Below are 113,683 nucleotides of genomic sequence, written 5' to 3'. Positions count from 1 at the left end.
ATTATTAAAAAGTCAAAAAATAACAGATGCTGGCGAGGTTGCAGAGAAAAAGGAATGCTTATACACTGTTGGTGGGAGTGTAAATTACCTCAACTATTGTGGAAGACAGTGTGGTGATTCCTCTAAGACCTAAAAACAGAAATACCATTCGACCCAGCAATCCCAATACTGGGTATATACCCAGAGGAATATAAATTATTCTATTGCAAAGATACATGCATGTGTATGTTCTGCTTTATTTTATTTGTTTTGTTTTGTTTTGAGACAGAGTTTTGCCTCTTGTTGCCAAGGCTGGAGTGCACAATCTTAGCTCACTGCAGCCTCCACCTCCTGGGTTCAAGCAGTTCTCCTGCCACAGCCTCCTAAGTAGCTGGGATTACAGGCACCTGCCACCATGCCCGTAAAATTTTTATATTTTTAGTAGAGATGGGGTTTCACCATGTTGGTCAGGCTGGTCTCTAACTTCTGACCTCAGGTGATCCACTTGCCTCAGCCTCCCAAAGTGCTAGGATTAGAGGCGTGAGCCACTGCACCCGATCTGCACATGTATGTTTATTGCAGCACTATTCACAATAGCCAAGATATGGAATCAACCTAAATGCCGATCAGTGATAGACTGGATAAAGAAAATGTGGCTCCAGTGGCTGAGGCGGGATGATCCCTTGAGCCACATATACACAATGGAATACTATGCAGCCATAAAAAAGAATGAGATCTTGTCTTTTACAGGAACATGGATGTAGCGGGAGGCCATTATCCTTAGCAAACTAACACAGAAACAAAAAACCGAATACCACATGTTCTCACTTATAAGTGGGAGCTAAATGATGAGAACACATGGACATATAGAGGAGAACAACAAGCACTGGAGCCTTTCAGAGGGTGGGGGGTGGGAGGAGGGAGAGGATCAGGAAAAATAACTAATGGGTACTGGGCTTAATACCTGGGTGATGAAATAATCTATACAGCAAACTCCCATGACACAAGTTTACCTATATAACAAACCTGCACATGTACCCCTGAACTTAAAATAAAACTTAAATAGAAAAAGAAATAATGTCTATTGAATACCTACTATGTATTTGGCATTTAACAGGTTTTTCTTATTTAATCCTCATAATGGATAGTTAGATAGGTATTACTGGCCTCATTATTTTATTATAGATCAATAAAGTGAGGCTCAAAGGGCTATGAAATATATTCACAGATGATAGATGAGTGGAAGAGCTGGAATTCCTACCCAGAGCTGACTTCAAGGACAAGATTATCTTCCTGTGATAATAATTGCCTCCTCTGAACATCTGCAATTATTACAGTCTGTGCTGTTCATCATTGCGATGTGGGGTTTTGTTTTTGTTTTCAAGATGGAGTCTTGCTCTGTCACCTAGGCTGGAGTGCAGTGGCACAATCTCAGCTCACTGCAACCTCTACTCCCTGGGTTCAAGCTATTCTCCTGCCTCAGCCTCCCAAGTAGCTGGGATTACAGGCACCTGCCACCACACCTGGCTAATTTTGTATTTTTAGTGGAGATGGGGTTTCACTCTGTTGGCCAGGCTGGTCTCAAACTCCTGACATCAAGTGATCCACCTGCCTCTGCCTCCCAAATGCTGGGATTACAGGTGTGCACCAACGTATTTTATTATTTTATGACTTATTTGAACCTTACCTTCAGGCTAAGGTTCAAATGGCAGATTAAGCTCTCAGGCACGCAGGGCCTTTCACAATCACATTTCCAGCCTCTTCTCTTCCCACTCCAAGCCATCCTTGGTGTCAGAGCAATGAAACAAATTCCAGTTAGAACTCCTGCTTCAAAACGTTTGCTCATTCTGTTACTTTTGTGATAAAGTTCAAACTCCTTAACATGTTACCCACCTTTCCTAATGACCTAACTTTCCAAAATCCACCCCCATTCCAAAAACCCTGAACTTCAGCTGCATCAAACAAATGCACCATTCTCCGTGCTATTCAACACCTCCCAATCAATCCCCATGTGTTCTATCTCGGCCCTCACAAAGAAATGTCCCAACTTCCCCTATCTCTACACAAGTTCTTTCTGCTCCATAGAATGAACTTTCCCCTTTGCTTGGTGAAAATTTTTTTTTAAACTTCGTATTGTGTACCAAATTTCACATTATTTGTGGAGCCTTACCAACCTTCCTTATGGCATTTTATTGTCCTGATTTGTAACTTTTTTTTTTTTTTTTTGAGACAGAGTCTGGCTCTGTCACCCAGGCTGGAGTGCAGTGGCACTATCTTGGCTCACTGCAACCTCTGCCTGCTGGGTTCAAGGGATTCTCCTGCCTTAGCCTCCCAAGTAGCTGGCATTACAGGCATGTGCCACCACGCCCAGCTAATTTTTGTATTTTTGTTGTTGTTGTTGTTGTTGTTTTTTGAGATGGAGTCTCGCTCTGTCACCCAGGCTAGAGTGCAGTGGCACGATCTCGGCTGACTGCAACCTCTGCCTCCCAGGTTCAAGCGATTCTCCTGCCTCAGCCTCCTGAGTAGCTGGGACTAACAGGCGCCTACTACTGCGCCCGGCTAATTTTTGTATTTTTTTTTTAGTAGAGACGGGGTTTCACCATCTTGGCCAGGCTGGTCTTGAACTCCTGACCTTGTGATCCGCTCACTTCAGCCTCCCAAAGTGCTGGGATTACAGGCTTGAGCCACCGCACCCGGCCAATTTTTGTATTTTTGATAGAGATGGGGTTTCACCATGTTGGTCAGGCTGGTCTTGAACTCCTGACTTCAGGTGATCCGCCCACCTCGGCCTCCCAAAATGCTGGGATTACAGGCGTGAGCCACTACGTCCCACCCAAATTCCAGATTTTAAATAATTATATGTAAAAAATGAAATTAAAAAAATTAGAAGGAAACGTGTAGATATTTAATTCTAAAAAGGGATGACTTTCTAAGTACAAATGGAAAAAGAAATAATAAATTTCAGGATTTTTGCAAAAAAAATTTCCCTTCAATTTATCAATAAGAATTGAAAGTTAAGGCTGGGAGCGGTGGCTCACGCCTGTAATCCCAGCACTTTGGGAGGCCGAGGCAGGCGGATCACAAGGTCAGGAGTCTGAGACCAGTCTGACCAACATGGTGAAACCCCGTCTCTACCAAAAATACAAAAATTAGCTGGGCGTGGTGGTGGGCTCCTATAATCCCAGCTACTCAGGAGGCTGAGGCAGGAGAATCGCTTGTACCCGGGAGGCGGAGTTTGCAGTGAGCAAAGATGGCGCCACTGCACTCCAGCCTGGGCAACAGAGCAAGACTCTGTCTCAAAAAAAAAAAAAAAAATTGAAAGTTAAAAAGAAAAAGAAAAAAAACTTGGAAATAGATGGGACACATGACACATGAATATACTATACCTTTATGTCAACCTTTACAAATCAGAATAACACCGTACGCAGGCCACGGTGGCTCACACCTGTAATCCCAGCACTTTGGGAGGCCGAGTGGGCAGATCACTTGAGGTCAGAAATTCGAGACCAGCCTGGCCAACATGGCGAAACTCCATCTCTACTAAAAATACAAAAAATTAGCTAGGCATGGTGGCGGGCGCCTGTAATCCCAGCTACTTGGTAGGCAGAGGCAGGAGAATCGCTGGAACCTGGGAGGCAAACATTGCAGTGAGCCAAGATCACACCACTGCACTCCAGCCTGGGCAACATAAGCAAAACCTAGTCAAAAAAAAAAGAGAAAAAATATATATGTATACACGTATATATAAATATACATATACACATATATATATAAACAGAGACACTAGGAACACGAAAAATATTTCAAATATTCAATTCAGTGAAAAAAAGCAGAATATAAGTGGTTATATTTATTAATTGCAACAACACAGAAATATGCATATATAGGAAGTCAGGTGCAATTGAAAATAGTTGTGGATTGTAGTTGTAATAGGACTGGAGGTGTTTTTTTTCTCCCTCTCAAAATTGTTTTTAGTTTTTAAAAATTATCATTAAGAAAATTATGGGCTAAAAAAAATGGGCTGAGTGGGGTGGCTCACTACTGTAATTCCAGCATTTTGGGAGGCTGGGTAGGAGGATCACTTGAGGCCAAGAGTTTGAAACCAGCCTTGGCAATATAGAGAGATCCCCATCTCCACAGAAAAACCAACTTTTAAAAATTAGCGGGGCCGGGCACGGTGGCTCACACGTGTAATCCCAGCACTTTGGGAGTCTGAGGCGGGCGGATCACAAGGTCAGGAGATTGAGACCATCCTGGCTAACATGGTGAAACCCTGTCTCTACTAAAAATACAAAAAAATTAGCCGGGCGTGGTGGCGGGCGCCTGTAGTCCCAGCTACTTGGGAGGCTGAGGCAGGAGAATGGCGTGAACCTGGGAGGCGGAGACTCCAGTGAGCCGAGATCATGCCACTGCACTCCAGCCTGGGCGACAGAGTGAGACTCTGTCTCAAAAAAAAAAAAAAAAAAAAAAAATTAGCAGCCGGTGCAGTGCCTTGCACTTGTAATCCCAGTACTTTGGGAGGCTGAGGTTGGCGGATCGTTTGAGGCCAGGAGTTCAAGACCAGCCTGGCCAACATGGTAAAGCCCCGTCTCTACTAAAAATACAAAAAAATTAGTTGGGTGTGGTGGCAGGCGCCTGTAATCCTAGCTACTCAGGAGGCCGAGGCAGGAGAATTGCTTGAACCCGGGAGGCGGAGGTTGCAGTGAGCAGACATTGCACCATTGCACTCCAGCCTAGGCAATAAGAGTGAAACTCCAGGCCAGGCATGGTGGCTTGCGCCTGTAATCCCAGCACTTTAGGAGGCCGAGGTGGGCGGATCACCTGAGGTCAGGAGTTCAAGACCAGCCTGGCCAATATGGAGAAACCCTGTCTCTACTAGAAGTACAAAATTAGCCGGGCGTGGTGGTGCATGCCTGTAATCTCAGCTACTCGGGAAGCTGAGGCAGGAGAATCGCTTGAACTCGGAAAGTGGAGGTTGCAGTGAGCCGAGATTGCACCATTGCACTCCAGTCTGCGCAACAAGAGCGAAACTCTGTCTCAAAAAAAAAAAAAAAAAAAAAAAAAAAAAAGCGGAATTCTATCTCAAAAATAAAATTAAATTAAAAAAAAATTAGCCATGTGTGATGGCAAGTGCCTGTAGCCCCTAGCAACTTGGTAGGCTGAAGAGAGAGGATTCCTTGAGCCTGGAAGTTCAAGGCTGCTATGAACTATGATCATACTACTGCACTCCAGCCCCGTCGACAAAGTGAGACCCTGACTCAAAAATAAATTGGCCAGCAGTTGCTCATGCCTGTAATCACAGCACTTTGGGAGGCCAAGGCAGGCAGATCACTTGGGTCTGGGAGTTTGAGACCAGCCTGGGCAACATAGGGAGACCCAGTCTCTACAAGAAATAGAAAAATTAGCCCAGCTTGGTGGTGCACACCTGTAGGCCCAGCTACTCAGGAGGCTGAGGTGGGAGGATCGCTTGAGCCTGGGAGATGAAGGCTGCAGTGAGCTATGATGGTGCCACTGCACTCCAGCCTGGGCAACAGAGGAAGACTCTATCTCAGGAGAGGAGCCACCTTTACAAATTTATGACCTGCTTTTAGACAAATACGGGGATGGCAGAGAGTTTTCCTTGTATTTGCTTCTTCTCAATTGTCTTCAGCTCAACATAGTTAATATGCTGAAATGGCATATTTTGGTGTGACATATTCTGCTACCCTTCCAGCTGTACTTTTTTTTTTTTTTTTAAGAATTCATCCTTTCTTCACAAAATAAGGTCTTTTCCTCCTTCTCATTATAATGTATCCCTTTGAACATTATCTGTAATTTTTATAAAGCTGTTAACCACAGAGTTTCTAAACCTCAGCACTATTGACATTTTGGCTCAGATAATTTTTTGTTGTTTGTGTCTTAATCACTGTATGTTTAGCAGGATCTCTGGTCTCTATTTGCTAGGTGCCAATAACATCGCTTTCCAAAAGTTGTGGCAACCAAAAATTTCTCCACATATTGTCAAATGTTCCCTGGGGCTGGTGGGCAAAATTGCCCCTGATTGAGAACCACTGCGTTAAAGGAAAGTCAATGGCATAAAATGAGAGCATGTAGCTGGCCAGTTATGCCTTTATTTTACCACGAGAGGTCTCCCTAGACCCCATTATAGTTCTAATCTGGAAAATACAGGGCTAAGGTCACCACCAAATAGATTGTTATGACTTGGTGGATGGTGACAGTAGGTTTACACACTAAAGCAGTTGATCAATCTCCCATGCAGAAGAATTCCAAATAAATTATGTAACTACTCTGCTGCAAAGGAGGGGACTATAACTCCTTACTCCTTAAGTGTAAGCTCTGCATGGTGACTGACTTCTGTCCAAAGAGTATGACAAGGAGTGGGAGGAGTCACTACAGTGGGGGAACCTGACAATCAGCCAGGTGATCCAGAACATCAACACTGATAAATCATATTGATAGTATGTACCCTTGATATGATGTCATGAAAATGGCACTTTACCTCTTGTGTCATCCCCCCAAAACACACATGACCCCAGTCTAGTCATGAGAAAAGCATCAGACAAATCTTAATAGAGGAGTGGCCTGCAATATACCTGATGAGAACTTCTCAACACTGTCAAGACCATCAAAACTGGCTAGGCGCAGTGGCTCATGCCTGTAATCCCAGCACTGTGGGAGGCCCAGGCAGATGGATCACCTGAGGTCAGGCATTCAAGACCAGCCTGGCCAACACGGTGAAACCCAATCTCTACTAAAAATACAAAAATTAGCTGGGTGTTGCGGCGAGTGCCTGTGGTCCCAGCTACTCAAGAGGCTGAGGCAGGAGAATCGCTTGAACCCAGGAGGCGGAGTTTGCCTTGAGCTGAGATCGTGCCACTGCACTCCAGCCTCGGCAACAGAGCGAGCCTCTGTCTCAAAAAAAAAAAAAAGAAAAAAGAAAAAAAAAACAGCATCAAAACCAAGGAATGTCTGAGAAACTGATAACCAAGAGAAGCCCAAGGAGACATGGCAACTAAATGCAAAGTCGTCTCCTGGCTGGGATACTGGAGCAGAAAAAAGGACATCAGGTAAAAACGAAAGAAATCTGCATAGTTATAGCAAATGTGCTACACTAATATGCAATATTAATCATAGGGGAAACTATGTCAAGGGCAGGGTTATATGAGGACTCTATGATGTTCAGTTTTTCTGTAAATCTAAAACCGCTCTAAAATTTGTCTATTAATTTTAATTTAATTTAATTTAATTTTGAGACAGAGTCTCACTCTGTCACCCAGGCTGGCATGATCTCAGCTCACTGCAACCTCTGCCTCCTAGGTTCAAGCAATTCTCCTGCCTCAGCCTCCTGAGCAGCTAGGATTACAAGTGCCCGCCACCACGCCCGGCTAATTTTTGTGTTTTTAGTAGAGATGGGGTTTCACCATGTTGGCCAGGCTGGTTTTGAACTCATGACCTCAGGTAATCTGCCCACCTCGGCCTCCCAAAGTGCTGGGATTACACGCATGAGCCACTGTGCCTGGCCTAAAATGGTCTATTAATTTTTAAAAAGCATCTGATCAAGTACTGCCTTGGTAAAATAAGCAAAGAAGGCTTTAAAATGATGAATTTCCTAGAATTCTGATTTTTTTTTTGACTCAGGTCTCATTACATCACCCAGGCTCGAGTGCAGTGGCATGATCACAGCTCACTGTAGCCTTGCATTCTTGGGCTCAAGCAATTCTGCCACCTCAGCCTCCCAAATAGCTGGGACTATAGATGTGTGCCACCACACTTAGCTAATTTTCTTATTTTTATTTTTTGTAGAGATAGGATCTTGCTGTTGCCCAGTCTGGCTTCAAGGGATCCTCCCATCTTGGCTGCCCAAAGTGTTGGGATTACAAGTGTGAACCACCATGCCTAGCCTTAGAATCTGATTGCTGATCTAAAGAGAATAATTTGGTGACTGTCATGGGAAATGCCACCTTCACAAATGAATCCATCTTCTCACTTTATGCAGCAGTATCAGTTAAGAAAAGCGAAGGTTGACACCAAAGAAAAAAAACTTTGAATAGAATAAAGAAGTCCAGCTATTTTTTTTTTTTTTTTTTGAGACGGAATTTCACTCTTCTTGCCCAGGCTGGAGTGCAATGGTGCGATCTAAGCTCACTGAAACCTCTGCCTCCTAGGTTCAAGTGATTCTCCTGCCTCAGCCTCCTGAGTAGCTAGGATTACAGGCATGCGTCACCATGCCTGGCTAATTTTGTATTTTTAGTAGAGATGGGGTTTCTCCATGTTGGTCAGGCTAGTCTCGAACTCCCAACCTTGGGTGATCCGCCCACGTCGGCCTCCCAAATTGCTGGGATTACAGGTGTGAGCCACCACACGTGGCTTTTTTTTTTTTTTTTTTTTTTTTTTTTTTAGATGAAGTCTTGCTCTGTTGCCCAGGCTGGAGTGCAATGGCTCCATCTTGGCTCACTGCAACCTCCACCTCCTGTGTTCAAGCGATTCTCCTGCCTCAGCCTCCTGAGTAACTGGGATTATGGACACACACCACCACACCTGGCTAAGTTTTGTATTTTTAGTAGGGATGGGGTTTCACCATGTTGGCTAGGCTGGTTTTGAACTCCTGACCTTAAGTGATCTGCCCCACCTCGGCCTCCCAAAGTGCTGGAATTACAGGCGTGAGCCACCATGCCTGGCCTAACTACTTTAAATAATTCTTTCTATTCTAACAGGTGCGTAAAAGTGGCATGATCATGTGAGGTGAATGACAACTACTGTATCTCATTGCTATCCCTTTGAAGTTGATACTGTATCCCAGTACCATATTCAGATGAGGAAAATTGGGTCTTGAAGAGATTATGAATCTGCCCAAGATCACAGAGCTAGCAAGTGATGAAACTAAAATTCAAACCCAGGTTTTTTGTTTTTTTTTTTTTTTTTGAGACAGAGTCTTGCTCTGTTGCTCAGGCTAGAGTGCAGTGGTGCGATCTTGACTGAAACCTCTGCCTCCTGGGTTCGAGCGATTCTCCTGTCTCAGCCTCCTGAGTAGCTGGGATTACAGGCGCCAGCCACCACACCCACCTAATTTTTGTATTTTTAGTAGAGACGGGGTTTTACCATATTGGCCAGGCTGGTCTCTAACTCCTGGCCTCAGGTGATCTGCCTGCCTCAGCCTCCTAAAGTGCTGGGATTACAGGCGTGAGCCACTGCACCTGGCAAGAGTGAATATTTTTAAATGAGACATTAAGAGCTGGGTTTTGGCTGGGTACAGTGGCTCACGCCTGTCATCTCAGTACTTTGGGAAGTCAAGGCAGGAGGATCACCAGCAGTCAGGTGTTTGAGACCAGCCTGGCCAACATGGCAAAACCCTGTCTCTACTAAAAATACAAAAATTAGCCAAGCATAGTGGTGGGTACCTGTAATCCCAGCTACTGGGGAGGGTGAGGCAGGAGAATTGCTTGAACCTGGGAGGCAGAGTTTGTAGTGAGCTGAGACCATGCTGTTGCACTCCAGCCTGGGCAACAAGAGTGAAACTCTGTCTTAAAATAAAATAAAATAAAATAAAAATATTCACTCTTAACTCTTTGGCAATATTTCCTCCCACTGTGTGACAGTCGAGGTTATTCACTGTCACTATAGAGTAGGTATGATATAATTAAATGGCACTGAACAAAAACCAGAAGTCTGGATCCTTCTTTGGCTCAGGATACCAATTTCCCTACCAGAAAATTGTGGATAATAATACCTTGCCCTGTTTACCTCACTGAGTTATTTTAAGGGTTAAATGAGAGAATCTATGAGAAAATGTCTTGCACCCCGTGAAGCAGGGCATTGTATCATGAACACATTTTTACTTTCCAGCTTTCTGCAAATATGTGTGTGAGTTAATTGTAAAATGGAATGTGTGCAGATGATCGAAGCGCATTTCCGACCAGAAGGCTTAGAAGAAAATTTTGTCAGCTTTAAATTTGCCCTTTGAATAGAAGATCCCAAGCCCATGGTCCTCATCACTGATTACTTGTGGAGTTTTGTTTTTTTTGTTTTTTTGTTTTTTTTGTTTTTCGAGACAGAATCTGGCTCAGTCACCCAGGCTGGAGTGCAATGACACAATCTTGGCTCACTGCAATCTTTGCCTCACAGGTTCAAATGATTCTCCTGCCTTAGCCTCCTGAGCAGCTGGGGTTACAGGCGTGCGTCATCACAGCCAGCTAATTTTTTTTTTTTTGTATTTTGTGTAGAGATGGGGTTTTACCATGTTGGCCAGGCTGGTATCAAACTCCTGACCTCAAATGATCCTCCTGCCTCAGCCTCCCAAAGTGCTGGGATTACAGGGGTGAGCCACTGTGCCTGGCCACTTGTGGAGTTTTTAAAGGGATCCATGGCCGGGCGTAGTGGCTCACGTAATCCCAGCACTTTGGGAGGCTAAGGCGGGCAGATAACAAGATCAGGAGTTTGAGACCAGCCTGGCCAATATGGTAAAACCCCATCTCTACTAAAAATACAAAAATTAGCCAGGCGTGGTGGTGGGTGCCTGTAGTCCCAGCTACTCAGGAGGCTGAGGCAGGAGAATCCCTTGAACCCGGGAGGCAGAGGTTGCAGTGAGATGAGATCACACCACTGCACTCCAGCCTGGGTGACAGAGCAAGACTCTGTCTCAAAAAATAAAATAAAATAATAATAAAGGCATCCATGACCAGGATCTATCTTGGACCAATTAAGGCAATTAGAATTGCCTAGGAGTAGGGCATGAGTGGCATTGGTATGTTTCAAAAGCTTTCCAGGTGATTCTCAGATACAACCAAGGCTGAGAACTGCTGTCCTAATTGATCTAAAGTCTGCCTAATTCCATGGGGGCCCAAAGTTACCCTGCCTGCATAGACTGCTCATCACCCCGCAAAACTGATGGAGTTGGAATATTCCCATCAGGGAGTGAAGGTAAAATAAAAGTCTGGTCAGTTAAGCTGCTAGGACAGCAGATGATATTGTCATTTGACTAAATGAAATGGAACTATTTGTTTCATTCAAAGAAGGAAGAGCCTGGTCAAGGGAAGGAGAATGCAGCAGAAAGGAGAAGTAGCTGGCCATGCAATGAGTTCGTACTCTGCCATGGTAGAACGCTGGTCTGAGCTGTTGTTTAAACTCTCGCCTCTGCATCTCAGTTGATCTTGTGTATCATGTTGTCTGATGAACCTCTGTTGGCAGCCTGGGCCTCAGTGCTGGGCAGATCAAAGCAACAATTAAGCTTACAAATTAGTAAATTAACACTGTTCAAAAACAGGCCACAGAGGCCGGGCATGGTGGTTTGTGGCTGTAATCCCAGCACTTTGGGAGGCTGAGGCAGTCGGATCATCTGAGATCAGGAGTTCAAGAACAGCCTGGCCAACATGATGAAACCCCATCTCTAGTAAAAATACAAAAATTAGCCAGGCGTGGTGGCACATGTCTGTAATCCCAGCTACTTGGGAGGCTGAGGCATGAGAATTGCTTGAACCTGGGAGGCGGAGGTTGCAGTGAGCTGGGATGGTGCCACTACACTCCAGCCTGGGCAACAGAGCGAGGCTCCGTCTCAAAACAAAAAACAAAAAACAGGCCACAGAAGAAAGAGCTGTTAAGCAAGGATAACATTAGGTGGCCAGGCTTATGCCTGTAATCCCAACACTTTGGGAGGCCAAGGCAGGCGGATCACTTGAGCCCAGGAGTTCCAGACCAGCCTCAGCAACATGGCGAAACTTTGTCTCTACAGAAAATACAAATACTAGCTGGGAGTGTTGGCTTGCGCCTGTAATCCCAGTTACTCAGGAGGCTGAAGTGGGAGGATCGCTTGAGCCCAGGAGGCAGAGATTGCAGTGAACTGAGATCGCACCACTGTGCTCCAGCCTGGGCGACAGAGCAATACCCTGGCTCAAAACAAAAGTGAAAAAAAGTTAGGTGTCCTACAGAATTAATATAATTCATAGCTAGAAACTTCCTTCTTTTGGAAACAAAGCCTAGGTTACCTTAACAAATCTAAGACCTCATTATTGAGAGGTGAGCAGTGTCTTGGAGATGATTCCACGTTAACCAAGTTCACAAGAGACCGGTGCTGCATTATGCAATGACCAGATGTTACCACTGGATGGTGCATTCTTTACCTGTAAGAAATACACATTGGGGCCAGCATGGTGGCTCACGCCTGTCATCCCAGCACTTTGGGAGGCCAAGGTGGGCAGATCACCTGAGGTCAGGAGTTTGAGACCACCCTGGCCAACATGGTGAAATTCTGTCTCTACTAAAAATACAAAAATTAGCTGGGCATGGTGGCGGGCACCTGAAATCCCAGCTACTCAGGAGGCTGAGGCAGGAGAATCGCTTGAACCCGGGAGGCGGAGGTTGCAGTGAGCCCAGATTGCACCACTGCACTCCAGCCTGGGTGAACGAGAGAGACTCTGTCTCAAAAAAATAAAAAAGAAATACATGTTGGTGAGCCCAGTTAGAACCTTAAGTTACACTTGAAAATCAAGGGTATAATAAAGAAATGAGTTGGATGACCTTAAAAGATAGTACCTAGCTGGATTTGTTCAATTCCTCTGTAGGGGTAACCAGTTAAGCTGAATGAAATACCTGAGACTGTGGCAGGATATTTCCTGCCACGTTGGAGAAATTCTTGCTCTGGTTTTTCGTTTTTTTTTTTTTTTTTCAGACAGGGTCTCACTCTGTCAGCCCAGGTTGGTGGGAGTGTAGTGGCACAATCTTGGCTCGCTGCAACCTTTGCCTCCCAGGCTCAAGTGATAGATCTCCCACCTCAGCCTCTGGAGTAGCTGGGACCACAGGCTCATGCTACCATGCCCAGCTAATTTCTTTTTTTTTTTTTTTGAGATAAAGTCTTGCTCTGTCGCCCAGGCTGGAGTGCAGTGGCACAATCTTGGCTCACTACAACCTCTGCCTCCTGGTTTCAAGCAATTCTCCTGCCTCAGCCCCCAAGTAGCTGGGACTACAGGCGCAAGCCACCACCCAGATAATTTTTGTATTTTTAGTAGAAATGGGGTTTTGCCATATTAGCCAGGCTGGTCTTGAACTCCTGACCTCAGATGATTCACCCGCCTTGACCTCCCAAAGTGTTGGGACTACAGTCCCAGCTACTTGGGAGGCTGAAGTGGGAAAATCGCTTAGAGCCAGGAGTTCAAGGCTGTACCCTTGCCTTCCAGCCTGGGTGACAGAGCAAGACCCTGTGTTTGGAAAGAAAATAAAAGAAAGGAAGTGGGGCTGGGTGTGGTGGCTCACTCCTGTAATCCCAGCATTTTGGGAGGCTGAGGAGGGTGGATCACTTGAGGTCATGAGTTGGAGACCAGCCTGGCCAACATGGTAAGATTAACACTTTTCTTTTTCTTTTTCTTTTCTTTTCTTTTTCTTTTTTTTTTTTTTTTTGAGATGGAGTCTCACTCTGTTGCCCAGGCTGGAGTGCAGTGGCTCGGTCTCGGCTCACTGCAAGCTCCACCTCCCAGGTTCACGCCATTCTCCTGCCTCAACCTCCCGAGTAGCTGGGACTACAGGTGCCTGCCACCACACCTGGCTAATTTTTTGTATTTTTAGTACAGACGGGGTTTCACCATGTTAGCCAGGCTGGTCTCGATCTCCTGACCTCGTAATCTGCCCGCCTCCACCTCCCAAAGTGCTGGGATTACAGGCTTGAGCCATCGTGCCCGGCCTTTTTCTTTTTTTGAGACAGAGTCTAGTTCTGTCTCCCAGGCTGGAGTGCAGTGGTGTGATCTCAGCTCACTGCAACCCCCGCCACCCGGGTTCAAGCGATTCTCCTGCCTAAGCCTCCTGAGTAGCTGGGATTACAGGAATCCACCATCACACCTGGCTCATTTTTGTATTTTTAGTAGAGATGGGGTTTCACCATGTTGGGCAGGCTGGTGTTGAACTCCTGACCTCAGGTGATCCACTTGCCTCAGCCTCCCAAAGTGCTGGGATTACAGGCGTGAGCCACAGTACCCTGCCTGCTTATGCTTTAATTATTATTATCTTCAATTTGTGGTTTCTTTGCAAGAATCTTGTTAAACCCTTATCCATTTTGTGAGGGTTAGCTTAGTGGAAGAGGAATGATGTAATACAATCTGTAAATCCATTAAACAGGACACAGTAACTGCAGGGTCCCACACAATATGCTGAGGTAAAACTAGTAACTGAGGTGTCACTGTCAACTCCTTCAGCTGTGATTTTTTTTTTTTTTTTTTTGGACGGAGTCTCGCTCTGTCGCCCAGGCTGGAGTTGCAGTGGCGCTATCTCAGCTCACTGCAAGCTCCGCCTCCTGGGTTCACGCCATTCTCCTGCCTCAGCCTCCCAAGTAGCTGGGACTGCAGGCACCCACCACCACGCCTGGCTAATTTTTTTGTATTTTTAGTAGAGATGGGGTTTCACTGTGTTAGCCAGGATGGTCTGGATCTCCTGACCTCGTGATCCGCCCACCTCGGCCTCTCAAAGTGCCGGGATTACAGGCGTGAGCCACCGCACCTGGCCAGCTGTGATGTTTTTATTCTTCCCTGGGATACCTCAGTAATTCATGAGGCTATTCTTCAGACAACATACAATACAATGGATTCACTCAGAGACTAGAATATTTTACAGCTTTGGATACAATAGCAATATACAATTGTTCTTAAATTAGGGCCTAAAAATTATGCTCTAATCCCTGTGATTGGATATGGATGGCCCCAAATCTCTAGCCACCTACTTGCTGACAAGATGTCTTTTGTGTAGATGTTTAATCTCTTCCATCATATTTTGATTTTCCTTATTGTTACTCTCTGAGAGTTACTGTATCTGAAGTTCTGGGAGTGCGTATGGACTACACTTGACTATACAGACCCACAAAGTATGAGGAGGCCACAGTCATAGCCATGTTTTACTATTAAAAGAATTGGGTTTTTTTTGTTTTGTTTTTTGTTTTTGTTTTCGAGAGGGAGTCTCACTCGGTCTCCCAGGCTGGAGTGCAGTAGCATGATCTCAGCTCCACTGCAACCTCTGCTTCCCGGGTTCAAGCGATTCTCCTGCCTCAGCCTCCTGAATAGCTGGGATTACAGGTGTGCGCCACCATGCCCAGCTAATTTTTGTATTTTTAGTAGAGACGGGGTTTCTCTATCTTGGCCAGGCTTGTGTTGAACTCCTGACCTCAGGTGATCTGCTCACCTCGGCCTCGCAAAGTGCTGGGATTATAGGCATGAGCCACTGAGCCTGGCCTAAAGGAATGGTTTTATTTACTCAGAAGCAACGTAGCTAAAAGAGCTAATCTGGTTGAAGGAATCATGGTAAACAAATTTACTCTTATTTCCTTAGCGACGTCACCTACGAGCCTTCCCAGGAATGGGGAGGCTTCTACTGAGTTTGAAAATACTGCTGTAGAAGGCTGAGCATGGTGGCTCAAGTCTGTAATCCCAGCACTTGGGAGGACGAGGCAGGTAGATCGCTTGAGTTCAGGAGTTCGAGACCAACCTGGGCAACATGGCGAAACCCTATCCCTATAAAAACAAAACAAAACAAAAACAAAAATTATCCTATGTGGTGGCATACGCCTGTAATCCCAGCTACTCTGCAGGCTAAGATGGGAGGGGTCGCTTGAAGCCAGGAGTCTGAGGTTGCAATGAGCTGAGATCATGCCACTGCACTCCAGTTTGGGTGACAGAGCGAGACTCTGTATCAAAAAAAAACAAAAACCAAAAACCAAAAAACTGCTGTAGGGCTGGGCACAGTGGCTTGCACCTGTAATCCCAGCACTTTGGGAGGGTTTGGTTGGGTTTTTGTTATAACTAGTTCTGTGCAATAAGTAAGTCTGGAGGAACTAGAGACAGAAGAGATCCTATGCCCAGTGTGTCTGCAACGAATTAATAACAAAAAGAAGAATAAATCCATACTTAATCAAAACACAGTGTATAGAAGAGGGTTTTAGGGTGTGGACCCTATAAGCAGTCTTTGGTTGTTCTTTCTATTCTCTCCTTAGAGAATTTAATTTTATTGTTTAATAGCAATGCATACACATGATACTAAGTGGAAAGGCTCCCTTTCATCCTCAGCCTCCAGTGTCCCAGTTTTCTTCTCCAGCAGCAACCACAGTTAGGCATGCTTTGTACATTCTTCTGGTGATAGTAAAGTCATATTCAAGCATACTTGTGTACATACTCATGTATATATATGTATATACACACACATATGTTTTTTGAGACGGAGTCTCGCTCTGTTGCCTAGGCTGGAGTGCAATGGCGTGATCTAGGCTCACTGCAACCTCTCCCTCCTGGATTCAAGTGATTCTCCTGCCTCAGCTTCACGAGTAGCTGGGATTACAGGTGCCCACCACCACGCCTGGCTAATTTTTGTATTTTTAGTGGAGACGGGGTTTTATCCTGCTGGCCAGGCTAGTCTCAAACTCCTGACCTCAGGCGATCCGCCTGCCTCAGCCTCCCAAAGTGCTGGGATTACAGGCGTGAGCCACACCGCGCCTGGCCATAAGTATATATTTGAAAACAAATGATGGCATACTTTGTACAATTGTTGTGTAGCATGCTTTTCTTTCATTTAAATCCTGCAGTTTGTTTACTCTTCATTCATTCATTCAACACATTTACCAAGCACTATAACAGACTGGATTGTTGTTTGCTACTCTTTACAGCAGGTTATATATCATGCTCTCTGCTCTGTAACTTTGGATACTCTATCAGTAAAGAAGATAGAGTATGACTTCCTTTCACTCTTGACTTTGTGGTTGGCCATATGATTTCCTTTGACCAATGGACTGTGGATAGAATTGACAGTGGGTCAGTTCTAAGTAGAGGCTTAAGAACCATCATAGGTATCCGTATATTTCTTGCACATTAGGGGTTTCTAAATGACAGTAGAAACCAACCTAAATTCAATCTGTGACCCTCAGCCTGAAGCAGTATGCCATAGCTTCTCTACACATTCATGAGGGAAAAATAAATTTTGTATCTGAATGTGTGTGTGCATGTGTGTTAGCCACTGATATACTGGGGTTATTATCATAGCCAGAAATAAACGAAGACCTACTATGTGCCCAGAAACAACTGTAGGCACTTAGGTTCATTAGGGAACCAAAGATCTTTGCTCTTAAGGAGCATCTGTGTGTAGAGTTGCCTCTTTTTAATGGCTGCATAGTATTGCTTTGTATAGAAGCATTGTAATTTCTTCAACCAGTTCTTTATAGACAGATTTGGGTTATTTCAAAGCATCAGTCTCAAAAGATGAAAAGCATATTTCTAATAAAAATGCATAGAAAGCATTATTAGAGTTTTATTTAACTCATTAATGAAGAAACCATAAGAACGACAAAGTCTGTTCAAAAGCGAATATGACAATTGAGATGAGGCTGGGCGAAATGGCTCATGCCTGTAATCCCAGCACTTTCGGAGGCCAAGGTGGGCAGATCACCTAAGACCAGGAGTTCAAGACCAGCCTGGCCAACATGGTAAAACCCCGTTTCTACTAAAAAACAAAAAACAAAACAAAACAAAAAAACCACACACACACACACACACAAGAATTAGCCAGGCGTGGTGGCACACGTCTATAGTCCCAGCTACTTGGGAGGCTGAGGCAAGAGAATTATTGAACCTGGGAGGTGAAGGTTGCAGTGAGCCAAGATCACACCACGGCACTCCAGCCTGGGTGACAGAGCAAGACTGTCTCAAAAAAAAAAAAAAAAGAAAATACTGAGATGAGTAAAGTCAATGGATAAAAAGAAATTTTGTTGAAGCTTGTAATCTGATATCTGATTTTTTAAAAAAGAAATTCTGAATTGCTAAGCTTGATACAAAACTAGTTAACGTCATGCATGGTAAAAATAATAACCTTTCAGGTTCTCTTCTGCTGGACAGAAAAATAATCATCCACCATCATCAATGTTAGAGAGTTGTAAAATGGGCTTTAACCAATTGCAAAGTTACATCCCTAAAGAGTCAGTCATTTGATAATACTAACAATTTTACAATATCTATTTACATACATCTTTGTGCACATGTGTGTTATCTTTTCTTTTTTTTTTTTTTGAGAGTCTCCGTCTGTCACCCAGGCTAGAGTGCAGTGAGACGATCTCAGCTCACTGCAACCCTCTGCAGTTCAAGTGATTCTAGTGCCTCAGACTCCCTAGCAGCTGGGATTACAGGCCCACACTACCACGCCTGGCTAATTTTTGTATTTTCAGTAGAGGCCGGGTTTGGCCAGGCTGGTCTTGAACTCCTGGTCTCATGGAATCCACCCACCTCAGCCTCCCAAAGTGCTGGGATTACAGGTGTGAGCCACCGTGCCTGGCGCTGTGTGCGAGTTATTTTAAAAATAAATTCTGGCTGGGGACGGTGGCTCATGCCTGTAATCCCAGCACTTTGAGAGGCCGAGGCGGGTGGAGGTTGCAGTGAGCAGAGATTGCGCCATTGCGCTCCAGCCTGGGCGACAAGAGCGAAACTCCGTCTCAAAAAATAAAAATAATAAACAAATAAATAAATAAACTCCTAGCCAGGCATGGTGGTGCCTGCCTATAATTCCAGTGACTGGAAAGACAGGTAGAAGGCTTGCCTGAGTCCAGGAGTTGGAGGCCAGCCTGGGCAACACAGCAAGAGCCTATTTCCAAAAAAATGCTTTAAAAAATTCCTAGCCAGTGTGGTGGCTCATGCCTGTATTCCCAGAACTTTGGGAGGCTGAGGTGGGAGGATTGCTTGAGCCTAGGAGCTCGAAACCAGTCTGGGCAACACAGGGAGCCCTCGTCTCTAAAAATATATATAAAATAAAAATAAAATAAATAAATCCCTAGAAGTGAAATTTCTGAGTATATTAATCTTGAGATTTTTGAGAGATTTTAATCTCTAATTTTGAGAGAGATTACCAAATTGTCCTCTATAGAAATAAATTATGCCAATTTACCTTACTGCTAACAATATATGAGTGGCTGTTTTTTCACATCTTCTCAAAAGCAGTGTTATTGAACTGTTTACTACTTGCCAATTTTTTTTGTTTGTTTTTTTGAGACAGAGTCTCGCTATGTACCCCAGGCTGGAGTGCAGTGGCCCGATCTCGTCTCATTGCAACCTCTGCCTCATGGGTTTAAGCGATTCTCCTGCCTCAGCCTCCCGAGTAGCTGGGACTACAGGTGCCTGCCATCACACCCCGCCATTACTTGCCAATTTTGATAGATTAAAATAGCACCTCATTGTAATTTTAATTTTTCTTGTTATAAGATTTAACACTTTTTTCCATATCTTTACAAGTTATTTGTTTTTCTTCTACCATGAACTGTCACTTCATATCTTTGCCTTCAGAAAAATTAGCCCTTAGTCTGTCATACATGCTCCAAATTTTTTTTCAGTTTCAAATATATTTCTTTTTTTCTTTCTTTTTTTTCTTTTTTTGAGATGGAGTTTTTTCCCTTGTCAACCAGGCTGGAGTGCAATGGTGCAATCTCTGCTCATTGCAACCTCCACCTCCCAGGTTCAAGCGATTCTCCTGCCTCAGCCTCCCAAGCAGCTGGGATTACAGGCATGCACCACCACGCCCAGCTAATTTTTTTTTTTTTTTTTTTTTTTGTATTTTTAGTAGAGACGGGGTTTCACCATGTTGGCCAGACTGGTTTTGAACTCCTGACCTCAGGTGATCTGCCCGTCTGGGCCTCCCAAAGTGGTGGGATTACAGGTGTGAGCCACCGTGCCCAGCATCACATATGTTTCTAATTCTAGCATTACCATTTACTAGCTGCTCAGCCTCACATATATTTCTAATTCTAGCATTATCATTACTAGCTGACCTTGGGAAAATTACTGAACCTCTCTGAGCCTACATTTACTTGCCAGTTCTCAATCTCTTATTTGAAACCCTGAGATAGATGTGTTTTAGATTCCCAAATCTTTCAGCTCATATACTGCATATTACAGAGAAGCTAGGGAGTTTGTACTTATTAATTTATTTATTTAGAGACAGAGCCTAGCTCTGTCGCCCAGGCTGGAGTGTAGTGGTGCCATCTTGACTCACTGTAGCCTCTGCCTCCCAGGTTCATGCGATTCTCCTGCTTCAGCCTCCCGAGTAGCTGGGATTACAGGCATGTGCCACCATGCTGGCTAATTTTTGTATTTTTAGTAGTAGAGACAGGATTTCACCATGTTGGCCAGGCTGGTTTCAAACTCCTGGCCTCAAATGATCAGCCTGCCTTGGCCTCCCTAAGTGCTGGGATTAGTGGTGTGAGACAGCTTGCCAGGCTGAGTTTGTACTCTTTCAATCATTAATATTTCTACAAGAAACATATGGATATTCTAGTTGGAATTAACAAAGACTAGAAATGACCTCATGTCAGATAAGGTTTGCCATCGAGTGAGCCATGTCAAACTAACTTTGGATTTTCAGAGCTTTTTGGACTTTAGAATTATGCTTTAAAAATGTATACCTGTGGTTCTTGTGAATATCAGATTAAACAATGCATGTAACATGTCTATACCAGTTTCTAAAACAGGAAGCACCAAATAAATGATTTGTACTGTAGTTAAGAGGGAGGTGCTAAGCCCTCACCACTCTTGCTTCCAGATCTTTTAGATTGGCATAGGGTTTTGCTTTGTGGAGTAGTTTGATCTTTGGGTGTTTTCTTGTAAAGACAATTGGGATATTTCAGGATAACAGAAGGTAAGCAGTTTTAGTCTTTGATGGTGTAGACGAAAAAGAATGATTAGGTTTTGAAGCCAGTTGGATCAGGGTTCAAATTTCATAGCATCAGCTCCTTTTTAAAATGAGGGAAATATCTATCTCGCTGGTTGCTTTGAGGATTAAATATAACTAGATAGAAGATAAACTGCTCTGCACACAATATATGCTCAATAAATGGTAGCAAATGTTTTGTTAAAGCATTCAGGAAGCCTGAGGTACAACTCTCTCTTGTTAACAGTTTGAAAGGCACAGAATCAGCCACTTTCATGACTCAAAATAAGAGATTTGGACAGGGATCAGAGAAAGCATTTATTGTATATAAAGAAACAAAGCACTGTTACCATAATCTGTCTGCAGGAAAATGGCTTCAGGCCCTCTTCTGTGATGTAATGTCATGGGACTTTACTGGAGTGGGGTTTGGAGGGGGTATGGTGAGAACTGTGAGGAGCAGCTCTCCCTCCTACACAGGCAGAGCTGGCCATTTTCCCAGGTGGTATGGTAGTGTGAGAGCCTGTGGCCTCTAGCCTTCAGGAAGTTTCCATTATATTGTGATTTTTAAAATGTAGGTTGTCCCTTTTATATAGAATAGCCTAAAGTTTCAAGTTTAATGTTATCATACTACAAGGTAAGACTGCTATCTGTTGATCAGTATACTCTGAGAACAGATCCTATCAATTTCTGCTTGGATTCCCACTGGATTCAACTCAGATATAAACCTTTAGGGAGGGCCTACCATGTGCCAGGTGCTGAAAATACAAGGACTATCTGATAAGGTTCCAGCCCAAGAAGGACTGGCAGAGAGGACAGATAACTGATAACTCTTAATTGGGAGTGTAGAGTGTGGGGTGACGTAATGGAGCTCTGAGTAAAGTGCTATGTAGGGTACTAAGAAGAGGAAAATTAATTTTTCTGGGGAGGCTACGGGAAATTCCTCCACAGAAGTGATACTTGATCCAATCTTTGGACTGAATCATCAGGCAAATGGATTTGAGATGGGATGAGAGGAAAGGGCTGAGGGGTGGGGAAGGGGGATAAAGGAGAGAACAATATTCCAAGTGAAAGAAGCCGCAGGGACAAAGATATGAGGCAGTAGGCACATTCATGCATTTGTTCAGATAGTCACTCAAAAATTTGTTGAGTGCTAGTCACTGTTCTTGGCACTGGGGACACAACAGGAAGCAAGACAGACAGGTCCCTCTGATGTTTACACAGAGTTTACACTTCAGAGCTGGATGGGACAAAAAAAAAAAAAAAAAGCACAAAGAAATGAACAAGATTATTTGAGAGAGCGATATGTATTATGAAGAAAATAAATTGGGGTTATGATAGAAAGGGGGCATGGCATGTATGAATGGGTAGTCCTCCTCTCTGGAGGAGGTTTTTTTTTTTGAAACAGAGTCTCGCTCTGTCTCCCAGGCTGGAGTGCAGTGGCCTGATCTTGGCTCACTGCAACCTCCGCCTCCTGAGTTGAAACGATTCTCCTGCCTCAGCCTCCCTAGAAGCTGGGATTACAGGCACCCGCCACCATGCCCAGCTAATTTTTGTATTTTTAGTAGAGACGGTGTTTCACCATGTTGGCTGGTCTCGAACTCCTGACTTCAGGTGATCTGCCTGCTCTGGCCTTCCAAAGTCCTGGGATTACAAGTGTGAGCCACTGCACCCGGCATTTGACCTCAGAACCAAATGGTGAAGAGGCAGCCTTCTGGGGGCAAGGTGTTCCAGGTGGAGGGGATGGCAAATAGGAACAGAAAAAAGGCCAGCTTGACTGCAGCAGTTTGAGCAAAGGACAGATGGTGGAAGACCAGAGAGGTTGGCAGGCCTGGTTACTAGGGCCTGTGGGCCACCAGAAGGAGTTTGTTTAGAAGTACCATCTGGCTGCTGCACAGAGAATGGGCTGGAAGCAGGGAGATCAGTTGGGAAGCTGTTGCTTATTCTAGGCAAGAGATGTTGGTGGCTCCAACCAGGGTGCAGCAGCAGAGGCAGATGTGTTCAGAGCAAATACATATTTGTGGAGTGAAACTGACAGGACCTGTTGATGAACTGGGGGATGGCAGGTGAGGGGAAGGAAGATGTAATTAATTATTTCAAATTAATAATGTGAAGGTTGAGAGGTTGAGTAAGGTGAACACATAAAAGTGACTCTGTTCACAGCAGCAGTAGCACCAATATGGCAACAGCAGGAAGATAGGATTAGTGAGAGGTTGCTGGAAAATAATTCCGTGAAGGCTCTGGGAATGAATGAATTTGGCTTCACACAGAGGAGACAGAGGTACTGTTCCATTGACAAAGGCAGGCTGATAATCTGTCTGTGAGGCCAGGAATCTCTCAAACTTTTGCCAGCAAGGGTTTTTGTTTGTTTGTTTGTTTAAGCCTTGGCTGACTGAACACATTTGTTTATTTCTCTCTCTCTCTCCATCTCTTTTTGCTTTCCAGGATAAACATCTGTCTCATTTCACCAACTCTCCATTGGCCTCAGCGTCTCTCTTCTCAGTAGATTCTTCAGAATACTATCATCCAAGTCAAGCAGGAAATTCTGCCCATAAAAGGCACTGAGAAAATGTATTGAGGGACAATTCAAGTGCCCCTCTCTGGGTTCAGAGAAGAGAAGTTGCATCTATTACTTTGTTTCACTTACTTCATTGTTTCACCTCTCCCTTCTCCTTTACCAGCTCAAAATGCTTGGCTCTTTTTGACTGGGAGGAGGCATGATCAGGCTTAATACTTTTTTTGTTGTTGGCCGGCTGGCTGGTTTTATTGTCTCCTGACCCTAAGGTCTGGGGCCTCTTCCAGTCCCCTGCATACACACAGCAGGCCTGAAGGGGTCCTCAGAGCTTCCTCTGAAACCACTGTATCAGGCTAGTCTTGTTTAGCTAACGTTATCTTTTATTTAAACCGAAACAGTAGCCACCAGTCTTGTTACATAACATACCAATATCCTAGGGTGTTAAACTAATTCAGCATCTACTGTTAGGAAGTGGTGATGTGGCAACACAAATATTCGCTCACACAATATTGCGGAAACGTTGTAACAAACATGACTTTCTGGCGCTACTTAGAATTTCAGAGCTGGAAGGGACTTGAGATCACCCTATTTCAACCCTCCTTGTTTTAAACTGTGGAAACCTAGGCCTGGAGAGACAAAGAAACTTGCTCAAGAAGCAGATCAGGGCGAGACGGCAAGCTCTTTTTAATCTAAAGAATCCATCACATCTTAGATTAAGGATTAAATGCTAAACAGTTCTTGTTTGTGATTCCTTCTCATCTGAAAGCATTTTTACCCCCGTTTTAGACTCTCCAAACTAGTCAGTTGTGAAGCAGGACATAGCCTTTGTTTACACTGAAACTGCAAATCTGAGGCTGATATGTCAGCCCCACAATACTGAGGTATTTGGGGTGTTTTGTTGTTTTTATTAACTTTGGGGACTGGATTCACATGCAATAGATATTAACTGAATACAATTTGGTTGACCAAGCATATTTTAAAGACAGCTGGGTGGAGATGCAGGTGAGCCAGCATTCTGGGTGTACGTGCAAACCAGTGTGTGGAAGGCGGGGAGTCAGTTTCACCTCCTGCAGCACCTCACATCCTGATGGCTGCACAGTAAAACACTAGTTTCCTTGGAGGAGGAGTTCCCAGAGGAACTGCGGAACCCCAGTGTCTTGAGTGAAAGGCAGGCCCTGCTCTGTTCACCTTGTCCGTGCCAACATTTTTTATCAAACTGTCCTGTTTTCCTGCTGGGAAACTGCCCCACTCCACCCACCTAGTGCCTCACTGGTTTCCTGACTGCCACGAGGTTATTTTTTAACCTGCTCTTCCTTGAAAAGCACCACCTCAGTGACCCAGAACGTGGACTCCTCCCCTCTGGTCACTAGGACCATCCCACTCTAATTACCGTCATCTGCCTCTGAAAGTCATGGAAAATTAGCAGCAATAGAGCGGTCTTCAATTCCTCTAAGCCCCTTTCGTACTTTTAATTCGCCGAAATTACTAGGAGGGCAGAGAGAAGAGGGTAAATGCCTGGCTTCTGAGCAGGGCATGGGTGGGCTGGGTGGAACTAGCACTATCATTTTTTTTTAATTTTTATTATTATTATACTTTAAGTTTTAGGGTACATGTGCACAATGTGCAGGTTTGTTACGTATGTATACATGTGCCATGTTGGTGTGCTGCACCCATTAACTCGTCATTTAGCATTAGGTATATCTCCTAATGCTATCCCTCCCCCCTCCCCCCTATCATTTTAAATTCAATTGCCCCGGGGCCTGAGGGCCACTTCTGGTAATTTAGGCTATGGCTTAGGGCGAGGTTTAAAACGTAAGAAAGGAATGACTATCTTGAGCCTCCAAGGAGATGCACTGCAAATCCCCCCGCCCCAAAATACAACCCAGGTTCTGGGAATCCCAGCCCTGCCCTGGGGACAAACCCCAAACCCAAATAAACGGCCTCCTCCTAGGCGCTGAGAGCCCGCCCAGCTTTGTCACTCTGGGTCCCTGCCCCTCCGGCAAGTTGCCGGGACGGGCGGGACCCTAACCAGCCGCTCTCCCCTAGCCCAGGCTGGGCCGGGCCGAGGGGTGGGGGAGTGGGCGGTCGGGGAAGCGGGGGGCGGAGTTCCGTCCTCTGATGATTGGCTCTGCGCGGATGGGCTGCGGCTGCGCCCGGCCAACCCGCGGCGTGTTGCTATGTGCTGAGCCGAGGGGATAGGCGGGGGGGCGCGTCCATCACGGGGTAGCCCCCGGCCCGGACCCGGAGGGATGCGGAGTGGCGGCCGCGGCGGTGGCGGAGACTGTGGCTTTAAGAGCGCGCCGGGAGCCCGAGCCCCAGCCGGGCCGCGCTTCGCCGCTGCGCACCCCAGCGGAGCCAAGCCCCGCGCTGGCCGGACAGGGCCGCCTGTCGCCGGGTGAGTGCGCCGGAGTGCGGCGCGGGCCGGGCGCGCGTGGGCGTGGGGCGCGCTGTCAGCTCTGGCTCTGGGTCCCCGGCCCCGGCCTCCGGACTCCCCCGGCCGGGCCTGCACGGGGTTGGGGGTGCGGCGCCCTCGGTTCCTCGTGGGGTCCCCGTGGGCGCCGGGGACGGGGAGCGGCTGCCGGGCCACGTGACCGGTTTGTTTACAAACACTGCCGGGCCCGCGGCCGCCCGCGGAGGGAGCCCAAGGGCGCGGGACCCCCGGCCGGGGCGGGAGACGCGCGCCAGGGGCTGGGCGAGTCTGCGGGGCCAGGTTTGGGGCGGGGGCGCGGAGCTGGGATCGCCGCTTCCTCCGCGTCGTCCCCGCGGGTTCGGACTCCATGGGGTCCGGGTGGGGCTGGGGACGCTCTCCGTCCTCTCGTGACGCCGCGTCTGCCTCGGAGAGTCCTGGGGACACTTAGGTCCAGGGGCGCCGCCCTGGGGGCCTTCCACTGTGGGACTGGGCGCCCTCGAAATTTCTCGGAGCGCGTCGTCTGCCCCGACCCGGGTCGAGGTAACCGCAGCCGAGTTCCTCCCTGGCCGCGTCCCGGCGCCTCCCCGGTGTCCTTGCCAAGGGGGTGGGCGCGAGGTCCTGCCCGACGGAATGCGGGGGCCTCTGCCGCGAGCGCCTCCCCGGAGCTGGCTCTTAGGGGCGGCCCCGACCTTTCGCCACTTCCAGTTCACCCTGCTTGGCCGCCGACCTCCTCTAGTGTCTTTCCCGGAGTGGTGGGCTTTTCTCCGGTCTTGGGGGCGTGCGGGGGTGGGGGACACCTGTTCTTTTGGACTTATTGTCCGGAAGATTGCCACCTCTGCCTTCAGTCTTAGCTGCGAGAGTTTAAAAAGCCAGGTGAGCGACTGTCTTTTTTTCCTCCGCTTGGTGCGGAGCTGCACCCTCGCCCGCCCCCCAGTCCCGCCGCTGTGAATGGCCCCAGGGAACTGCTCCGAAGCTTTGCTGGGGGTTTTTGCTTTCTGGCCTCCTTGCTGATTTGCTGTCCTTGCAACTTGGGAGGCTCTTGAGTGAGTCCTTGCCTTTGGTGAATCTGAAGGCTAACGAGACAGCTGTCTTTTTCTCTCTGCCCTTCCTTCCTTGTTCTTCCTTGTTCCAAAGCACTGGGCAAGAAGGGTAGCGGTCAGCTTCCCTGTGCCTCACAGAGCATTAAAGGTCCAAGAAGTTCAGTAAACCGCCTCACTGGCTCTGGGGTGGGACTTGATTTCACATGGTTATTGCTCCCCCGTGCTTTCCTGCCTCTGGGGGCCACAGGGCCTATGAATGGCTGAGTCTCGCCTCCGGTGAGGAACATTTTCATTCTTCTAAGCTGTGTTTTGAGTGGCTGCAAGTTCTTTTCCCCAGAAACAGGCCCAGCCTGGGGAGAGCTGTGCAGACTTCCCCCTTGGCACCATCCCCTGTCCCCAGCTCCATGATCGGATCTGAGGCAGGAGTGCAGTGGGAGCCTCATCCGCTTCCTCAGTTGGGCTTTGCCGGCGCAGGTTAGCATTCAATGACAGGATTTCTTGGATCTGTCTTGATATTTCTGTGCTTGAACCAAAATCAAGAAGCTTGGAGTTAGGGGTGGAAAATGGAAAATAAACACCATGCGCAAGAAGACTGTTTTCCTTCTTCCCTCTAGGAGCATGGTTTTCAGACTCTGAGTGGGACCTGCACTGCATACAGGTCTGTAACTGAAATAAGTTTCAGAGAACAATAATCACCCTTACTCCCCGCAGTGTGCTCTGTTTTAAAGGTTTTTTTTTTCTACTTCATTAAAAAAAATCAACTGCTGGTTATGACCCATTAATTTGATTTCCTGACCAAGCAGGTCCTGACACATAGTTTGAGAAGCATCGCTTTAGGGCAGAGGTCCTCAAACTTAAATGTGTATAAAGATGACCTGGGTAGTGTTTAAAAATACAGTTTGTCAGGCTACTCCGCAGATGTTTATTTCCAGTGGGCCACAGGAATCTGCATTTTTACCAGGGGACCCACGAGATTGTGATGCAGGTGCTTGATAAGAGCCCCTGATCTAGTGGGAACTGGAGGCAGTGAACAATGAAAGGAATTAACTTGGCTCTGAAGTGCAGTCAGGTATGTGACCCCATACTCTGCAATCCCAAAATCACTCAGCTGCCAATCACACTAGCTTAGGCTTTGAAAAGTCTAAGGGCACAGTATTGTTTGTTCTCAACTGCCATGAAGCAGTTGGCTTTAAGAGGCTGGTATCCCTCCCTCTCCACTCCAGCCTGTTTGAGGGCTGCTGCACAGTGTTGTGTACCAGGAGATGTTTCTAGGTGTGTGGGGGTTGGAGATGTGAGTAGTGCCGATGAGTTGCATGAGTTGCTGTGCTGTTCATAGATTATGTGAATTCTCATGGTTTTGAGGCAGCCACACAGTCCTTGTGCCTGGGAGATTCACAGTTGGCCAGCTGAAGAAAAGGTTGATTTTGTTTAGTATCTGTGTATTCCAGACTGTGTAGCCTCGGGGAAAGGCAGGCAGGTGACTTTTTATTTGGGGGGGTGGTGAGGAGTCAGGAGTTTGTCTACCATCAGGTCTTAATAAGAGGCACAAGTTCCCATACCTCCTGGGCTACCCCAGTCCTGGTTACGTCCCATTGTGATGGCCCAGTCCCTGTGTGCAGGTGAATCTTGTTAGGCATCCAGTTTCTGATGCTGTTATCTCCGCCTTCAGGCACAAACACACACACGCCTGATGCAGCCACAGGTTAGATTTTTCCCTGTTAGTTATTGTGTCCAGACATATTGGTAGGATACATTTATTTGAATTAATGAAAGCTGCGATTTAGCTTCAAAAAGGACTCTATCCAAATTCAACTTCAACTGTAGCCCTTCTTGCTAAAGGTGTGCCTTATGGGAGCATTAAGTGTGGGATTTTAAAAATTAACTTTAATAATGTTCAGTTTGGCCAAGCAACTCACATTCAGAATGTTTAGTTTTGAGCATATGGAGAAAAGAAAGCAACAAAAGGATGGCAAGGGATAAGATGTCGCAGGATTGGAAAAGCCAGAAGGAAGAGATGTTGAAGTGAGATTCAGATGGAGGATGTGATCAATTCCCATTGTAAATTACCTTGGCATTTCCTTAGGGTTTGTTACGCAAACCACTAGGTGCTCTGACAACTGCATTCCCCGAGCATAAAAAGGTATAAAGTTTTGGAAAAGGAAGAAACATCATTTTCAACTTGAGCCTGTAACGATGGAAAGCCAGCCAGGGCCTGCAGGCTAAAGATATTTTTTAGAGTTGTTAGTTTTCAGTGACATTGTCCTTAACAAAAGGTGATACACTTGAGTCTGTGAAGTATTGTACTGCCTGAGTTTGTTTACCTGGGAGCTGTGGATATAGCACTGGAGAGCTTAAAAGTAAATCAGAATTTGCTATTCCCTTGTCGCCAATTTGCCAATGGCTTCCCACTGCCCTTCAGATATAATCTAATTCCTTTCCCTGTAGGCACCACACGGCTTGTCCTACTCCCCCATCTTCTGCCTCATCTCTTACCAATCCCCACCCTGTCCACTCTGCTTCTTCCTGCTTAAAAAAAGCTCGCCTTTCTAAGGTTTCTGAAACATGCTATACTTATGTTTGTCATAGGGCTTTTCTACTGCTAGTAACTCTTTCCAGGATGCTTTCTCCAAATTTTTCTTTTCTTTTCTATTTGAGACAGGGTCTTGCTCTTGCCCAGGCTGGAGTGCAGTGGTATGATCTGCTCACTGCAACCTCTGCCTCCCTGGTTCAAGTGATTCTCCTGCCTCAGCCTCCCAAGTAGCTGGGATTACAGGCGCACCCCACCACGCCCGGCTAATTTTTGTATTTTTAGTGGAGACGGAGTTTCACCATATTGTCCAGGCTGGTCTTGAACTCCTGACCTCAGGTGATCTGCCTGCCTCAGCCTCTGACAAGTGTTGGGATTACAGGCATGAGCCACCGTGCCTGGCTCTTTCTCCAAATTTTTGCGTGGCTGACTCTAACTTGGTTCTCAGAGCTACTTCCGGACGGACCAGTTATCTAGAACAGCTCCTCCCTTCTCTGCCCCTCAGCCTCTCTTAATCCCCTTAACTTTATTTTCTTCAAAGCACTTTAATACCGTCTGGAAATATATTATCTACTTGTTTGCCAACACGGAAGCTTGAGAGCTTTTCTGTTTTGCTTACTGCTGAAAATGCTTGGTGTGCAGTAGACACTGGATAAATATTTGTTGGTTGAATGCATGAATGACCAAGAGAACCAAGGTTTAGATTCTCTAGAGGAAGAAATATAGTTTGAGAAGAGGAAAAGATTATTCTCTTTTTCTGGGATAATATAGTATTCTCTCAGAATTACTTTCACTTGCACTATTTCTACTTTTCACAATAGTTTTCATTCCTTTATTCCATTTATAGATTGGCAAAGGCTCCAAAAGCTCCATTGTTATTTTGTTGTCATTAATAATAAACAACTCTTACCTACCCCAGTAACCTTATTCTAGGCCTCACTGTTTGTTTTGTTCTAACAAATGTTAGCATTTCTATCAGTAATCACATTTCATTAATACCAGGCGGCACTATATGTGGGGCTAAGAGCCTGGACTTTGGAATCAGAAAGACCTGGATAATTAGCTCTGTGACCTTGGCAATCTACTAAAATTCTCTGAATCTTTCTTCCTTATTTTTAAAATGGTACTAATAATAGTTTGCATCACACAGGACTGATGGGAGGATTAAATGAGACTGCAGGGGAAACCAGGCACAGAGCCTGGCACCTAAGCACTCAGTGCTAGCTATTAATAACAGCACTTATATTAATAGGCGGATTCCCCTCTCTCTGGCTCAGAGGAATCCATTCTCAATCCATTGATTTGGGAGTGGACAGTGTGTGGTGGGGTCAGAGGAGGACTTCTTAATATAAGTAAGTAAAGACTGAAAATGCCACTTACATCTATTTGAACTGGAATGGAATTTAGAAACCATGTATTTGCAAGCTGACTGCTGCCCAACACCCACCTGGAAGAAGTAACAGTTACAGAAGTTTTTGGAAGGACATGTTGTCTATCTGCCCCTGTGGCGATTCTTGGTTTTAGACTTGATTAGGCTGGGCCATCTGCATGCGCCATTATGTCAGCCCCTCCATTGTTATTTTTACTGAGTTGGCCTTCAGTGTCTGCCCTTTGCTTTATGGAAGGACACTGTCAGAAATAGCTTTATATAACTTGTTACTGTAATTCTTGTAAGGGTTTATATTGTTGAAGACTAGCTACATATTCAATGCCCCCTTTAAGAAGTTCATGGGAGAAATTCTTTTAGAACCTAATGTCTCTGAAAAGCTTTGTCTCTCCTGAAAACCTGGTATGCTTTTTCTTTTGTGGAAATTAGAAATTTATAGCATGATATTTCTCTTTTTGCTTTGGCTACCAGGAAGTACAGAGTCAAATTTGTACAGGCTTGATTTTAGTGACTATGTAGGGCCCTGCATCCTAATTTTTTTCTAGTGTTAACCTTGTAATTTTTATTTTATATTAATTAGGTATATACTGGGTTGGGCATTAAAATCGGTTTAGGTGTTAACATTTTGGAGATATAAACATTGAGGTTCAAACAGACAAAAAGGACTTGTTTTAAGACATAGTGCTAATTAGGGCAAAGTGGAAGCTGTAAACCATACCTTCTGTTTCTCAGACCAAGGCCTCTTCCTACTCCTGCACATTCTGGAATAATACCAGCTCGTCATCTAAACCCTAAATAGCCCACGTCTCCATTCTAGGCAGAGTCTACCTTCTCTCTGAAACGAGGCAGAGCAGCATTCTGCTTGTGAGGTGCAGCACTGCCACCTGCATTCCTGTTACCTGGTTGGGTCAGCAGCACCTGGGTCTCCTGAGCTACAGAGCAGTTAGCCCTCCCCTGTGGTCTTAAAAGCAGTGTGTCTAGACTGAGTGGCTTTGATTCGAAACTGGATTGCTGGCTCCAAATGAGGTTACCCTCCAGTGTCTGGAGTTCCTTTGTCTGTTTCTCACTGGGAAAGGAAGGCTTGACATCCAGTTGGCAGATGGGTGCCACTGAGGCTCAAACAGGATCTTCTGGGTGTGAACGGTGACCAAGTTCAGTTGCACCAGAGAAAGTGGCTTTGTTTTACCTGATATGAAATTTTTGGTTCTAGGAAATACTGACCTTTCTAGTGATTTGTTTTTTGTTTTCTCAAGGCATTCTGTTCAGGAGTACCTGGGGCAAATAAGTGTAGGCATGGAACAGATCCTGCCCATCAGGAATATTTTGATCCCTATTTTCGAGATGGATTGGTGAAGAATGAAGAGGATTTACACATACAGAAGCATTCCATGGGGAACAGTTGTGCAAAGGCACCGAGGCGTGAACATAAGAGGGAGTGTATGGGGAATGTTCAGGAAGCACGTGAGATGGGGAAAGAGGGCACTGAGATGTAGTTCTCAGCTACCATGGCTGCAGATAGAGCACTCCGTGGGAGTGGACTGTGACTTCCTTCACAGTAAGGGTGAAGAGCACTGCACAATGACTAATTGCCTCAGATCATAGGCGTCCCCAGGAGGGAGGCTATCTCTAGGGATTCTCGAAGCTGGCTGCCTTAAGAATTCATCGTCCCGCTAAAGGGCTACAAAATCAGAATTTTCAGGATGGGAAATTTGTAACAAAAACAAGAAAATAGTAACAACCCCTGAAAAACTGTTTCCCAGGTTCTTCTAAAGCAGCCAACCCCACACATGACTGAGGTCTGGAAACCACTGAGGTCGTGGTTGATCCCTCTGGCAGGAGCTACCAAGCAGCCTTGGCTTTTGGCCCCCTTGGCCCCCTTGCCCTTGCTCTTTCTATTTTTGCTTTTTCCTTTGTGTTGCCCCTACACGTCATCCAGGATATCTGCACCGCCCGCCCCCCCGCCCCCCGCAACGCTTTGTTTCTTCTTTTACCACTTTGGTCTTTGTCTGTTGGGGGTCCGTCCCTACGTTGACCCATTGCCAAATGGACCATAAGAGAGAAATGAATTAACTTTCAGGACAGGTTACGTTAATGGTATAAACGTGCACATTACATAAACCTAAATTAAATAGGGCTTGCAGTTTGTTTTGCTCACAGGGTTCTTTGTAGGATTTGAGGAAAAGTTATCCCCACACTTAACTGCAGCCTTAAAGCTAAGTACCTCATTAGCAGAGAGGTTTAAGAGCTGAAAAGTCCCTTTTTCTTGTGCCTAATCTGTTGTCCCACCTTCTGGCTCAGGTTATTCCCATCCCTCATTTGTTTTCTCCCATTTCGGCAATTTAATGTTGAAGCATTGAGCTGAGAGTCTGAGGGTGTTTAGAGAGAACTTGACGTCTTCATTTTGCATTATGTTGAGTTGACTTAGACTCTCCCATTCTGCTTGAAGCTCTGGAAGGAATTCAGGGACTGAGAATGCACTTCCTCAGACTCTTCTCTGGCTTGGGGAGGAAGGATCTACTTGCAAGGGACGGGGGATTTGAATCCTGGTTTTGGTCCTCTCTAATTGTGTGATCTTGGGCAAATTGTTCTTTTTTCTGTGTCTGGAAAGCAGGGGTCATCATCATAATGCCTGTCTCCCTGAGTTGTTGTGAGGATTAATTGAGATATGATCCCTCATAGACGCATAACAGGGAATTAATAAATTGTAGAATCCTGGAGGTTTATCTGCAGTTGTTCCAGGGCCTCCCTCCCAAACTGCCCTCACTTCCTACCTTCCTCCAACCAAGGCTTACTGAGCTTTCTGAGCTCCTCTTGCCAAGCTTTGGGCTGCGTATGAGGGCTAATTAACCAGACATGGTCTCATGTCTGATTAACCATGGCCAAGAATGGTTTGCAATCTAGTGGGAAGTCTGACCAAGAAACAACTAATTTTGCGGAACTTTTTTTTTTTTTTGAGATGGAGTTTCGCTCTTGTTGCCCAAGCTGGAGTGCAATGGCGTGATCTCAGCTCACTGCAATCTCCACCCCCCAGGTTCAAGCGATTGTCCTGCCCCAGCCTCCCGAGTAGCTGGGATTACAGGCACCTGCCACTAGGCCCGGCTAATTTTTGTATTTTTAGGGTTTCACTACATTGGCCAGGCTGGTCTCGAACTCCTGACCTCAGGTGATCCACCCGCCTTGGCCTCCCAAAGTGCTGGGATTACAGGCGTGAGCCACCGCGCCCAGCTGGAACTTTTTTTTTTTTTTTTTTTTTGAGACAGAGTCTTGCTCTGTCGCCCAGGCTGGAGTGTAGTGGTGCGATCTCGGCTCACTGCAGGCTCCGCCCTCCGGGTTCACGCCATTCTCCTGCCTCAGCCTCCGGAGTAGCTGGGACTACAGGCGCCCGCCACCTCGCTTGGTTAATTTTTTGTACTTTTAGTAGAGACGGGGTTTCACCGTGTTAGCCAGGATGCTCTCGAACTCCTGACCTTGTGATGCGCCCACCTCGGCCTCTCAAAGTGCTGGGATTGCAGGCGTGAGCCACCGTGCCCGGCCGAACTTTTTTTTTTTTTTGAAATGGCGATGTCTTGCTCTGTCGCCCAGGCTGGAGTGCAGTGGCGCCATCTCGGTCACTGCAACCTTAGCCTCCCGGGTTCAAGTGATTCTTCTGCCTCACCCTCCCAAGTAGCTGGGATTACAGGCGTGTGCTACCACGCCTGGCTAATTTTTGTATTTTTAGTAGAGACGGGGTTTCGCCATGTTGGCCAGGCTGGTCTGGAACACCTGACCTCAGGCTATCTGCCCGCCTCAGCATCTCAAAGTGCTGGGATTACAGGCATGAGCCACCACACCCAGCCGTTTTGCGGAACTTTAAAAATTTAAGGTGGCTGGGCGCGGTGGCTCACACCTGTAATCCCAGCACTTTGGGAGGCCGAGGTGGGCGGAGACCATCCTGACTAACATGGTGAAATCCCATCTCTACTAAAAATACAAAAAATTAGCCGGGCGTGGTGACTGGCGCGTGTAGTCCCAGCTACTCGGGAGGCTGAGGCAGGAGAATCGCTTGAACCCGGGAGGCGGAGCTTGCAGTGGGCGGAGATCGCACCACTGCGCTCCAGCCTGGGCTACAGAGCGAGACTCCGTCTCAAAAATAAAAAAAAAAATTAAAAAAAAGGGCCGGGCGCAGTGACTCATGCCTGTAGTCCCAGCACTTTGGGAGGCTGAGACGGGCGGATCTCCTGAGGTCAGGAGTTCCAGACCAGTCTGGACAACATGGCGAAACCCCGTCTCTACTAAAAATACAAAAATTAGCAGGGTGTGGTGGCGGGTGCCTATAATCCCAGCTACTTGGGAGGCTGAGGCACGAGAATTGCTTGAACCCGGGAGGCGCAGGTTGCAGTGAGCCAGATTGCGCCATTCCACTCCAGCGTGGGCAACAAGTGCGAAACAACGTCTCAGGAAAAAAAAAAGTTATATTAAAAAGGTAAACAGGCTGCGTACATTTGCTGGGCCTCAAAGGATCAGAGGCACGTGGTGGAAGCACTTTTAAAAAGGAGGATGGAGGGAGAACAGGGACTTCAATTCTTGTTAAAATCTGTCTGCTATTCCCATTCAGAGAATAAATCCAGAAATGTGCTGTAGAGTGAGTCTCCTCCCTTTCCCACCCCATCCCCTTTCCTCTCCCTCAGTAAATGGCACCACTGGATGACAGTTTAATAATTCCCAGAACAAAATAACTTCCAACTTTGGGCTGGCGATGGCTAGGTCTTTAGACATACAAGCAACCTTTTGAAAGTGTCTCTTCCCTTTTTTGCTCTTCAGTTTTTAAAAAGTTCAATTTCCAAATTCCAATTGCGGAAAGGCGGGGAGCCCAGCCACAGATGTCAGAGTCTAGAGTTTTGGATTTATTTGAATTGGGAGATTAAAGTCAGAAAGCCAAAGGCATGCTGACAGCTGAACAACAGAATTGTATTGGCATATTTAGGATAGGTGGTTTGTAGCTAATTGGGGCCCCAGCTGTGCCCTGGGGGACCAGCAGTTTAAAGAGAAATCAAGGTCACACGGTGCCCAGAGTCTACAACACATTCATGTATTCAGCAGATATTTGAATGTGGAACACACAGATGACAATCAAATAATCACCTCAGTAAAAGTACAGCTGTGGATAGTGCTATATGTGTGGCATAGGGGAGCCTGACTTAGTTGGGGCTGGACGAGGCCAGGGGGAGGGTTCCCTGGTGCAGTAACTTCTGAAGATAGGCCGTATCTCTTACCCTATTTTCCAAGACCTTGTTTTCTTCATAGATCTTGTAAATGGCTGTTTTTCATTATACTTTAAGTATTGCCCTGTCTGGGGACAGAGAGATGGACCAGATTTTTCTCTGGGTCACAGATCATGGGAAAAATCTATTTGTTTTGTTTTAACCGGGATTATCATCTCTGAGCATGATCAAATACAAAAGGAAGGACTGGTGTTGAAGGGCGGCAGTCTGTTGGGGCTGGAGGAAAAGGGCACATTTGGCTCTCTCGTCTGCATAGTCAAGGCAGGGTTGAGGGATCCCTCGCCTTCTTGGCTTGAATCAAGTCTGACACTTCATTTTTTTTGTGACTCATTCTTGCCTGGGGTAGCAGCTCAGACTGTCCTGGGGGTCTTGTGGGGATCACCTTGGAAGAAGACTCCTAGGTTGGAACTCTTAAGCGTTTCACTAGGGGTCTAGAAGTCCCTGCCTGCCTGGGAGGGTCACTTGGGAAGCTAACCCAAGGGAGCATACACAGAGTGTGTGAAGGGCAGAGCAGGAAACGTTTCTGCTGTCAGACAGCAGCCAGGTAAAAGCATCAGAGGCTTGTGTGGTGTGGCTCATCCAGGTAATTTCATGGCCCTACTGAGTTTCATACTCTATCTGATGAGTTGGCATCACAAGAGTTTACTGGCTTTTTAACTTTGTAGAGCGTTAATGGTGTGTAAGTCGCATGTAATGCCCAGATTGGATATTTTAAATGTACTGGATAGTGGCAAACTAAGTAAGGTGATTTAAAAAATACCAGCTTTACATGGCAGTGTGGTTTCACTGATGGCCATTCATTTTACTCAGTTAACATTTATCAAGGATCTCCAGTACGCTGGAGCTGTGAGTCCTGTAGACACTACTGGGGGTGGGGTTGGGGGGATCTGGAAGGCTGGACCTTTGACTGCAAGAAGTTCTCAGTCTGATGAGGATAGAGACTCATGAACAGTGTGATAAAATGCCATTCCAGAGAAAAATTAAGTTTTTTGTGTGCTGGGAGAAGGGACCACCAGCTCTGCTAGGGTCCTACTGGAGCTGAGTATTAAGGGATGAGCAGGCATTTACTCATCCCTTAACGAATAAGGTAGGCAGAGAAGGTAGGGTAAGGCATTATAAGAGCTGGAATGATGTAAGGAGCACAGGATAATGACTGAGTTTGATCTGTAGGAAATAGGTTTGGAGTGGGGTGGGGAGGTGATGACAGCATAAGGAGAGTTCGGCCCAGGCTCTTGGTGCCACTTGAAGAGTTGGACCATGTCTTGTAAGCTACTAGGAAACCACTGGATGTTTTGAAATGTGAGAGTGTGTGATCAGGTTGTGTTTTATAAACAGAATTCTAGAATGGGCTGGAGAGGTAAGAGCTGAGTCAGGGAGACCTGTGGGAAGCTGTCGCAGTAGTCCAGAATGAGAGAGGATGGGGTTCACAGTGCTGCTGCTGGTGAATGAGGGTGGCAATGGGAGGGTGCATCTAAGAAGCAGAACCAACTGTCTAGGGGACAAATGAAGTATGACATAGAAGGGGAGCATAGAGGGTGTTTCCTGCTTGGGCAGCTGGAAAGCAGGAACAGAATTGGAATGAAGGTGATGGGAGTCTCACTATGTTGCCCAGGCTGGTCTTGAACTCCTGGGCTCAAATGATCCTTCTACCTCAGCCTCCCAAAGTGCCGGGATTACAGGCATGAGCCACTGTGCCCAGCATGGAGACATCCTTTATAAAGGAGTCAAGGGTTCAGGAGTAGAAGGCTAAGGTTTAGAAGGCTTGAGAGGGTGTGGGTAAGAAGGCCCAGGGGAACAAGAAGTCAGAGGCACATGGCAGAAGCACTGCCAAGAACGATGGAAGGAGAACAGCCAGGGAGATTGAGGCTCAAACAGAGAGGTAGGAGAAGAATCCAGAGAAACACAGTAAAGCCCATTAAGGAGCATTTCAGATGAAAGCAACTGAAGGCAGCACCAAGTTCAAATAGTGTTAGCATTCAAAAGTATTAGTGTTTGTGGCTCACATCTGTAATCCCAGCACTTTGGGAGGCTAAGGCAGGTGGACCACCTGAGGTCAGGAGTTCGAGACCAGCCTGGCCAACTTGGCGAAACCCCATCTCTACTAAAAATACAAAAATTAGCCAGCAATGGTGGTACACGCCTGTAATCCCAGCTACCCAGGAGGGTGAGGCAGGAGAACTGCTTGAACCTGGGAGGCAGCGGTTGCAGTGAGCCAAAATCACGCCACTGCACTCCAGCCTGGGTGACAGGGCAAGACTCCGTCTCAAAAAAAAAAGTATTAGTGTTTGGACTTGGCATGTTGGAGACTGCCTGTATTTTTGTTACTCAAAATCCTGGTTATGATAAATGATATTCATGAAGCATTGCCAGAAGGCTCTGTAGCTCTTCCATTCCTCCAGAGCAGTGGTCCCCAACCTTTTGACACCAGGGACCAGTTTTGTGGAAGACAATTTCTCCACAGATGTGGGGGATGGTTTTGGGATGAAACTGTTCCACCTCAGCTCATCAGGCATTAGTTAGATTCTCATAAGGAGTGCACAATCTAGATCTCTGGCACGCACAGTTCACAATAGGGTTCGCACTCCTATGAGAATCTAATGCCGCCACTGACCTGATGGGGCGTTTTGAAGGTTGACAGAGGGATACTTTCTCCTGAGGCAGGATTTGGCAGGCAGAGCATCACTACTACATGGAACCAGGACTTTAAAGGCTGAAATAGTTCTAGAGATCATGTAGGATTATCATCTGACGTATAACCCTCCGAAACCAAGACTAGACCCTGCATCCAGGGTTGAGATGAATGGTTGGTTTTGTTTATGAAGGAGTGTGGTTTCTTGAGAATCCAAGCTGGTTTTTATTACCAGCTGGGTGGATTTGAAGTCCCACCTGGTTCCAGTGCTGTAAAAGAGGTGTCTAGAAAATGATAATTTTCCTGTGGGCCTTGCACATCAGCTCCTTGGCAGCTTTAATAGAGGATTTTCAGAGAAGTTTTAGCAGTGGCCCCGTCCTGAGATTAGTAGAGTCAGTGTAGACCACAGAGATAACTTTTTCAATGCAGTAAGTGATGGAGTGGTCTGTGTTAGGAATGACAGCAATAATATCAGGTCCCCAGCTAAGCCACAGAAGCCTACTTAAACCACAATGTACCTTTAAGTCGATTAGCTTAGGCCCTAACCTCCTAACCACCATGAGTCAACCTGGGGGACAGGAACGCTATTCCTTTTGGTCTTGTGAATAGGAACAATTCCTGTGCTTTTTCTCCCTCACTGGTAAGGGTGACTGTAGTTAATCAGGATTATTGAGTATTAACCATGTGCTGGGTGCTGTGCTGAATACTCCAATTGCGTTATCTCATTTGATCCTTCTGTCTCCTGCAGGAGGTAGGCACTATTGTTATCTCCTTTCAGGCAGTTTGCCCAGTGGTAATGTAGCTGGTGAGAAGAACCAAGACGGAATCCAAGTCCACCCACCTCTAGATCCTGCACTCTTAACCACTGGGCAACACTGCTGCCCACCTCTCTCATTGGGCGGGCACAGGTCTCTCTGTGCTCTCTGCTCTGGGCTCAGGATTCTGGGGAGAGTAGGATGGGGAAGGAGGACAGCTCTCCCAGTATAAAGGCCTTCCTCGCGATTCCACCTCTCTTTTTTCTGTTTCCCACTCCCAGAAGTAGCTTGCCTCCTGCTTTCTGCCGCCACCACCATTTAGTGCCTCCAGCCAGGGCTGCTTTCATTCTTCACAGATGTTGGGACAGGCTATGGCTACTTAGTCACGTTCCTACCCTCCTGTCCTTAAAGTTAGCACAAGGTCCCTTTCAGTCTTTCTAAGAGTTTTTAATTTGTTTGTTTTTTAAACCTAGACCAGCAATGTAAAGAATAGGCATGGATGCCAATGACAGGCCTTTGAGTGGCACCCAGGAATTGTGGTTTTCCTGGGCATCACAGCACGGGATGGGGGTGGAGGTGGTGAGGAGAGAATTGGGTTGGATGGAGTCTGGGGACGCAGGTAAGTTTGCCTCCTTCCTCCTTGCTTGGAGAGGGAGGGCGGGGCCTCATCACGTGTGCTACCTGTGCAGGTAGGTGGACCTGTCCAGTGAGCAGCCAATGGGAGGCAGAGGAGGTTCAGTTCAGTGATGGTGTTTAGCTTCTACTGTGTGTCCTGTGCTGCTGAGTTCATGGGGTACAAAGATGACTCTTGGAGCCTACCTGTAGTAGAGGATACAGAGTCAGAAAAGGGTAATTTCAATTTCAGTAGGGTTAAGGTGGAGGTGAGCACAGGAGAGGCCACTAAGCCCAGTGTCGAGGTGACATTTGAGCTGAGTTTCAATGGACAAGTAAGGGCCTTGTGAGGAAAGATGGAAAGGTTGTATCAGCCTGAAGGAATGGCATCAGCAAAACCATGGAATCATAAAGTGCGAGCGTGGTGTACTGAGGGGACCTACAAGGAGTGGTACAAGTTGCCAAATGCCTCCTAAGAGAGTTCCTGACACATGATAGACTCTTAAATGTCATTTCAATAAATGGAGATGGAGGATAAGGTATAGAGGATGAGATGAGTCCGAAGCTATGCATGGGCGTCAGTGGTAATACACACCTGGAATGTATTATATGGTTACTACATGCCAGGCACATATGCTGAGTACTTTTCTACTAACTTAGTTCATCCTCATGTGAGCCCTATGAAGTAGATATTATTGTCTCTATTTTTTGTGAGGAAAGCGAGGTCCAGAGAGGTTAGGTAATTTGTCCAAGGTCACACAGCTAGTAAATGACAGAGCTGAGATTTGAAACTAGTTCCAGGTTCTTTTTTTTTTCTTCTTTTTTCTTTTTAGGATTTCACTATGTTGCCCAGGCTAGTCTTATACTCCTGGCCTCAAGCAGTCCTTCCGCCTCAGCCTCCCAAAGTGTTGGGATTACCGACGTGAACCACTGTGTCCAGCCGGCCCTGTCTTTTTAACCACTGCTCTGTGTTGGCCTTTCTGAAAACTTTAAGAGTGATGACATGGTCAGATCTCCTTTTTAAATAGACAACACTGGCTGGCATGCAGTGGGTGGATTTGAGGGGGAAAGAGGCCCAAAGGCCTGCCAGGGCTGTGTGAGTCAGAGATGCTTACTTTCGGGCTGTTGAGAGCATGGCCACTGAGGAAGCACCTTTAAGAAGGACCTCAATACTAACGCATGCCTGTGGTTCCTCCAATATTATTGCCGCCTTGTCTCATCTTGAAAAGAGAATTCTAGATCTGGGGAGATGTCCCAGTGGTACCATCTCAAAGAGATGCTTGAAGACAAGTTAAAGGATCTTAGTGGAAGGGGCAGGCTGGAATTTGGCTACACACAGGCATCAGGTTCAACATAAATAAGAAAGAGGAAAAATAGGATGTTCCCAAAGGACCCCAAACTCCATGTCTGTCTGAACTCTCAGGGCTTCTCCTTTTTCTTTTTCTTTCTTTTTTTTTTAAGCAGCAGCATCTGTTTTTCTCCCCCATTGGCCATTAAAAATAATAGATAAAATTTTGGTGTGTATTGTGCGCCAGCTCTGTGTAAGCACTGAGATCATCTCACTTAACACCTAGAACCCCTGTGGAGGTTGGTCTTATTAGAGATGGGGAAGCTGAGGGTCAGAGTGATTTCGTAACTTGCCAGAAGTCATGCAGCTAGAAAGGAGCAGAACTGGTTTGTGTGAGTCCAGAGCCCACTTCTTTTCCAGTCTTCACCTCCTCTCAGACACCCCATGGAAACAACAACACAGAGGCATGCCTTGGGGCCAGCCTTGTCCGTGTCTGGAGGAATTCCTTCTTGTAGAGAGTCCCACTTCTCAGGTCAGTTTCCGTGGCTCGGCATGTGGTGGTCCAGCCTTGCTTCCACATCATTCCTCACGTTCTTTTGTGGCTTAACAAGAGCGTCCCACCTCCCGCCCCTCCATCCTGGTGGCACTCAGAAGGTTCTGTTTTGAGTTCCAGTGGCAGTTACTCCCTTTTGGGGAAGGCCTGTTGGCCGGGGAGGCAGCGTGGGGTGGGGGCTGGCCAGGTTGGCATGTGCTCCCTGTGCATTTGTCTTTCGAGATGGTGTATCGAAGATTTTTGTTTTTAATCATAATATCTTACATATTTTCTTTCTGTGCTGCTCAGTGAAAGCTAGCTAGGGGTGGTGGCAAATCTTCCTTTAATTTCCACTGTGATGGATTATTAGTTCACTTAAAACGGTGTTTAATTTGCACATGTGCCCCGAGGCTTTTAAATATTAAGCTCATTTGATGATTGTTGGAAATCAATTTGGACTCCACAGTTATGTTCTATGAGTTGGACTCATGAAGCCCCATGGACCCTGTTGCCCCATTAACAGGGGCTAAAGTTCAAAAATTAGAATGATGAGTTAAGCTCCATACTCTTAATTTCTTCCTTTAAAAAAATCAATTTTCTTTCCTAAGGATTGACTCAAAGACGCTTTTAAAATTTTTGCTTAAAAGGGAAGAAGACAGTGCAGATGTTGATTTTTTGGTCCCCATCTCTCAGCTCGTTCCTCTCATGCAGCCTGCCCTCCCCTTTCTCAGCCCACAGGCCTTTTTGTTGTTGTTGTTGTTGTTGTTGAGACGGAGTCTCGCTCTGTCGTCCAGGCGGCAACCTCCGCCTCCCAGGCTCAAGTGATTCTCCTGCCTCAGCCTCTCGAGTAGCTGGGACTACAGCTGGGACTACGGGTGTGCGCCACCATGCCTGGCTAATTTTTGTATTTTTAGTGGAAACGGGGTTTCACCATGTTGGCCAGGCTGGTCTCAAACTCCTGACCTCAAGCGATCTGCTGCCTTGGCCTCCCAAAGTGTCTGGATTACAGGCGTGACCACCTTGCCTGGCCCCCACAGGCCGGCCTTTTTGTTTTGTTTTGTTTTGAGACAGAATCTCGCACTGTCACCAGACTGGAGTGCAGTGGCGCAATCTCGGCTCACTGCAACCTCCACCTCGCCCGTTCAGGCGATTCTCCTGCCTCAGTCTCCTGAGTAGCTGGGACTACAGGCATTTTTAGTAGAGGCGGGGTTTCACCATATTGGCCAGGATGGTCTCAATCTCTTGACGTCGTGATCCGCCCGCCTGAGCCTCCCAAAGTGCTGGGATTACAGGCATGAACCACTGTGCCTGGCCCTACAGGCCTTTCTTGATCCTGTTTCTCCTTGCTTTCTATTTACCTCTTCTCATTTCTTCAGTTTGTCCTGTACCAGTTGAACAAGATTCATATTTCAGCAAGCCACTTTTTCTTCCCTTTCTTTTTCTTTTCTTTTTTTTAATGCTCTGTCACCCAGGCTGGAATGCAGTTGGAGTGAACACTGTGTACTGCAGCCTTAACCTCCTGGGCTCAAGTAATCCTCCTGCCTCAGCCTCTCAAGTAGCTGGGATCACAGGCGCGTGCCACCATGCCTGGCTAATTTTTTGTAGAGTTGAGGTCTTGCCATGTTGTCCAGGCTGGTCTCGAACTCTTGGGCTCAAGCAATCCTCCTGTTTCAAAGTGCTAGGATTATAGGTGTGAGCCACCACATCTGGCTTTTCCTTTTTTCTTCTTAGGAAAAGAGTCCCTCTGTAGGATGCCTGTTTATTCATATTTAAGAGCAATGGGGAGGAGAGTGACCCTGCCACAGCAAAATGTAAGGCTTCTTGTCTAGGCCTCCCAGAGCCTTTCTAGCACCAGACAGCCTGGGCCATTGCTTATGTGGTAGATTTTTCTCTTGTCTTTTTAGGTTCAGAGCTATGGTGAGGATGGAATGTACATGTGTGTGTTTGTATGTGACACACTCACATTTAATACAAACGAGAAATGCTTATTCCACAGAAGGTAGCTTTGAATAAGTTTCGGGATTCAGATTTGAAGCTGAGCATAACCGGAAACTTCTACCTGTAAACTTTTTTTGGGGGGTTTCCTTCAGAGGAGAAGTGAGAGAAGAAATAATTCTACTCTGGGGAAATGCATAATTTAGAAGCTGTCTGCATGTATAAGAAAACAGACTCTGTATCTGCTCTCTAAACTCAGCCTGGCAGCCAGGGTCATTGTTTCTTTTTCTCCCCTCTGTGTTTGTGTAAGACGGATGGGTCTGGTGCTCTGTGTGCTCCCCAGCGGGCAGCTAAGGCTGTGGACTCGAGCAGCATTTGGCCTGGGGGAAGCCTACTGCTTGTTTTCCCCTGCCTGTCTTTCCTATTTCCTTACCCTAACTCACCACCCCTTCCTTTCCTGGACGTGCTGTCTATCCTGAAATGGAACCAGGAGTATTAGAAAGGTTGAAGGGCCAGGTGCAGTGGCTCACACCTGTAATGCCAGCACTTTGGGAGGCTGAGGTAGGTTGATCACCTGATGTCAGGAGTTCAAGACCAGTCTGGCCAACATGGTGAAACCCCGTCTCTACACAAAATACAAAAATTAGCCAGGCATGGTGGTGGGCGCCTGTAATTCTAGATACATGGGAGGCTAAGGCAGGAGGATTGCTTGAACCCGGGAGGCAGAGGTTGCCATGAGCCAAGATCATGCCACTGTACTCCAGCCTGGAAGACAGAGTGAGACTCTGTCTCAAAAAAGAAAGAAAAAGAAAGGTTGAGGGTATCTCAGGAAACTCCAAGCAGGGTATTTGGCTCTACCACCTTTCTACCTGTAACACTCTGGCACCCAACAGCATTGGTCTTCTGTGGGCTGTTTTGTCATTCACCTTACCTGCTACCCAGAGTGTGCCCAGGGTGTGATGAAGGGGTTCTGGATCCAAAAGTTTATGTATCTTTCGTCCTATCTCCTGTGATGGCCAGACCTAACTCTGAGGCAAAGCCGAGAGAATTATTTCCCACTTCCATTTCCTTCAAGTATTGCTATAATGTTCACTATAACCTGATTTTACGTCTTTAAAACTAGAGGTGGGAGACTGAGCAGGGGCAACATCATACGTTGGCCCCCAAAGGTCTGAATCCCTTCAACAGTCAGATAGCTCACATATAATTGGTCGCTTTGCATGTGGAGCCTCCTTGGCTCAGGGCTGCAGAAGAGAAGTGCTCTCACTGTGGGTTAAGGAGTGGTGACTGATATTGTCCTTCAGCCTAGTGCTAGTTAGTGATGTTGGCCACTCAGGAGGATATAAAGTGTCCCAGAAGTATGGCGGCTTCAGTGACTGCTTTGGTGGGAAGGATTCCAGGGAAGACGGCAGCTTCGCTTTAGAAGATTTGGTTCCAGGGAGGTTTAGAGGAAAAAGAGGACGATGATTTGCAGGCTTTCTCTAAAGATCCAGATGGATCCCAGACATAGTCCAGCCAGGAAGATCTGATTTTGTTTGTCTTCCTTCCCCATCTCCCTAAATAATTTTTAATTTTATCTTCAAAGCATGACGCAGGTGTTAATTAACACTGCCTGCTCTCCTGGGAGGTAGGCAAGTGGAAACACCACCCCATTAGTGAAGCCCAGGGGATAGCAGGTGCGGAAGCCTCAGGCAGGTGAGCCACAGGGAAGCAGAGGGAGTCTTAGACCTCCTGGCCCTGCCCTCAGACCTTTACTTGGACTTGCTGCTCACTTAGTTACCTTGGGAGCCACCTCACTTTCTCAGTGTCCTTAGTTCCCAGTAAAAGAGCTGAGGCTGTGGTAGAAAAGATGTGTGATCCTATGGGATGAGTAATGGAAAGTCTAAGGGCTGGGAGAAATTCTGGTAAAATTCACTGTTACTGTGAATTTTAGATGCAGGATTCTGATTATGCCATTGATTTCATTCATTTGGTTTAAAAAAAATGTACTGAGTATTTACTTCTGAGTGAGGTGTGTAGTAAAGAGAATCACTTCTTCTGAAAGAGCTGGCTTACACTAGGGATCCTGCTGATTGGGAACTTGATCCTTCATATCCCATGCTCAATCTCTAAAGCAAAGGCTGGGGTGTGGGGTTTGCTGCCTCTGCAGGTAATGGCTTCAAGCGTTGGACTCTCGACATCTGGAAATGGATGAGAAACCCAGGTGTAACTGTTGGACGTGGTGAACCTCTAGAGGCTGAACTTTCTCTTCTCCTTTAACCACTCGCCTTGGTTGGCTCAGGAGGGTGGGGTCCCTGAGGAGTCCTCTCCCTGGGGCTGTAGGTGGTAGCACATCTTCAAGCCTGATGTTATCTAGGGTTGCCTGGGAATGATGATAATGCGTGTGCTGGGTGTCTAATGAAACTGCTGGGATGATACTGAACTTCCCACTCCAGAAAAGCAGCGAGACTGGAGTCTCCAGTGGTTTCTTTCTCATTCATTGGGTATCTTGGGCATGATACAAGGAACAGAGAAGTGGGTCATTTGATCCTGTAAGTGTTGCCTTCTTCATGGGTGGCAGTTGGATTCTGCTTGCTTTGTAGGGAGCCCTGCTCCATCAGCCAATGTTAGTCCTCTTCCCTTGATGTTACAGGCTGCTGAGAACTAGCCCTAGACCTCTGCGTGAGGGTTCTTCTGCCGAAGACATCACCAGTGTGTGGAGCCTGCCACACCCACCCGCTGCCAAACCACGGCCTTTACCTGTGTCTTCCGGTGTTTCCCGTGCGACCCATCCTGTGGGAGTGCCTCGTGGGCTGCCCCAGAGTTCACCCCACGCTCAGCAGCGCCAATGGTGAAGATGACAAGATCGAAGACTTTCCAGGCATATCTGCCCTCCTGCCACCGGACCTACAGCTGCATTCACTGCAGAGCTCACTTGGCCAATCATGATGAACTAATTTCCAAGGTACACGTTTCCAGCAGGCCTTCCTTGCCTACCCTGGGGAGGGCGCTTAGTGCTCCTGAGGTTGCAGAGGTTTACAAGCTCTCTCAAGAATATTTGTACTCCATCTTTGTACAGGGAGGGCTGACCCACGTGACCATCTCACTCAACTGAGAAAAACTCTGAGTTGGAGGGACAGAGTAGTCGTTTAATTTGTTATTTTGGAAATGAGGTGTCATCCTTGTTGGAGGCTTTGGGAGCTGGCAGCTTGCAGGCCAGAGAAGGGAGGGGCTGGGGATTGATGGGAGCCTTGTTCTCAGCTTGCTTGGTTTAGGTTGGCGGACGAGGAGTGAAGAGTGCTCCCTGCTCAGAAGGTGAATTCTAAGAAAGCAGGGGGATGTCTTGTAAGAGGGGTTCCTTAGAAAGATGAGAGAGCCCCCAGGAAGTTGTGAGACTGTGGAATTACTAAAATGGGTGGCCTTTGGCAGGGACCAAAAGTGGCTTGTTGAAGAGCTGACCTTCTGACCTGTGGGGGCCGTCAGGGCTTATACATGAGGTAATATGGCATGACATTTGATCATGATCAGAAGAATGGAACCCTATTTTTCCTGAGGTGCTTAGGCAGCTGCTTTCTAAAGTTGGGGCTGGGGAATTATTAATAAGTAAATAAACCAGCATGCCATTTGTGCAGTTCAGGAAATGGATCCTTCAGGCAGCGTTCTCAGGGGAACTGCTTCCCTCCTGGCCCTAGATTCCCAGGGGAAGAGAAACAGGTTTTACTGGGCTGCATGACAAAGAGAGGTCACGGGAGACTTTTCCCTTGCAAAAGCATCTTTACCCAGAACTTGGACTTCACGCCATTAAAGTAAAAAAAAAAAACCCAACCCATCTTTATGCAGACCCAGACGAAGTTTTTTGTTTTGTTTTTAAATCAGTGTTCCTCATCTGTTTACAAGACCTGCTGGAAAAGGTGGCTGTTGCTTTCTTTGCCTCTGGTTTGGTAGTCCCAGCCAGAGAGGAATGAAGGATCTAGTCAGCTCTTGTAGAACAGTCGTCTCCAGCTGGCTGATTTGACCTAGGAGGTGAAGACAGCTGCCCAAACAACCACATCTGTAGTAGTAAGGCTTTTCAAATTGGGCCTGAGGACCGAACCCCTCGTTCTAGCCTTACTCCAGGGTCTAAGGTGACCACAGAGCTTGAAGCGTACAGCCCCTTAGAGTCCTATCCTCTGGCCAGACTTGTGAATCTGCCCCACTTTCCTTTCTTTATGGTTCTGCTAATTCCTCTCCTTTATGCTGCTTATGTTGCAGCCAGCCTTTAGCTTCCTTCTCAGCTTCCCTTTGAATTTTGGGGAACCCCTTGAGTCTGGAAGTTTGAATGTGTGGAGGTGTCAGTGAGAGAAGAGAGGAGTTGGTCTCTTGGACGTTGGAATTGGGTTTGCAAAGTTGTAGGGGAATTGTGAGTTGTCCTTTTTTTTTTTTTCCCTTTGGAAATCTCCAGAGAAATTATTTGCCTGTATCTACTGGGGAAGCCAAGGCATCATTTTTTTAATACAAGGAAGCAGTGCTATGTATCATAAGAAATTGAGGTAGCAATAAGGTATTTTAGCACCCTCTATGTACTAAAAACTGCAACTTGACACTTTATAAATGTTATCTTAACTTAACCTTCATATGAAGTCTTTAAGGTAGGTGACATGAGTCATACTTTATGCGGATGAAGAAGCTGAAACTCATAAAACTTGTCTAAGACGTCAAATCAGAGGTTCAGAGAAGAGTGATTACTTTGAGTGAGTGTTCAGGAGGGATTGCCGGAGGAGATGGTTCTTTGATCTGGGCCTTGTAAGATGGGCAGAAGTTGAGTATGTGGAGATGGGAATGGCCTTCAGAATTTATGTCTTATTTCTTTGGCCTGGTATACAAGGCCTTTGACAATTTGGCAGAGTCTGGCTTTTTTGTTAGGTCTCCAGCCCGCTCTTCACTTTGTTTCAGCCACTCGGAACCAAGCCACATTCCCTGAATATGCGGGTATGGGTGTTTCAGGGCTCTGTGCCTTAGCCAAGAGTGTCCGTTCTCCTTCACCTCCCTCCTCCTACACCTCCCTCCTCTTTCTCCTGAGCTCTTTCTTATACGTCCTTGGGCATGGCCTATATCTGCTTTACATCTCGGGGTCAGAACCTGACCCATGGCAAGAGCTCAGTAAATGATAAATGAATAGTTGGAGGTTGAGCCTTGGAGAAGACAAGTAATGAGAAAAAAAATACTTTGTTGGCCTCATGTCCTTCCTGTCCCTTTTGGGGCAGAAAGGCTCATTCACAAGTCCAAGCCAAAGTCAGCACAGGCTTCAGTTTCATTGGCTCAGGCCGGTACACAGATGGGGTGCATTAGAGCTTGATGATTTAAAGGGCTGGGTGAAATGCCTGACTGTGGGGAGAGCTGAGGGAGCTGTGGCTGGCATTGCACAAAGCTTCCTTTATTTCACTCCACAGCCACCCCCGGCATTAAATAATCTATAGATTCTTATGCAGGTCTGCCTAATGGAAAGATCATTGCCCCAGCCTCCTCCTTGGAAAATAGGCCTTTCTTTTCATTTTCCCCCCCTTCTTCCATTTAAGAAAGTTCAAGGAGAGAATGTCTCTCCTGTTCTCCTCTCTTGACTTAATCTCCTATGCAGTTTCAGAATCTGCCCAGTGGGAGTTAGGAGCTGGGAAGCAGATAACTGGAGCTGGATCAGCAGTGTAATTAAATGATACTTTGTACTGGTAATAGGGCCTTTCATCTGAAAGCTTGACATTCGTTTGGTGCAAAAAAAAAAAAAAAAAAAAAAGAGAAAAAAAGTGAGTGCTTTCATTATGAAGAAGGGGATACAAAGGTCTGAGTGTGACCAGCAGTGAACTGGGACTAGGACTGGAACTTCAGGCTCCCTTCTATCAGTGTACCTAAGCCTACATGGAAATGTATAGTTACAAAGTTTTTAAAAACAAATGGAGTCTGTATTGCCATGGTGGTGGAAAGAATCCTGTACCAGGCTTTCTACCTTCACAGCTTGCTTTAGATTCCTAGAGGCCTAGTTGCCTGCAGTCAACTGTCCAACTTCCAAGCCTCAGTTTCTCACTCATAAAACGGGTAAAATAATGTTTACTATGTTTAACGCTGTCCTAGTCCATTAGGGCTGGTAAAACAAAATACCATAGGCTAGTTAGCTTATAAACCACAGAAGTTTATTTCTCACAGTTCTGGAGGCTGGGAAGTCCAAGTTCAAGGCATCACCAGATTCAGTCTGGCGAGGGCCTGCTTTCTGGTTCACAGACAGCTTTTTCTTACTTAATCTGACATGGTAGAAGGGAAGGGTCTCTCTCTGTCCTCTTTATAAGGACACTAATCCCATTCACAAGAGCTTTGCCCTGATGACCTAATCACTTCCTAAAGGCCTGATCTCCTACTGCCATTATCTTTGGGGTGAGCGTTTCAACCTATGAATTTTGGGGAGGCATTCAGACCATAGCAGATGTCTCTAGCAGCCAGCACCTAGTGTGTGCTCATGATGTGCTATCCCAGTAATAGTCCTGTGGAGTAGGCATGCCTCACTGGGGGGAGCAAGTTTATTTCATTGGATTATTATGAGGCTCAGATGAGATCATGGATGTGTGGGTGGTTTGCAGATTACAAACCTCTATGTAAATATAAAGTAGTCTGTTTGCTTCTCTTGGCTTTACTGTCCAAAAGAAAAGAACAACAAGACAAGGGGGTGGGTTGGAGGGGATTATTCCTGCCTGACACCAACTAGTTTTAGTTTGGCTAAGATGGCTTCACTTTGGAACCTGCGGCACAAGAGTTGGATATGAGAAGGGGTAATAGAAAGCCAAGTGTGTCTGTAGAAAGGTAACATGGCATTTTCTCTGTAAAATGGTAAAGAGGGTAGGGGGAAAAACTCTTTGAATTGATGACAGAACTATCTAGGGAAGGTGCTGAGGCATCCTACAATTTCTTTCTTAGGGGGTGTTGTGGTCTAAATGCTGGAGTGTTTGCACGCAGAGGTATTTTGAGTTGGCATGAGGAATTGCTCACATTGTTGTTTCTTCCCTAATGGTAGAAGCCCTAGTATAAAAATATACTTTGCTTATAAAATAATAATAGCTTCAATTGGAACAGTTAGTAGCCAGCCCTAGTGAGAATAATCTAAACACTCATTTTAGTGGACATAATCTATTATGGAAACCTGGGTTTTCACAAAGCTTTTGTATGAAAATTTTCTGTCTGTCATCCTCCCTTTGCCTCCCTCCTGCCAACCCCTTGATGGCATTGTGGAGTAGGCCAGTTAGGAAGGATAAATTGGATTAATCTATCAGACCCACTTCGGGGCCTTGTGACTTCATGCCAACACACAGTTGCTTTAGTGCTCTGGGTCATGGAGGAAAGGAGTTGTAGGGTGCCGTAGAGGGGTTATCCAGTGGAGGTGGGATGAGGAAACCTTTTGCTCAGTCTCCAAAACTATTTACGCTATTGTTGTGTCAGATCTATAGGTCAGATTATCTTCTCGTGACAAATACAGAATTTCCAGAATTATGGATCATCTCATTCAAGCCTCTCTTCATGAGGAGACAGGCCATGGGTGACTCAGTGATCAGACTGAGGTCACACAGCCTCAGAGCCAGGGCCATCCACCTCGTACCCCTCCACAGTGTTCTGTGTGAGGAGCCCTGGCCTGACTTGTTTTCAAGCTCTGGGCAGTCCTTCTGAGGTTGGGAACATTTAGAAGGCAGGTGGTTTTTGTTCCCTATGGGGTTCCATTGGGCTTACAGTGGTGACATTTTGGTTTTCCCTTCCTGTCTAGAGATTAGATGCAGCATTTCTTTGAGAAGAGTCAGGGAGTGATGTTCTGAATCCTTGTATTGATCTAGTGGCTGCCAAGAGGTAGACTCTGCCCTTGGTTTCCCACCTCTGGCTCTGAGCCCTGGTGTTGTACACCAGTGTAGTGTAGTACCCCCGTGCAGTGGTGTAGGGGCAGTGCCACGGAGGGAGTGCTGCTAAGGAAGTACCGAGATCTGACCCATCCTGTCCACTCTACCTGTCAGGGCAGGTAGAGTTTCTCAGTTCCCACGGCTCATCAGTTTGTGTTTTTTTGTTGTTGTTGTTTGTTTGTTTTTCTTTTTGTTTGAGACGGGTTTCATTCTTGTTGTCCAGGCTGGAGTGCAGTGGCACAATCTTGACTCACCGTAACCTCTGCCTCCCAGGTTCAAGTGATTCTCCTGCCTCAGCCTCCTGCATAGCTGGGATTACAGGTGCCCACCTCCACGCCCAGCTAATTTTGTATTTTTACTAAAGATGGGGTTTCTCATTTTGGCCAGGCTGATCTCGAACTCTTGACCTCAGGTGATCCGCCCACCTCGGCCTCTCAAAGTGCTGGGATTACAGGCGTGAGCCACTGCGCCTGGCCTTTTTTTTTTTTTTGAGATGGAATCTCGCTGTGTGGCCCAGGCTGGAATGCAGTGGTATGATCTCGGCTCACTGCAACCTCTGCTTCCCGGGTTCAAGTGATTCTCCTGCCTCAGTCTCCCAAGTAGCTGGCATTATAGGTACACATAACCACACCTGGCTAATTTTTGTATTTTTAGTAGAGACGGGATTTTGCCATGTTGGCCTGGCTGGTCTCAAACTCCTGACCTCCAGTGATCCGCACGCCTCGGCCTCCCAAAGTGTTGGGATTACAGGCGTGACCCACTGCACCCAGCCAGTTTGTGTTTTTAATGTACAATAAAGCTACTCTCTGAAATCTTGATGGAATTATCTGTGTTCTGAAAACCTCATGTAAATAATAAATATAGGAACATAATTTCTAAAAATCCCTTCATTTCTTTTTTTTCTCTAGATGTCTGGAAAACGGTATAGTGAGCATTGAGTTATATCACTAGTAGTGTTGTTAGTGGCTACTGTGTCACATCAGACGGCATAATTCATAAAGGATATGTACAGTATAATTAGACCAGAATGCCAGTTAGCAAAAATTAAAAATAAAGATGAAAAGAAATAATAAAGAATATATACAATATGAGATGTAGCTCTTGAAGAAAATTCGAGTATTTTTTAAGAGGAGGGAAAAAACAGATTGCAGGCATAAATGTCTATCTCAAAAAGTAAACCTTCTGTTTCTAGAAGAGTGGGACCTGGCTCTTTGCCAGAGCAGTGGTACTAAGAAACAGAAGGGTGGGAACAACTGCTCTGTATGGCCCGAGCTCTAGTGGGTGCCTCTGCCACTTTGCTGTTGAATGTCAGTGTTTCTTTTTTATTTATTTTTCTGAGACGGAGTCTTTCTCTGTTGCCCAGGCTGGAGTACAGTGGTGCGATTTTGGCTTACTGCAAGCTCCGCCTCCTGGGTTCACGCCATTCTCCTGCCTCAGCCTCCCGAGTAGCTGGGACTACAGGCACCCCCCACCATGCCTGGCTAATTTTTTGTACTTTTTTAGTAGAGACAGGGTTTCACCATGTTAGCCAGGATGGTCTTGAACCCCCGACCTCAAGTTATCCACCTGCCTCGGCCTCCCAGAGTGCTAGGATTACAGACGTGAGCCACCGCACCCGGCCGTGTCAGTGATTCTTAGACATCATTTCTAAGCTACAGCCAAGGCAGAAGTGACAAATTATGGAAGAGTTCCAGCACAACCCAGTAAGTCCAGTTTCAAGACATGCTCTACCAAGTTGGCTTTTATAAAGAGAATCACATTTCCCAACCCCAAATTACTTAATTATTTTTTTCAACTATGTGACCTTTGGAAGCTCTGTCTCCTGCTAATGAAGCATTGGCTCTTTTGTGCTCCTCTAGAAGTATCTGTTGACCACCCAGGAAGGGGTGGCAGGTGAATCAAATCTGTACAGAAAGTCTCCAAACAAAGGGATGTGGTTACTTTACAGTGTTTCTTGGTGAAAAGAAACTATTTGGGGCTCGTAAAATATGGTATCTTATGGTACCTTTCCTCCATAGGGGCAGAGATTGAACCCATTCAGGATGAAAAGAGCCATGAATTAGGCTGGGATTTTTTTTTCTTTTTTTGGTATAAAGTCTCACTCTGTCACCCAGGCTGGAGTGCAGTGGTGCAATCTCGGCTCACTGCAATCTCCGCCTCCCAGGTTCAAGCAATTCTCGTGCCTCAGCCACCTGAGTAACTGGGATTACAGGCGTGCATCACCATGCCCAGATAATTTTTGTATTTTTAGTAGAGATGAGGTTTCACTGTGTTGGCCAGCCTGGTCTCGAACTCCTGACCTCAAGCGATCCACCTGCCTCTGCCTGCCAAAGTGCTGAGATTACAGATGTGAGCCACCGCACGCAGCTTGGGATAATTTGTATAGCACAGTTGGTCCAGTGGGACCATTTTAACTATATCTCAAGAGTTTCTGGTGTATGTGGGTGACAGCAGTGGGGACTGTGCCTATACTTGCTCTTTTCATCTTATTGATTCCATTCTGTCTTTGCACAAATACTAATTATGTACTCTGTGTGTGTGTGTGTGTGTGTGTGCACGTGCATACACATAGCACTATTCTAGATATTATAATACTACTCAAAAATTTTGTCAGGGAACTTTTATCCTAGTTTGGGAGATAATAGATTCATGTTATGCCTTCTTGAAGTTTCTACTTCATCTTATGTTTCTCTTAAAGCAATTATCACAGTGTGATGACGCGTGTTTCCCATTAGCCTGTGAATTACTTGAGGAGATGATTGTGACATCATTTTTGTGTCTCTAGCAGCAGCACAGCTCCTAAGACTGGTAGATGCTCAGTGAATATTTGAGTGAATGACTTATTACTCAGATAGAGATCTTTATCAGTGAGTTTCAATCTGGGTCCATGGACTGGCTTCAAGGACTCCATGAAATTGCATGTGTCATTCTGTGGGCATGTATATTTTTCTAGGGAGGGTTTCATGGCTTTCATCAGGCTCTCCACCAAAGATACTGTTGGTTAAAAAAGGAAAAAAACACACACACAACCAAACTTTAAGATCCATCTTTCTAGAAAATGCAGTTGTAGGAAGACTTGGTGGAAGAAGTGGCATTGAACTGTGCTTGGAAGCAGAAGCCTCAAATGATGGGGAGGAGCTGGTAAAAGGAGCATCAGGAACAAAGAGCCAGAGGCAGGGAGCACACAGGGAGCAGCCGTTCTTTGGGGTAGAGGTTGAAAAACTGTGAAAACATTGAAGGTGTAGGTTGAAGCCAGATTATTAGAAGAATAGAAGCTAGGATGTTATCCCATTGACAGTTGGTTGCTACTGAAGACTTTTAAGCAAGTAATGACATGACCAGCAAATGGTTAGTGCTGCTGTGGTGTGGTAGATGAACTAGTGAGGAAGAGACTAGAATGGGGCAAGTGGTGTCTGTCCATTGCAGTGGTCCGAATGTGTTCCAGGCACATGGTGGTCATTCAGTAAATACTCTGACCACTGCTTGGCAAAGAAATAGAAGCATTCTATTTTTTTTTTTAATTGTCTTTATCATTTGTAGGCATGGACAAGGGAAATTGAGTTCAGGAAGTCACATGCTTTAAATGGGAGGCAGACCTGTTGCATAGTCACGCCTGCTCCCTGTGAAAATTAATGATCTGGGCACACATAGAGTTGCTCACCAATTTAGTATCAAGGGAGCTGCTGGGACCAAATCTGGTGAATCATCTTTATGTTTTGTTTTTCTTTTGCTGCAGACTGCAGGCAGCTGGAGCACAAAATCTGCTCAAATGTGATTCTTTCTGTGTGGTTACTTTAAATACCAAAAGGAAATGTTGACTTGAGCGATGAGGCGTACCCTGAAAATTAACTCTGTGGTTTGCAGATGCCTTTAAGGTTCCAATCATAAGACTGGTTTGTATATTAGCGTCTAGGCTCTCAGCAGGGACACTGGTAATCAAGCTTGTGTTCCCAGTCAGAAATCCAAAGAAACTCTTTTTCATCAGAGTGTTCAACCTGGGAAGCAAGGAGTGGGTGCAGGATCCCTGTTTCTGTTTGAGCAGTGGCACTCCCTCTGGCCTCTGGAATGGTAAATCTGCACCATTGCTAGCTTGGCTGTTTGCATTTGGGGGCTGACTAGAATCCACTGTCATACATTACTTGTTCAGTTCAATATTTCTTGTGCTTTAAACAACATTTAAACCTAGATGGTAGGGATAAGATGATTCCTGCACTTACAGAGCCTGTGACGTTTAGGAAATAAGGGAATGCAAGGCTCACCATGGAGGGCAGAAGAACGTTACAGATAAGGTTGTTTGGTGTTGTAACAAACACACAAGCTGAAGAATCTACGTTGCTGCTATTAGCTACTACTGACTGAACACCTTCTTAGTTTATATATATATATATAGAGAGAGAGAGAGAGAGAGACGGGGTCTCGCTATGTTGCCTAGACTGGTCTCAAACTCCTGACCTCGAGCAGACCTCCCACCTCAGCCTCCCAAAGCGTTGGGATTACAGGTGAGCCACCACACTGTCCTAAAGACTTACGCTTTTTTTTTTTTTTTTTGAGATGGAGTCCCACTCTGTTGCCCAAGCTGTAGTGCAGTGGCGTGATCTCTGCTCACTGCAGCCTCCGCCTTTTGGGTTCGAGCAATTCTCCTGCCTCAGCCTCCCAAGTAGCTGGGATTACAGGCATCTGCCACCAGGCCCGGCTAATTTTTGTATTTTTAGTACAGATGTGGTTTCACCATGTTGGCCAGGCTGGTCTCGAACTCCTGACCTGACCTCAAGTGATCCACCTGCCTCAGCCTCCCAAAATGCTGGGATTACAGGCATGAGCTGCCGCACCCAGCTGAACACTTTACTCTTTGTTGAGCACCTACTGTGTGCCAGGAACTCCTTTAGGTATTTTACTTACTCCATCACTTCATCCTTTCAATGTGGGGATTAAGGCCGTAGGTTACCAGGTTACCAAGAAGCCAGATGGGTTCAGATTCAGATCTGCTCGTATACTTTTTGCTACCGCTTGGCAGTGTGGCCTAGGTTCCTTCGGCCTTGCCTATTTTATGGTGTCACTCAGTAATCCTTGTGGCAAATCCCACCCTTTCTTCCCTCCTGTCATTTCCTTTGCCTTGGTGAATCCTTCTCCTTTCCTCTCTCTATTCAGTTCCTACCCATTCTTGAAGACCAGCTCACATCTTTTTTTCTTCTAGTGAGTCTTCCTGGTTTATAAGATGCTCTGAATGTCTGTAGAACTCACTCTCTGGTTGTTCATTTGGAAATTAATGACTGTCTTGTGGTATGGTCTGTGTTGTTATGGTTGCATGCACTTTTTATGTATAATTGTCTTGCTTCCTAACAAGATTCTCAATGTCCTGAAGTCATAGGTGCTCAGAACTTTGTGGCTGGAGGTACCTTTGAACCTGGAGTTTCTAGTTCAACTCCTCATTTTACAGATTGGGAAACCAAGGCCCAGAGAGAAACTGAGGGCCTCTTGATTTTGCACTTTTCCACCTCCCCTCAACACACCACTCTGCACATAGCTGGTGCTTGTAAGTGCTGGAGGCAGCCCTGGGAGAGGGCTGGCGTCTGGAAGATTGACAGTGTCAAGCGCTGTGATCTTGGGCAAGACCGTTCACCTCTCTGGCTCTCCCTTTTCTTCACTTATCCAAATGAGTGCAATAGGTTAGACTGTCTTTAAAGTTCCTTCTGCTTCCCCCCTGCATCTTCTGAGTCTAATGTGGTAGCATAAGATGATATGAGGCCATATAACATAGCAGCTCGTGGTGTAACTCCGAGCCAGACCTCCTGGCTTATTCATTTGGTAGCTGTGTACATTAAGTAATCCCTCTGTGACTTTTTTTTTTTTTTTTTTTTGAGACAGAGTCTCGCTCTGTCACCCAGGCTGGAGTGCAATGGCACGATCTCAGCTCACTGCAACCTCCACCTCCCGAGTTGAAGCAGTTCTCCTATTCAGCCTCCCAAGTAGCTGGATTACAGGTGCCTGCCACCACATCGGCTATTTTTTATTTATTTATTTATTTATTTTTCATTTTTTGTAGAAGATGGGGTTTCACCATGTTGGCCAGGCTGGTCTCGAACTCCTGACCTCAGGTGATCCACTGGCCTCGGCCTCCCAAAGTGCTGGGATTACAGGCATGAGCCACTGCGCCCATCCCCCTTTGCGTCTTAATGGCCTCACTGGCAAATGGGAATAATAGTAATATTAGATACCTGATAGGATTTTTGTGGAAATTAAATGAGGTTATTGATGTGAAGTTCTTACCACAGGGCCTGGCATGTGATAAGTGCTCAATAAATGTTGGAAGGTAGTGTTATTCTATGAATAGTCACTAAGGAAAACCAAATGGAAAGTGACAGAACTAGGGCCTGGCACCCCAACAGACCTGGCACACTTGCTTGTTTCCCTTGTTTTTGGAGAGTCTCAGCAGTTGCCCTTGAGACCTACTGTTGTCATGCATGGTCTTTTGAGGTCTCTCATCATGGAGTCACTTCTTCCTTATCCCAGGGGGACCAGCAGGTCTCAGGAGGTGATGAAATAGCAGCAGCACCTTCCACCACAGCTTTCTGGGGCCTTACCTGTGGGCAGCAGCGAGGCCTTTCTAGAATGTAAATGGAAAAGCCTGTCCCTGCCTCCTTCCCTTTTAGTCTGTCAGGTGGTTACTGTGCCTCTGACCCACCCGAGGACCTCAGTTGGCTGTGACACCGCAGCCCAGGCGGCTGGAAGAGAAGTCCCTGGCCTGGAGAGTGAAGCTGGAGCTGAGAGTTGCTTGTCAGTCTGATTCCTTCTGTGACGCTTCGGGTGGGGGGGAGTCTTTTGAAAGAAACCACTTTCTTTATCTTAAAAGAACAAAACCAAAAGAGAATCTCTGATAACCTTTGTTTCCAAAGCACTCAGCAAAGCTGCTGAGAGGAGAGTTTGACCTGGTGACCCAGGGTATTATCTCTGGGGTGAGGGCTGCCCAGCCAAGGGGAGCTTTAGCTGTTTCCCTCCTCTCCCTGGCTTATTGCTGGTGGCTAGACAGTGAGTCGGAGGAGGAGGGGGGAGAGGAAGAGAGGAGGAGATGGCTCTGCCAGCCGCCGCTAAAAACAACAATATCTAATCAGTCCATAAACTCCCTCCCCTCCAGACCACAGTGATGTCAAGAGGCGGAGCAGGCAGCACTAGTTCTCCCCTCCCCTTTAGTCTCTGACACCTTTGGGTCTTTGAAGGGGTAAATTATGATCATCAAAAGGAAAATTCTCTATCTTTGGGGGCCCAGGAGCTCCTTTTCCTTCTTGTTAGCGTTGGCTCCACCAAGAGCAATTTTCTGTTTCCTCATTTATCTGTTGGGAAGCTAACTGTGACCTTAGCGTCCCAGCAGATAAATGAGGAAACAGAAAAGTGTTTCCTCATCAAAACAAAAAATCCCTGAGCGAACCCTCCTGCAGAGGGCCCTGTCATTTATTCCACATTGCGTGAGCTCCTCTTACATGTTAGACCCTGGGAATTATACAGTGGCAAACAGATGCAAGCTTTGCCTTCGCTGAGCCTGTATCCAGTACCCTTTGGTTCCTGGAAGGCCTAGCACCTGAAAAAGCGGCTGGTGGCAGCAGAAACGAGGATCTCCTTCCTGAGCGTGGCCCCTAAGGTTATCCCGGGCAGCTGAAAAACCAGCATTTCCATAGTGCTTTCCACTCAGTTTGCCTAATTTTCATGAGAGGCTGAAGTGCCTTTTGTTTCCCTGATGGTCCCTGTCCTCCCCTGCAGAGTCGGCCTGAGCTAGCCCAGCTGGGTGGGGCAGCCCCCTGTTCTCTGATGCATCTTTGGAGGAATGTCTGTGTTCTCAGGACCAGGCCTCTCCCCACTGGGTGGGGGCTGCTTTGTTTACATTACTGACCTTCTGAAAGCTGCCAGCTTTATCCACAGCTGGCCTTTCCCCTTCAGATGCCAAATGTTCCAAATGACAGGTAGAACTCTGAGAGGGCCGTTAAGGTTCATACCAGAAACATTTCACCTAGGAAACTTGAGGAGAGAGGAAGCCGGTGAAACTAGACTTCATGGAGCTCTTTGAAGCTCGAAGCCCCCATATTTCTTGATTCTCCCCGCAGCGGGAGGAAAAAAAAAAAAACACAAAGTGTGTCTGTGTGGGAGGAGAGTTCCTCCCTGTCCATCTCTTTCTATATAAAAGCAACAGGCCAACCTGCCCTGAGCATGGTGGGGGCAGGTGCTGGGTAAATACATGAGAAAGGAAAGCCGATAAGATAAGGTCTGACAAATCTAGGTCACCTGGCTGCTGCCAGGTACCTGTGTGACTGGTCACCTTGAAACTGACAGGAGGAGTATGGACTTTTGTTCGAGGCTCAGACTGGCTGATTTCTCATGCGTTTGTTTATTTATTCAGTAAACATTAATTGAGTGTCATTATGTGCCAGGCCATGTGCTAGGTGTTGCAGGTCCCTGTGTGCCTCTGACAGGCAAAATCTCCTCCTGGATCCCAGGCCTGTAACCAGGACTAAAAAAAGAAATGACTTCATTCAAAAGCCAGTTGGTTCACTGACTTCCAGAGTAGGGGCAGCCAGTCCCTTGGTAGAAGGGAGGGGCTGTTTGCAGTCTTGATTCCCTGTTCTTTGGGCTAGATCCAAAGGTCTGCAAAACTTTTTCTATAAAGGCCAGATAGTATTTTACGCTTTGCTGGACATAGGGTCTCCACTCAAATCTGCAGCCACAGAGAATATATAAACAAATGAGCATGGATGTTTTCCAGAAAAACTTTATTTGCAAAACAGGTGAAAGGCCCAATTTGGCCCTTGGACTGGTTTACTTAACGCTGGGTAAGATGATTAGTATGACTGTTGTGAAATGGGTGTCGGAGAAATAGGTTTCTGTGATTTCAAGAGGAATCTCAAACCAGCATGGTGGCTTGTGTGGAGAGTGTAGGGGTTGAGGCACTGTGCTAATTGACAAGGTCTTAATTGACACCCTGGTGAGAATTCCATTCCATAGGCCAGACTTCAGCCCCAGCCGTCTAGCACCCACAGGTTCTCACCATAGGTTACAAGGCGATCAAGCCAGATAGGGCACATAGTTTCCTACAGTGTCATCACTGTAATGGGAAGACAGTGTGGGGCCCTGCTGAGGAGAGTCTGGCACCGTTTGAAAAGCCTTGAATGAGGGTCAAGCCACCTCTGCTTTAGACCTGGCTTTGTGCTAAATTTTCAGTGTGGCATTGAGCAAGTCACTTAACCTCCCTCATCACCCTGCATATATTAAATCCTACTGTATGAAGCACTGGGGATACAGAAATGGATACAAATACAGAAATGGATGAAATTCTCTCTTTTTTTTTTTTTTGAGACAGAGTCTCACTCTGTTGCCCAGGCTGGAGTGCAGAGGCACGATCACAGCTCACTGCAGCCTCAACTTCCCAGGCTCAGATGATCTTTCCACCTTAGTCTCCTGAGTAGCTGGGACTACAGACATGCGCCAACATGCCCGGCTAATTTTTCTATTTTTTGTAGAGACGAGGTTTCTTCATATTGCCCAGGGTGGTCTAAAATTCTTGGGCTCAAGTGATCTGTCCGCCTTGGCCTGCCAAAGTGCTGGGATTGCAGGTGTGAACCGTGCACTTGCCCGGAATTCTTGCCCTTAAGTAGCTTATGATCTAATGGGGAAGGCAAATAGGTAAACAGTGATAAAACGTAGTGAAACACAGTCATTGTTTCACTGTAAGTGATTGTTCCAGATGTTATGAGGGTAAAGAGCAGGATGAATGTTTACTGAGATGAGTGTTTAGAAGCATTTACCAAGTGGACAAGAAAACGAAGACAAGAAAGAGGAGTCCATTCTGAGCAGAGACAGAGAAACATGACACGAGGCCAAGTCCAGGGACCACAGGGAAGACAGTTGGGGAGTCTGTCCTTTAGGGAAACAGGTCAGGGTGGATCACGCAAGGCCTAGAAGGCCAAACTAAGGAGTTTAGACACAGTTCTGGATGCTGTGAGGAGCTGCTAAAAGGTTTTAAGCAAAAGAGTGATAGGATTTTATTGAGATTGGATGAGAATAAAACATAGCCTATTTTGGAAAATCAACTTCTTTAGCTTCTGTAAACCATATATCCTTGAGCTTTGTGTGATTATACAATGTTGATGTTGTGGAGTAGTGGGCATTGATAACATGCCATAGCTGTTTAAAAATAGTCAGGCTGGGTCCCTCCTTGGTGGTGCCTTCAGCTAAACAGCAAGCAGGTAGATCACTGGCAAACAGCAGGCAGTCATAACTCTAAGAAGAGGGCCTTTGTTAGTTCATGGAGGTCTGGGGGTTTGCAGGTCCTGGGCCCTCTGTCTCATCTGACACTCCTGGCTTCTTGAGTAAGGCTCCCCAAATCATTGAAAGCTGGCAGTTGCAACTCCCTGTTGATGAGTTTTTCTCTAAGTTTAAAGAGAGAATTCAGTTGCAGAATTCCAGTGGCTTTGGTGTAGCCATGAGGTTTGGAATATGGCCGAGTGAAGGTGGAAATAAGTAGCTTCTGCAGTCTTTATTTATTTAGAGAATAATTGAAACAGGCATTGGAAAATGGGGATTCTTGGACAGTGATTCCCAAATCTGACAGTACATCAGAATCACCTGAGATGCAAAGGCAGATCGCCAGACCCCACCCCACAGATTCCTTTTCTGAGGGTCTGAGAGTGTTGTAGAATCAGGGCCTTGATGGCCCGAGGGAAGCAGGTCACCTAGGACACAAGATTTAAGGAGACACTCACTCTCAGGGTTGTACAGTACAGGGTCAGCACCCCACAACAAGTGCCTCCTTAAATTTCATGTTCCAGCCTTCTGGCTCGCCTGAACCTAGTCCCAGACCCACTGGGGATCTGTATTTTAACAAGTATCCCTGTCCCGGTCTGATGTAACCAGTACTAATATTTGGGAGCCACAGCTCTAGGACAAGCGTTCTCAGTACTTGGAAGATACACGTGTTGTCCCTAATGTCCGCTGCCTGCCATCCAGCCCTTTACACTTGTAGTAATTCCCTGGAGGTCCAAAGAGTGGTTTTGACTGATGTTTATTTGAAAAAGGAAACAGCTCTTTGGAGGCCTTCTTTTAATTATTCTAACAATAGCCATCAATTTACTGGGTGTCTACTAAGGGGCAGGCATTGTGCTAGGCATGTTATATGTGAATCATGTCTTTTGCCTCAAGACTAATCCAAAGAGAGATGTACTACTATTGTCTCCATTTTTAGATGAGGAATGTGAGGCTCAGACAGATTGAGTTGACCAAGGAGAGCCAGCTAGGAAATGGCAGAACCAGAATTATTTTCTTTTTTTCTTTTTGAGACGGAGTCTCGCTCTGTCGCCTAGGCTGGAGTGCAGTGGCGCGATCTGGGCTCACTGCAAGCTCTGCCTCCTGGGTTCACGCCATTCTCCTGCCTCAGCCTCCCGAGTAGCTGTGACTACAGGCGCCTGCCACCATGCCGGGCTAATTTTTTGTATTTTTTAGTAGAGACGGGGTTTCACTGTGTTAGCCAGGATGGTCTTGATCTCCTGACCTCGTGATCCACCTGCCTCGGCCTCCCAAAGTGCTGGGATTACAGGTGGGAGCCACTGCGCCCAGCCAGAATTTTTATTTTTATTTTTTATTGATTCTGATTTTTATTATCAGGTCAGAACAAATGAAATAGCAGCAAAAGGGTCTGTCATATAATCTGGTTTTCACTGGTCCTCAGGCCAGGCAGGCTAGAATTTAAATTCAGGCCTGATCCCAGGGTCTACCATTAAGTGCTGTATCACACAACCTATTTCTTGCTTTGACTAAACAGAGGAACCCAACACAAGCCCTTCCATTGGTCCTTCTCAGGCTGTCTGCCTCGCTTTGAAATCTCCAGGTAGCCCCCTCCCTGTTCCTGGCGTCTTACACTTGGACCAAACATGGCACCCCAGATTGCTTCAGCTTGTTTCTTTGCTGTTTGTTTCAATAGGGTTTGCTGGCCCTTCGAGTCATGGCACACAGAGGAAGGGACAGAGGAGGGGCACAGGTGGCCCTCAGCAGGGGCAGAGAGTTATCCTTCCTTAAGCTGTTTGCTGATTAACTCCCTTCTCTGCTGAAACCAGACAAGAGGAACTCAAGAGTCAGCAGGGCTCAGAAGCCCCAATTAATGTGTAGTCCAACTGGGTCAGGGGCAGTGACCCTGTGCAGTGGCCCTTTTTTGTTTTTTTGTTTTTGTTTTATTTCCCCAGGAGCATGTGTGCCCCCAGCTTACTAGAGTAGAGTTCCGCACACTGGGAGGAGGGATTCCAGCCCCCAGCCGAGGGAGTTAGAGCTCCTGTGAAGCACACGCCTGTCTAGTCAGTCCCTTCCTCCCTGGCCTGCTGGCTGGGCTCTGGCTGGTGTTAAGTTGCCCCAAATACCCAGTCTCCTGTTTCACATCCTTAGGCAAAGATCCCATGGCCAAGGTGCCCTTCCGGCTTAGCTTTCCCACCGGCTGCTTGCAGACAGATAAGCTTCTAACAGTAGGGAAGGGGGAAGGTCGGAGGTGGGTAGAATGCTGAGCAGACCCCTTTGTCTGCAGGCTTAGTGGGCTCTGCAGCTCCCCAGTATCGTGTTGGATGGGGCAGGCCCTGTGTGGTGACCAGCTGCCTGTCCCCAATCCTCCACTTCTTTAGTGGCAGGTGGAACATGGCTTGGCTGGGGCACAATCATACATATGCTCAGACTTTACCTTGGGGTGGAAATTGGAGGCTGAAAGTTTGTAAGTGTTGAGAGGCAAGGAAACTCTGTGTTTGTGTGAGCTGGAGAATGCAGGGGCTGCCTGAGCCGGGCTCTGTCTCTGCAGAATCTGCCCTGGCTGTGCCAGACTCCCTGTCCAGACCTCTCAGAGATGTTTCATTCCTTGGGCTGGGTTGAACTGAGACATAGCCCTGCCGCGAGACAGGAGGGAAAAGGAGCCAGTGGACAGAATGTTCTCATGCCTGGATGCACCAGCCACAGCACAGGCTGGGGCCTTGGGAATTAAGATGAAACCTCTCCTCTTTCTTTAGTCAGTCAATATCTTTAGTAACAAATGAGATTACTGCCTGGATGAACTGGTTTTAATTTATCTTTCTAAAGTGATAAATGTGCTTAAAATGAAAATGGGAGTGTCGAGGAAGTTTGCACAGTTCACTTCACTGGTCTCACTTCTTTGGGGAATGAACATGAACTCTTGGACCTGAATTCCCACCTCCTCCTCTCTTCCTGTCACTTGTAACCAAGTATCTGAAACCTGCTGGCTATAGGAATTATTACATTATGTGGAGTACTTGATATCCCAGACAGTCCCCAAGGAGAGGTCCCCCATCATGGCTTCCAAAGATAACCTTGGATGTAGGTGCCAGAGTGACAGAACCTAGAAACTGGGCCTCTGTGTATAAGTTGGTCTTGAGTGTCCACAGGCTGTTTTAAAATGTGTACAGAAAGGTAGCAATTAAATGTTTGTCTTGGAATAACCCTGGCCTCTGAATTTTCCCAGAAGCCCTAGCCTGGGGAAGATGATTAAAAATAGATCTGAGTAGCGCTTCCTGCTTGGCAGATGGCTGATAGCAAATGCTAGGCTTGTGGCTGACCTTTCCTTTCTGAAATCGCCTCTGTTTCCATGATGCTAATTGAGTCCCTCTCTAGGCCTAATCAAAGACTCCTTAGCTGGTTGCGAAAAAGAAAAATACAAAAACCATGGCTTGCTGTCCTGGCTGGGCTCAGTTCATGGAGCAACATGAAAGTGCTGGAATTTGCATGGAAACACCCACTCTGTGGTCTAACTGGCTCGTCCTTGTTTAGAAACTAACAAGTTCTGCTTTCAGATTTACTGCCCAGTGCTGCTAAGGATCCCACACCCTCTCCACTCCCTTCAGTAAGGAAATATTTGTGCGTTGAAGAGTGACAAGAATGCCCTGCGTTTAGATGTGGGCACAATAGACAATGCTCACCACACAAAGCAGATGCCTGAGAGAGGCAGGAGCCTTGTGAGATGTGTGTTCTAGGACTGACTCTATCCCCATCCACTGTTCACTTTCCTCATTGGTTGTTGTGAGAAGTTAAAAATAAATAGTGCTTATGACAATGCCCTGAGGCAGTATCAGAACATGGAACATACAGTGTAGTGTTGTTGTTGTTATTATTATTATTATTAATTTTTTGAAATGGGCTCTGTTGCCCAGTCTGGAGTGCAATGGCATGGTCTCGGCTCACTGCAACCTCCGCCTCCCAGGCTCAAGTGATTCTCTCCTGCCTCAGCCTCCTGAGTAGCTGGGATTACAGGCGTGTGCCACCACACTCAGGTAATTTGTATTTTTAGTAGAGACGGGGTTTCACCATGTTGGCCAGGCTGGTCTCGAACTGACCTCTTGCTCCACCTGCCTCAGCCTCCCAAAGTGCTGGGATTACAGGCGTGAGCTGCTGTGCCCAGCCTATTTTTATTATTATATGTTGTAAACATCTCAGGGCCATCATTGATTTCTCCTCGAGTTGTTATTCTCTGTAGGGAAAGAGATGGGGATGTAGCTAGACTGTACTGAGGAGTCCTTAGCAGCAAAACAGATGCACTTCCAGCTGCTTAATCACGATAGATGGAGTAGGTTGCTGGGGCTTCTGCTGGCTTTCAAGGCCTCACAGCCTCTTTGACCTTACTTCCTCTTCTTGAAAGCCCTCTGCTGTGATCAGCCCTCCTACAGCGCTCTCATCTCCTGTCCCATCCATCTTCTCTGAACTCCTTTAACAGCCATAATTTATTGCCGCGAATTATACTGCTTTAGACTTAATGTATTTTAGTCCCGTTTTCTAGGTGGCTAGATGGACTAGCTGTATACTCTCTGTGGTGCCCAGCAAGGCTCCGGACATGGCTGCTCATTAGATATTTGTTGATTTATCATCACGGAGACACACTATTTCTTCATTCGGCCCTATCACAACATTCTGAGCCACTCCCTTCTTATTGGACACTTGGGTTTCCCTCTAATTTTTTTTACCGTCAGAGATTGCTTTAGTGTGACACCAAGCTTTTTTACTCAGGAGATGATTTTCCAATGCTTGATATTTCGCAGTAAGTCAGGCACTTGTGTTGGCCAAGAAAGAGTGAGCACCCAAATAAGTGGAAGGGGTTTATGTTTCTATGTCTAAGGATGGGAGTCTTAAGGATTTATCAGATAAGGTCAGTCATCTGATGAGCAGAAAAGACTTGCTTTTTACGCAGATAAACAGGAAGTTTGAAAACGCAAGAGAAGTCTGAGTCAGAAATGTTCATTTAATATGCGAGGCATCTATTCTCTTGAGAATATGGACTCACAGAATGTTCACCCTTGTAAGAGACCTTGCTCAATCCCTTCATTTCACAGATGATGCAATCCCAGTTCAGAGTATCAGGGATCTAGCTAAGGACACCATCCTAGTTGAAGGCAGATGATCTAGCCTTGCCTGGCAGGGGTGGAGTGGGTAGTCTGGTTATTCTGACCCAGTTATGTTCCATTTCTAGAGGGAATACCGAGAAGCATCAGTGTGTGCTCTCGCATTTTGGCAAGCACCCTATGCTCAAATCCTTCTAACAATTATATGCCCATGTCTCTTTCATAAGGCTCTTTGGCTAGGAGTTCTTCAATCCCCACCATAATTCTTACACCATGACCCTTTCAAGTAACATTGTCTCTTCCTTGATACTGTTTCACATAACTCTACTCTTGAATCCAGTCCCAGAGGGTTGGAATAGAGAGGTTGAAGGTGGATATATGCCAATGCGCTCACCGGAGGAAAGCCTGATGTTGGACAACTGCCACAGCAGGGACAGTCACATGAATCAACGTACTTTGGTTTGTGCATGCAACCTGAAGCCCCAATTAATCGTTTCAGTAAGGCCTGGTGCTTTGATTAGCATTAGAAGGAAAGTGTAGAAAGTGTCTAGGGAACACCTTTTGGTAAGAAATGAAAAAAAGGTATAGAAAACAATAGTGAACATGGTCAGACCAGACCACATAGGGAAAATCTGAAGGGACCGGTAGGAAGAAGGTGGATATTGTTATTCCATTTCACAGATGAGGAACTTTTGACCCGAAAGCCAAATAAACCAAGAGTACATGGCAGAGGAAGTGCTAGAACTGGGAACTGAACCTCGTCAGTTTATCCAACTACATAATTCTTTCATTCTACCAAGCTACTAAACTGGGAGAAGTTTAGCCCATAGAAGGAAAACCTGATGTGGGAGAGATAAGAGCTTTAAATCTATAACCTGAAGTGTTACAGTGCCGAGGATCTAAAGATGGAGGAATCAGGAAGCTCTAAGGAGAAAGAGCTCAGCTCACATAAGGAATTTTGGCATTGTCAGAGTGATTGGCAGTAGAATGGGCTTCCTCAGGAGGTAGTGAGTTCTCTGTCCCTGAAAGTATTCAAGGAGAGGTTTGGTAGAAATGTGGGGGAGAGCCATGCTTCAGGTGCATGGTTGACCTTTGCGCATAGAGAGGGGTCTTTCAAATCCCAGTGTCTGTGAGTGTATTTAAAACTGGATAAAGTCGTGTATGTATGTCTTCCTTTGAGATCCTTCACTGTACCCAAACTACAGCCCACTGCATGAGATTCCAGTGACCTGTAATTACTTAAATATTTCTTTTTACAACTCCTGAAGCATTCTTCAGTATTCTTTGCTAGTTCTTTGCTGTGTAGTCCAGGTGCCAAAGAAAGAAGGGATTTAGAGTTTCTTAGCTTTTAATTATTTGTTTCCAAGAGATTTTAAATTAGAATCATTCATTCAGTCTTGAGATGAAAAAGATGTTTTTAGGCTGGGACTCAGAGGGTGTTCCCTCGGTGGTCCTCAGACAGCCTTAAGCATTGCAGGTCTACAAATTTAATATTATCTGTTCACTCGAGTGATCAAGCTCTGGTGAAGCGATTCACAGTAACACAACTCACAGGAAGTTAACTGGGAAACTGCAATTCTAATTCATTAATTTACAGTGGAGCAGATAATCCTGAAAGCTTGGACTGTATGTTGTCTTTGTTGAAGGTAAACCCACTTGAGCGAGAGAATTAAATTTAGGCCATTGCTAAGTCAATATGGAATCAGAGCAGAGAAATTTGGATAGCCTAAGAGATTTTCATAAGTTCTGACAGATTGATCCATCCTCCTTCATCAGGGAGACAGACTTTTCCAGTGAATACCCTCTAGAAAAATTTTGGGACTTAGAGTCAAAAGCTGTGGGTTTAAAGTTCTGACCTTGACTTACAAGCTGTGTGAAACTGGGGAAGTTTAACAGCTCTAGGCTTCAGTTTCCTCCTCTGTCTTGGAGGTTTTATCAGTTCACATGTTTGAAAGTGTTTTGCATATTCTGACATCCTATATACCTGTCAGTTTTAGTCTCATTCTGTTTAGGGTCCCTTCTTTTTAGGAAGTCATTTGGATGACACCTTCATGACCCCATCTTCATTCTCCCGTAGACTTTAGAGCCAGACTGCCTGGACCTCTGTCATCATTTATTGATTGTGGGTTTGTTGTTGTTGTTGTTGTTGTTGTTGTTGTGAGACGGAGTCTCTCTCTGCCCAGGCTGGCATGCAATGGCGTGATCTGGGCTCACTGCAACCTCTGCCTCCCAGGTTCAAGCGATTCTTCTGCCTCAACCTCCCTAGTAGCTGGATTACAGGCACCTGCCACCACATCCAGCTAATTTTTGTATTTTTGGTAGAGACCAGGTTTCACCATGTTGGCAGACTGGTCTGGAACTCCTGACCTCAGGTGATCCGCCTGCCTTGGCCTCCCAAAGTGCTGGGATCGCAGGTGTGAGCCACCATGTCCGACCAGATAGTTTGACCTTAGGCATATTTCCTAGCCCTAGCCCCTCTTCTCCTTACTTTTCTCGTCTGTAAGGTGGGAAGAATGATTATAACCACCTGATTTTCGTTGTTTTTTGTTGAGAGGATTAAGTTACTTCGCTTTGAGTTACTGTTTGAATCCTGCCCTAGTACATGGTAGTCATCATATGAGTGTGAGCCATGACTGTTATTTCATAGTTTCTAACTCATTTTTGTGAGCCACCTCAGTCTCATTTACAAACTTTAATTTCACTGTAGTGATTGCTTATTAGAAAATAGTCAGGCGTGGTGGTGGGCGCCTGTAATCCCAGCTGCTTGGGAGGCTGAGGCAGGAAAATCACTTGAACCTGGGAGGCGGAGGTTGCAGTGAGCTGAGATGGCGCCACTGCACTCCAGCCTGAGCAACAAGAGCAAGACACAGTCTCAAAAAAAAAAAAAAAAAAAAAAAGCAAAGAAAAATAAAAGAAAGAAAATATTTTGAAAGCAATCCCTTCTGTAGCATGTGGCTTCCATTGTGGAGGGTGGCTTTCTCAGGCCTTTTTGCCTAGATTGGTTACAAAGGAAGTCTTACTTTGGGAGTTGGTAGGTTTTGCCCACTGACTTCATAGACAGCCTTTGAAGTATAAGAACATTTTCATTGGCCAGTGCCCATTTGGCTTTGGGATCATGAATGCAAATTGAAACATAAATCAGGAAATTTGATATTTGTTCTTCCTAGGCATATTAATTTATATTATCCTTTTTAACTCTAACAATTGTTTTCAAGGGCCCAATGGCTTTGAGAGACATTTGAGCTCCAATATTTCAGCCCTCCTAAAGGTTCTGGCTTATATTTGAACTGCTGAGGGCCCAGCTCTTAATGGCTGACTTCCCTTGCATCCTGGCACCACCCTCAGTGTCTAACTCAGAAGCTAGACTCCCTGAACAGACCTGGTGAGGATGGCATGTTGGCCTTTCTTCTGTAGAGGATGGGGATATCTGATCATGGGCATCCCCCACTCTCCATCCTTCTGGACGAGGCATACTTCCCATGCCTCACTCCTCTGCAGGATGCTGAGAGCTGGCAGCATCTGCTTTCCCACTGGCTACATGTTTACCTTGGCATCTGCTGTTCTAACCCCATGCCACAGACTGGAGAGGTTTATCCTGCTCCTGGTTCAGCAGAGAACAGCACACTGCCCAAGCCCCATTTGAAGCCCTTAGGACAGTTGGAAGAGGTGTGGGAGAGGAGCTTATGGGGTCTAAGCCGTAGGGGGATTTGGAAGAGTCTAGGGTGCTCTGGCTGAACAGCCTGGCCCCTCCAGACTAGTTTTGCAGCTCCCATTTTAAATCCTGAAAGGCTGTGCTGGTGTGAAGGGAAGCACACATTTATTAAATGCTTTTTATGAGCCACATTTGGTACTTACTATACACACAATCATTTCATCTTCACTTGTCTCTCTGGAATAGGGCATTATTGAATTGGCATTATGTTCCTCCCTTCTGTAGAGAACCCTGAGGCTCGGAAGGATGAAGTGACTGGCCCAAGGTTACACAGCTAGTGAGGGCTGGCTCCAGGCCCTCTCAGGCCCCAAAGCCGGCATCCTTTCCCTTGAACATCAGGCAACACGACACCATGAGGCAACAGATCTTATAGGATCTCTCTCTGTCCCATTCCCTAGGCCCATCCCTGAAAGTGGCTTAGTTCCCCTAAACACTTCTGATACCTTGTCACTGAGACTCCTAAAAGGACTCTAAAAGGGCCCAGTTTGTGTAGGTCAACAGGAAGGGAATTTGAAAAGTCTGATCATTAGATTAAATGGCTTAAGTCCCAGAGTCTCCTCCTTTTTTTTTTTTTTTTTTTTGAGACAAGGTCTCACTCTGTCACCCAGGTTGGAGTGCAATGGCGTGATCTCAGCTCACTGCAACCTCCACCTCCCAGGTTCAAGCAGTTCTCATGCCTCAGCCTCCCAAGTAGCCGGGATTACAAGTGCACACCACCACGCCCAGCTAATTTTGGTAGAGATGGAGTTTCACCATGTTGGCCAGGCTCGTCTGGAACTCCCTGACCTCAAGTGATCCATCCACCTCAGCCTCCCACAGTGCTGGGATTACAGGTGTGAGCCACCACGCCTGGCTGAATCTCTCCCTTTCATCAATAAAACACCAGCACCCAGGCCCCCTCACCACCTTTTGTTTTCGCAGTTCCAAGCATCGTGAATGTTCCCATGCTCTTGGAATTTTATGACTCCACACAGCAGTTATTTCCTCCTTTAGAGTCAGTGGCTTGCCTGCGCCTCCCTCCATCTGTTGAGGGAATGTGTGAGTGAATGGAGACTACCATAGCTCAAAGCCACGGGAGGAGGGGCCTTAAGAAAGCCATCCTTCTGCCCCTCGGCTTTTTACCCCCATCTCAAAGGTTCCTAGACAGGTATGTGACAGTCTTTTTAAAATCATAAGCATATACAGTGGCTTTGTTCTATCCTAGTCTTTACTGGTGACCTGTGTCCCCATGTGGAAGACAGAGTCAGGAAGTTCTTCCTTTATAATTAACCCAAGTCTCTCTCATTTCCATCTATGTCCTCTTGTTCTTACTGCAGAGAAGATGGAATAAATCCCCTTCAGTCTTTCCTCTTAGCTAAATGTTCACAGCTTCTTTCAGTTGCACTCGGGTTCTAATTCTGGAAGTTTTTAACTTTGTTCTTTATCATCACCCCTCTCACTTTCTCCATATGCATCCTCAAGGCTGAAATCTAAACAGGATCTAGGGCTGTTTTGTTTGGGTTCCAACTCTTTGGAATGGAGCCTATGGCTTACTTCAATATAGGAAACCTCACCAGGCCTAACCATGGTTGGAGAAAAGAATGGAAAAAGGACTGATCTGACCCTTCCCTGCAGAATGTGAGATCTGTTGAGTTGGAGGGGTTTAGACACACTCCAAGGGCAAAGGTTTTACTAATCCTCCTTTGTATCTCTACCTAAACACTTCTGATGCCTTCTCACGGAGACTCCTAAAAGGAGTTAAAATGTATAGTGCCTGGAGCAAATCCATAGAGACTGACAGTAGATTTATGGTTGCCAGAGGCTGGGGGCAAGGGACACGGAGGCTGGCTGCTAATGGTGTGTGATTTCTTTTTGGAGTGTGAAAATGTTCTGGAAATAGATAGTGGTGATAGTTGCGTGACCTTGTGACTATAAGAACCACTGAATTGTCTATTTTAAAAGAGTGATGGTAATGTGAATTATATCTCAATTTTTAAAAGCTCAAGTTTACGTTTGTACCAGTAAGTTTTTTTTTGTTTCTGAATGAACTCAACACATCAATAAGTTTGGGGTTTTTGTTTTGTTTTGTTTTGACAGGGTCTCACTCTGTCACCCAATCTGGAGTGCAGTGGTGTGACCTTGGCTTACTGTAACCTCCACCTCCCGGGTTCACATGATTTTCCTGCCTCAGCCTCCCAAGTAGCTGGGATTACAGGCATGCGCCACCATGCCCGGCTAATTTTTGCATTTTTGGTGGAGATGGGGTTTTGCCATGTTGTCCAGGCTGGTCTCGAACTCCTGACCTCAAGTGATCGCCTGCCTCAGGCTCCCAAAGTGCTGGGATTACAGGCATGCATCACCACACCCAGTTAATTTTTGTATTTTTAGTAGAGACGGGGTTTCGCCATGTTGGCCAGGCTGGTCTTAAACTCCTGACCTCAAGTGATCTGCCCTCCTTGGCCTCCCAACGTGCTAGGATTACAAGCGTGAGCCACCACGGCCAGCCCTAACTTATCTCTTATACAAATCTGGTGTGAGTGAGAGCTATTTTATTGTGCCTGTTTTACAGACTAGAAAATTGTGGCTCAGAGAGGTTAATGAGCTTGTTCAAGGTAGTAACATAGCTAGTGTACAGCACAACAAGGACTCGTACCCTGGCAATATGACTCTTTGAAGCTCGTGCAGCTAACACTGTGTATGAGTGGTAAATTGGGGAAGCAAGTGCCAGGTGCTTTAAAAGCGGTGGTGGATTCACAGAAGATTGTAACTGGAAAGTATCATGGGGAACTTCAGTCCCATCCCTCCATTTTAATGGAGACATTGAATTGCAAAGTGGGGAAGCCTTGCCTTTTTGTGTAATAGAGAAAGAGGGAGACCAAAGTCACCAAAGAAAGAGGTTTGAAGAACCAAGTAGGTTAGAGTCAACCTTTTCATCTCTCTCCTCCAGGCTCCCGTAAAGGCCAAAGAGGAGAGGTAGGGACTTTTTACTCTGTGCTTCATTTACCTCACTTGTTGTTCTCAGCAGCCCTAGGAAATGGACATGGTTTCTACTTACAGATGAAAAAGATGTGGTAGCTCAGAGGTTAACTAACTCTTCCAGGGTCAAGTAGCTAATAAGTTGAAGTTGTAAAGCCAGGACTTGAACCTGAATCTTCTGATGCCAAGACTAGATCCTCTTACACTGTGCAGATATGCAAGGGATCACCTAGTTCCCAGATGTTAGATGGTGAGGTAGGTGGGCGTCTGCTTCCCCCATCTCTCTCTGCACCTCCTGAGGCACATGCTTGGTAGCTGATGGTTGATCTTCCTAGAGAGAGAAGGGGGCCGAAGTTTGAGAGGCTCTGCTCCTCTGCTAGACCCTTCATTTAGGGAGAAGTCTGTTCAAGTAAATAGGACTCCAAGGTGAGGACCTGTATCTATCACCAGGGGGAAGAAACTCACACATTTGCTCTGTTGCTGCCTCCTGCTTCAATCCAGAGTATTCATTTTTCAGTGGTTCTCCTACTTTTAAAAGGAGTTTCTGCCTTCCAAACTTGCAAAGGGGCCCAAAATCCGTGGTTTTGGCTACTAAACAGGAAACTCAAAGCCCTTTCCGTTCCTTTGAGCTGGCTGGAAGGGCTGGGCCTGAAACTATTACTTTACTTTAAAGGACAGAAGAAAAGTTTTGTGTGGCTTAAAAAACAAAACAAAAACCCTTTCCTGGAGGCCTGCACACCAGCCTTGGTTGATACACAACATGGAAAAGAGCTGCCTCGTTGCCTGGCAGTAATGACAGCAAACAAATGTGTCTGACAGTCTGTTTGGCATCTCCTGGTCTGAAATTCTGTTTGCTTTATTCTAATTGCTTCCTTAACTTCCTTTCAGTCTCCCCACCTTCGGTACCACCCTCTCTCCAGGCCGTGCCAGGTTGTGCCAGGCTGGGCTGGGCCCCACAGGATCCAGCAGCCCAGCTGGGGCTATTCTTGTCTATCTGCAAGATGTCTGTTGTTCTCCATGGCTGTTTTTCTCATCATAAATGTTGACTTGGCAGGGGCCCCAGAATGGAACCCATGATGGAAAAGTCTTCCAGAGCTCTGCCTCAAAAAACACAGCTGATCCTGAGTGTCAGGCCGAGGAAACAGAGGTTCATAGATACTGCTCCTCAAGGGAACCTGAGTGGCTATGGCCACCAGGACAGCCCTGAGGAGGTTCAGTACCCTTTGTACAGGTGGGCCTCTCCCAGCAGACTCTCTCAAAACAGGCCTGGAGGAAGCCATGGGCCCTTGGAGGTGCCTCAGGGCCTGGCTGGCATTTCTCTGCTCTGCCACGTGCCCTCCCCCACCCCGACTCTCTAGGAATTCTAATCTGTGTCAGGCCAGAGAAAGTGACTCTTAGGCCCAGCCTGGAAGCAGACAGAAACCCCCAGAACATTGGCTTTCACACTTTTAAAATGACATTACCCCTATCAGTAAAATGTTTGAGCATAAATTCCTAATATATATATACTTATTTATAAATTACATATGTGTGCTGCCATGTAATATGTACATTGTAAGCATACAATTTTTAATGAACATTTATATAATTTAAATGGATGAAAGAAAAATTATAAAATTGTTTTAAATTTTATTGAAGGTATATGTGATTGGATATACTCCTTTAAAAAAAAATCTTGGTTTATCACTTTCTGATGCAGTAATTCAAAAGACGCATTCTAATGAGAGGGTTGTTCTTGAAAACTCTTAAGAAAAGTGGTTTTTTGGTTTTGGTTTTGGGTTTTTTCTGTAGAGATGAGGTCTCACTGTGTTGACCAGGCTAGTCTCAAACTCCTGACCTCAAGTGGTCCTCCTGCCTCGGCCTCCCAAAGTGCTGGGATTATAGGCATGAGCCATCACGCCTAGCACTGAAAAGTGTTCTTACAATATTTCAGAAATATCCTTCACAAATATAATTTTAAAAAGAGAATTACAAAATATAAAAATGAACAAGGGTTCAAACCCCTCTGAAACTCTTTGTTTGGAATAGTTTTAAATAGATTAGCGAATTGCTTACAATTCCTAATTGTACAGATACAGGAACAGAGTATGCAGGCATAGATTTTAGAAATGGATTATTATTTTACAAATTTATTGAATTTTAAAAATTTTATTTTTATATTTACATACAGTAAAATTCACTCTTTGGTGAATAGTCATACGAGTTTTAACATAGATAAGTCTTAGGACCTTGGAGTCTTACAGTCTATTTAGTCTTACAGTCTTATAAATATATAGTCTAGGCCAGGCCTAGGCCGAGACCGCGCCACTGCACTCCAGCCTGGATGACAGAGCGAGACTCTGTCTCAAAAAAAAAAAAAAAAAAAAATATATATATATATATATAGTCTAATAGTGATTATAAGACTTTCTTTTGTTATAGGGCCTAAGAGTACCATTCTTCTGTTACCAAGATAACAGAACAATTCCATCTCTCTTACTAACTCTTAGAGTTAAACATTCTTTTTTCCCATAACCTCCAGCAGCCACCGATCTTCTTAGCATAATGTATTTCACATTCATCCATGTTGTTCTGTATATCAATAGTTTGCTCCTCTTTATTACAGAGTAGTATTATATGGATATACCAGTCTATTTATCCAGTCACCATTTGAGACATTTAGGTTGTTTCCAGTTTGGGGCGATAATGAATTAAGCTGTTAAAAACACTCTCATACAGGTTTTTTGTAAACATAGGCTTTCGTTTCACTTGGGTAAATGAAATTGCCAGACTCGTTTCTAAAGTTGCTGTACCATTTTGCAATGTTTGAGAGCCAATTGCTACACATTCATGCCAACACTTGGTTTTGTCAGTTAAAGAACAAAAGTTTAACCATTCTTTTTTTTTTTTTTTTGAGACGGAGTCTCACTCTGTCGCCCAGGCTGGAGTGCAGTGGGGCAATCTCGGCTCACTGCAAGCTCCGCCTCCCAGGTTCATGCCATTCTCCTGCCTCAGCCTCCTGAGTAGCTGGGACTACATGCGCCCTCCACAACGCCCGGCTAATTTTTTGTATTTTTAATAGAGACGGGGTTTCACCGCCTTAGCCAGGATGATCTCGATCTCCTGACCTTGTGATCCACCCGCCTCTGCCTCCCAAAGTGCTGGGATTACAGGCGTGAGCCACCGCGCCCGGCCAAAATGTAACCATTCTAATGTGGACTGATTCTGATGAAGTTCAGTTTATCAGTTTTTTTCTCTTTTATAGATTGTGTTTCTGGTGTATCTAAGAACCTCTTCTAACACAAGGTCACAAAGACTTTCTTCTGAATATCCTCCATTTCAAATTAATTTTGTACAAGCATATCATTTTTTAGCCACAAAAATAATATAAGGTAAAAATATTGACAAAAACCAGTTCTCTCTGTAGCACAGGTTTCAGGTACTTTACCATAAGTGAACCCCTTTGTAGTACTTCATCTCATATGCAAAACATTGCAAAGATCCTGCTATTTAAAATCTTGTTTTTTAAAAAAGTAAGATTAGCCTTATTCACAGAAACAACAGTATTCACAATACGCTGAAAGCAGAGGCAGAAGAACAACACCTTTGTCACGTCTAACCCCCACAGTGGAGCCCCTTCCTTCCAGATACCTATACATACAGGACACATACCAGTCCACGGAAGGTCCTAGTGGCAATCCATGTATTGTAACTGTTTAGCAAAACTTATTTTTTAAAGGTAAAATATATAAAATGAGCTAGTATTTTCTCCTTGCCCTGGAGAAAAGGGTTTTCTGGGGGATTGTCTTGCACACCTTGCTGGGATACCACTGCCCTGGTAAGTCTCACAATGTTGCCTGTCTCCCTGTATTTCTAATTGTGTCTGGCAGAGAGTCAGTGATCTAGGAGTGAGAAAGAAGTGAATGCATTCTTCGAAGTCTTTCTCTGTCATTAATGGTGAAGCTCTGTTGCTTCCTGTTACTTTCCTGTCTGCTTTCTTCTGGGATTTGTTTCCCAATAGCCACCTTCTTCTAAGCTCCGAACTTGAAGGTCTTAGCAAATGTTTCTTAGAGGATGACATTTCAAATTACCTGTAACTTAGGACCATGGAATAGTAAGAGAATATAATTTTGAAGCTAGAAGGGGATTTGAAGGTCAGCTAGCTCAAATCTCTTATTAAAACCAAACCAAAAAGAAATGAACTGTAATATCCATAGAATAGAGTACTACTCAGTAACAAAAAGGGAATAAATTGTTGATATGTTCAACATGGATGAATCCTAAAAGAATTGTCCTGAGTGAAAAAAGTCAGACAAACACATATACACTGTAAATGAAAATACATTTCATTTATTTAAAAAATTCTAGACGGAACGCGGTGACTCACATCTGTAATCCCAGCACTTTGGGAGGCCAAGGCAGGCAGATTGGGTGGATTGCTTGAGCTCAGGAGTTTGAGACCAGCCTGGGCAACATGGCAAGATTCCGTCTCTACAAAAAATCCAAAATTAGCCAGGCATGGTGGTGTGCCCCTGTAGTCCCAGCTACTCGGGAGGCTGAGGCAGAAGGATCACATGAGCCCAGGAGATCAAGGCTGCAGTGAGCCATGATCGTGCCTTTACACTCCAGCCTGAGTGACAGAGCGAGTCCTTGTCTCAAAAAAAGATTCCAGAAAATACAAATTATAGTGACAGAAAGCTGTAATTGCCTATGGATCTATAAGTGGTAAGAGGATGAGGAGGGGAGGATTCAGAGGGATATGAGGAGATGTTTGGGTGTCATGAGTAGTTTAATCTTGATTGTGGTGATGGTTTCACAGGTATATACAGATATCAAAACTCATCCAATAGTACACTTCACATATATACCGTTTATTATGTCACTTATAGTTCAATAAAGTTGTTTATAGAAAACAAAAGAAACTAGAGACAATTTAGTTGACTCAGAATATTTAATAAATGACTACTGTGTGCCAGATGCACATGCTTATGTGTTGGGCATTCAGAGAGAGATTGAAGACACGGCGCACACCTTCAGGGAGCTCAGAGTCTACTGAGGGAGTGAGATAAATAAACAGATGATTTCAATCCAGGATGCTAGTGCTAAGACAAAGGAAAACAGGCTGGGTGCGGTGGCTCATGCCTGTAATCCCAGCACTTTGGAAAGCTGAGGCAGGTGGATTGTTTAAGCCTAGGAGTTCAAGACCAGCCTGGGCAACATGGCAAGACTCTGTCTCTATAATTTTTTTTTTTTTAAATAGCTGGTTGTGGTGGTATGCACCTGTGGTCCCAGTTACTCAGGAGGATCGCTTGAGCCCAGAAGGTGGAGGCTGCAGTGAGTCATGGTCACACCACTGTACTCCAGCCTGGGTGACAGAGTGGGACTGTCTTGGGGGAAAAAAAAAGGAAAGAAAGAAAAAGGAAATGCAGGGAACATGAAGAGTCCAGAACATGGGTATCATTGGGTGCCTTTTTTTGGGGAGGTTAGGGAAAGCTTAATGAAAGAGGGGAGCTGAGCTGAGGCTTGTTGGGTCAGGTGGAAGAGCCTCCCCATCAGAGGGAACTTCATGGGCAAAGTTAATATAATGCAACTTCCAGGAATTGCCTGTGGTTCGGCCTGACTGGAGTGAAGGACATAATGGGGAAGTAGCAAGAGAAGAGGCTGGAGACGTGGCATGGCCAGGTTGTGAAGCCCTGGAGTGGTGTTTGTGCTCCAGGATTGAACAGTGTGGCCAGGTCTAGACCTGTGTCACTGGGACATTATCTTATCCACACACTCAGCATGGACTTCCAGGTTCCAGGTTTTGAGGCTTTGACACTTATAGCTGCTCAGTTGTAGCCTGGAAGCTGCTATATTCCCCAGGGATGTTTCAAGACCCCCCCCCCCCCCAGAAAGGAGAGAATTGGTTTGGGTCTGGGCACCAGCTGGGGAATATCTGCCTGCCCCTTGCAGATGCACCTAGGAGTGAAGGTGTCTGGTGTATTTGAATGTTGGAGGCAACCAACAATCCAGCTGCCCCAGAGGCAGTTTTTCCACAAGTAAAGAATTTTGTTGGCTGGGTGCGGTGGCTCACACCTGTAATCCCAGTACTTTGGGAGGCCGAGGCAGGTGGATCACCAAGGTCAGGAGTTGAAGACCAGCCTGGCCAACATGGTAAAACCCTGTCTCTACTAAAAATACAAAAATTAGCCGGGTGTTGTGGCGCACACCTGTGGTCCCAGCTACTCAGGAGGCGGAGGCAGGACAATCGCTTGAACTCAGGAGATGGAGGTGCAGTGAGCCGAGATCGCGCAACTGCACTCTGGTCTGGGTGACAGAGCAAGACTCCATCTCAAAAAAAAAAAAAAAAAAGGAATTTTATCTTTCACACTGGCTGGTATCACTGATCCCTGACGTCCTGCACATCTGACAAAAATGATTGTCTCACGTGCTTATCTGAGTCCTATCTGGTGCTCACCTACCCTCTGGTCATCTGTTAGCCACTCACCTCCTTGTTTGTTGGTTGGTTTTCAGAGCAGACTAAGATATTAAATTCAGGACGCCGTTGTTAGACCACATTAAAAATGCAGGCAGCAGTGCAGAACATGGCTGGCTCATGTCAGGCCGACTTCTCAGTGTAACCAGAGAAGGAAAACATGGACAGGGCCCGTGTTAATGGAAGCAGACGCCAGATTGCATGGCAGGCTCTGGCTCCTGTTTCTCCTGTTCCCTGCCACCCTCCAGCCAAAAGAAAGAAACTCATATGTAAGCTAGAGGTTAAAGTGGAATGGCTGCTTCATGAGCATTTCTGTGATGCAGAGATCAAGTCGCTTACATCTCAAAAGAGCTCCTATGCTCCCATTTACGATTGTAAACTGTCATGGCATTTAGGATCTTCTAGAAGGCATGACAAGCGATAAGTGTGGGTTGAATAGTTTATTCTTGGGTCGGGCATTTTTTTGCTACCTTTGGTAGGGCTGGACCAAGAGGCCAAGCGAAGGAGCTTGTGGTGGTTTCCATGCCTGGGCCAGCCTGGGAAAGCTGTGGCCAGCACAGATGGCTGAAATCAGGTGGGACCAGGAAACGCCAATGTGGATTAATGATCTCAGGTGAACTAATTATATCAGGCAATGTCAGGAGGGAAGAAGTTTTTAATGACATAGTGGGTTTGGGTTTTTTTCATTTTCTCACCTGGGCTAGTGAAAACAGTCCGGTGGGCCGGATCGAGCTTTGTGGCTCTGTTTATTCTGCCCTCTTCTCCACCCCCACACCATCTGCCAGCGGGACCATTAACTGGCTCAGTACTTCCTTTTGCTGTGTCAGTCCTGGAAGGTCATGTTTACTGTGATTGGGGTTGGTTTCCCAAATGGATAGGTGAAGTGGATGTCTAACTATCGATTTGTTTTCTTGCATTTCAGTCGTTCCAAGGAAGTCAAGGACGAGCATACCTCTTTAACTCAGTGTGAGTGCCTCTGAATGGTACATTCCTTGTGGGGTACAGATTCGAGGGACGGGAAAAAGCAATCCTTGGTGATGATTAAACAATGAACCCTGCCTGTCTGCTACAGTAAAACTCTGTGGAGCATTAATCTCCACAATTGGTAGTCAGTTACCTTTGGGGGGAACATTTCTTGCCAACATCTCTGGCTAAAAATAATATATTCACTGCATTCCCCTCAGAGGGCACACCAGAGGACTGTAGTCCCACAGGGAAGAAGCTGAGGAGATTCTGAGAGCCTCAACATGAAGGGCTCATAGTGAGATCTGAGATGTGTCACTGGGGAAGAGAATAGGGGTGAAAAAGACACCAGGATCTGCTGCGGGACCTAAGGAGGAAGGAAGGCCCACTTCGGGCAGACGCATAGTTGCCAGGGCCCTCAGCCATCCCCAGGCACCAGGTTTATCACCTCTTCCCTGGGAAGGGAAGGTGAAGCCTACATAAGCCTGATAAACTGTAAAAATGGAAATCTGGCCTGTGGCTTGAGCTGGGCACCCTGTGAAGGAGTAGAGCCTATTCAGCACCCAGGGATCACTCATTCCTGTATCAGGACCACACTGTGCTATCATGTGTGGCATCTTCAGCTTCATTCAGTTCTCAGTGAGCTGTGAGGACCTGTGCCCCTGGCTGTGGACTTCACAGTGTGGCTGTCAGCTTGTCCCCCTAAGTCACAGATTTAAAGTATTTGTTAGAAATATTAAAATTTTAAGCAAACTCTCAACCATAAAGATTATTTCAGTAGACCCACTCCACTAGAACTTGCAGATCTGAATTTCCTTCCAGCTGAGATATTTCCCTGTGGCCACCTTTTGGGGATTGGTTTAGATCTGCTCAGCTCAGGGTTGGCTCCCCTTGGGACAGCCTTGCCCAGTTAATTTTTGCTGGAAGCTCAGCTTGAATGACTGATGTGCGTGTTACTAACTACCCACTCTCTCTTTTTGTGCCTCGACATAGAGTTAATGTGGGCTGTGGGCCTGCAGAAGAGCGAGTGTTGCTAACAGGACTGCATGCAGTCGCAGACATTTACTGTGAAAACTGCAAAACCACTCTGGGCTGGAAATACGTAAGTATAAAGGAGTCTGGTTGGTAGAGGGCTGGAAGGGAATTGCCAAGAGCCTTATACCAGAATACTTTCTTCTACTCGCTTTCCATGGCCTTGTGGGATTGTCCTAGACCAGGATAGTCACCTGTCTACCACACTCATTCTTTCCTTTCTGCTGATACATTTCCCTCCTCCTATTCATTCCTTCACATCTACCCCCTGAGACACACACCCCTTTAGATTTAATAAATAATAATAGTAATGGCATATAACCTTACTCGACAGCTCACTAGATGCCAGGCATACATCAGCAGCCTTAGAGGTTAGGTGCTATCTTCACCTCTATTTTATGGATAGGGATACTGAGACTTAAGGAGGTTAATAGTATGTCCAAGGCAATCTAGCCATTAAATAGCCACACCAGGATGGGAATCCATGTAATATTCTGTTATGTATTTTTTATTTCTAAATTTTTCATTCTCAAAGGACGTGACCATGTAGTAGTATTCTGACATAGAGCCCATCCTGTTTTTTAAACATTAGGCAAATTTATTTTATTTTATTTTGAGACAGAGTTTTGCTCTGTCACCCAGGCTGGAGTGCAGTGGCGCAATCTCAGGTCACCACAACCTCCGTCTCCCAGATTCAAGCGATTGTCATGCCTCAGCCTCCCAAGTAGCTGGGATTACAGGCATGCATCACCACGCCTGGCTTATTTTTTGTATTTTTAGTAGAGACAGGATTTCACTATGTTGCTCAGGCTGGCCTCAAACTCCTGACCTCAGGTGATCCACCCTCCTCGGGCTCCCAAAGTGCTGGGATTACAGGTGTGAGCCACCATGCCTAGCCAACAAATTTATTTTTTAATAAATAGAGACAGGGTCTCACTATGTTGCTCAGGCTGGCCTCAAACTGCTGAGCTCAAGCAGTCTTCCCAACTTGGCCTCCCAAAGTGTTGGGATTATAGGCGTGAGCCACTGTTGCCTGGTCCAGAAACCATGTTCTGAAGCCACTATACTTTGATGCTCCAATAAATGTTCCTAAAACACCTAGGTCCCAGGCCCTGAGCAAGGCATTATCGAAAACTGCCTTAATTAACATCCACTGTCAGATGTGGTCATGGCTGGACCTCTCCCAAATGGACAATTATTCTTTCATTGTTTAACTAAGCAAAAAATGTTAAGGTCCCTTTGGAGCCTAGGGAAAGTGAGCAGTCCTTTGCCAGAGTGAGAGGAGGGAAGGGCTGGGATCTGCTGCTTGAACGCAGGGGACTAATTGTCCTAACATGCGCTGGGATCACCACATAACCATAGACACTGCCCCTACAATCCCTCTAGCTAGTGGTTAAGAACCATGTAGGCAGCTAGAGTCAGGTTCAAATTTGGGATCCATGACTTATTTGTCTGTGTGTCCTTGGACAAGCTACTTAGCTTCTATGCTAAGTTTCCTCATACTTACAGAGTTGGTTTGAGTGTTAAATAGGATCATGCCTATAAAACACTTAGGTCATCACCTTGCATAGAGCATGTCAGTGAAAATTAACTTAAATTGTTATTTTTATTATTGGCAGATTTCTTTCAGCCTGCATGTGTACATCCATGCATTGCACATTCCTTTCTATTCTTGCCCTCCCTGTCATTGTGAGGATATTGAAAAGTTGGTCTTCCTGTCTCTGGGAAGGCAGTTTAGTCCATGTAAAATGTCTCAAATTCCCTGTCCTGTCATATGGCTCATGAACTGTCTCTGGCTTCTGAAGGAGCCTGAAGGAGTTGTCAAACCTGCCGCAGAGTGCTGACGATATGTCAGTGTAGGTTCATCCATTGTAACAAATGTTCTAATCTGGTGTGGGATTTTGATAGTGGGGGAGTCTGGAGGTGGGTAGCAGATATGTGGAAAATCTCTGTACTTTCTGCTCAATTTTGCTGTGACCCTAATGCTGCTCTAAAAATAACATCTTTTGGGAAAAAAAATACATTTGCACACATATAAAATAATGTGAGCAATACATGCCAGGCACAGAATTATGATTCCATTGAAATAGTTTGAAAATGTGGAAATCATTAAAAAAAAAAAAAAAAAAACTGCCCCAGGTGGAATCTGGTAGCACTGCCTTTAGATTCCATTTTCCCCATCTCCCTGGAAACATTCAGGATTACAAACAAAAATGGGGCCAGGCGTAATAGCTCAGGCCTGTAACCCCAGCAGTTTGGGAGGCCAAGGTGGGTGGATCACCTGAGGTCAAGAGTTCGAGACCCGCCTGGCCAACATATAGTGAAACTCCATCTCTACCAAAAATACAAAAATTAGCTGGGCATGGTGGCGGATGCCTGTAATCCCAGCTACTCAGGAGGCTTAAGCAGGAGAATCTCTTGAACCCAGGAGGCGGAGGTTGCAGTGAGCCGAGATCATGCCATTGCACTCCGGCCTGGGCAACAGAGTGAGACTCTATCTCAAAACAAACAAACAAAAAAACCTACACAGTGTGTTGTGTGGTGCCAAGATGGGTTAGCCACAGCTTCCTATGGTTGGCTTGGTTGTTCCCGTGGGAGAAGCTGGATTTGGCTATTCTATTCCCTCTGTACAGTCACGGGCCCCCTCTGGGTGATCTGGGGTGGGGGACACAGTTCTAATTGTGATATCCAGAAATGTTCTTCATTGCTTCTTGGCCTTTTGGCTAAGATCAAGTGCAGAAAAGTTCTGCCCCTGCCCCTGTTTCCCAGCCTCTTGGCTGTCTTACTGCCCTGAAGATGTGTTGGATTGAAGATACATGACAAGCCTGAGTTGGTTGGTTTTGCTCCCCACTTGAGGTTCAGGTAAAACGATTCATTCTTTTGACAAAGGTTTATCAAAAGCCTTTGACTAAATACCAAAAAAATGGATAAGATCCAGTGCCTGTCCTCAAAGCGTTGACAGTCATGATGCCAGCTGAGGAGGAAAACCAACATGAAAACAGATCAAGCAGCCTGACAAGTACTGTGATGTGCACAGCACAGCAGGGAAACACCCAACACCCCAAATATGCATCCGTCACCTCCTATGTGCCAGCCCAGGGCGCCTTTTTTTTTTTTGAGATGGAGTCTCACTCTGTCACCCGGGCTGGAGTGCAATGGTGTGATCTCAGTTCACTGCAACCTCCACCTGCCGGGTTCAAGCAATTCTTCTGCCTCAGCCTCCAGAGTAGCTGGGATTACAGGTGCGCGCCACCACGCCCGGCTAATTTTTTTGTATTTTTAGTAGAGATGGGGTTTCACCATGTTGGTCAGGCTGGTCTCGAACTCCTGACCTTGTGATCCGCCCACCTCAGCCTTTCAAAGTGCTTAGATTACAGGTGTGAGCCACCGTGCCCAGCCCTAAATTTTTTGTATTTTCAATAGAGACACAGGTTCACCATGTTGGTCAGGCTGGTCTCCATCTCCTGACCTCAGGTGATCCCCCCACCTTGGTCTCCCAAAGTGCTGGGATTACAGGTGTGAGCCACCACACCTGGCCCTCCTTTCATTCCATTGTTAACTCTGTGAAGTAGGTGTGAATCTCCCAGTTGTGTAAGTGATGCTTCAATGCTGGGAAGCAGTAGAGGCAGGATTAGTTGGGGTGTTTCTGTTGACACCAGGTCTAGTGCACTTTCCATTGGAATCCAATTCTGACATTTTCCAAATGCCTCTGTGTCTCTGGGCTATTGATTTATTTTATTTATTTTTTGAGACAGGCCCCAGGCTGGACTGCAATGGTGCAGTCTGGCTCACAGCAGCCTCAACCTCCTGGGCCCAGATGATCTTCCTGCCTCAGCCTCACAAGTAGTTAGGACCACAGGTGCATGACATCACACCGAGCTGATTTTTGTATTTTTTTTTTTTTTTTTTTTTTTTTTTTTTTGTAGAGATGAGGTTTTGTCATGTTCCCCAGGCTGGTCTCAAACCAGCCTCAAGCAGTCTTCCTGCCTCAGCCTCTCAAAGGGTTGGGAGTATGGGTGGGGCCACCACGCCTGGCCGAATTTTTTTTTTCATAATAGGAAACTCTTTTTCTTAGTTTTGCTTTCTCCTGCTTCCCCCCTACCTAAACACATTACCGCGGAACAATGGACCTTATTCCCAAAACACATTGCTCTGTCATGTGTATACACGCATGTGTGCGTGTGTGCACAGAGACAGGGAATAATGAAGTGTCAGGGAAATTGCTGCTCTGGTGTGCCTGAGCTCTTGTTCTGAAACACAAAGCCCGTGAGCTCTAGAACAGAAGACACAGTTGATACAGCTGTGACCCAGAACCCCCCAAGGGTACACCTCAATTCCTTACTAATTCTGGGGGCTCAGGGAACGGCTGATGTCCACTGCTTGTGCATCTGGAGCTGAGACACAGATGACCAGTGTTTTTCAGAGAATACACCAAGATGTTCTTATGTGTGTATCTCTGCAAACAAAAGAGCCCTTTATCCTCTGCCTCTGCAGGACTTCTTTCGGTGGGGTTTATTCACTGGGAGAGCCCACAGTGCTGTGGGTTTAGAAAAGTCACCTGCCAGGTGGTTAGTATGACGTTCTCCTTCTGGGGGCCTGGCAGTTGGGTGGGGCTTAAGGACTGCCAGGTTCTCTGGCCTGGAGTTTATACAGCTCCTGTCTCCACACATCTGACATAGAAGCAGCAAGAAAAACTGATTGAAAAGGAGACCTGTTTGGCCTCACAGTATTTTGTTCCTCTCCCTGTCTTCTCTAAGCCTAACAATTACAGTTTAAAATTAGAACCAGGCGGCCGGGCGCGGTGGCTCACGCCTGTAATCCCAGCACTTTGGGAGGCCAAGGCGGGTGGATCACGAGGTCAGCAGATTGAGACCATCCTGGCTAACATGGTGAAACCCCGTCTCTACTGAAAATACAAAAAAAAATTAGCCGGGCGTGGTGGTGGGCTCCTGTAGTCCCAGCTACTCGGGAGGCTGAGGCAGGAGAATGGCTTGAACCCAGGAGACGAGCTTGCAGTGAGCCGAGATCGCACTACTGCACTCCAGCCTGGGCAACTGAGCAAGACTCCGTCTCAAAGTAATAAGAAATAAAATTAGAACCAGGCTTTCTTATGTTCTTAGAAACTAGCAGGAATGATACAGCAACTTTATGGATCTAACCCAGGGCAAACTTCCGTTAGCACCAGTAAACCAAGATTTATATATATGTAAATTTATATATGTAAATGTACTAATTCATTCAGCAATTATGTATTGAAATTCTGTTGTGTGCCAGGCAGTCTTCTAAGGCTACAGCCATGAGCTAAACATGAAAGTCTCTGCACTCCATGAAGTTTATATTGTAGTCATGGGAGACAGAGCATAAACAAAATAGAAATGCAAATTATAATGTGTGTTCAGAAGTGAGAAGTACAGTGAAGAAAACTAAAGCAGGGGTTGGGGCAGAAGGGAGAGAGGGAGTACTGGAGTGGAAGTTGGATTTTAAGCAGGGTAGCTGGGGAAGACCTTACTGAGGGGGTGACATTGCAAAGACTTAAATGAGCGAAGCTCCTGGAAAATTGTGTTGTAATATTGTGAAAGTCCTGGTGTTGCCTCAGTTCTGCAGCTAAGTGAGGGGGACGTAAAGCGCTTGAGGGGTAGGAATCATCTCACTGAGTCAGGGTGAAGCTGGGACCAGACCGTGGTGACGCTGATACCTGTCATCTGCCCCTGCTTCTCTGCTACAAAAGTCATTTCCTTGGCCGGGTGCGGTGGCTCACACCTGTAATCCCAGCAGGCATGAGGGAGGCCAAGGTGGGCGGATCACCTGAGCTCAGGAGTTAGAGACCAGCCTGGCCAACGTGGTGAAACCCCATCTTTACTAAAAATACAAAAATTAGCCAGGTGTGGTGGTGGGTGCCTGTAATCCCAGCTACTTGGGAGGCTGAGGCAGGAGAATCGCTTGAACCTGGGAGGCGGAGGTTGCAGTGAGCGGAGATTGCGTCATTGCACTCCAGCCTGGGTGACAGAGTGAGACTGCCTCAAAAAAGAAAAAAAAAAATCATTTTCTTGTCTTTGGTCATTCAGTATCTCTTCTCTTCTGTATTTCCTAGGAACATGCTTTTGAAAGCAGCCAGAAATATAAAGAAGGCAAATACATCATTGAACTAGCACACATGATCAAGGACAATGGCTGGGACTGATTGGACAGCATCTACCCAACCCAGTGTCCACGTGAACGCCATTCAACTGAACATTCTTCCCAAGCGTGAGAGAGTGACTGACACTTGGTTCCATCCATTTAGGGGCCTTGCCATCCGGGGCATCCTCCCACCCTGACGCCATCTTTCTGGTGACCGGCCTCTAAATCGCTGTCTCTCTGTCTCTTTGCTTTGTATCTGTTTGTGAGTTGATCCTGGCTTCTCTCTCTGTTCTAGTTTTGGCTGAAAACAAAACAACAAAAGGAACAGATCCTTGACCGCATGGCGGCAGCCCACCTTGGTAAGGGCCCCAGGGCCCATGCGAGAGCTGCCTGATGGCCTCTTGTCAGGAGAGCAGTGGCACGGGGGCGTGAGGAAGACGGAAAGGGGAAACTCTAAGGGTCCTGGCACGGGGAAGGGGTGGAAGGGTGGAGGTAGGAACAAAATTGCGCCGCTCCTGGAGACCTGATAACTTAGGCTTGAAATAATTGACTTGTCTAAAAGGACAAAGAGAAAAAAAAAATACCTCATGACTGCATTCTCTCTGACCAGAAGCTTCTGTTCCTGACACCAAATGTGCCAGGTTAGCAAATGAGCACAAGATGTGGCCCTGATTCTAGTTGGCGGGGCAAGGGCCTGGTTCTCCTGGGCTGAGTGGGGGAGTGTCCTGGCAGCAGCTAGTGACTTGGGCAGTGGCCAGGTGGGTGCGATGACTGATGCCTCACTCAGTCTCTGAACAATCATCATCTTTGCCTCTTTAGCCACCATAGATAAGGTGTGAGGGGACTGCTGTTTGCAATGGGCTTACCATCCAAATATCCCAAAGGCTTTGACCAGCAACCAAGTAAAATCAGTAATTGAGGAGAGCAGGGCACAAAGGGGCTGCAGTTTGGGAGCCCCTGAAGAAATGGCTCAGATATTGAGTCAGAGAAATAAAAAGTAGGATCAGTTAGCAATTCTAACTGCCCTTCCTTCTGACCCCTCATAAGAGGAGTGTGGTGAGGGAGGGGACTGGGTAGGGGTCATCCCAGGAGGAGGGGTTTAGATTGGAACCAGTTCAGGTTCGGTGCATCTTTCCTCTTCGGTTTTACAGTGGCTTCCGTGGGATCGTCAATTTCTTGTTCATAGAGTTTCGGGTGTTTTTCTCCAGTCTTGTTACAGTAGACTGTAGAAAGCACGGGCCCCAGGCTCTGAGTTTAGTAATAACCTGGCTGGTAGATTCCTCATGCCCCTAATTGTCCCACTTAGGCCTGAATGTCTTGCATGGAGAGAAATCTCCTGTCAGTGTGGTCCAGCAGCAGGGAGGAGTTCTGCCCGAATTCCAATATCACCCCCTCCCCCTTCCAAACAGCCTTCGATTAGGGAAGTGGAGAGCACATCCCTGTAAGGCCCATAAGAGAAAGAGGAGTTTGTTACATTTAATTAACACTGTGAAGTCTGTTCTACAGCAATTCAGCCACTACACAGAGTATGACTGAAACTCATTTAACTGGGTTAATTTCATTTCTTAGACTGAATATATTATTGTTAAGATACATGTGCGTGTTAGGTAATTCTCAGCATCTCCTCCAAGTTAGGCCGACCTTCTCGGAAAATTCACCCTAAAAGCCTCACAAAAGAATGAGTTCATGGGCAGATTCTGTAAAGTGATGAACTGAGATGAAAGCAGCCAACAGCTCAGGAGCTTTTCAGAATCGCATCTGCAGCAGAACCAATTTCCATTCAGAGCGTGTCCTTGGTGGAAATGCTTTTTTGTGTGTCTCCACGCGCTGATGGTGGAATGGGAGCCCCAAGACAGGTGTGGGCTTGCCCTGCCAGGGGCAGGTGGCAGGACTGACAGAAACCTGGATAGCTCCAGGATTCTCAGGAGAGAGCCCCTGTACGACAAATGGATTCTTAGAAATCGACTTTTGTTCCCCAAGGCTTCTTGTCCAGATCTTTCCAGTGCTTTCATAGCCCTGGGAGATCAAGTTTTCTCCCCACTTTACTGCAAGGTAGACTGAGGTTCAGAAGAAATACTGAATTTCTGCTCCCAGAAGAACAGTTTCTCTGGCTCACAGGCCCAAGTTCTCAATGAAATCGTTTTTTAACTTTCACATTCCTAAGTTGGCTTCCTGGCACAGAAGCCATGGATTTCCCCTCTCTCCCTTCCCCTCCTCAAGGAAATAGTCTTCTTTTATGGATTTTCATTGGACCCTTTCCTCAGGGATTGTCCTGGCTGTTTATTGATGGTCCTTCCCATAAGAAGAAAATGGGGGTTAAACATGGGGTAGGTATTTTGTCTTTCAAACTACAAATGGAATGTGGTGACATAAACTAGACATGGGGTGCCCTCAAGTTTCCAAGGGGACCAATGTGCCACTGTTCTTCCTTGGGGATGAGGCCTTTGACTGTTGGATGGATCAGAGCAGGCTCCAGTTGGACCCTGGTTCTGAATGTTTTTTTTTTTTTTTCAGTGACTATCCAGTGAGCCTCCAGTGGGTGCAAGGCGCCATACTTGCTGTGAGAGAGCTGAGTAGAGTGTTGGTTTTTCCATAACTACAGGGGAAAAAAAACTCATTAGGCTTTCCCTTTGTGTCAATGAAACCAAAAGTGCTTCTTACAACGTTCGCTCTGTTCATGGGTTGTCTATCTAACATTGAGCAGCATTGGAGAGGCCACAGCTGAGCTATGGAGATGCTAAATTAACTCATGGCCTCAGTCAGTTCATTCTTTAATTTCCTCACCAAATTATTGACTTAGAGCATAACCAAAGACCTCATTCATTCACCCCAGGTGGGTTGGGGGAATTGGAGTTTGTTGGTGAAGTTTGGGGGCGGGGTGTGGGGTACTAGTAGAGACAGGGTAAGGAGACGTGAGAAAGGGAAAGGCATGAAGTTCTATACCTCAGCCAGCAGCTGCCTTCGTTTGGAACTGAAGTCCAGCCAGCAGACTCTCTAGCTCCATCTCCCCTGTGCCACCCTAGGTCATATGACCTTGGCCACCTTGGAGTAGACCCAGACCCCTCGGGACCCGGGACATTAGTCTCAGGCTGCTGATGGATTGATTTGACATGAATCAAATACAGCCAAACTCGATACCCACAAGCTGTCAGCTGGACCTGACTGAGTGTTCTTCCTGAGTTCACGAGGATAGGCTAGAGTGCATTTTTACTGGTGGATCGGTGTGTGCAAAAGAGATGACCCTTTATAAAGAGATTTTCAAGTGGATATATATAAAAGAAACAGTTGCTTGTAAAATATACTTTTGTAAATAATATTTAATTTTTTAAATAATATATTTGGTGCTGTTTTCTCAGATCCCCTGAGAGCACTTGTTATTTTCATTTTAAATTCTATGGTTTCGTTTGCATTTCTTGAAGTATATTTTAAGGGAAACAGTGATCACCAATACATGTTTTCAGTTTGTTTTTTTTTTTAAGGTCTCTATCACTTTAATCTGGATCAAGGCTTTAAAGCAATGCCTCTCTGCATTTTTTCCCCAGTGGAACAGACTCTGCAGTACATTAATCAGGTTGAGAATTGAAATATTTTCTTGCATCAGTATTGGCTAGAAAAGAAAATAAATAAAACCAAGTTAATTTAGTAGTAACAACTTACAGTGATTCTTCCTGTTGGAAGAATTTCCAACAAATCAGAATCATGTTTTTAATTGTGCGTGTGTGCGCGCGCATATGTGTAAAAAGCACTTTCAATTGTGCCTCCTGTTTTCTCGAGTTGGGACACTTTAACTACGGTTTACACCTCGGGCGCATAAAGTTTTTCTTCTCTTTCTGGTCGTTTCTGTTTCTGAGTGGACCAACAGCAGAACCCACGAGGATTTTTTGTTTTCCTGAGCATGGAGCTGTTGCGGGTTTGCTCCTTTTTCTTGCTTTGCGTGCTCAGCTTTTACAGACTGTAAAGGAGACGTGTTGTTTGTGAAGATGGAGCAGAGTCAAATCTGTGCTTCTAACTGAGATGAGAGTGTATTAATCACGTATCGCAGGGCTCCAGCTGTTTTAGAAGCCGCATCATGTTAAACATTAACTGGTTTGGATTAAAAGAACATTAATATTATAATACACATATCTTAGTGGTAAACAGCTTTTTTTTTTAAGGTCAGATTGCCTCAGGTTCAGAAAGAGGCTGAGAAATCAAATCTTGAACACAATCAACTTACATATTTTAAAGGAATCTGCCTCAAATGAGAAAATACGCTAGTTGTCTAGATAGAGGAAAGAGATATTTACTTTTTTAAAAATTAAAATAGTTATGAAATCTGGCAGAAAAGGTAAAGCCGAGAAGAAACTATGAAAGCTATTCTCATGTTACCAAATTTTATCTGCCCATATGTTTTTGTATAACATTTCGGTGACAGTGGGAGTCGGTTCCCTTTCCCAGCCTGCAGAGACTATCTTCCAATACAGAATCTGTCTATTTATGCTTGTGTTTACAAACTGTATTTGTTGGGTTTGGGTTTTTGTTTTCTTTGGTGGCATTTTTCAGGTCACTTTGCTTCTATAACAAAGGTAATTGTTTTCAAATAATTTGTCTTCACCTTTTCCCGTATTTGTACATAGTGATTCAGTATTAGAGAAAAGTGCATTGTTTCTGTCATATTTCCAATCTGTGTTGGTGCTCATTTGAGAAAATAAAAGTTTTTAAATATTAACTCTTTGAAGAGCTCATCTGTCTTCGTTGACCCAGTGTGTTTGATCTTAACATTTCATATTAAAGTATTTAAAGGCCTATCTAAACCCAGTCATAGATCTGTCGACTGAGACCCTAAGGGCTTGTTTTTCCCAAGGACAGTCAGCTAACTAATGAATAAACAGCAGGTCTCCTGCTTATCTGCAAATGCTTCTCCTGGCTTTAGATATCAGAAATGCATGAGTGACCTTTATCCAGTTCTGTGTACAAAGCCCCATATTCATAGACTCTGCAGACTTTTCTGATGACACCAATTTCTTTGGAAATAGTATTGCATGAACTAAAGGGAAAAAAAGAAGTAAAACAACAAAATTATGTCAAAAAGGGGTGGTATCATCTCTGATTGGCTAACAGAGACCAGTATTCACAGTTATAACATATGGCATATCAGATTTTCTCATTTTTATTTTATTTTTATTATCAACACATATTTATTAAACATGTGTTTGATTCCTGGCACTGGGCAAGGCAGTTCTATCATCCTAATAAATAAGCTGTTTTTGTTTGCCAAGTACTTTTCCTCCAGTCTGATCCATATGCACACACTGTCTTGTATATCCGGTCATTGTAAGTAAATTTTGTGAGCTGGTGCCTTCATTTAATATAAGCTAAACAATTTTGTCTCGGCATCATCATTATTTTATTTTTAATTTTTATTTTATTTTATTTTTGAGACAGAGTCTCACTCTGTTGCACAGACTGGAGTGCAGTGGCACCATCTCGGCTCACTGCAACCTCCGCCTCCTGGGTTCAAGTGATTCTCCTGACTCAGTCTCCTGAGTAGCTAGGATTATAGGCACGTGCCACCACCCTGGCTAATTTTTGTATTTTTGGTAGAGATGGGGTTTCACCATGTTGGCCAGGCTGGTCTCGAACTCCTGATCTCAAGTGATCTGCCCACGTCGGCCTCCCAAAGTGCTGGGATTACAGGTGTGAGCCACCGTGCCCAGTTTATCATTTTATACTATATCTTAAAGTACCTTTTCAAAAGCTTGCTTCCATATCTTAAGGAGTACGCATCTTGTACAGGCAGCCAAAATGGCAAAGAAGATGTTAAAACCACACAAGTATGCATGTTTCACATTGCTAATATTTTTAAAGCCTTTCTATGGCCAGGCACCATGGCTCATGCTCATAATCCCAGCACTTTGGGAGGCTAAGGCAGAAGGATGGCTTGAATCCAGGATTTTACGACCAGCCAGGGCAACATAGTGAGACCCCATCTGTATAAAAAAATTAGCCAGGCATGGTGGTGCATGTCTGCAGTCCAGCTCCTTGGGAGGCTGAGGTGGGAGGATTGCTTGAGCCCAGAAAGTTGAGGCTGCAGTGGGTCGCGATTGTGCCACCAGACTCCAGCCTGGGTGACAGAATGAGACCCTGTCTTAAAAAAACAAAAGCAAAAACAAAATCTGTTTTATAAAAAAGGACATGCCTTCTCTCCTTCCCACGTATTTTCACCTACCCATTCTGGACCCAGCTACAGTTGACTTTTATTTGTCCTTCAGTATATTATCTTCTTCCAGTGACCTGTTTTGCTTCAGTGGATGTGCCTGTTATCATTTCGTTCTTGTTTGCGTTTTGCAGAGAAGGACGAAAGGAAAAAGAATGTGCATGAGACAACCAATGTCAAGCCATCTTTGGGTCCTCATTCTTTCAAGCTCTTATTTCCCTGCTGGGAGAAAGGGAGGGGAGAGGACACTATCCCCATTTTGTAGATAATGAAATTGAGGTTTTGCAAGATCTCATTGCTAAACCATGTTCCAATTTTAGCCTTGTTAAGTCTTTTTTTTTCTTCGAGATAGGGTCCGGCTCTGTCACCCAGGGTGGAGTGCAGTGGTGCAATCTCTGTTAACTGCAGCCTCCACCTCCTGGGCTCAAGTGATCTTCCTGCCTCAGCCACCAGAGTAGCTGGGACCACAGGTGCACACCACCACACCCAGCTAATTTTTGTATTTTTTTGTAGAGCTGGGGTTTCGGCATGTTGCCATTGTTAATTCTGATGTTGCGTCACACGACACTTTCCCGGTCTGCCCACCCTGACTGCTTAATAAGAGCTCAGGGAATGCAAATTAGAAAATTAACATAAACAAAACAGCTACAAAAGTCAATGCTACCTGGAAAGTATTATGTATTTCATAGCTCAATATTTTTACACTGGGCTTTGTTGTTGTTTTTTAATGCTCTCTAATGGATTACATATGTAATCCTTGGCCGTCTACATTAATAATAGGTGCTGAATAAATGCTTGATGGGCCTTGAATTGGATAGTGGAGAATTAACAGCTTTTAAAAAAATCTGTTTAATCATATCAGTATGTTTAAGAGGAGAATGGAGAAGTTAAGCATAAAATGCTTCCTACATAGGGAAATGGTTCAGTTTATTTGCATGCATTTATCCTACAAGCATTTTTTTTGGACATCTATTATATGCCTAGTCTAGTAGGGAAACCAATCCAAGGGAGCAGAAAGCTGTGGTACTAATTTTGCAGTGTGAGAGGATGAGGGATTATTATGCAAGGTCCTCCCCACTTTGGGCCAAATGGCTCGCCACATCAGCCAGGACCCTCACACAGGACCATTGGACCCTCACAGGCACCTGCTTTCTGCTGAAGCAATTGGTCATAAAGCCTTTCATCTGAAGCCAGTAAGTGGCTCGTGTCCTAGAGCGGGGCACGGGGTAGGCTCTGGAGCTAGAGCAACTGAGCTCAAATACTGATTTCCCTTAGACAATCTGTAGAAAAGGCTCAGCCCAGTGCCTGGCACAAAGTTAAGGAGTCAAGAAGATGATTGTTATCACACATGGCACAAGTCTATTTTGAATTGAGGTGGAATGAAGAATATTATATTTGCTCTTTATGCACATTATTTGTTTAGTTCACACAATAATCCCCCCATTTCACAGAAGAAGAAACTGAGGTTCAAGAAGTATAAATAGCATGCCTGTGGAAAAGCGAGGATTTTCACTCTTGTTCTGATTCTGTGAAGCCCACACCCTATCTGTGGCCCCAGCCTGCCATGAAAATCAACCAGAAGGAAACTTCCTGGCAGATCTGAGCGCACACCAAAATGTCATGGCTATTTTGTTCACTCATGTTTTATTCTTTTTACATATAAAATGGAAATCCTGGCCTTTCAAGCATTGGAGAAACAGAGCTTAGAACTGTGGGATGGTTGGGTTGTATTATACTTTTATTTTACAGGAGTTCAGCCTTTTTGATTGTGGCACTATGCTTTCATATTTCTTTTTTTTTTTTTTTTTTTTGGGAGGCAGGGTGTCTCACTCTGGTTGCCCAGGCAGGAGTGCAGTGGCACGATCAAGGCTCACTGCAGCCTCCACCTCCGGCCTCTCGAACTCCTGGCCTCAAGTGAGCCACCCAAAGTGCTGGGATTACAGGCATGCGCCACCATGCCCAGCCTTATATTTCTTTTGAGGGGAAAAAAATGTTGTTTTCACTTGCTCAAAATGATTTTAAAAGATAAAAAAAATCCAAACCCTTGCCCACGTGAAAGTGACTAAGGTTATTCTAACACATGACAACATCTTTATGGAGCCATTCAGAGGTAATTTTCCAGGGTAGCTTGGAACAAGCCAAGGATTGAGAAAGTTCATGTTGCATATAAGGTAACTGTAATTCCCAATGATAAGGAATTATATATATATATATTTTTGAGACTGAGTTTTGCTCTTGTTGCCCAGGCTGGATGCAATGGTGCGATCGTGGGTCACTGCAACCTCCACCTCCCGGGTTCATGCAATTCTCATGCCTTAGCCTCCCAAGTAGCTGGCATGTGCCACCACACCTGGCTAATTTTGTATTTTTAGTAGAGACGGGGTTTCTCCATGTTGGTCAGGCTGGTCTTGAACTCCCGACCTCAGGTGATCCGCCCGCTTCGGTCTCTCAGAGTGCTGGGATTATAGGCGTGAGCCACCGTGCCTGGCGAGTTGTATTTATTTTCGATTAAAATAATGTTAATGATTTATCCTGAGCTCATGAGCTCAGAAATCAACAGAGTCAAGTGGAAAGAACCTTGGCTTTGGGGTTGGACAGATGGATTTGAAGCCTGGCTGCATGTTTACACATTCATCACTTTGAGAAAGTCACTGCAATTATGAGGTCTCGTTTCCATCATCTGTAAATAGGGAATACCAGCAACCATGTAAGTTATCGTGAGGTCAAATATAATGACAGCCATAAAGTGCCCAGCACAAATGGGTCTCCGCAAGTGTCACTTGTCTTTTTACTGATTGATTGGAACTCACTATGGTGAACACTGTGAGCACGTAGGATATTTAGGATTCAGCACTCATCCCTCTAAGCCCACCTCTACATAGGGGACTGACACCCAGAGAAGTTAAGTAATCATGGTTACTGGGCCTAATAAGCAGCAGCCCTGTTAGGCAACGAAGCTACTGGTCCTTGCACCATACTACTTGCTTTTACTTCTGGAGGAGAGTGTGTATGTTTATGGAAAGAAGAAAGGTAGGGGGGCATCAACTAGAAAAATCATCCTTGAATTTTATGCTAACCCTCTCTGGTGGTCTTCAGTATAGCAAAATGCACTCATTATCCCTGCACTCTGGTCTGGTGTGCAGGTAACGTGCTGGAGAGGAGGAGGCCCAATGCTGTCAAATTCACTCACTTCCGCAGCTTCCCCTGGACGTGTCTGCCTCAAATTCTGAGCCACTTCGCCAGAGCAAGGCCACGCAAGCAAAGCAACCAAGCAGTCGAATTGGGGATGTTTTATTTATGGCTTTAATAATGAAGTCTCTTGGGGAAATTTTAGTTTCCCATTCCCAGAAGCGAAAATGCGTCTACAGAATGTTCTTTAAATTTATTACTGTTTATGTTTTTTTCCTACCACAGTCTTTGCACCACCTTAATAGAGTTTAAAACATCCCTTCCCAAAGCAGACAGGATGATCTGTGCTGTCATTCATTTGGCTGGTTCTTGACCAAGCCAGCACACTGTTAAAAATTGAAAATACAGGTTGATAATGCTGCTGCTGATGACCTAATCCTATGTTGAACCTGTTGTGGTTATTATTAAAACTGCTGCTAATTCAACAGGACCTTGTTTCGGCACTGCCCAGTTCTCAGTAACTTATTTCCAGGGCAGCTGGAAGAACTGCACCCGTATCTCTTGGAGGCACTCAGGCTTGAAGCTGTTTCCATGGAGATGAGACATACCCAAGGTTCAGATTTCATTTCGTTTTAGATCTCAATGATATTATAAAAGAAATAGTTTACTGGCGAGAACTCTCAGCCATCTGAGAGAGGAGGCTGGAGGGAAAAGAGAGCTGCTGACCTCCTGGAGCCCTTGCTGTAGGAGGGACCGCTTTGGGAGTTTTTGTTTAACAAGGGAGACTGGGTAGTCATCCTGCAAAGAAAAGGTCAGCGTTCTCTCAGAAGTAACTGGCATGGACTTTCTGAGTCCAGTGCATCAGACATTTCCTCTTGCCTTGGGTAAACCCAGGTTTAGCCTGAGGGAGGCTTGCTTGAAAAAGCAAGCAGTGGGACAAGGCAGGCAGAACTCAACATGAGAATGCCTGTATTTTTTTTTTTTTTTTTTTTGGAGACAGAGTCTCACTGTGTCATCCAGGCTGGGGTGCAGTGGCACGATCTCAGCTCACTGCAACCTCTGCCTCCTGAGTTGAAGCGATTCTCCTGCCTTAGCCTCCTAAGTAGCTGGGATTACAGATGTGCGCCACCATGCCCAGCTAATTTTCGCATTTGTAGTAGAGATGGGGTTGCAACATGTTGGCCAGGCTGGTCTCGAACTCCCAACCTCAGGTGATCCACCTGCCTCAGCCTCCCATGGTGCTGGGATTACAGGCGTGAGCCACTGTGCCCGGTGGAGAATGCCTACAAAAGTCTTTTCTACCAGTGGGCACGAGACGCACAAGCATGTGGTTTAAAACTCGGGCACCAGAGTCAGACCTAGTTCTGTTGCTAGTTAGATGTGTGACCGTGTGTGACCGTGGATAGATCAGTTGCCTTCCTTTTTTTTTTTTTTTTTTTTAAGAGATAGGGTTCTGGTCTGTCACCCAGGCCACTGGAGTGCAGTGGCATTGTCATAACTCATTGCAGCCTCAATCTCCTGGGCTCAAGCGATTCATCTCGGCCTCCCAAGTAGCTGGGACTACAGGCCTGCACCACCACACCTGGCTAATTTTTGTATTTTTATTTTTGTAGAGATAGAGTCTTACTATGTTGCCCAGGCCTCAAATGATCCTCCCACATTGGTCTCCCAAAGTACTGGGGTTAAAGGCGTGAGCCACCACACCTGGCCAGATCAGTTACCTTCTGAGACTCAGTTGACCCATCTATAAAAAGGGGTTACAGGCCGGGCACAGTGGCTCATGCCTGTAATCCCAGCACTTTGGGAGGCCGAGGTGAGTGGATTGTTTGAGCCCAGGAGTTTGAGACCGGCCTGGGCAACATAGTGAGACCCTGTCTCTATAAAAAAATTAAAAAATTAGCCAGGCATGGTGGTGTACACCTGTAGTTCCAGCTACTTGGGGGGCTGAGGTGGGAGGACTGCTTGAGCCTGGGAGGTTAAGGCTGCAGTGAGCTATGATCGTGCCACTGCACTCCAGCCTGGGCAAGAGAGCAAGACCTTATTTCAAAAAAAAAAAGTTACTGTGAGGACTAAGTGAGATCATGCACATAGAGAAAGCCTGGCACTGTATACCTGAAGAAATGGTCATGATTTTTGCTTCAGTAGTGTGAGGGCAAGGCATGGATTTATGTTACTCAAAGTAGAAAATGCATGGGAAAGCCGGGCACAATGGCTCATGCCTGTAATCCTAGCACTTTGGGAGGCTGAGGCGGGTGGATCACCTGAGGTCAGGAGTATGAGACCATCCTGGCCAACATGATGAAACCCTGTCTCTACTAAAAATACAATAAAATTAGCCGGGCGTGGTGGCGTATGCCTGTAATTCCAGCTACTTTGGAGGCTGAGGCAGGAGAATCGCCAGAACCTGGGAGGCAGAGGTTGCAGCGAGCCAAGATCGCACCACTGCACTCCAGCCTGGGCAACAGAGCAAGACTCCATCTCAAAAAAAAAAAAAAAAAAAAAAGAAAAAAAGAAAATGTATGTGAAACACTGCACAGAGGAGAAGGATTCTCAGTATCATGGATGATAATGATCCCTTTTTTCGCATGTACTTTCTTTTTTTTTTAACTTTTAGGTTCAGGAGTACATGTGAAGGTTTGTTACATAGGCACACTCATGTTACAAGGGTTTGTTGTATAGATTATTTCACCACCCAGGAATTAAGCCCAGTACCCAATAGTTGTCTTTTCTGCTCCGCTCCCCGCTCCCATCTTCCACCCTCAAGTATACCCCAGTGTCCGTTTCCTTCTTTGTGTTCTAAGTTCTCATCATTTAACTCCCAGCATGTACTTTCTAAACATGTTTTATTTTATATTTCTTTCCAGGGAATTTGGCAAATGCTAAATATCCCCAAAGACAATCACTCGCACATTCTTTCAACAAATATTTATGAGCTAGGCTTTATGCTAGGGGTAAACAGACAAGGTCTCTGCCCTTAGGGAGTTTTCTCAGTCCCCTCTGGGAACGCTTATGCAACAAGGGGAGTGGGTGGTTGCCCAGTGAAGGAAAGGTCTGAGTTGCCACAGCAGTTACTGGTTGGACTAGAAAGTAAAGTTCTAGAAAGGCTTCCCATGGGCCTTGCCACCATGGCCCCTCTTCCACTGGGTCCCTGTAGCACTTGGCCCAGGCCTCTGCTATGGTCCTTATCAAGTTGTATTATCTGTGTCCCTCCCTAGCCCTTCCTTGAGGGCAGGGACCCAGACTCTTTTCTTTTTAGAGACAGGGTCTTGTTCTGTTGCCCAGCCTGGAATGCAGTGGCATGTTCATAGCTCACTGTGGCCTTGACCTCCTGGGCTCAAGGGATCCTCCCACCTCAGCCTCCCAGTGGGATTACAGGCGTGAGCCACTGTGTCCAGCCCAGACTCTTTCTTTACAGCTACCCAGACTAAAGGTTCAATGAAGGGTTGATGAAGGAATAATCAAGTGGATATACGGATGCTCAAAGAATTCTTCCTTTCAACTCTAACCCAAAAGGAAACTCATGATATTTATTGAATATATGTGAAAGAAAGGAAAGATTACTTTAGATTTTACCTTATTCTACTGGAAACTCTAAGGTAAATGACAGAGAAGCTTAGAGGACGGGAAATGTAAGTAAAGCATGTAGAAAGATGTTTTCTACAACCAATGTTGGGGGGGCAAGGAAGGTCCTCAAATGGTTCCATTCAGTCCAACTTAAGTACAAGTGGTGGGAAGAATGGGGTGATTAGCAGTTACTCATGGAGTAGCAAAGCGGCAGATTTCTCCACATGGGCTGTGTCGGACAGGGAGCTGAGCAAAGTCTTGGGAGCACAAACACGAATCCCTTCAGGGGGCTGGTCAGAGGGCCGTGTGCTCTCTGTTGCCCAAAGGAAGTTCTCACAAGTAGAGCCTGGATGCAGGCAATGTATGAGCCCACGAAGTCAGAGGCTGCACAGTCAGTGAGCATGGACTGCAAAACTTTCAGTGGGGTCTCTTTAGGACCAGCCTCTTCATCTCCAGGCCCCACTAATCTCTCTTATTCCTTGTTCTTTGCTCTAGGGAATCTCTTTCCTTTCCTTTCAAGTGAGAGATGGAGGTGGGGAAACATGGCTTTCATTTATGGTGTTTTCTCCCAAATACTTTGCCCTTACTGAGAATCTTCTTTTTTTTTCTTTTTTTTCTTACCCTTGATGGCCTAGGATTATGAAACTCAAGAGCCAGAGAGATAGATACACATATTTTTTTCAAATCAGATATAATTTACAAACAGTAAAATTCACCTTTGAAAAAAAGGTGGGTGTCGTGGGTCACACCTGTAATTCCAGCACTTTGGGAGGCCAAGGTGAAAGGATTGCTGGGGCCAGGAGTTTGAGACCAGCTTGGGCAACATAACAAGACCCTGTCTCTACAAAAATAATTTTAAAAATCAGCTGGGTGTGGTAGCTCACACGTGTAGTCCTAGCTACTGGGGAGGCTGAGGCTGGAGGATCACTTGAGTCCAGGAGTTCCAGGCTGTGTACCACTGCACTCCAGCCTGGGTGAGGGAGTGAGACCCAGTCTCTAAATAAATACATAATTATAAAGGTGTACAGTTTTACAAGTTCTGACAAATGTACACAGTCATGTATACCTGTCATACACCTCAGTCAAGATAGAGAATATTTTCATCACCTCAAAAAATTCCTCATGTCCCCTTTGTAATCACCTCTCCTCCAGCCCCAGCCCCTGACAATCCTGTTTTCTGTTCCTATAGTTTGCCTTTTTCAGAATGCCATACAAAGCGTTTTGAGTCTGGCTTCTTTCACTTAGCATAATGCTTTAGAGATTCATCCATAATGTTGCGTGGATCAATAGGTTGTTCCTTTCACTGCTGAATAGTATTCCATTGTACGGATATGCCATATGTTCACCAGTTGATGGACATTTGTTTTGTTTCCAGTTTCTGGCTATTCTGAAAAACCTGATATAAACATTTGTGTACAGATTTTTATGGATATTGTGCCTCCATTTTCATTTCTCTTGGGTAAATTTCTAGGAGTGGAGTTGCTGGGTCATATGGTAAGGCGGAGGTTTAAATTTATAAGAAACTAGGCCAGGTGTGGAGGCTCCCGCCTGTAATCCCAGCACTTTGAGAGGCCAGATAGGTGGATCACATGAGGCCAGGGGTTCCAGACCAGCCTGGCCAACATGGTGAAACCTCGTCTCTACTAAAAATACAAAAATTAGCCAGGCATGATGATGCATGCCTGTATTCCCAGCTATGAAGGAAGCTGAGGCACGAGAATTGCCTGAACCTGGGAGGCCGAGGTTGCAGTGAGCCGAGATTGAACCACTGCATTCCAGCCTGGGCAACAGAGTAAGGCTTTGCCTCAAAAAAAAAAAAAAAAAAAAAAAAAAAAAGATGGCATATTTAAAAGAACACCTCACCCCTGACCCAAAATTACATTATTTCTTAATGGTTCTAAAACGTCCTTTGACGGCTGGGCACGGTGGCTCACGCCTGTAATCCCAGCACTTTGGGAGGCTGAGGCAGGTGGATCACGAAGTCGGGAGATCAAGACCATCTTGGCCAACATGGTGAAACCCCATCTCTACTAAAAATACAAAAATTAACTGGGCATGGCGGTGTGCACCTGTAATCCCAGCTACACGGGAGGCTGAGGCAGGAGAATTGCTTGAACCTGGGGGGCAGAGGCTGCAGTGAGCCAAGATCATGCCACTGCACTCCAGCCTGGGCGACAGAGCGAGACTCCATCTCAAAAAAAAAAAAAAAAAAAAAAAAAAGGCTGGGTGCTGTGGCTCACACCTGTAATCCCAGCACTTTTGGAGACCAGGGCGGGTGAATCGCCTCAGGTTGGGAGTCAAAATTAGCCAGGCATGGTGGCGCATGCCTGTAATCCCAGCTACTCTGGAGGCTGAGGCAAGAGAATCGCTTGAACCTGGGAGGTGGAGGTTGCGGTGAGCCGAGATCTCGCCATTGCACTCCAGCCTGAGCAACAAGAGCAAAACTCCATCTCAAAAAAAAAAAAAAAAAAAGTCATTTGACATGAAGAGTCATTTAATCCTTTTGAAGAATCATATTTAATCCTTTTGAGGAATCATTTTGTTACTTTAAATCATGTCACTCCTCACTTCATTAGCATACAAATTTGCTATTTATTTATCTGTCAGTTTTGAGATGGGGTCTCACTCTGTCACCCAGACTAGAGTGCAGTGGCACGATTTTGGCTCACTGCAACCTCCACCTCCCTGACTTAAGCAATTCTCCCACCTCAGCCTCCTGAGTAGCTGAAACCACAGATGTGCACCACCACACCTGGCTAATTTTCTGTATTTTTGGTAGAGACGTGGTTTCGCCATGTTACCCAGGCTGGACTTGAACTTTCGAGCTCAAGCCATCCACCTGTCTTGGCCTCCCAAAGTGCTGGGATTACAGATGTGAGCCACCATGTCTGGCCAGTCTCGCAATTTATAATCTGGGCTATTTAGTTCAAGGCTCCAGTGAGACTATTATGACCTCTCAAAGAGGCTGCTTAACCAGCATCTAGCAAACTCAAGCCTGAATGGAGACTACAACCTCCTCCTTCTGCCTGAGTATTGAAAGAAAGGCATTTCTTCCAGCTGTGTATGGGACTGTCACACCGGGGTCTCCGTCTACCCAGAGTTGCTTTCTTACACACCCTGTGTAGCCAACGGCTAGAGCTGTATCCGGCAGCTTACTCTGAGGGTCTGTGCGTCCCACTTCCTTTCCTCCAAGGGGAAATTGCTGCACCAATCACCAGTCACCTCTGTTTGACCAAATTTGAGAAAGAGCAAGGGGCAGCAGGGAATAGACTGGTGGGACTTTTGAAGAACTCAGGTAATCTGCTGACTGGTGGGTAATGCTTACTTTTCGTTTCTAGGCAATAAATAATGACTTACAAGCGAAAGGCTACTCCTAGTTTCAGACACCATCTGGATCCATTTCCCCCAAGGCCTAGTATCCAGGGTGACCCAGTACGGTGGCAAATGTAAAGCCTGCTGAAATCGAGTGCCCATGTTTGAGAACCAGACTCCAGACATTTGGTTCAAAAAGTGATAGTGACACAATGGGGTCAAGTGAAGCTGTCAGGAAAATAGCTGCTAATAATAGCTCATTTGTATTGAGCACTCACTCTGTGCCAGACACCAAATGTTCCATATGTACTTTTTGGTTTTTTTGGAGACAGTTTTGCTCTGTCACCTAGGCTGGAGTGCAGTGGTGTGATTCTGGCTCACTGCAACCTCCGCCTCCCAGATTCAAGCAATTCTCATGCCTCAGCCTCCCAAGTGGCTGGGACTGCAGGCACACGCCACCATGCCTGGCTAGTTTTTGTATTTTTGTAGAGACTGGTTTTCACCATGTTGCCCAGACTGGTCTCCAACTCCTGAGCTCAGGCAATCTGCCTGCCTCAGCCTCCCAAAGTGCTAAGATTACGGGCACTCTTAAGAGAATGAGCCACTGCACCCGGCCTACATGTACTTTTTCATTAGCCTTCACATTAACCCTCTAAGGTAGGTCCTATTATTAACTCAGTTTTACAATAAATAAAACAGAGGCTGAGATGGTGACTTCTTTTTTTTCTTTTTTTTTTTCAAGAGATAGGGTCTTGCTCTGTTGCCCAGGCTGGATTGCAGTGGTGCAATCATAGCTCACTGCAGCCTTGAACTCCTGGGCTCAAGAAATCCTCCTGCTTCAGCTTCTTAAACCACTGGGATTACAGATGTGAACCACCATGGCCAGCCTGGAGTCTATATTTTAACCACTATATATTCAGCCTCCAACCCAAGCCCCACTATAGCAAAAATCCCCAGGGAAATAAGTCCAACAAAGGGAAAATGTGAGGACAAAGTGTTTCCAAGATTTCAGAATCTACTTTGAAGATCAATTCATTTCAGGAAGCCATTTATTTATTCATTTAATAAATATTAGGCTGGGCACAGTGGCTCACGTTTGTAATCCCAGCACTTTGGGAGGCTGAGGCGGGTGGATCACCTGAGATCAGGAGTTCGAGACCAGCCTGCACAACATGACAAAACTCTGTCTCTACTAAAAATACAAAAATTATCCGGGCATGGTGGCGGGCACCTGTAATGCCAGCTACTTGGGAGGCTGAGGCAGGAGAATCATTTGAACCTGGGAGGTGGAGGTTGCGGTGAGCTGAGATCATGCCATTGCACTCCAGCCTGAGCAACAAGGGCAAAACTCCGTGTCAAAAAAAGAAAAAAATAAATAACAAAAAACCAAATATTTATGAACATGTACAGATGCTGAGGATACAACAGTCACAACATAACTATGGTTCCTGCCCTCACAGACCTTATATTCTCTAAGAGGGACAGTTTGTAAAGAGAAAATTACAATAAAAAATAATTTGCTTCATCAGAGGACTGAAGGGGTGGTGTCAGAGAAATAGGTGCCTATATCTGATTATGAGTGTGAGGAAGGGCTTCCCAGAGGGCATCTTCGGAGGTGAGTCTCAAAGAATTTGTGGGAATCACCAAATGGACATACTGTGTGTGTGTGTGTTTGTGTTTGTGTGTAACACGTGTGTGTGCATATGCACAGGGGTTGCACAGAAAAGAAAAGGAAGAGGCATTGTGGGCAGAGGGGACATCTGGCCCAGTCCTCAGACCTGAGACTTCAAGTGCATCAGGTATGCCTGGAACACAGAGTTCAAGGGAAACAGCAGGAGACAGGATCAGGCCACACAAGGAGGTTGGTGCCAGGTCTTGAAGGGCCTTGTAAGGTGTTTAGGTTTTAACTCATAGGCATCAAGAAGTCATTAAAGAATTTCAAGCTTGTTTCCTTGCTTACGGGGTGGGGGGAAAAAAGATTTTCGAGCGGAAGCATGACATTGTCAGATACACATCACATTTCCACTTGGACAGTTATGGAAGGAAGGACTACAGAGAGGCGCAGAGGCTGGATGGAGGCGAGAGGTGATTGAGGAGGATGTAGCAATATTGCAGGTGAGAAAAAGTGAAATGCCTAACCAAGAGCAGTGCCCGTGGGGACAGAGAGGAAGAAACAGATAAGGAAGGCAGAACCATGGGAGTCAAGGGTTGTTTCACCACGAGGTAGTAGCTTGGTTACCTCACAAGCTATGGCTCCACCCAACACTTCCTAGCAGCGAACTTGATCAAGTTGCTTAACCTTAAGTCTCCCCATTAGTAAAATGGGGATAATAATGGCACCTACAGCACAGGGTCGTGGCAAAAATCAAATGAGATCCGTGTGCTTAGCACAGTGTCTGACACAGGAAGTGCTCAGCTACTTTTCTGTTTTTATCCTTTAGTGAGAGGAAAGGAGGGCTGTAGGCTGGGTCCCAGGTTCCTGGCCTGGGTCATCGCGTGGATGTGCACTAGGTTGAGGGCAGACTCCTGGGGAAGGCTGCAGTACTAAGAACATTGTGAGCTGATCCTCATGGGCCACGACTAAGATTTGTTGTACTTTTTAGCTATGGAAGTAACAAATGATGCTTCTGAATAGCTCCAGCTTCTCTAGAAGAGGAGGAAGACATGGAGTAAGTAATCTCTCCCAACAATCCCATCTAATTTAAGCATCACCATCCTCCCAGTTTACTAGGTTCAAAATCCAGGAGTCAGCTTTGATTCCTCTCTGTCAATACCCCTCAGCCATATCTAACCCCTAGGCAAGTCCTGTTAGCTCTACCCCCAAATGAGGTCTCAAATCTGACGGGTTTTCATCATCTCCAATGCTACAACCTGGTTCAAGCCACCATGTCTTGCCTGAACTCCGGCAATAACCTCCTTATCTGGTCTCCTCACTTCCACTCATGCCCCTTATAGTACATTTCCAAGAATAGCCACAGTGAGCTTTTCAAGGTATAAAGCAGACCTTGCTGCTCCTCTGCAATCAGAATGAAACTCAAAATCTTCAAGGTCCTACATATTCTGTCTGTCACTCGCAGCCTCGTGACCACAAGCACCTGGACATTCTTTCTGTGCCTTGAACACATCAAGCTTGTTTCTGCTCAGGGACTTTGTACCGAGGTCTCCTTGTTGGGAACAAGCCCCCCAAAATCTGGCCATAAACTGGCCCCCAAATTGCCCATAAACAGAATCTCTGCAGCACTGTCACATGTTCATGATGGCCACAACGCCCACGCTGGAAGGTTGTGGGTTTACCAGAATGAGGCCCAGGAACATCTGGCCCGCCCAGGGCGGAAAACCGCTTAAAGGCATTCTTAAGCCACAAACAATAGCATGAGCGATCTGTGCCTTAAGGACATGCTCCTGCTGCAGGTAACTAGCCCAACCTATTCCTTTATTCTGGCCCATCCCTTCGTTTTCCATAAGGGATACTTTTAGTTAATCGAACATCTATAGAAACAATGCTAATGACTGGCTTGCTGTTAATAAATACGTGGGTAAATCTCTGTTCGGGGCTCTCAGCTCTGAGGGCTATGAGACCGCTGACTTCCCACTTCACACCTCTATATTTCTGTGTGTGTGTCTTTAATTCCTCTAGCGCCACTGGGTTAGGGTCTCCCTGACCGAGCTGATCTCGGCACTCCTTGCTTAGGATGGTTTCTCCTTGGGTTCTCTCATATCTGGCTCTTTCTCACCCACCAGGTCTCTGCTCAAATGTTGGCCCCTTCTAGCCCCACCATACCCCTTCCTCCTCCAGTCACTCTTTATCTATTACCTTGTTTTATTTTCTTCATATCACTTATCACCATTTCCTTCCTTTCTTCCTTTTTTTTTTTTTTTCAGACAGGGTCTCACTCTTTTACCCAGGCTAGAGTGCCGTGGTACAATCCTGGCTCACTGCAGCCTCAACCTCCTGGGCTCAGGTGATCCTCCCATCTCAGCCTCACGAGTACCTGGGACTACAGGTGTGCACCACCACGCTCGGCTAGTTTTTGTATTTCTTACAGAAACAGGTTCTCATCTATGTTGCCCAGCCTGGTGTCGAGCGTCTACACTTAAGTGATCTGCCCACCTTGGCCTTCCAAAGTTCTGGGATTACAGGAATGAGCCACTGCACCCAGCCCTTTCCTTTTTCTTTCTCTTCTTCTCTTTTTTTTCTTACTTTATCTCTACATATAAGTGGTTTCCACAAGGAATAAGACCTTGTCTCGTTGCGTGTATATCCCACATGCCTTGAATAGTACTGGTACATAGTAGGTGCTACGTAAATATGTTTTTTTGTTTGTTTGTTTTTCGTTTTGTTTGTTTGTTTTGAGATGGAGTTTTGCTCTTGTTGCCCAGGCAGGAGCGCAATGGTGAGATCTCGGCTCACCGCAACCTCCCCCTCCCAGGTTCAAGTGATTCTCCTGCCTCAGCTTCCTGAGTAGCTGAGATTAAAGGCATGTGCCACCACGCCCAGCTAATTTTGTATTTTTAGTAGAGATGGGATTTCTTCAGGTTGGTCAGGCTGGTCTTGAATTCCCGACCTCAGGTGATCCGCCCGCGTTGGCCTCCCAAAGTGCTGGGATTACAGGCGTGAGCCACCGCGCCTGGCCATAAATATGTTTTTGAATTGATAATTAAATGACTGAGTGAAGTAATTACAATAAAGCATATTATCACACAGTACAGCCATGGCAGCATTTGAGATGGCTGCTCAACTGTGTATTGGAAATATTTCCATCTGTCTGAGATTTATTTTTTATTTCATTTTAAGTTCTGGAAATATGCTTACCCATATCTGAGATTTAAATTCAATCCTGCCTGATAGTAAAAACTTGGACTAGACTTTTCTCAGAATTCTTAGCAATCTGGGATGCTGGGAGCCATGCCTTTTCCCAGGTCCCAAAGCGTTCTCCTTTCACCTGGTTCTTAGCAATCCCCAGATTAAAGTGCTCCTGTCAGCTTGGCATGGTGGCTCACGCCTGTAATCTCAGCACTTTGGGAGGCCGAAGTGAGCAGATCACTTGAGGTCAGGAGTTCATGACCAGCCTGGCCAACTTGGTGAAACCCCATCTCTACTAAAAATACAAAATTAGCCAGGCGTGGTGGTGTGCGCCTATAGTCCCAGCTACTCGGGAGGCTGAGGCAGGAGAATTGCTTGAACCCAGGAGGCGGAGGCTGCAGTGAGCCGAGATCGCACCACTGCACTCCAGCCTGGGCAACAGAGTGAGACTCCGTCTCAAAAAAATTAAAAAATAAAAAATAAAAAGCTCCTGTGGCCAAATGGTTGCTCAAATGGAAACCTGGCCACCATTCTTAACAGAGCAATCAGTCACCTTCATAAAAGGCACTGCCAAAATTCTACTCAGATTGTTTTATAGTTGATGTCATAACAAAGACTCCCATTTGTTGAGTACATATGACTTCCATCCATCTTGCATGCCTCCTAGCTAATTGCTGCGCCCACTCTGCGGGAGTAGGTGTTATCCTCCTCTTAATCTTGCATGTAAGGAACCTGAGGCCCAGAGAAGCCCTGTGACTTGCCTAAGGTCACAAAGCTGATAAAGAAGGAGCTAGGATTCATCCCAGGTCTGTTTGGCTGCAATGTCTGGGCTGCTTTCACAACAATCTGGGGGCCAACTCCTTAACTCGGGGCAGATGGCCTGATAGCCACCTAGCTAAAGCTAATTTGGGAAAACAGTCCTAAGATAAAGAGTTATAGAAGGCAGATTCTGTAATCAGCCTGCTGGCCCAGCAGGAATGGCAAGTTTTATCTCCTACAGATCAGAACTATTTGACTTGCAGAGATTCAAGGCCAGGATTGTAGGGTCTCTAGAGAAAAGTGTTTTCAGGCTGGGCACGGTGGCTCACACCTGTAATCCCAGCACTTTGGGAGGCCAAGGCGGGTGGATCACGAGGTCAGGAGACTGAGACCATCCTGGCCAACATGGTGAAACCCCGTCTCTACTAAAAATACAAAAATTAGCCGGGCATGGTGGCGGACACCTGTAATCCCAGCTACTTGGGAGGCTGAGGCAGGAGAATTGCTTGAACCCAAGAGGCAGAGGTTGCAGTGAGCAGAGTTTGCGCTACTGAACTCCTGCCTGGTGACAAAGTGAGACTCTGTCTAAAAAAAAAGTGTTTTCAAAGACAGTGCGTCCATGTCAGATGTCATGCAAGGAAAAGCAATGTCCTCACAGAGAAGAGAACATGCTAGGGGACAGGACAAGATGCTAGAAAGGCCCTGGGAAGGAGGAAAGATGGATGCTGAGCGTGGGGCAGAAAGGGTAAATGCATCCACAGCAGGAAACTTGGAACGAGGGTTCTGTAGCCCTTGCTCTCTTTCCAGAATGCTGTTTTTTTTGGGAACAAGGTCTCACTCTGTCACTCAGGCCGGAGTGCAGTGATGTGATATCGGCTCACTGCAGCCTCAACCTCCTGCGCTCAGGTAATCCTCCCTCCTCAGCCTCCGAATAGCTGGGACCACAGGTGCGTGCCACCACTCCAGGCTAATTTTTGTATTTTTTGTAGAGATGGGGTTTCACCATGTTGCCCAAGCTGGCCTCGACCTCCTGAGCTCAAGAAACGCTCCTGCCTCAGCCTCCCAAAACGCTAGGATTACAGAGGTGAGCCACCATGCCAGTCCCCAGAATGCTTTTTACTGCACCTCTGGCTGAAGTACCTTTTCATTCTTCTCAGAGCCTTTCATTGAGAGAACTTTTAGCTGAGCAGAAAGAGGAAATCCCAAGTCCTTAAATGTCACCTTCTCAGAGAGGTCCTCCCTCATCTTCTCATCTAAATCAGACACCTTCTCCTCACCATCGTTATTCTCTATCACTGTCCCCAAGTACTTCTCTCAATAGCATTGCTCACAATTTGCAATTATTTATGTATTAATTTTCAAGTTCTTTGTCTGGCTCTTCCCCTAGGGCAGAGACAATCTTGTTTTATTCACCAATGTGCATTCAGAACCTAGAACAGTGCTGGCACAACGTAAATATTCAAAAACTATTTGCTGAGTGGTGGCAGGAGTGAATGGTGTTAGGGTAGCTGATCCTTAAATTGGGCGGTCTTTGTGGCGTGTAAATAAGTGATGGTGTAGGCTGGGTGTGGTGGCTCATGCCTGTAATCCCAGCACTTTGGAAGGCTGAGGGGGGAGGATCACTTGAGGCCAGGAGTTTGAGACCAATCTGGGTAATGTGGCAAAACCCTGTCTCTACAAAAAAAATTTTTTTTTTTTAGACGGAGCCTCGCTGTCGCCCAGGCAGGAGTGCAGTGGCGTGATCTCGGCTCACTGCAGGCTCCACCCCCTGGGGTTCACACCATTCTTCTGCCTCAGCCTCCCAAGTAGCTGGGACTACAGGCGCCTGCCACCTCGCCCGGCTAATTTTTTGTATTTTTAGTGGAGACGGGGTTTCACTGTGTTAGCCAGGATGGTCTCGATCTCCTGACCTCGTGATCCACCCGTCTCGGCCTCCCAAAGTGCTGGGATTACAGGCGTGAGCCACCGCGCCTGGCCTACAAAAAATTTTAAAAAATTACCCAGGCATGATGATATGCTGCTGTAGACTCAGCTACTCAGGAAGCTGAGGTGGGAGGATCACCTGAGCCCACCGAGGTCAAGGCTGCAGTGAGCTGTGTTTGCACCACTGCACTCCAGCCTGGGTGACAGAGTGAGACCCTATCTCAAAAAAAGAAAAAAGACAGTTTTCTCATCCCCCTCAACATCTGCATGTAGGTAGAACCCAGGTTAGAGTTAACACAAAGGACACAAGGACCACTCTCTTGCCCATTGAGGTGAGGGGAATTCTGGGCTGCCTCTATGGCAATGAGCCCAAGTCAATTCAGTGTCCGCTATCTCCTCTGCCACAGAAGCCCCTAGTCAGTTGGGGGGCAATGTTGGGTGAGGGGAGGTCATGGGGGGGCTGGCCCCACTTTGTGCTGCCAGCAGTGCTGGTTGGCTCCCATCAGATATATGTGAGCTCTTGGCAAGCAAGAGGGAAGAGAGCTGTGGCAAGAACAAAGTCCAACCCCACCCCCACCTCCCCAGACTTGCAGGCTGCTGAGGGACGCCAACTGGGACTGGGCTAAAGAGATCATTATTTGTCATCTAATAATCAGGTGTCTGGGGGCAGGTTATTTCTCAGCATTTTGAAAAACAGGGCACCCATGATATTTTGTTTCTCCTTTGGACTTCCTGATAGCAGGGTTCACCCAGAGGCCTGGCTGACCTGGTTCTTTTAAGGGGGACCTTGAAATATAGATAAACACCCAGCCTCATGGAAGCCCTTCTGTACCCTCGGCTTGCCTGTTTTTTTCTTGGTGCCATCCTTTGTTTATGAACTGTGGGACTTTTTTTTTTTTTGAGACAGAGTCCCCTTTTGTCACCCAGGCTGGAGTGCAGTGGCGCGACCTTGGCTCACCGGAACCTCCACTTCCCAGGTTCAAGCGATTCTCCTGCCTCAGCCTCCCCAGTATCTGGGACTACAGGTGCCTGCTACCACACCCAGCTAATTTTTGTATTTTTAGTAGAGACAGTGTTTCGCCACATTGGCCAAGCCGGTCTCGAACTCCTGACCTCAGATGATCTGCCCACCTTGGCCTCCCAAAGTGCTAGGATTACAGGCGTGACCCACCGCGCCCAGCCTATTAACTGTGAGACTTCTGAGAACTGTTAATAGGGAAGATAAATGGAGCCAGGAGACACCTCACTTTGGCTTCAGTGGAACCCGTTGCGGTCCAGATTGTGCCGCTCTTTGGAATTTCTGAATGGTATGAATCCAGAGGAGAGAAACAACGTTCTGCTTGTTCTCATGGGCCCTCATACCACAGATGTTTACATCATGGGCCTGCACATTGAGAGGTGCTGGTCATGTTTTCCCACCAGTGTGAGGGGTTTGGATGATCTTGGCTTGTCCTCACATTTCCCCATTTTTTATTTTTTGAAAAGAAAATTAAGACAGTTTATTGATCACTTACTATACTCCAGGCAAAGTACTTGGCATACTTTTCAAAGTTGTCTCATTTCATTTGCATTAAAATCATTTCAGGATATATTATTATCCCTTTTTTATACATAAGAAGATGGAGGTTCAGAAAAGTGGAGTAAATTTACCAAGCCCTCTCAGCTCAGAGGCTAAGTGAGAATTTGAACTCAGGATGTCTGGCTCCTAAACCTGTATGTTCTGCCCATTCCGGGCCCACAAGTGATGGGAAGTCTGGAACAAATTACTGGGTGGCCTGACTTCATTGCTTCTCAGTATGATCTAATGCTAAAGCACATTTAGCTTGTTTGCCTTTCCTGGGGAGAAACAGAGGAAGGGAAGAGGGGTGGAGTAAAAAAAATTTATTTATTTTTTTTGCTGGGGTTCAATCTGGTCTCAGCATCCCATCCCATTTGGACAATCTGATCCTTTTTTTTGAGACGGAGTCTTGCTGTATTGCCCAGGCTGGAGTGCAATGGCACCATCTTGGCTCACTGC

The 113,683-nt window shown here is 45.9% G+C and overlaps 1 protein-coding gene across 2 annotated transcripts; it reads left to right on the top strand.

Moving 5' to 3' along the window:
• The first annotated feature begins 25,260 nt into the window (after nucleotides 1-25,260).
• On the top strand, nucleotides 25,261-92,687 carry YPEL2 (yippee like 2). Of its 2 annotated transcripts, XM_009236468.4 has the most exons (5): nucleotides 25,261-25,526; nucleotides 46,140-46,451; nucleotides 80,787-80,830; nucleotides 81,821-81,929; nucleotides 87,951-92,687. In XM_009236468.4, exons 2-5 carry the CDS (start codon nucleotides 46,335-46,337, stop codon nucleotides 88,038-88,040), a joined length of 360 nt encoding a protein of 119 aa, XP_009234743.1. In that variant the 5' UTR covers nucleotides 25,261-25,526; nucleotides 46,140-46,334; the 3' UTR covers nucleotides 88,041-92,687.
• Nucleotides 92,688-113,683: the final 20,996 nt, after the last annotated feature.

The sequence above is a fragment of the Pongo abelii genome, chromosome 19, assembly GCF_028885655.2.
Source record: "Pongo abelii isolate AG06213 chromosome 19, NHGRI_mPonAbe1-v2.0_pri, whole genome shotgun sequence".
NCBI classification, from domain to species: Eukaryota; Metazoa; Chordata; class Mammalia; order Primates; family Hominidae; genus Pongo; species Pongo abelii.
This window is presented reverse-complemented; position numbering and strand designations above follow the sequence as displayed.

Bases quoted from the DNA above. Each gene is read 5' to 3' on its own strand.
- YPEL2 (XM_009236468.4), top strand. From the start codon at position 46,335: ATGGTGAAGATGACAAGATCGAAGACTTTCCAGGCATATCTGCCCTCC. The intron at 80,831-81,820 runs GTGAGTGCCTCT...GCCTCGACATAG, and splicing joins GCATACCTCTTTAACTCAGT to AGTTAATGTGGGCTGTGGGC. The intron at 81,930-87,950 runs GTAAGTATAAAG...TGTATTTCCTAG, and splicing joins CCACTCTGGGCTGGAAATAC to GAACATGCTTTTGAAAGCAG.